Source organism: Drosophila serrata, unplaced genomic scaffold (assembly GCF_035046125.1).
Source record: "Drosophila serrata isolate PLE 108 unplaced genomic scaffold, ASM3504612v1 contig_23, whole genome shotgun sequence".
In the NCBI taxonomy this organism is placed as follows: domain Eukaryota; kingdom Metazoa; phylum Arthropoda; class Insecta; order Diptera; family Drosophilidae; genus Drosophila; species Drosophila serrata.
Genome location: NW_028256921.1, coordinates 522,566 through 644,461, shown reverse-complemented (window position 1 = coordinate 644,461; position 121,896 = coordinate 522,566). Strand labels below are relative to the sequence as shown.

The 121,896-nt window shown below is 39.9% G+C and overlaps 24 protein-coding genes, 1 long non-coding RNA gene and 1 pseudogene across 73 annotated transcripts; 12 read left to right on the top strand and 14 right to left on the bottom strand.

Moving 5' to 3' along the window:
* Window positions 1-1,351: 1,351 nt before the first annotated feature.
* su(r) (dihydropyrimidine dehydrogenase su(r)) lies at window positions 1,352-6,417 on the top strand. 2 transcript variants are annotated; one of them, XM_020952528.2, is made up of 6 exons: window positions 1,352-1,479; window positions 2,787-2,866; window positions 3,086-3,838; window positions 3,898-5,955; window positions 6,025-6,182; window positions 6,244-6,417. In XM_020952528.2, the coding sequence occupies exons 2-6, from the start codon at window positions 2,822-2,824 to the stop codon at window positions 6,329-6,331; spliced, it is 3,102 nt and encodes a 1,033-aa protein (XP_020808187.1). In that variant the 5' UTR covers window positions 1,352-1,479; window positions 2,787-2,821; the 3' UTR covers window positions 6,332-6,417. The 2 variants fall into 2 exon arrangements, with proteins under 2 accessions (XP_020808187.1, XP_020808188.1); XM_020952529.2 differs by having other exon boundaries at window positions 1,352-1,616.
* A 533-nt stretch (window positions 6,418-6,950) lies between these two features.
* Window positions 6,951-8,402, top strand: LOC110184135 (cobalamin trafficking protein CblD). Its single transcript, XM_020952546.2, has 3 exons — window positions 6,951-7,192; window positions 7,267-7,835; window positions 7,904-8,402. The coding sequence occupies exons 2-3, from the start codon at window positions 7,287-7,289 to the stop codon at window positions 8,237-8,239; spliced, it is 885 nt and encodes a 294-aa protein (XP_020808205.2). The 5' UTR covers window positions 6,951-7,192; window positions 7,267-7,286; the 3' UTR covers window positions 8,240-8,402.
* Window positions 8,342-9,275, bottom strand: LOC110184136 (COMM domain-containing protein 3). Its single transcript, XM_020952547.2, has 2 exons — window positions 8,924-9,275; window positions 8,342-8,862 (listed from the first exon to the last, which is right to left on the bottom strand). Exons 1-2 carry the CDS (start codon window positions 9,093-9,095, stop codon window positions 8,399-8,401), a joined length of 636 nt encoding a protein of 211 aa, XP_020808206.2. The 5' UTR covers window positions 9,096-9,275; the 3' UTR covers window positions 8,342-8,398.
* On the bottom strand, window positions 9,268-10,267 carry LOC110184137 (neuferricin homolog). The gene has a single exon (XM_020952548.2). It carries the CDS (start codon window positions 10,182-10,184, stop codon window positions 9,339-9,341), a length of 846 nt encoding a protein of 281 aa, XP_020808207.2. The 5' UTR covers window positions 10,185-10,267; the 3' UTR covers window positions 9,268-9,338.
* Window positions 10,268-10,364: 97 nt separating this feature from the next.
* Window positions 10,365-11,618, bottom strand: LOC110184138 (uncharacterized). Its single transcript, XM_020952549.2, has one exon. The coding sequence runs from the start codon at window positions 11,195-11,197 to the stop codon at window positions 10,418-10,420; it is 780 nt and encodes a 259-aa protein (XP_020808208.2). The 5' UTR covers window positions 11,198-11,618; the 3' UTR covers window positions 10,365-10,417.
* Window positions 11,619-11,761: 143 nt separating this feature from the next.
* On the top strand, window positions 11,762-14,702 carry LOC110184130 (uncharacterized). Its single transcript, XM_020952538.2, has one exon. It carries the CDS (start codon window positions 11,972-11,974, stop codon window positions 14,138-14,140), a length of 2,169 nt encoding a protein of 722 aa, XP_020808197.2. The 5' UTR covers window positions 11,762-11,971; the 3' UTR covers window positions 14,141-14,702.
* A 241-nt stretch (window positions 14,703-14,943) lies between these two features.
* Window positions 14,944-18,130, bottom strand: Peritrophin-A (Peritrophin A). Its single transcript, XM_020952576.2, has 4 exons — window positions 17,699-18,130; window positions 15,831-16,046; window positions 15,563-15,757; window positions 14,944-15,489 (listed from the first exon to the last, which is right to left on the bottom strand). Exons 1-4 carry the CDS (start codon window positions 17,751-17,753, stop codon window positions 15,260-15,262), a joined length of 696 nt encoding a protein of 231 aa, XP_020808235.1. The 5' UTR covers window positions 17,754-18,130; the 3' UTR covers window positions 14,944-15,259.
* A 2,794-nt stretch (window positions 18,131-20,924) lies between these two features.
* obst-A (obstructor-A) lies at window positions 20,925-24,021 on the bottom strand. Its single transcript, XM_020952565.2, has 4 exons — window positions 23,628-24,021; window positions 22,311-22,523; window positions 21,716-21,919; window positions 20,925-21,635 (listed from the first exon to the last, which is right to left on the bottom strand). The coding sequence occupies exons 1-4, from the start codon at window positions 23,674-23,676 to the stop codon at window positions 21,379-21,381; spliced, it is 723 nt and encodes a 240-aa protein (XP_020808224.1). The 5' UTR covers window positions 23,677-24,021; the 3' UTR covers window positions 20,925-21,378.
* A 2,903-nt stretch (window positions 24,022-26,924) lies between these two features.
* LOC110184187 (cytoplasmic dynein 1 intermediate chain) lies at window positions 26,925-35,183 on the top strand. Of its 43 annotated transcripts, none has more exons than XM_086829712.1 (10): window positions 26,928-27,150; window positions 27,617-27,875; window positions 27,938-28,084; window positions 28,289-28,416; window positions 28,840-28,872; window positions 29,604-29,624; window positions 31,103-31,150; window positions 32,962-33,114; window positions 33,172-34,094; window positions 34,158-35,183. In XM_086829712.1, the coding sequence occupies exons 2-10, from the start codon at window positions 27,721-27,723 to the stop codon at window positions 34,509-34,511; spliced, it is 1,962 nt and encodes a 653-aa protein (XP_086685838.1). In that variant the 5' UTR covers window positions 26,928-27,150; window positions 27,617-27,720; the 3' UTR covers window positions 34,512-35,183. The 43 variants fall into 43 exon arrangements, with proteins under 43 accessions (XP_086685921.1, XP_086685838.1, XP_086685824.1 ...); XM_086829698.1 differs by having other exon boundaries at window positions 32,959-33,114; XM_086829671.1 differs by having other exon boundaries at window positions 28,840-28,873; window positions 29,581-29,624; window positions 32,959-33,114.
* An 83-nt stretch (window positions 35,184-35,266) lies between these two features.
* Window positions 35,267-37,522, top strand: AnxB10 (Annexin B10). The gene is made up of 4 exons (XM_020952616.2): window positions 35,267-35,740; window positions 35,820-36,531; window positions 36,584-36,765; window positions 37,130-37,522. Exons 1-4 carry the CDS (start codon window positions 35,729-35,731, stop codon window positions 37,184-37,186), a joined length of 963 nt encoding a protein of 320 aa, XP_020808275.2. The 5' UTR covers window positions 35,267-35,728; the 3' UTR covers window positions 37,187-37,522.
* On the bottom strand, window positions 37,245-38,662 carry LOC110184191 (TIP41-like protein). 2 transcript variants are annotated; one of them, XR_002319670.2, is made up of 5 exons: window positions 38,510-38,662; window positions 38,109-38,449; window positions 37,822-38,041; window positions 37,420-37,759; window positions 37,245-37,367 (listed from the first exon to the last, which is right to left on the bottom strand). XR_002319670.2 is itself a non-coding variant. In XM_020952617.2 (4 exons), exons 1-4 carry the CDS (start codon window positions 38,519-38,521, stop codon window positions 37,511-37,513), a joined length of 822 nt encoding a protein of 273 aa, XP_020808276.1. In that variant the 5' UTR covers window positions 38,522-38,662; the 3' UTR covers window positions 37,245-37,510. The 2 variants fall into 2 exon arrangements, 1 of the variants encoding a protein (XP_020808276.1); XM_020952617.2 differs by having other exon boundaries at window positions 37,245-37,759.
* A 176-nt stretch (window positions 38,663-38,838) lies between these two features.
* LOC110184160 (xaa-Pro aminopeptidase 3) lies at window positions 38,839-41,010 on the top strand. Its single transcript, XM_020952568.2, has 3 exons — window positions 38,839-38,978; window positions 39,036-39,565; window positions 39,624-41,010. The coding sequence occupies exons 2-3, from the start codon at window positions 39,194-39,196 to the stop codon at window positions 40,881-40,883; spliced, it is 1,632 nt and encodes a 543-aa protein (XP_020808227.2). The 5' UTR covers window positions 38,839-38,978; window positions 39,036-39,193; the 3' UTR covers window positions 40,884-41,010.
* LOC110184162 (delta(3,5)-Delta(2,4)-dienoyl-CoA isomerase, mitochondrial) lies at window positions 40,949-42,493 on the bottom strand. Of its 2 annotated transcripts, none has more exons than XM_020952570.2 (4): window positions 42,205-42,493; window positions 41,866-42,037; window positions 41,180-41,804; window positions 40,949-41,115 (listed from the first exon to the last, which is right to left on the bottom strand). In XM_020952570.2, exons 1-4 carry the CDS (start codon window positions 42,254-42,256, stop codon window positions 41,017-41,019), a joined length of 948 nt encoding a protein of 315 aa, XP_020808229.1. In that variant the 5' UTR covers window positions 42,257-42,493; the 3' UTR covers window positions 40,949-41,016. The 2 variants fall into 2 exon arrangements, with proteins under 2 accessions (XP_020808229.1, XP_086685934.1); XM_086829808.1 differs by having other exon boundaries at window positions 41,866-42,040; window positions 42,205-42,368.
* Window positions 42,365-44,879, top strand: Phf7 (PHD finger protein 7). Its single transcript, XM_020952569.2, has 3 exons — window positions 42,365-42,765; window positions 42,843-43,336; window positions 43,399-44,879. Exons 1-3 carry the CDS (start codon window positions 42,664-42,666, stop codon window positions 44,231-44,233), a joined length of 1,431 nt encoding a protein of 476 aa, XP_020808228.2. The 5' UTR covers window positions 42,365-42,663; the 3' UTR covers window positions 44,234-44,879.
* A 1,294-nt stretch (window positions 44,880-46,173) lies between these two features.
* On the top strand, window positions 46,174-48,654 carry Rab35 (RAS oncogene family member Rab35). The gene is made up of 4 exons (XM_020952532.2): window positions 46,174-46,936; window positions 47,018-47,084; window positions 47,489-47,788; window positions 47,851-48,654. The coding sequence occupies exons 2-4, from the start codon at window positions 47,033-47,035 to the stop codon at window positions 48,096-48,098; spliced, it is 600 nt and encodes a 199-aa protein (XP_020808191.1). The 5' UTR covers window positions 46,174-46,936; window positions 47,018-47,032; the 3' UTR covers window positions 48,099-48,654.
* Window positions 48,655-49,803: 1,149 nt separating this feature from the next.
* On the bottom strand, window positions 49,804-58,650 carry aspr (asperous). Its single transcript, XM_020952537.2, has 6 exons — window positions 58,438-58,650; window positions 55,763-55,946; window positions 55,254-55,486; window positions 55,117-55,198; window positions 50,291-50,904; window positions 49,804-50,207 (listed from the first exon to the last, which is right to left on the bottom strand). Exons 1-6 carry the CDS (start codon window positions 58,438-58,440, stop codon window positions 49,998-50,000), a joined length of 1,326 nt encoding a protein of 441 aa, XP_020808196.1. The 5' UTR covers window positions 58,441-58,650; the 3' UTR covers window positions 49,804-49,997.
* Window positions 58,651-58,944: 294 nt separating this feature from the next.
* LOC147645058 (uncharacterized) lies at window positions 58,945-63,168 on the bottom strand. Its single transcript, XR_015270919.1, has 4 exons — window positions 62,241-63,168; window positions 59,811-60,239; window positions 59,253-59,751; window positions 58,945-59,059 (listed from the first exon to the last, which is right to left on the bottom strand). It is a non-coding gene; the product is annotated as an uncharacterized LOC147645058 (long non-coding RNA).
* Window positions 63,089-64,623, top strand: Or19a (Odorant receptor 19a). Its single transcript, XM_086829619.1, has 2 exons — window positions 63,089-63,861; window positions 63,916-64,623. The coding sequence occupies exons 1-2, from the start codon at window positions 63,107-63,109 to the stop codon at window positions 64,454-64,456; spliced, it is 1,296 nt and encodes a 431-aa protein (XP_086685745.1). The 5' UTR covers window positions 63,089-63,106; the 3' UTR covers window positions 64,457-64,623.
* Window positions 64,624-71,854: 7,231 nt separating this feature from the next.
* On the top strand, window positions 71,855-72,810 carry LOC110184179 (uncharacterized). The gene is made up of 3 exons (XM_020952590.2): window positions 71,855-72,089; window positions 72,144-72,275; window positions 72,326-72,810. Exons 1-3 carry the CDS (start codon window positions 72,054-72,056, stop codon window positions 72,740-72,742), a joined length of 585 nt encoding a protein of 194 aa, XP_020808249.2. The 5' UTR covers window positions 71,855-72,053; the 3' UTR covers window positions 72,743-72,810.
* Window positions 72,811-73,385: 575 nt separating this feature from the next.
* On the bottom strand, window positions 73,386-75,454 carry LOC110184147 (uncharacterized). The gene has a single exon (XM_020952556.2). The coding sequence runs from the start codon at window positions 75,452-75,454 to the stop codon at window positions 73,544-73,546; it is 1,911 nt and encodes a 636-aa protein (XP_020808215.2). The 3' UTR covers window positions 73,386-73,543.
* Window positions 75,455-76,986: 1,532 nt separating this feature from the next.
* On the bottom strand, window positions 76,987-88,222 carry LOC110184148 (uncharacterized). The gene is made up of 5 exons (XM_086829170.1): window positions 88,142-88,222; window positions 81,937-82,117; window positions 79,740-79,897; window positions 78,741-79,545; window positions 76,987-78,562 (listed from the first exon to the last, which is right to left on the bottom strand). The coding sequence occupies exons 1-5, from the start codon at window positions 88,220-88,222 to the stop codon at window positions 77,688-77,690; spliced, it is 2,100 nt and encodes a 699-aa protein (XP_086685296.1). The 3' UTR covers window positions 76,987-77,687.
* A 9,070-nt stretch (window positions 88,223-97,292) lies between these two features.
* Window positions 97,293-102,629, bottom strand: LOC110184149 (G2/mitotic-specific cyclin-A pseudogene; annotated as a pseudogene). Its single transcript, XR_015270917.1, has 2 exons — window positions 102,347-102,629; window positions 97,293-102,293 (listed from the first exon to the last, which is right to left on the bottom strand). The product of XR_015270917.1 is annotated as a G2/mitotic-specific cyclin-A pseudogene (transcript).
* A 539-nt stretch (window positions 102,630-103,168) lies between these two features.
* LOC110184167 (uncharacterized) lies at window positions 103,169-103,782 on the bottom strand. Its single transcript, XM_020952578.2, has one exon. It carries the CDS (start codon window positions 103,630-103,632, stop codon window positions 103,324-103,326), a length of 309 nt encoding a protein of 102 aa, XP_020808237.1. The 5' UTR covers window positions 103,633-103,782; the 3' UTR covers window positions 103,169-103,323.
* Window positions 103,783-104,273: 491 nt separating this feature from the next.
* LOC110184178 (uncharacterized) lies at window positions 104,274-105,378 on the bottom strand. Its single transcript, XM_020952589.2, has 2 exons — window positions 105,295-105,378; window positions 104,274-105,238 (listed from the first exon to the last, which is right to left on the bottom strand). Exons 1-2 carry the CDS (start codon window positions 105,359-105,361, stop codon window positions 104,430-104,432), a joined length of 876 nt encoding a protein of 291 aa, XP_020808248.2. The 5' UTR covers window positions 105,362-105,378; the 3' UTR covers window positions 104,274-104,429.
* Window positions 105,379-105,858: 480 nt separating this feature from the next.
* LOC110184150 (uncharacterized) lies at window positions 105,859-106,599 on the top strand. The gene has a single exon (XM_020952559.2). The coding sequence runs from the start codon at window positions 105,859-105,861 to the stop codon at window positions 106,597-106,599; it is 741 nt and encodes a 246-aa protein (XP_020808218.2).
* Window positions 106,600-109,120: 2,521 nt separating this feature from the next.
* LOC110184151 (decapping and exoribonuclease protein Rai1-like) lies at window positions 109,121-113,259 on the top strand. 3 transcript variants are annotated; one of them, XM_086829582.1, is made up of 5 exons: window positions 109,121-109,199; window positions 111,864-112,331; window positions 112,383-112,530; window positions 112,582-112,789; window positions 112,857-113,259. In XM_086829582.1, exons 2-5 carry the CDS (start codon window positions 111,905-111,907, stop codon window positions 113,040-113,042), a joined length of 969 nt encoding a protein of 322 aa, XP_086685708.1. In that variant the 5' UTR covers window positions 109,121-109,199; window positions 111,864-111,904; the 3' UTR covers window positions 113,043-113,259. The 3 variants fall into 3 exon arrangements, with proteins under 3 accessions (XP_086685708.1, XP_086685718.1, XP_086685727.1); XM_086829592.1 differs by lacking the exon at window positions 109,121-109,199 and adding an exon at window positions 109,232-109,295; XM_086829601.1 differs by lacking the exon at window positions 109,121-109,199 and adding an exon at window positions 111,224-111,261.
* Window positions 113,260-121,896: the final 8,637 nt, after the last annotated feature.

The window sequence follows — 121,896 nt, the reverse complement described above, 5'->3', positions numbered from 1 at the left end:
AAACCATGAAAAGTACATCTAGATACTTAAATAAGCACTTAGTTGTAATAGCATTCTTTTGGGATGTCATGAAAACTGGCCAGATAATTCAAGGTTGCCTAGTTTTAAACAAGGCAAAACAGAAGTTCTTAAGTAAATATTACTTAAGTAACTATAGAAAAAAATTTCAAATTTGGCTAAAGTTCGTTAAGCCAAGATTCAAGTTACAAAATTAATGTTGCTTTAACAGAGAGTAAAGCAGAACCGGTTGCGCTCTATAAAATGACAGATATATGCTTTTAATAATACAGTATTAACTCGAAAGTTGGCGATATGACGTATCTTTAGGTATGTAAAAGATTTTAAGAAATTTCTAAATGAATTTGAGGAAAGTTCACTAGAATTCAATAGAAAAAGTAAATAATAGATAAAGAAATGTCTATAAGATCTAACATAGATAAAGGATTGATTTACTATAAAATACTTTATTTTCATTTATATTTGTTAAAACATTATTATAAAATATACATACTTATGTACATATATTCTATTTTATTTTTTATATTAACTATTTTGAGCACTGTCCGCCCGTGTTAAATGGTTTTCCTCGTATTATGTAAAGTTTGCAGAGCGAAACTGAGAGAGCAGAGAAGCAGACTAAATAAACAAGAGGGACGATCGTGTGGCACGCCTAGAAAAATAGTATCTGCACTGATAAAAATCAGATAGGGAAATTAAATAAGACTATATTCCAATAATATAATATTATCAATATTATATATATTTCAATATTCACAATAAATAAATAAGAAAACTATATGTCGCCTTCAGATAAATAAATTTGAAATATATATTTCTAAAAGAAATAATATATTATTTTCAGTGTGTTCCCATTGTAAACAACTAGATTGAACACTTCTGCAAAATCAGCAGGTTGTTGTTGCGCTGGCATGGGCGCACTTCATAAAGGAAGCGATCCAAAAGTAGAATATATATTCGGGTAGTATATAATATAATATAATGTAATATAATATATAATATAATATATAATATAATTTAATATATATATATAACAAATTTTTGAAAATTGTAGCGATGTAGCCCCTTGCCTTTTTTTCTAAATTGAAATTTATTGAAAATTTTTTTTTTCTGCCAGCGATAGCTAGGAAGATTGACCTGTTGATTCTGATTAAGAATATATATGATTTATAGGGTCGAAAATTATTCCTTCAAAGCATTACAAGCTTCTGACTAAAAATAAAATACCCTGCAAGGGTATAAAAATCTATCATTTTAGACCCTATCCTCTCCATCTATATGTAAACTATACTACGTCCATGGACAGGAGGGTATCAGCTGGTGATAGTGGGAAGCTGGCGTCGACAGCGATCAGCGATGTTGAACAGCGCCGCGGGCCGAGGCGACATTGATTTCGAAATCGTTCTCCAAGAGCCATTTTCAATTTGGCGTTTCCAGTGTGAAGACCAATTAAAGTTTTCCGTGCGTTTCGTTTTTAGTGTTTTTTACGTTGTGGTTCGCGCTTCTAATTCTATATATTTTGTTTGTTCTGTGGCCGTTTAAGAGTGTTGTCTTATTATTTTTTTTTTTTTTGTAAATTAACAAAGTTCTATTAATCGGTACGAATTTCGGCCACTAATTTTGAGTTATCGCATTGCTTGTGGCTCGAAGAAAAAAATGGGAATAAAAAAACAAAAAACGGAATCCTAATTAAGCACAAACAACTTGAGTTCTGAACTTGTTTTTCGCATTTTGACATTAGCATATTATTAACGAAAACATATATTCAGAAACTTGCCGGACCATAAAACCAAACTGATAATGGCCAGATGATGAGGGAACTGCTGGGGGGAGACTGCCATTGAACTATTATGTCAAAAATAATAAAAATTCTAATCAGACGAGAGAGATGGAGATAGAGAGAGAGTAAGAGATGGAGATAGAGAGATCGAGAAAGAGAGAGCGAGAGGGCGTGAGCCCAAGAGAGCCATAGATTGGGCATGAGCTAGGTTACAAAATATGAATTAAATTCTATTAAAACGCATATGTAACGGCACATGTTCGCTACGCTGTCGATTAGTAGTGGCTCTTATGTGATCTGTGAGATGGTCAACAGCACTGTAAAGTGCTGTACCGTGATGAAAGAATTGGTCTCGCATTAAATTAAATTAATTTAAATTAAATTAAATTTTTGTTTGTTAAAATTTAATTTTAATTGATTTACATTAAACAATTGAAGGCTGTTTGTTTCAACGTATCAACGTATTCAACGTATCTGCGTATCTTCAAATAATAGCGTATTAAAAATAGGTGTCTTCTCTAGTAACCACCTTGTCATAGAACCTAGAACCAGTTGGGAATTTGATCAATAATAAAAATAACAAAACAGACCCCCCATGTCGGCGACCTTCCTTCACCCATTCGTAATCTCCGATGGGTGGCCCCATTTTTAGTTTTCTTTTGTTTTGCCCAAAACTACCCGAATTTATTAGAAAGCAACTATAAAAGTAAAGAAACAAAAAAGAAAAACAAAAAAAAAAAAAAAAACGGGGTGGTGCCACATTAAAACCATAATCTCCCCTGTCCCCGGCAACCTTGACTGATAAATGATAAGCGCCCTTATAAATGATAAGAACTATGGTGCTATATATGCACATAGATACAGTGCTGGCTCAGGATTCGAGTGGGGGCCCCTGATAAGAGTCACAGACCCGAGATTAGAGACGATGTTGAGCAACTGGGAATCTCCACGTGGCCCTAATCCAAGATTATCCTTCTCTACCTTCCAGGAGACTCTCACTGCCACCAAACAAACACCATCAAGATGAGTCCGCCGCAACTCTTGAGCAAAGACTCCCCGGATATTGAGGTAGGTTCAACTCCAAAACAGAAGTTACAGAAATATAGAAATAATAATAATTTAGTGCTTTGGCTATCGGGTATCCTATAGTCGAGCACTTTCGTATGGTGAAGCTTTCCTAATTCTTAATTGATATTGCCTGAATGGCGTCCTCTGATAAGATTCCGTAATAATCCTCGAGTATTTGATAGTGGACTTAATGATTTATTGAACACTTAATTTCTACAGGATCTGCTGTCACTGAATCCACGCGTCAAGACCCAGTGCTCTGTGGTGCCCACCAAGCAGACGAAGGAGAACAAAAAGCACTGGAAGCGAAATGCTGACCATGCTGCACCGCCCTGCACCACGCTGGCGAATGACTTCTCGGACATTAAGCACACGACGCTGTCGGAACGTGGAGCTCTGGAAGAGGCGGCTAGGTGCCTGAAGTGCGCAGATGCGCCATGCCAGAAGTCCTGCCCCACGCAGCTGGACATTAAAAGCTTCATCACGAGCATTGCCAACAAGAACTTTTATGGGGCCGCCAAGGCAATCTTCTCGGACAATCCTTTGGGACTCACCTGTGGCATGGTCTGCCCCACAAGTGACCTCTGTGTTGGAGGCTGCAATCTCCAGGCCTCGGAGGCGGGTGCCATTAACATTGGTGGCCTGCAGCAGTTCGCCACCGAAGTGTTTAAGCAGATGGGGGTGAGCCAGCGTAGAACGCCGCATGCGGAGGCCAACCCGTTGGCCGGAAAGATTGCTCTGCTGGGAGGAGGCCCAGCCTCGCTGTCCTGCGCCACCTTCCTGGGGCGTCTGGGCTATCGGGATGTGACCATCTATGAGCGCAGGAGCTACCTAGGCGGACTGAGTGCTGCTGAGATTCCGCAATACCGTCTTCCCATAGATGCGGTCAACTTTGAGATCGATCTGGTCAAGAATCTGGGTGTACGCATCGAAACCGGTCGCTCCCTGAGCACCAAGGATCTGACTATTCAGGTATATAATTAGATATAAAAAAACCGGAAGGTATATATGTAAATACAACCTGTTTTCAGGGTCTGCTCTCCTCTGGTCACGATGCTGTCTTCGTTGGCATTGGCCTGCCGGAACCCAAGCTCAACCCGATCTTCGCTGGCCTAGATCCCAGCAATGGTTTCTACACGTCCAAGAACTTCCTGCCACTGGTGTCTGATGGCTCCAAACCGGGACTTTGCGCCTGCAAGGCATCCGCCGGATTGCCCAAACTTCACGGCAACGTCATTGTCCTGGGAGCCGGAGACACAGCCTTCGATTGTGCCACCTCGGCGCTGAGATGCGGTGCCCGGCGAGTGTTTGTGGTGTTCCGTAAAGGATCTTCGGGCATCCGGGCGGTGCCTGAGGAAGTGGAGCTGGCTCGCGACGAACGGTGCGAGCTGCTGCCTTACCTAAGTCCCCGGAAGGTGATTGTCAAGGATGGGCTGATCACCGCCATGGAGTTCTGCCGCACGGAGCAAAACGACAAGGACGAATGGGTGGAGGATGAGGAGCAGACGCAGCGCCTGAAGGCCAACTTTGTCATCTCCGCATTTGGCTCGGGCCTAGAGGATGCAGATGTTAAGGCAGCCCTGGCTCCACTGCAGTTCCGCGGAGAGCTACCCATTGTCGACAGGGTCACCATGCAGAGCAGTCTGAGTCAGGTGTTCCTTGGCGGAGATCTGGCCGGTGTGGCTAATACCACGGTGGAGTCGGTTAACGATGGCAAAGTGGCCGCCTGGAGCATCCACTGTCAGCTGCAGGGACTTCCCCTGGACACGCCAGCTGCCCTGCCACTGTTCTACACGGACATCGATGCCGTTGACATATCCGTTGAGATGTGCGGCCTAAAGTTCGAGAATCCATTCGGTCTGGCCTCGGCCCCGCCCACAACCAGCACGGCTATGATCCGACGCGCCTTCGAGCAGGGTTGGGGTTATGTGGTCACCAAGACGTTCGGCCTCGACAAGGATCTCGTCACCAATGTGTCACCTCGCATCGTTAGGGGCACCACTTCCGGCTACAAGTACGGACCCCAGCAGGGTTGCTTCCTGAACATCGAGCTCATCTCGGAAAAGCGCGCCGAGTACTGGTTGAAGTCGATTGGAGAACTGAAGCGCGACTTCCCAGAGAAGATCGTAATTGCCAGCATCATGTGCAGCTTCAACGAGGACGATTGGACAGAGCTGGCCATCAAGGCGGAGCAGTCGGGTGCCGATGCTCTGGAGCTCAATCTGTCCTGCCCGCACGGCATGGGCGAGCGGGGAATGGGTTTGGCCTGTGGCCAGGATCCCGAACTGGTGGAGCAGATCTCCCGATGGGTGAGGAAGGCAGTCAAGCTGCCCTTCTTCATCAAGCTAACGCCCAACATCACGGATATCGCTTCCATTGCGGCTGCGGCAAAGCGCGGAGGAGCTGACGGCGGATCGGCCATTAACACGGTCCAGGGGCTGATGGGTCTCAAGGCGGATGCTACTGCCTGGCCGGCGATTGGTAAGGAGCAAAGGACCACCTATGGTGGTGTCTCTGGCAACGCCACCCGTCCCATGGCCCTGAAGGCCATCTCGGACATTGCTAGACGCGTGCCAGATTTCCCCATTCTCGGCATTGGCGGCATCGATTCCGGTGAGGTGGCTCTACAGTTCATTCAGGCAGGTGCCACGGTGCTCCAGATCTGCTCGTCTGTCCAGAATCAGGACTTTACTGTCATCGAGGATTATTGCACGGCATTGAAGGCTCTGCTCTATTTGAAGGCCAATCCGCCGCCGGTAAACGGCGCCTTCTGGGATGGCCAGTCGCCACCCACACCGGTTCATCAAAAGGGCAAGCCAGTAGTCCGTCTAACCGGCGAGGGTAACGTCACTCTTGGCTTCTTCGGACCCTATCAGCGGGAGCGGGACATCAAGATGGCGGATCTGCGAAGCAAGCAGGGCGCTCTCTGGGATGCCGAACAGGCGGCACAAGGTCCTACGGCAGTCGGAAATGGAACTACACCAAAGGCAGTGCCTAGGATTAAGGACTTAATTGGCGCTGCTCTGGAGAGGATTGGGCCGTACAACAAGCTGGACAACAAGCAGCAGAAGGTGGCTCTGATTGACGATGTGAGTGTGGAATTTCCCTTTTTTATCCATTCACTTTTCGAAGTCATGGGGTTGCCTTGATAATTTCAGGACATGTGCATCAACTGTGGCAAGTGCTATATGACTTGCGCCGATTCCGGATACCAGGCCATTGAGTTCGACAAGGACACGCACATTCCGCACGTGAACGACGATTGCACGGGCTGCACGCTCTGCGTCTCCGTGTGTCCAATTATCGACTGCATCACGTGGGTCCTAAAAAGGAGCTTCACATTTATTTATTTACTGATTTATCTTCCTTATTTCCAGCATGGTGCCGAAGAAGATCCCACACGTGATCAAGAGGGGGCTGGAGGAGAAGACCTACTACACCCACGCCCTCAGCCAATGCCAGTAGATGTTCCTAGTTTATATACTTATGTAATTGATATTAAATCCAATCTGTATAATCAAAGCATATACAATAAATATTACAAAAAGCAAGCATGCTAGAAAAAAGGAGGATACATAGGATACTTATCAAGCTTTTTTGAGGAAGCCTAAGGATATAATTATCCTTTATATCCCTGGTTATTATTAATTTTAGTCAAAAGCTTGTTACTCTATGAAGAAGTCATTTCCGATCATATAAATCACATATATTCTTGATCAGCATCAACAGGCGTATATTTCTAGCAATCTCCAGCAGAAAAAAAAATTTCAAAAATGTTAAATTTTTTTCAAAAAAAGGAAAGAGTTACATCGTTAAAGTTTTCACAAATTAATAAAAAAAAATTACTTTTTTTTAAATTTGAAATTTAAAATGCAGATTTATTAAACTAATAAAAACTAGGATGGGACAGCTTTCCGAGTTAATATTAAAGCTTTTTTTGACTTAGTTATGATTATTTTAAACTTTATTTGTCGATATGTTGAGGTAAGTTTTCTATATACTTTTTTATTTGAATACTTGGCAGTTCTGCAAGTTCCTTTCGATTTTTATCGATAGCAGGCCAAAAGCTTACGTTTATGTGATTCAAAGCATCGTTCAGTATATTAACGTATGCATTGCTGTTTATGTCAACCATTGACATGGTCACACTGCCTGAACACAGAGTAAAAACATTTGGTTCGTTTGGAAAACAACATTCATTTTTAGAATATTCGTGTAACTCCAAGTCTAGACAAAATTGAAAGTAAAATTTAAAAGTTACACGAAACCCGTCAGCATCCAAACCCCCAACTCCTGAGCATCACGTCTTCCAGACTCTAGTCGAAGGTGAGTGAGTGGGTTTTATTGTACCTTGGGAAAGAGCAAAGATTGCCAACGTATTTTACGCATTTGATTTGCAGAAGAGGTCGATGATATAATAATGTCACGATCCCTCAGTCGCGTACTGGGCACCTTTAGCCCCGGCAGTTGGATGCCGATGGCTGCCCTGCGTGGATTCCTGGTGCCAGACATGACCTCTGCACTTCCGATAGCCGCTACTCAGCGGGCCAGCTACGCTAAGCGGAACGGACCGCCATGGGACCCTGACATGCCTTTTAAAACAGTGTCCAGGTCGCGCCGCCGCGTCGATGATTATGACGACGAGGTTATCATTTTGGAGAACGAGCCAAACTGGGAGCTAACCGCGACAAAGAATAACCGCTTCTACCTGCCCCATGCCATCGGACCCGCCTGGCAGGGCGACACAACCACCGCCAGCCTGATGGGTCCGCTCGGTGAGTTGGTTAACTTTATGAAGGAGGACAACAAGGACGGATCACGTCTTGAGTTCGCCTGCTGCGATTGCCCGGCACTGCTTCGTGGATCGATCACGGAGCTGTTCCCCATGCGCATAGGATCACATCGGCATTCGCCTATTACAATGCTCACCTTGAGCAATGAGGGGGACATTGAAAAGGGAGCAATAAAGGTAAGTGTAACCGGAGCAGTAAGCCCCCTATGTGTAGTAATCATTTCATGTCGTATCCATTTTACCAGTTTGTTCTCGCTGCTCGCGATATTTGCTTTCGTCTGATGGCGTTTGGCTATTGGGCAGACTTTCTCAACCCGTTTAGCGGCAAACCATACATTATGCCTAAGGAGGGACTCACCTTGTACAAACAGGACCAACGGTTCCGTGGTATAAACATGTTACTGACCCAGAAGAGCCACTGCTTAGTTATTAGTGCCGCTAAGAACGATCGCACCAAATTCTCAGGCACTATCTATTGCACTGCGCCGAGTGACTATAAGGAAATGTTGGAGCTCCTAGTGTGGCACGATTTCGAAGAAGACGAGCCGTTGCCTATGTCGCGCCGCAATCTGCCGCAATGACACCGCGACGCCAGAAGACTAAGCTTTTTAGTGATAACTGTGTTAACTATTCATCAAATCGTTCTGTTTACCGACTTAATCCTGTATATATAGCTGATAAGCTACTGTTAAACATATATATTTCTGCGAAATATAAACATTAAGAATGTCATGCTCCTCCTAAGCCACGGCCATCTGGCTGCAGTGTCTCTCTATCTCCTTCAGGCGGTTGATCAAAGACTGCAGCTCTTCGGCGTTGCACACAAACTCCACGACGGTTACTCGCTCTCCACTACTCGGCCGGAAGTTGCCCAGATTGATGTAGAAGCTAGCTACACCAGTGCTGCAATCGGAAGTGGAGGACTTCACATCGCAGACGATGCGCCATTGGATGTCAGTGATGTGCGGAAAATTGTGGCCCAGTTGCAACTGCCGCAGCACCAGATCCTTGCGATTGTCCTCGTACACGCGGGCTAGCTCCTCGATGGCCACGCTGTTAATGGACAGCTGATCCAACTGTTGGCGGAGCGTGAAGCCATCCCAGCCGTGCTTGGTGGCCAGCGAGAGCAGGGTGACAACAGCATATTCACTTTGCTTGGCACAGGCCGCGTTGCTGGCATAAATCTCCGGCACGGGGGCAATAGCTGCAGAAGTCCATATAAGTAATATGTATATCGTAGCACTTCTGCACTAATCCTCACTCACTTGCATCCGGGTGAAGGGTTAGTTTCAGCGCGTTTGCGATGAGTATCTTGGTCAGAGCGGGCGTAATAATGTTGCCCAGACTTTTGAGACCGGCCACCACGGTTGCGGAGAGCAGTCCACTCTCCTCAGTGGTTGCATCCACAGCGGGAGGCTTCTCCGTTTGCGTCGCCATGTGGCAACCACTTCTTCCTCAATGAATTATTCGTATCAAGCAATAAATAATAATTATTAGAGCCAAAGCGGCTGTAAACAATAACAAACAATAAACGCGCTTAACAGCACTTACTAACAGAACTGTTAATGTATCGAACTGGACAGAAATGAACTGGAACCAGCGAAAGCAATTTACACTAAAAAAAATACTAACTTTATTACGAGTTAAGTACAGGTATTTACATATTTAGGAGCTGTAAGCTTATACCCTATAGAAGCATTCCTGCGCCCGCGGCGCACAGTTGTCGTAAGGTTTGAGCATAGCATCCGAAATGGCTGCCTTACCGCTCGCATCGATCTCATCCAGTTCCTGCTCGGGCACACAAGCGCACTGGAAGCTCTTGTTGCCGCGGCTGTAGAGCTTTCGTGGATGCCCGGCCCAGGAGCGCTCCTTGCCATCGCCGCTGGAATTCGTGCACCACACCCGTGTACCTGTGGACTCGCTCCACTCGATGTTGCAGCCGGGATAGCGGGAGCGCAGCTCCTCGACCTGCTTCTTGGATTCCTGCGCAAGCAGCAGCAGCTCTAGGTACTTGTGGTGATAGGCCGTTGGATTACCCTGCTCGTCATAAAAACGACCTATGAGCTTGCCCTTGTAGACGTAGTCCTTTTCGTAGAAGTCACGCCAGTTGGCCAGCCCTATCAGATCATCCGGCTTCAGGGTCAGCACATCGTCCGCCGTTTCCGGGTCGTAATTCTCGAATTCCCCGGAAATAAACGACACGGAGGCATCTCGCCCGACAAAGAAGTTATAGCTGCAGCCGGTTCCATAATGCTTTATACCCCGGGAGACATCGAAGACCGATCCCAGCAGTGCCAAGTAAATAGGACGACCATCCTCGCCATCGAACTGCAACAGTTCAGCCGGTGTAAAGAGCCCGGCTTGGAACTTCACCGGAATGGCCTCCTCCAGGCCGGCTGTGTTCAGATAGAGGTCCGAGTATTGACGCAGGACTTGCCTGATCTCAACGTGGTAAATTCCGGCGAAAACGGCAACAACCACGAAGAGAAACTGCAACTTGAACAGGTGTCTTAAAAGCCCGAACATTTTGTGCAATTTACCACACTGTTACCAGTTTAGCTGGAACTAGTTCTTATATAAAACCAGTTGGTAAGAGGGACATGTTAAAGAACCACTGAACTGGAACAAGAAAAAATACTAGAAAAATTTGAAATTTGAAATTTAAAAATTAACAACTGTGTTTTCCCCCAACTAATCTTACATAAATTGTAGCTTTTGGCACTTTTATTTGCAATAATCAGACGGCTTTCTGAAAGGAGTTAGCGGCGTCGGGAGACACAGGCGTCGATGTGATTGTTAACCTTCTGGAGGCTGGACACTGCCTGTGCAGAGGCGTCGTGGGTGCACACATTGCTGTCAGCGAAAACAGCCGGGATGCGCTCATTGGTGGACTTACGGATGGTTTTGATCGAAGAGCGGGCACTGACTAGGTAGATGGTACCCTGCATGTAGAACTTGGCCATACATGTGCTCTTCAACACGCTGTTCTTATAGCCCTGGCATTTGTTGTAGGTGGCTCCAAGATTGTAGGCCCCGAAAACCAACTGCTGGGTAGCCTCATTGACGTCAGAGGCGATCTCGGCAGAGGTATGGGCGGCCACCACGCCGCACGAGTGGAATTCCTCATGAGCGGCATCTACAATGCGGGTGATTTCTTCGTCCTCGGCGGCCACACACTCGGGACTCTCTTGACGACGAGCTTCCACCGCATCGACGGCATCCTCCAGCTCATGATGGGGCTCCAGAACAATTTCTTCGTACTGATGAACCAAAGCCTCGCCGGTTGACTTGCCCAGCTCAGTCATCTCGTCCACAACACTGCGCACCTGGGCGTCCAACTGGGCAGGCATATCCAATGGCTGGCCCCAACCACTGGCCACGAAAAGGGTCAGGATAAAGACGACGGTACACTTCATGATTACTGCTGTATTGCTCCTTGGAATTCTTGGAAGGCTACTGCTGCTTCGGACCATCCGAACATTGCCATTTATATCCCAGTAGGGTAGACTGTCAGAATAATAATCTGGATTGGAGGCCATAAATTTATGGCGAACATTGTAAATCAATCATTTGCGGTTTGGATTGATTAGTGAACTTTAGTTTACATTTGCCATGCTATTCATAGAGTTCACTTATTTGGATTTAGATTAAGATTGTTAAAGTCGCACAATCATACCAATCTCACGAGTCATATCATAAAAAGTAAACAAATCGCTAATGCGGGATAAATGTACAGCTGAGGAAAAGGTCATAAACGTATCACAAAAATTATTAATAAAGTATATGAATGGTGTAACGTATAAAGTAAGCTTAATAATTAAATTTCGTATTCTTTGCTAGACTATAAACGAGATGAGGAGCTGTCTTATTATATTCTCAATGTCTCAAAGCATGCTTATATTTACTTTTAGCACTTCCTTTCACGTATTTCTCATGCAATAAATTATTAATTTTCAAATGCGAAAATATTGTACTTGTTTGTAACGTCTTAATTATCAGACTGGCCTTGAATATTCCGCCCATAATTTGAAATATGTGAAGGCACCCGCTCTAAAAATACTACAACTGTACAAAATCATAAAAATACCAAACAAAACATACAAGTACAAGCGCTGAGTAGTCGAGTTATCGAAAAATTTACATTTCTAATTTACGTTGTCACTTGCAAATCTGCAATTAAGCAAAGTTTTCGCACAAATACTGGAAGGCACATGGCCTGATCTCAGTTCTGCTAATCTGCAGACGACGCTCCTAAATAATAACCAGACATCGCCATCTATACAGACATCCTATCGTGTACGCACGGAGCTACAATGGACATTGACTGGCAGAATGGTATGACCGAGATGAAGGACCGCGGCCAGTATCTGCTGCACTCGGAGAAGTGGGCCGACTGCCGCTTCCTGGTGGGTTCGGTGCCGAACCAGCGGGTGATTGCCGGCCACAAGCTGCTACTTGCCATGGCCTCGCCGGTGTTTGAGCGTATGTTCTACGGACATTTGCCGGACAAGACTGACCCAATCGTGATACCGGACGTGCAGCCTGAGGCATTCGAGGCATTGTTGGAGTACATATACACGGACCGCATCACCATCGGCGGCTTCGACAAGGCCTGCGAGCTGTGCTATGTGGCCAAGAAGTACATGCTACCGCATGTGGTTACGCGTTGCACGCACTTCCTCTGGGCGGACCTTAGTCCGAAGAACGCCTGTCGCGCCTACGAGTTCGCCAAGCTGTTCGACGAGCCGCGGCTGATGCAGAGCAGCATGGACCTTATTGCGGCCAACACCCGCGAGGTGCTCTCCGATCCCAGCTTTCTGGATATCGAGGTCTCAACGCTAATGGCCATTCTGGATCAAAACCGCCTCAATATTGACTCCGAGCTGGATTTGTTCAACTGCCTGCTCAAGTTTGCCAGCGAACGGGGCATTCTGAATGAGAGCGAAGGCGGGCAAGAGGATGCTGGTGACCGCGACGGCGAGGCCAGGCTAGCTAAAGAGTCACCAAACTATTCTGGCGGTCATGTAATGGTCGAGGAGATAAAGATGGAGCCCGATGTAGCGGCTATGGTGCAGCACATGCATCAGGACGATGAGGGCGACAACTTTGAGACGGACGCCGGCATGGCCTCCACTTCCACTTCGGCGGCTGCTGCAGCCGCCGCTGCTGCAGCTTCTGCCGCTGCCGCCCCAAAAGTCATTGCCCCTGTCTCTGTATCTGGCTCGCCGCCCCTGGACGTGGCAACCGGCTCTAATGACTTGGTTATCATTGATAGCGACGCCTCTGGCGATGCCGCTGCAAACATGATCAACATTATGGACGCTCAGCGTACCATTCTTGATAGCGCCATGCTGCGTCAGGCAGTGAAGAAGATCCGCTTCCTTACTATGACGCCGCAACAGTTCGCCGAAGGACCGGCGCGCTCCAAACTTCTGCAACAGCACGAGGCGCTGGCTATTCTCATCAAGATCTCCAGCCCCACACTTAATGACTGTCACATGCCCGAGGGCTTTTGCGTGTCGCGCAGCACGCGCAACTTCTACGAGTTGGGGCACCGGCATGGACAGCGGGAACTGTCCTCCTCATCCTACCGTCACACTGGCCCTGGACTCCCTCCTGCCGGTGTTTGCTTCCCAATTCAGGGACCGACAGTACGTAGTGGAGGGGGCGGTGGTGGTGGTGGCAATGGCGGAGGCATGATAATGGGCAATGCGCCGCGCTTTGGATCCATCAGCGCCGGATTTGGCTTCGGTGGCGAAGACTTGGGAATGCGTGCCCCAGAACCCGTGGGCGTTCCAGAGCCGGCACCGGCGCCTGCCACACTACGCTGCTTCGGTGATTCCTACGAAGGCGGAGCAGCTGCCCCGGCGTCTGGCAGTGATAACGAGGGCAGTGGAGGAGGAGGCGGACCGGCAGCACCTGGATCGGCGGCAGCTGGAGGCGCTGGTGCAGCCGCTGGAAACTCGCACAACGACATGGTGCGCGCATACTGCTTGCGCTCCCTGAACCGCCAGTTTGACTTCCGCAACACGAGCGTAACAGATGCAGGCGTTACCTTCCAAGTGGACACGAACATATGGATCCTCGGCGTACAGGTGCCCACGCGAGTGCTGTGCGGTGAGTTGATGACCTCGGCCGGCTTCACGGAGCGCTATACGGAGGTGCTGTACGCCCACATTCAGGACATGCATGGCTCACGAATCACATACACACATTGCACGGCCCGCGTGCGTTACGATTCGCTGCTGGACATCACCTTCGACCGACCCGTATACATCTATCGCAATCAGATTTACAAGATCTACGTGGTGTTCAACAAGACCGGCTGGTATCCCATGTATTCATGCGTGCCTGACGCCAACTGTAACCGTGTCAAGTTCATGTTCAATGTGGGCAATCCCACGGAGTCCGTGCGCGACGGCCTCATCTACGCGATTATCTTCTCCACTCCCCAGGACCACAACCGTCACCTGGTGGACTAAATCCGTAGCAATACCTTAGCCTTAATTGATTTATGTATTTTCGATGTGATAGATTTATTTTGATTAGCCATGGAAATCGACGGATCTGCAAGCTAAACTTGACCCAATGCATTGGGAGAAGGGAGCCACTTCCGCAATCTTTTGTACATCGAATCGTATTAATCGAAATACTGTATTTATGCATATACCATATGTAAAAACTTTTTTTACCCGAAAAATAGTTTCATATCTCTATTTGTTCTAAGTGTCATTATTTACAGCAGGTGAGGATTCGGTAAGACCTCCAGTTTTGAGATCACTCAACATGTTATACAAGTTATACGTTTGCTTCATGATCCTCCAAAAAGTATTGTATGTATTATAAAATTATTTTAATTGTTCCTTTTCTAACTTGACAAGAGCTAGCCTTTCGGTTTTATTATATTGCTTCCACAACGCATTTTTGTCGAATTTACAGTTTTTTGTATCAACAAGCTAATATTTTACTATTCAAATAAGGTAATCAATGGTATACTGTAATATTTAATAAAATATTTTGAATAGGTTTATTTTACAACACTAACACATTGAATTTTTTTGAATGGGAAAATTAATCCTTGATATCTTAATGGGGTAGAAGATCCATTACATATATCTCTAGGATTTTTTCATAAGATGAAAAAGGATCGGGTTTGAATGATTCAATTGCAAACTGCACGCTTTCTGTCTGTTATTTCTGCTGTCATCGGCTCCTAAACTTCCAAGTGACCCCCCTAAACATAATTTCACTTAATCAATTTCGTATATTGTGCCTTGAATAAATGTACAATAAATAAAATTAACTTTATTGCGATTCATATACAAAGGAAGAGACCAAATAAAAAAAAAAAAGAGTTAATATTACAGAAAAAGAAACATGTGAGGAGAAAGAGACGACGGCGACGTCGGTTAACAAGCGAAACTGATTGCGCAACATTTTTTAATGTGGCTTTATCTTGGGCTAGGAAATCGGGACAGTGCAGGCGTGTGTCAAAAAACAGGGGAAACATCAATAGTGGGGCAGTGGAGCTTGATTTTTTTGAGCTTTACACATATGTATAGTATGTACGTATATACAGAGCGATCTCCGCAATATATTGCCTATTTGCCATAGTTGGCACAGCTACCGCTGGCATATTCGGGCTCCTCGCAAGTGAGCGTATGCTCATCAAAGACCTTGTCCTCACCGCAGCTAATCAAACGGGGATGTCCCTCGACGCAAGTGATCAGGCGGTGGCAGTCACCGGAGACGGGGAAGCGGGGGAAGGGCCAGAAGCGAGCGGCCACCGAGTTGGGATCCACCTTGGTGGGGCACTTGAAGCCAACAACAGCTAAAACAAAATCCAATTAGTGGTTAATATCTTCTTCCTCCGTAAGAAAGCAATCAATCAAGTAAAATCTTACCTTCGGGATTGCAGTGGTCCAGCAGCTGATCCGGCCAGTTGCAGCCATGGATGCGCTCGTCGTAGGCCAAACCAGCATCACAGTCCTGCTCATGGGGCTCTCCATGGGCGCACTTGATGTACGTCGTGGAACAGTCCTTGGATACCGCATACAAACCGAACTGGTACTCGCAGCCGGGTGTTGAGATGGGAGTGGCTAGTGAAATGGGCAAGCAATCAACAAAGTAAAAGATATGTATGGCATACCAGCTTAAGGCAATTAAACTTACGATCCCACTGGCGACCCTTGCAGTCCACCGCCCAGTTGTAGTTGCAGTGATTATGCACCGCACCCTTGCCGTCGAAGAGCAGTCCATTCTCGCAGGTCTCCAGGGTCAGAGTGCCATTGGTGCAGAGGAAGAACTGATCACAGTTCTCCGTGTGGGCATATGCCTGTACGCCGTACTTTTCCGGGCATTCCGGAGAGCCCACGGCCAGGGCATGGCCTGAAATGAATTAGGAACAAGCAATTATAGAAACCTAAGGATATATTTAATTTTTTTTTCAAATAAATCCCGGAATTGGTGCCCATTGATTTATGCCCTTAATCAAGATGGTAGCTAACTAAGCTTCAATTTTGATAAGATATAGAGAATGGATGGGCTTTTAAATGCCAGAGTGCATCGATTGTTAGACAGTTGTGAAAACTGTTCCCACCATTGTCAAACCCGAATCACAATTGCAGCCGGAGCCGCATCCACTTCCTTCCTGTCTGCCAGTCCGTCTAACTGTCTGACTCGCAGCTCCATCCGAATCCGAATGCGAATACCCCTGCTCAACTGGTTTTGGGGCAAGTGCAAGTGACGCCACCGCCACGACACTTTCGCGCATCTTCGCACCGTCTAGCGGCACTGCGATCCGAATCCCATGGAGCGGAGTGGAGCAGCATGAGTGTGTGTGATGTAAGCTGACGCTTGGAATGCCGATGCCATCGAGATTGGGAGGGCGGGCAACGGGTTGATTGCCTGGCTGCCTGCCTGTCTGCCGACACTTTTCTCGAAGCCTACAGCCGAGAAGCCAAGAGTGAGCCAAGCTCACTAAGCATATATTTAAATTTGTGAAGATTTCCGGTAATACGTTTTCCACACAAATAGCTGTCAACAGGTCTTGATACAGAGTAAGAGGGAGAGTGTCATCGATCCTTAAGGATTAAGTCCCAGCACGAGAGATTCCAGAATCTAAATCTAAAAAGATTTATCAATACCAAATTGCTAATCGATTGTCTTGAGTGACAATTGACAATTGATCAAGCGAATTATATCGAGACTTAAGGACCAAGAAGTGAAGCTCGCATCAAACTATAAAAGATCCTGCAAATGCCGGCAAAAAACCTCCTTCCTTATTATAATTTTTCGATGCCTTATCGATAAGGTAAAAACCTGCGATTAGTTATTCCATTATAAATCCAATCCGATCTATCCAACCTTTTGAGACTGGTCGAAACTGGTCGCGTTGGTTAACCCAGAACTAGATCGTATAATGCGATCGCTTTCAGAGTCTTTGTCTTATTTATATTCTTACTTAATTATCAACTGGTTTGACAAGACCGAGTTCTACTTTGACCGGGCCTGGCATTTGCCTCAGTTCATTAGGCAGACATACTATAACACATATGATATAAGATATATATTGGTGTACCAAGATCTGGCCCACACCCAAGTGAGTCAGTCCAGTTGCTTGGCTGAAACAAAAGCAAAAGTGATTGGAGGATTGGAGGTGATCGTTGATCGGCACCCGATCTGCATGCCAAATTAGCTATGGAACGGTATCAGTATCGGTATCGGTGTAAGGGGTACAGAGCTCAGGGTTAAATGGAGCAGAGTGGCTAATCTGTGGACATAGCCTTCGGTTAGAAACCAGTAATTAAACATGGACTTCCACTTGGTACTATGGTGAACTCCAAACACCATACCACACACACCCTCCTGCGATTGCAATTGGAATTTATTTCGTTTTTAAATTTGTTCGTTTTTTTTGAAAGTAAAAGCTTTGCCGTTAAAAACCACACACGCGAGGCAATCGAAAGGTTGCGCTAATTGTGAGTCCATTCCAAGGCCCTATTTGAACATTGGGTAACCACTTGACCACCAACACTTACCGCTGGTAAAGCAGGCCGCCAGGATTAGGGCGCTGCACAGTTGAAGTCCCTGCATGTTTCTGCTTGAAAGTTATGTTCGACCGGAAGTGCGAAATGGGTAAGCGAATAATAAAATTTTCAAACACTCGCGAAGCACACCGAAAAAAATGGTATATTCAAATATATTAAAACACTCGAATCCAAATCCAAAAAAAAGTAGTAACAGAAACTTCCGCTGGGCACGTTTCAACGGTTACGCGTTCCAAACTCAACTGGAAAGATTTATGCCGCGCTCAAAGAAGAAGAAGCAGAAGGAGCAGAGCAGCGACTGCGCCGGCGCAGCGTCGCACGGTGGCGACAGCCATCACAAACCACCACACACACATACAAAAACCCCAAAGCAAAGCCCACAACCGAAAAATACCAAAGCAAATGAAAACAAAAACAACAAACAAACAAAAACCCCCCCAAAGGCGAACCAAAGTTTTCGCAAAGCTTTAAATTTTGTATTGGTTTTTCAATACTTGGGGGCGTTGGGGAGGCGTTTCAGGGGGTGGTGAGTGAGATGGAGGAGGGGGTGGTGTTGTCACACGTTGTTGCCTTTATTTTACCCTTTCAGGGTATTTTCATTTAAGTCAAAAGCTTGTAACGCTGTGAAGGAATCATTTCCGACCCTATAAACCATATATATTCGTGATCAGCAGGCGAATCTTTCTAGGTATCTTCAGAAGAAAAAAAAATGTGTACATTTTTTCAAAATTTTAAAAGGGGTTACATCGTTAAAATTTTCAAAAAAAAATATACAAATTTTAATTTTTTTTAAATTAAACTGCAGATGCAGATTTATTAACCTAATAAAAACTAACATAAAACAGTTTTCCGAACTAAAATAAATGCCTTTTTGGATGAGTTATGAGTATTTGAAACTGTGGCTTGTTAAAAAAATTCTCATATACAAATATTAATAAATACTATACTATTCAAATAATGTGAATATTTTATTTTATGATCGATTTTTACTACGATCTTATAATTAAAATGCTAATTGCAAGGGTATATTAACTCCGGCTTCCCGAAGAAAGTTTTCTTTCTTGTGTTTCTTTTTGCTGTGTGTGCGTTGTAGGTGTATATTACAAAGCGGGATAAAAATTCAGCTATTTTTTCACTTCAGAAATTGAGTTAGATCTTAGAAAGGTATGGAATACATATAACTTAAAATTACATTTATAAATTTCATTAGAAGCTTACACTTTTGAGCATTAGGAATAATGTGGAAAGTATTGTCAACGTTGCGTATGAGTAATATAAGTTGCTTACACCTATTTATGGGTACATTTGATTTTCAAAAATCATTGTTCTGATATGACTGTGATTTAATTATTATTTAATTCATTTTATCACTAACTTTTGACACTGTTTTATAGTACTTTGTTTTATTATTTCTGCTTAACTTATTAAAAACAAAAGTGAACCATTTCTTATCTTTTTAAGATCACAATAGAAGCAGAATACCCAAACTCTTTTTAAAGAACGAATTAAAATTGTTTACATTAAATAATATATCTTCAACTTTGACTAAGACATTTTCATAAACTCATTTTCATAGAGACTTTTGAGAAAAACAAAAAATAAAATCGCCAAATCCGGCTCTGAGCTCCACTGGCAGCGTGTGTGATTGAAAGTAAAAGGCAAAGCTCGCACAGACCGTAAGCTTCATTCATGATTGGGTCCCGTTGCCCGATTACCGTTACATTGTTAACTATTGCAAAACTTTGCTGCTGCGGCTGCGCCGATTGCATAACACTTATCCACAAGCAGCAGCAACAGTCGCAGCAGCAACAGTCGCAGCAGCAACAGCAACAGTAGCAACAGCAGAAACCTTTTTACTTCTTTTTATTTACATGAGCTGTGCTTTGCTTTGGCCAACTCTAGCGGGTAATTAACGACTCTTTGTCCACTGGCCAAACCAATCGACAATTGGCCAAGACAAAGGGCTAATGGATCGATGGCCCGCTAATGTTAAATCCTCTGACCCAGAGTTGCGTGCCGAGTGAAAGGCTGTCAATCGGTTGATCAATCACTTGCACACACTTTTCCCAAATGAGATGCACACTCCAGTTTTTTATAGTTTCAAAATCATGGTTTAATTACTAAAAATTTGGGGAGAGTGACCTTATAGATGGAGAGATTTACAGTCGATTAAGTGAAGACTTCTATGAAATAGACTTACGAAAAGATGGGTTTAAGCCACACTTGGCACTAATTAATTGTAAAGAAATCTCTGGTCAAGACAATAAGACAAAGAATGCCTAGAACGCATAAAAGATCTTGTAGCACAGCTTTTTCCAGTCTAATGTCAAGGGAGTATGTGAAAAAATGACTTAATATTCAAATATTGAAAAGAAAAGTAATGAAACAGTAATGAAGTAATTGAAATTTATAGAATGAAAATATAATTTTTTATAAAACAAATAAAAGAGTAGACTGAAGTTAGTTGGTGAAAATAAATTAGATGTATAAGATTAAAGTTGAATACAGAAAATAAAGGATAGAATCCGCCATATACTTGTATATAAGTGAAAGCTATAAAACTATTATTCAGAGAGCAGTTCATAGTCACATAGGAAATGAAATGGGAAACAATTAATCAGAAAACAATTTAAAAACATATAAAAATAGTTTAAGAAAGAGTCAGTATATTAGATATTAGGAAATTAGATATTAAAACAGAAATAGGAAAAGAAATAGTAATAAATATATAAAGTAGGAAGTAAGAACATAGTTTTAAGTTATTTTAGGAATATATTACTGATAGATAAAAATGCAAGTTTAGAAAAACAGACAGAGGCTTTGGAGCAACACAAATTGAAGTGAAAAATTAATCAGATTACGAATGGTTTATAGATAAGTTCTATACTTTCAAACGGTATAGGATACTTAGGATTGAAATGCAGAAACAGAAAAATCACATATATATATATATCTAAAACATAAAAGAGGCTAGTATGGAAAAAGACAGATAAACTGAAAAATAGATATATATACAGATAGATAGATAGATATATATAAAGATAGATAAATAGATAGATAACATAGATAGATATCATAGATAGATAGATAGCTAGATAGATAGATAGATAGATAGATAGATAGATAGATAGAATGATGGATAGATAGATCGATATATAGATAGAATGATAGTTGTAGTAAAGTGTAGAATAGTATAAAGTATAAGTATAGTTTAAAGTATAGTTTATAAAAAAATCAGTTTATTCTCTTGTATAATAATTAGATGAAAGTCAGAAAATGAAAAATATATACACAGCGATTTGGCAAAAGATTCGATTGGACACAAAGATAGTTACAGGTATGGATAGACAGGTATGTAGATAGATAGATTAAGTTGAAAGCAGTATTATACAGAATACAGGATAGTAAAGCGATAGATAGATGGATAGATAGATATATAAAAGACAGTAAGAAATTCAGAAGAGAGACAGACACAGTCATAGAGTCTGAGAAGGTAAACAGAGTATTAAAGTTTAACTGCTACACATACGTTCTATAGGAAATGGGCTAGAACTACTAACTTTAAGTGACTAAGACGCGAATCCGTTTTGTTTTTTCAGTGTGTGCGTTCTTGTGTTTGTGCATGAGTGTGAGTGTGAATGCGATGAGGAATTAGGGGCTGGAGCTCCTGCTTAATCCTTCTTGTCGTCCACATCCTTGTACCAGTCCTCGCACCCGGGCACATTCTCCGGAGCGTCGCACATTTCGGTGGCATCGTTGTAGACCTCGCCCAGCTGGCAACCCAGATCACGTGGATCCTCGCCATTCAGGCACACATAGAACTTCTGGCAGTCAGTGGGATGGGGGTACTTGGGATGGGTCACCACCTGGCCGCGATCATCGGTCTTTGGCTGATCCTTGGGGCACACGAAGCCGGTCTCGGAGGTTCCTGTTAGCAAAGATTAGCAGAAGATAAAGCAAATTACTACCGGTTCTACCCTCTGGAAGCTCCCAGTGTTGGGCACTTACTCTGCTCCGGATTGCACCCCTCACGCTTGGCAGTGTCGGGCCAGACACAGGTGCCGGAGTACTCATCGAAGTGCAGGCCCACGGTACACTTGGTTTCTAGAGCATCACCCTCGATGCAGTTGTAGAAGATGTTGCACACGGCGGGATCGGGATGAGCGAAGAAACCGTTCTTGCGGGGGCAGTACTTGCTTGACTTGGGTTCCTCTGTAAATGAAATAATAACGATTATTTTTTATACTATTTAATAGGATAATCAAGCACAAATAATTGAGTTTGTATGAGATACATACTGAAAATTTTGATTATACTACTACAAACTAATTAAAGTTTATATATTATATCTATCTGAGATATAAATAAAAACATTTTCAAAGCGAAATGTAATCATAAAACTTGTTTGTTGAAGGAATAATTAAGTTTCTTTTAAATTTTAGATAAGATAAGACTATAGATTCAATTTTCACATATTCAACTGAGTATGTAAATAGTATGTATGAGTATGTAAAAAGTCCTCTGTAATTACTTTAATGAACTTTGCCTTGACATATTTCCGTAGAAACAGGTTTACCCCACAATTAAGGATATGAAAACTTACGCAACTCCGTGCGGTCCTCGCAGTCGACATTGAAGGGCTGGTCGCACTTGTTGATCTTGCGGTTGAGGGGATCGAAGACCAGGCCATCGGGACACAGCTTCGCCTTGGCCACGCCCTCGTCGCACACCCAGAACTTGTCGCATTGCACCTCGTCAGCGAACTGGCCGTTGGGTTTCGGGCACTCGTAGTTGTTGTTGTTGGCAGCGGACACGGCTAGAGAGAAGGAGGAGGAGGAGGAGGAGGAGAAGAAGGAGACGGTCAATCAACTTGTTTTCCCACTTTCACTTTCCGAACGCCTCTATCACACAACAGAAGTGTAACGAGATCGAACACTCAATTTATCGATTGTAATTCCGCATTCGCGGTTTCCTGCTTGCATTAGAGATGGCCGCCGAGCACTAACAGTAAATAATTTGTGATGGACTGCGACCGATAGAAGGATATGAACAGGATATGATTGTCTTGGAAAATGGTACAGTAAAAATATTAAAATAAGGGAATTATATATTATTTCATCAAAGAAAGAAGATAAAGATGGAAAAGAGCCAAGAGCCAATAGATAGAGAAAGATATTAGAAAATATGTGCCTATATTTTCCTAATAATTTTAGTTTTATGAATTGTATAGTTAATCATAAAAATCAAACAAGAACTCAAGAGCTTAGCACTTAAAACACTGTTCAATTTTTCGTAGCTTTAAGTTTTTAGGACTTAAATTGATATCTATAAGAAATATTCCTTTTCAAAAAAAGTTTACGCTTGTTTTACTAAGATTTATGTTACTGAAAGGAATCTTAAAGATTTTGTGTTTAGAAGAGACAAGTTTTAATATAATTCCACGTTATGGGAGAGTAACCATTCCCAGACACGACTCCGACGCCGCTCAGCTCTAGGCCAACAAGTTGCATAACCAGCGGCAGAGCCAGCTACAGGTCTTGGGCTTGGCAAGCTTTCCAGTTTTCCCCAGATGGAGGAGTGGACGCACAAAGAGTACCATCCCAGCCGGTTTTGCATCTCGTTTTTTTTTTTTTTGTTCGATCTGCAACCACGACTTGATTTTAGGTTGGGTCGCAGGTCTTTAAACAAGTCTTAATGTCATTAGCCAAAATGTCTTGCTGTGCAAAAAAAAAAAATAAACACAAAGTACCGAAGCAATCTTGGTTTCTATCCAATTTTTTTCTTGTTTGGTGTCAGTGTCAAAGCAATTAGCAACAAGTTGCGATTTCTAAGCAGCAACAGATTGGATCACTTCAACTAGGCACAGATCGAAGATATACATACATACTATAAATGTATATAATCCAAGATTAACACTCACTTGTCGCCACACACAGCGTCACAGCAATGGCACAAAAAAAGAACTTCATTTTGGACTTGGTGGCTGATCCCGGTGGCAAAAACCAAAAAAAATATACACAACAGGGTAGTCGGAGACGATCCTGGAGAGCTGGGTGCTTGGAACTCTTAGTACTGGGCCTGTGAGCAACTCTGATCGCGACCCAAGCGTTGCGATGGTTAAACTAAACTAACAACGGAACGCCAAAGAGGCGCACTTTTCAAGACTTTTTGCCGGCTCGGATCGACGTCGACGCCGCCGCCAACAGCGGCAGAGCGATGGCAATGGGAGGGGCACTACCACTACCGTCATTACCTTCTCCCCGATCACAGCTGGAGCTGTAGCCAGAGCTTGGGGACTGGAACTGGGACTGAAACTGAGACTGAGACTGGGACGGAAGTCTCTCTGGGCGCAGGCGACCAAGAAAGGCGTGCTTGAGCTCAAGCGAAGATGTAATGACACTTACCAAAAAATAAATAAATATAAAACAAGAGAGTAGCACATGAGAGCCGGAAAACCATCAGAGGGATACTCTTTCGTCTAAAAAGGAACATCACAAAGGGGATTTTAGGTTCGCCATAAATAAATCTAGAGCCTCAGAAAAAACGATCTCTGAAACATCTGTTCAACATTTTTCATAGATTTGATTTATACACGAGTACATATAGTTAAAGTTGGGCAAGTATTAAGATCCAAAGAAGTTTCAAAAAGACAATAAATAATAGCGAACAAATCCATTAAGTAATATTTAACAAAGGAAACAAATGATCTTTAAAGTTCTGTAACTGATGTTGAACATTGTCTTTTCCTTGCATCTAAACCTTTCGGAGTAAGCCTGTGTTAAGATAAGCTTATCCAGTGTTTAGCAGTATCCTGTCTAGTTAGGGTATTACCGGGTATCAGTGTGTCGATGTGGCCGAAAAAGTGACACCGAAGCAACAAAATGAACATAACAAATTCATATGCGGCAACGGTCCCCGGGGCTGATTGTGAGTGGGTTTGAGAGTTGATTTTGGTGGCTCATTCGAGTTGATGGGCCGCATGCAAATGACTTTTTACACCATTTAAAAGCCAGCACATACAACAGACTATACAAAATTAAGCAATTAAAAAGGGACACATCCACTGGTACAGATGCAAGCAGGCAGAGCAAGGACAAGAGAGGTGCAGCTTTGAAGAGGACAACGTGTCTTTTATGGATGAAGCAAACAAGTGAATTACATTTCAACTTACAGGTTTTTAGGTTTAAAAATATATAAGAACCGTATTTTTAATGTCAAATATTTTTTTTAAGTCCATTTCATATTTAGAAAACACAAAACCAGGCTAGGATATTGTATTGTTTAAGGAACCTACTCCTCCTGCAGAAACAATTCTTATGGCTCTCATCCCATAGAACAACTACTCCATCAATCGTGTAAGTAATAGCTGACTGAGAAAAATCTGTGTCACATCCCTATGGGGGAAGCAAAATAGCAGGGTAATGCCGGTAATATATGTACATAATATATACATAATTATGCTAAACATACCACGCAATGGACCAAAAGCCGCTGTCCTTGGGAGATGCGATCCGAGCTCCAACTGGCGAGTCGCAAGATGCGGCAAAACCAGACCAGGTCTGAAAACTAGTTTAGGTAACTAATTAAAATGAGACACTTTTACTCTCGTCTCGGGGTGGTTCTTGGAAGCTTAGAAATCTGAAATTCAATTGGCAAATTAATTTGTAAACTAAACACGATTAAATCCCAATGAGCAGCGTGCGAGTATGCGACTGGTTTGGATTTGGTTTGCAATTAGCGAAAGAAAACAAATAAAAAATAAAATTCAAAATAATAAGAAAAACGCCGCTCATCGGTTTGGCAAGATGTCGGTTGGTTGGTTCGTTGGTTGCCGATTTATCAGCCTGGAGCCAAAGCAGTTAAAGATTTGGCAATTCAAGGTTTTTACTGCAACATGGAATCGAATGGGATCGGATCCAGTCCGGTTTATCACTGCGGTTACGACATGGAGATGGAGGTCCGAAAGAGCGTCTCCATATCTGCATTGGATATATGTATATTCGATTCCATTCCATTCCAGTTTATAGGTCATCAAATTTTGGCTTTTAAATGCAGATGCACCCAGGCCAAACCAAAAATAAACCTCGAAGAGATCGATCGGAGACGTTGCAAGCATTTCTTTAGATGTTTTTTGGGGTCGGGTCAGAAAAGCAATTAACAGGTAATTGCGAACGTTAAAAAAGCAAAGACTTAATATGCCCACGTACACACAAACACACCCAAAGTTAAGTGCAGCAACAGCTGGTGGCATTGGTGGCATAAATTATAGAAAACAAATCATTAAATTGCGCATTCTCATCAAGCTTTCTATTTCCACGACGACGGGTTCTAGAGATTTCACTTGCCGGTAAGCATGCACTGCATACCAAAATGAGTTAACCAAGATCACTAATACCAACTAGATTAGATTGTTATTATAAAATTAACAAAAACAAGAAAATAAACTAGCTTCGGGGAGCCAAAGTTTGTATACCTTTGCAGTTAGTCATAGAATCATGGGTTCGAATGTAATATAGATCATGAGCAAGCCAAAGATGCATTTATCCTAAATTGGAAAACTTATCTGTGTTGGATTTTATAAGAATACCAGCATATTAGACTTTAATAATTAAGAAATTACAAATTTTAGGAATTTTCCAAAAATTCATTGCTCAGGTCGAAGGGTAATCAATATCACAATAGATGTAAACACCAGGGAGGCCACGGACAGAATGAGGTCAGGGCAAAGTTAGTGCATGTATTTATACTATTCAAGTAAAGAGAATATAGAAAATAAGATCGATAGAGAAAGAGCTACCTCTAGAGTTAGGCAGAGAAATATTGAGAGAAAGTAGTGCCTCTAGAGATTCTCAGAGAGAGAGGTGGAGCATAAAAGAGGCAGGGAGAAGGAAATAAATAGAGATGTTGAGCTAGAGCTATAGAGAGAGACAGAGAAAGAGAGGGAGAGAAAGCTATAATATATTATTATAGAAGCGGAGCACAGTTTTTGCATTTTCCTCTACATTTAATGTTTTTATGGCAGCTATGTGATATAAATACCAAGATAGAGATTATATATAATTTATAGGGTCGGAAATGACAAGCCAATTATTTAAAGTGAATTTTTAACTTTTAAAGTATTTTCGTAGAATGCTGTTACATTTATTTAAAATGTAACTGCTAACAATAGTTAACAGTGTTCTGTTAAGCTTAACAGTGCTGCCAGACTGTTCGTTTTCTTAGAGATGAGAGCCCTGCAGTTGAGCTATCGCAGTCACGCCAGCTGTTATCTGTTATCTCCAGGAATCAAAGAAAAATCCCAATTTGGAAAGTGTCTCTCCATGCGAGCTACATAGTTTTCAGAATTGACATCTCCCAATCGTTTAAATATTATTCACCTTTAACTCCAAGCGGGGCACCTTGACGTTTGTGGTAGCCGTGACAATAGATGTGACTGGTAACTGGTAAGCTGGGCAAAGTTCCATCTCTAGCTCTCGGCCATAGTCAAAACATTAAAGTCGCATTTTTACAAAGTTGAAAAATGTTAAATTAAGTACTTACTCAGAAGTAGAACAACGTGAAAAAAACGGCCTGAGGTGGGTAGTGGTTGGTTTTAGTTAAATACCACCATACTGAAGGCTGGGCGAACCTGAAAACGTTAAAAAACGAACGTGAAAAGTTGCCCTTAGGCGTCAGCAGGCGCATCCAATTTATTGATTTTTTTCGCGAAGAAAGCAAGGTGCGCGTACAGATGTTCTGATTAGAGAGATTGCAAATTAATATGTATTCGTAAAGTGTGCTTTTGCAGTTGCGAATCCCAGTTGGTGTCGCTGTGGAATAAGCCCACTCACACACGCTTTCTTCGCACTTGGCCAGGCCAGTTGGTGACATCATCAGAGCCAACATTATTCACGCTCCCTTTCCTTGCAGCGAGTTTTACCCATATCCACCCGCAGTTCCAGTTCAGCTCTAGACCAGCTCCAGTTCCGCACCAGCAAAACCCGTACACATCCAAGTCCTAAGCAGTCACCGAAATGGATCGTAAGGCTGAGCTGGAACGGAAGAAGGCCAAGCTGGCCGCTTTGCGCGAGGAGAAGGATCGAAGGCGCCGCGAGAAGGAGATCAAGGACATGGAGGAAGCGGCTGGTCGAATCGGCGGCGGTGCTGGCATCGATAAGGATCAGCGGAAGTGGGTTAACTTTATATATTGTCTTTTCATTAAAACTCACCTTGACTCTGTTGGCTTTTCAGGGATCTCGACGAGATGCTGTCGTCGCTGGGCGTGGCTCCCGTATCAGAAGTGCTCTCCTCCCTGTCCTCCGTCAACTCAATGACGTCGGACAACTCCAACACACAGACCCCCGATGCTAGCTTGCAGGCAACCGTTAATGGGCAAAGGTGAGCAGTACTCGAATATAAGCCACTGGGAGTCATTTGAGCTTATTGAAATAAAACTATACAGCTGTCAGAGTCGCAATACCTTAAGATAGCAGTGAAAATTTACTAAAGTAACACAAAACCAAATAGTTTCAAAGAAATTACTTTTGACTCTGAACTCGAGACTATTTTATCCGATATTGATCCTAATTTCCTCTCCTATAGCGGCTCCAAGAAACAGCCCCTCAACCTGAGTGTCTACAATGTGCAGGCAACGAACATTCCACCAAAGGAGACGCTGGTTTACACGAAACAGACACAGACTACCAGTACCGGCGGACACGAACGTGATGGTGCGTATTGTCAACGGGGAGGGGAGCTTGGGTCTATATATCTACCACTGTCCATAGTTTGATTCCATCTTTCGCTACTGTTGCTGTTCTTGTTCTTGGTCTCGTTGTTGACTGTGTTTGGCTTCCCTGCGTCCCCGTCCATCTGGCGGAAGATCTACCTCTCTCTTTTACTCTCTATCCACCTATATATATATCTCCTCCGAGTTGTCCCGTTCTGTCTGGCGCTAGTTGAAAATGCTGCATGCTGCCCTTACCCTGATTCCGGTTCCGGTTGCGCGCTTTTCACTCCTCCATTAAACCCCATATCCTTCGCCTAGCCTCTTCCCAGCAGAGAAAAACAAAACAAAGAAAAAGAAAAGCATAATCCATAGTGAAATAAAATAACAAATACAGTTCTTTCTTGCCACTCCTCGCCTCTGTCAGGATATATGGAGGACTGGTGGCGTCCACGTAAAGGTACTAATCTTAATTTTAAGCAAACTCCACACTTAATCAGATCAGCACAAAATTGATATGGTAAAAAAAAAAAGAAACCTAGACTGAAAAATATATGTGACACGCATAGAGAGAGCCATGTGCAACGTTTATACGATCTCCAATACGAACCGTATAAACGTGGTAGAATTGGTGCCCAAATTATGACAGTCCCACTGCATTTTTTTTTGCTTCAACTCGATATTGTTACTTGTCGTTTTTGTAAACGTAATCACACACCTGTTGGATCGATCATCTTAAGACAGCTTCCCCCTTACTTTGCTTTCTTCGCCTTATTTGTGTTTTCTGCAAGTGCTGCCAATTGAAACCTAAATTCCATTCATATAAAATATTTTGTTTAGAATACAATTAAAAATGTCTTCTAATTTTTTGGTGTCAATAAGTCCTATAGGTTTTATTTTATTTATTCATATTATAATGTATTTTGTTTAATTAAATAAATATGTACCACTTTGTTCAAAAGAAGGTTCTTGGTAGCACTTCCCTTATCGTTCGTTTTTTTGTACGATCCATTTATGCTGCAGTTCTCTCCACTCATCCACTGCATATTATCCACTATATCCCAGTCCAGCATCCATCCATCCATCAATCATTAGCGTTTACACCGTTTGTGAGCATTTAATAATTTGTCTATTTACTTTCTCTCTCTCCCCCCTTATCTGTTTTTGGCACGCACGCAAAAAAAACTGCAGCTCATGCTACGGATTATTATGGTGAGTAGTCCTTGTTGTATGCGTTACCTTCTACCTAGAACTTTTCAGCCTTCGTAGCGGTCTGTGTATGGCACCCGTAAAGCGTATCGTATAACTTTACCCGTAATATTTGTAACCCGTAATCTGTATTTATCCCAGCTCTATTTATATATATATATTTATCTGTATTAAGTATTCGTACCTGTACATGTGTAGTTCTGATCTATCTCTTCCACACAACTACTCTCCCCTTGATAAACGTAGTCTTTCTTTTTGACTTTCTGACTTGTATGATTTATATAGTGTATGCCTGATATTGCTATCCAATGTATAGATACATCTATGTTTATGTCTTAGCTTCTTGTAGTTGCTTCTTCGATCTTCGTTTCCAATTCGATCGTTTATTATTTTGTTCCGCAATCCGGATTTTATATATATAAATATATATGTATATATATATATATATATATATATATATATAGCATATATATGAATATGTATGTACAGTTTATATGATTTTAAAAACAACTGATTTGTTTCAATTAGCTCTAGAACCACATCGCAACAGATATTCAGTTTGCATCAAATCGTCATACATATTTTTTGTGTATGAAGAGATTATATCGAAATGAAAAAAAAAAAAATCAACAAAAAATTGTTAATCTCCACCCAATTTATAAGTTCTTAATTCGTTTAAGTATCGTAGTTTTCGTATTCGTTTTAAGTTTTAACCAGTTTTAATTTAAACCTTTTTTTTTATTAAAATATTTTTACCATTTTTGTGCTTCCATATGAAGGTTATATGTATTCAAGAGTTATAATTTTAGAACAAGCCGTATCTTATCTTCAGTTTTATCGATTTTAGCATAATCGAATTTTAGAATGAATATTTCTAGCCGATTAATTTTTAGAAAAGTTATATATTTTAAGTCTATGATAACCTATAAGAATCGATCACGAACACACAAACATACACACACACAATCACACAGCGAAACTGCATGTGAAAGCACAGAATCGAGAGTCTATATATGTATATCTATGAATACGTACGTATGATAAATTAACCGATATCGTTGAAGCTGTATGATAAAAACTCTTTATCTCCTCCCCTCGCAACATTTTGTGTTCCCATTAAATAAGCCAGGCTTGAGTGCTAATAGTACTTATACATACATACAAACATTTATCCTATATATATACAACATATATTCGTATGTGACCCATATGTGATCATTTCGCAAAAACAAGCCACAAAAAAAAAAAACAGTTTGAAAAAGCACACTAAAAGCATTTTACACTTTTTACCTTATCGTTTTAACGTATGCATTTAGTTAAAAAATAATTTGAGTATCGATCTTTGGATCGATATATCGATTTTTATATGGGGTATGCTAATGCCATACTCTTTCCGTTTTGATTTTGATTTGAAATCACAAAACAAGAAAAACTACCAGCAATGTATGTACAATATATTTATTTCTTTATATTTCTTCAAGATGAATACAATCTTAATCCGGGTTTAGAGTGGGAGGATGAATTCACAGGTAGGTACAGGCCAGACGCCGCCCCATCGAAATATTGAACAGTGATGAAGGAATCGACATGAAGCAAAATAGGAACATTCCAATTCTCACTTGGCAAGCGAAGCGATATCGAAATCGAATATACATATCTAAAAAAAAACAGCACAGAAAATGCGATAAAGAAAATCGATTCTTCGAGATGTGAATGCTGGAAAAATTAATTGAATTTGAAGAACTACACACATTTGCGCTCTCACAACACTATTCTAACGGACCCGTCTCGCTTTCTATCCCTTCTTCATCTATGCTTGTGTACAGCTTTCCTTGCATGATACCTATTGCTCCAGCTCCTGATCCTGATCCTGTTTCTGCTCCTGTTCCTGCCACCCCCTACCTCTGTCCCACCCCTGACCACCTGTGTGTGCCGTGTTGCTAACTCCAAATCACTCATCCTAAACTCTGGATATTATAACTTTGTCCTAACCACTAACTCCTCTCACGCAACAAACAACAACCAACAACATTAATAGCAGCAGCAACAACAGCGCAGCAGCGACAGGGACAGAGACAGAGACAGGGATGCGCTAGGCTTGCTTCAGATCAGGATGGCCATGTTGCTCTTGCCACCCACACTCACCCCATCACTTCCGCACACCCACTCGGCAGCGAGCGATGATGTTTGGCTTCGGCTCTCTCTCACCCTCTCTCCCGCAGCTCTCTCGATCCTCGGTCCTCTTTTTTAATTACAATTACAGCACTGTAACAGACTCGATCAATCGGCCGTTAACTTTACAATGTTAAATATATGTGTAATATATTTTTAGCATACAACTAAATAATTTTAAGTGCAAGCAATTATAAAATGGGTGGAGAAAGAAATCAAAATGATAATGAAACAAACGATGTGGTGTAAAATAGCAATAACGTTGATAGAGTTAATTTAAACAGATACCGATCTTAACCGATGCAAGGAAATTGTAAATTTTTTTATTTCTGTAATTGGCTTTGTGTATTAACTAGGTGAAGTAAAAAAAACAACCAACCAAAAACAAACACATACATATGTACTCACCTGTCTATGCCCACTGAACTGTATATATCAATAACAAACAACAGTCTGATATATGCACCTGTGTGCGTGCGTTTTTAACAGCCATGCACCTGCCGCCACATCTCTATCTTTCTATCTCTCTCTCTCTCTCTCTCACTATGTCTTACGCACGCGCGCACACACGCATTTGTGATCAACCCACCGCCCACTTTCACGCACGCACACCCACTCAAACAGGATGCCAAAGAAGACAAAGATGGCAAGTGCCATGATGCAACTATTTAAGGTGAACTCCGATTTCTTTTTCCTTTAAAAGCGGAGACAGGTACCTGCAAAGGTTGTTAAGACTACCTTAGGTAGCTGCATCATGGCAACCGAAAAGAAAGGCGACCTCCGTATGCAGCATCCCCATCACTTTCTCCCACTCTCTTTCGCGATCCCTTCCTACCCCTCCCACTCACACGCGAAGCTTCACATTCCCCCCAAAGTCACCCAAAAGCATAACCTAACCCAAAACCAAACTGAATCCCGTCTCAGCAAACCCCAAAAAAGAAAAAAACAAAGCCAAAGGTCACAGAAATTTGCAGTTTCAAGTCAAACTAAAATGCAGACGAAGAAGAACGCAAAATGCAAAATATCAAAACGAATCGAAAAGAAATGAGCTTAAATTAATGAAGAGCCGAAAAAAAAGTAGAATTGTTCCTGTTCTGTCGATTGTCATGTTCCTCTAGCTGTGTTAGTTTTATACCTTAAACAGTGCTTGCATTTGATGCCCAAGGAGATGACGAAGAGAGCTCGCTGCCACATCTGGACAATGGATTCACTTCCAAGTTGCCCCCGGGTTATCTCACCCATGGCCTGCCCACCGTCAAGGACGTGGCTCCGGCCATTACGCCGCTCGAGATCAAGAAAGAGACTGAGGCGAAGAAGGAGGGTAAGTATATTTAATTTCCAATTTAAATTCTCGAATTAACTTGCTCGTTTTCTTCAGTCAAGGAGCTATCCGAGGAGCAGAAGCAGATGATCATCCTATCGGAGGACTTCCAGCGGTTTGTGGTGCGCGCCGGTCGCGTCATCGAGCGAGCCCTTTCGGAGAACGTGGACATCTACACGGACTACATTGGTGGGGGCGACAACGAGGAATCTAGTGACGAGCGATCGCATGCACGACTCTCGCTGAACCGGGTCTTTTACGAGGAGCGCTGGTCGAAGAACCGCTGCATTACCAGCATGGATTGGTCTACGCACTTCCCGGAGCTAGTGGTGGCTTCGTATCACAACAATGAGGAGAGCCCCAATGAGCCCGATGGCGTCGTCATGGTGTGGAATACAAAGTTCAAAAAGACCACGCCCGAGGACATCTTTCACTGCCAGAGCGCGGTGATGTCAACCTGCTTTGCCAAGTTCAATCCCAACCTAATCCTCGGCGGCACCTACTCTGGTCAAATTGTGCTGTGGGACAACCGTGTGCAGAAGCGCACTCCCATTCAGCGCACGCCCCTAAGTGCTGCGGCTCACACGCATCCCGTATACTGTCTCCAAATGGTTGGCACCCAGAATGCGCACAACGTCATCTCCATATCCTCGGACGGAAAGTTGTGCTCTTGGTCTCTAGACATGTTGTCGCAGCCGCAGGACACGCTCGAGCTGCAGCAGCGCCAGTCGAAGGCCATCGCCATCACGTCCATGGCATTCCCTGCTAACGAGATTAACTCGTTGGTGATGGGCAGCGAGGATGGATACGTCTACTCTGCCTCGCGCCATGGTCTTCGGTCCGGTGTCAACGAGGTGTACGAACGGCATTTGGGCCCCATTACAGGCATTTCCACTCACTACAACCAACTCTCGCCGGACTTTGGCCACCTCTTCCTGACCTCGTCGATCGACTGGACCATCAAGCTTTGGTCGCTTAAGGTACTTTAGACTTAACATAGATCTTTCTCACACACCGATCCATACATTTATTGTCTATTTTAGGACACAAAGCCGCTGTATTCCTTCGAAGATAATTCGGACTATGTAATGGACGTGGCTTGGTCACCAGTGCATCCAGCTCTTTTTGCCGCCGTTGACGGCAGCGGTCGTCTGGATCTGTGGAACCTCAACCAGGACACCGAGGTGCCAACAGCTTCTATCGTTGTGGCAGGAGCACCAGCTCTAAATAGAGTCTCCTGGACACCCTCCGGTCTGCATGTGTGCATCGGCGACGAGGCCGGCAAGCTGTACGTGTACGACGTGGCCGAAAATCTGGCTCAACCTTCACGGGACGAATGGTCTCGGTTCAACTCGCATCTGAATGAGATCAAACTTAACCAGAGCGACGAAGTCTAAGACGATAGCAGTTGTGGTAGTCGCGAGAAGAATCCCACAGGGTGATGATGAGTCCTTGAATGAAATTTAAATTGTATTTTTTTTTGTGATCCCCCACTACTCCATAGCGCTGTGTATAGACCAGACGAACCCACGCTCATCCGCAGTCCAAATGCTCAGCATGCTCGATTGATCACTTCATCGTCCGTAATCCGCAATTCTTAATCCTCAATCCCCTCTATCAAGTAACTGAAGTAAATGTATTAGAATGTTCATCCAATGAAACGAAATTTAGATATTTATAAAGAGACCGATTTGATATGAGCAGTGGTTATAATTGATGCTTGATTGGTATTTTTTTAGCTTAATATTTATTAGATATTTGTTCCGTTCTTTTCATCATGATCTACCAAATGGTTTCTTCTCTTTTTATTTCATTTCTGTAACTAAAAAGAATCAAGAAACAACGTTTGTAGGCACACAGCGGAGCACATAAATAAATTAACTACATATTAAATACATATATACAACAATAAATTAAGCTTGAACCTGAGAAGAGGAAAGACAGAGAGATAAAAAGAAGGGGCAAGGATAGAAGAAGGAAGACACTTAAAAGAAAGCCCAAAGTTGTAAATGTATTAGAGCGAAGCCTATTTAACGAGATTAAATAAAGATAATATCTATACACACAAATGTCTTACAATTTATTTTTATTATCTGCCTATGCAGTGCTCTTGAATTATTCACGAAAGCTATTTCGGCTTCCTATGACGACCAGTCGTCAGTCATCTTATGAGTGTCGTTAACATTGTATATCATCCGATCTCCGTAAGTGGCTTGGCTTTAATTAATAAATTCCAAGCCAGTGCCCGGAGTGATTCAGTGAGTGTGGAATGCCAAGCCAAGTGCATTAGAAGCTGAATTAAAAGCTTCGGGCGAAAGTCGCGCTCGCAAAAAGCTTCTAGAACCGGTGCCTCCGGAGAACGTGAGACGATGTGGAGAGGAGCAGAGCAGAGAGACCAAACCCGAACCCACTGCACCGTCACCGACACCGTCACTACCTCTCATCATCGGTATTCGTACCATTCCCCGAGAGCGAGCGGAGACGACAAGACGCGTGTTGTGAACTAGAAACCTAGGGAACTCTGGATAAACGCTGATTTTTGCGAATTTTAGTGACCCCAAATAGAAACCTCCATCAAATAGAAGTACCCCGATACTTATTCTCCAGCCAAGCTATGGACTACAAGGTGAGTTATTGCACCATAGGAAAGACAGAGCAGTGCACTTATTGATTTGCCACCGCGATGCGTCATCGTCATCCGCCAGCCCGTGCCCACGGTGACGAACGCCACCCCCTTTGATGCCGCCACCGACGCACAAACGCTGCGGGCAGCAATGAAAGGATTTGGAACCGACGAGCAGGAGATCATCGATGTGCTCGCTGGCAGGAGCAACCAGCAGCGCCAGATGATCCGTGCCGTGTACGATGCCGAGTTCGAGCGCGACATGGTGGAGGACCTTAAGAGCGAACTGGGCGGCAAGTTCGAGGATGTGATCGTTGGCCTGATGACGCCACCAGTGGAATATCTGTGCAAACAGCTGCATGCCGCCATGGCCGGCATGGGCACCGAGGAGGCCACACTCGTCGAGATCCTGTGCACCAAGAGTAACGAGGAGATGGCCCAGATTGTGGCTGCCTACGAGGAGCGGTACCAGCGCCCACTTGCCGAGCAGATGTGCAGCGAGACTTCCGGCTTCTTCCGCCGCCTCCTCACGCTGATCGTAACTGGTGTACGCGATGGGTTAAACACGCCCACGGATGCCAACGAGGCCAAGGAACAAGCCGCTCAGCTCTACGCTGCCGGCGAAGCCAAGCTGGGCACAGACGAGGAGGTCTTTAACCGGATCATGTCGCATGCCAGCTTCCCCCAGCTGCGACTCGTCTTTGAGGAGTACAAGGAGCTGTCCGGCCAGACCATCGAGCAGGCAATCAAGCATGAGATGTCCGACGAGCTGCACGAGGCCATGATGGCTATAGGTAAGTTACATAATTTTGTTATCTCTAAGTTATCTACATAGTTTGCCTTTAGTGGAGTGCGTCCAGTCGCCGGCGGCCTTCTTCGCCAACCGTCTGTACAAGGCCATGAATGGAGCTGGCACCGATGACGCCACTCTCATTCGGATCATTGTCAGTCGCTCGGAGATCGACCTGGAGACCATCAAGCAGGAGTTTGAGCGCATATATAACCGTACGCTGCACAGCGCCGTGGTGGTAAGTAGATCTCGCGAGAATCGAGAATAATTTGCACTTGGCTAATGTATCGCTTTCAATTCCTCTTTACCCTATTATTCCGTATTTGTCCCGGTGTTTGTGTTGTCCTAGGATGTAAGTATTGGTCACGGCATTGTTGGTGAAACGGTTGCAAATTCCCAAACTCCTGTTTGGCCTGTTTACACTATTTCTATTTCTTTCAAATTCCTGGGTCTTCTTTTGGCCAACTTAAAACCAGGTCACTCACTAACATCTAAGTTGTTGTTCCAAATTTAAGTAGCTGTAATGTAGTGTAAATAGGGCATTCAATTAGACCATCTCTCAACGCAACTAAACACGTTCTTTCGTTTTTTTTTTTTTGCAGGCCGAGACCTCCGGCGACTACAAGCGGGCCCTGACTGCACTACTTGGAACCGCCTAAGCGTGGCAGCTGGTCCGACACCTTATTATAATCGTATTCATAGCTGTTAATCGTAGTGTGCCTTGTAGGAGAATCGCTTTTAATGTCTGCGCATGCGCACAGTGGTGGCAATAAACAACCGCACTTAGCAAGAGTTCTTGGTTAATGGCAAAAAACTATGCTGTGGGATTTTGTGAATGCGCTGGAAGACGAAGATGAAGAGATCAAGACGAATATAAAGTTGAATCGCTTACGTTCTTCATCTTCGTCTTGGGAATACAATTTGGAAAACAGCCTTGGGCCTGAGAACCGGAGCTTGGCAACTGGTCCTGATAATATATGGAACTATTTAAAGTATAGCTTGTGCAATTCCTTGGATTTCACAGGCAGGTAGTTCTGCATCTCATCTGGGTTTGTCCAATAGACAGTATAAGCCAGGACCTCGGCCCAGGGCGCCTCCCTGTGAATGTACTCCTTTAAGATAAAGTCGTTTTCAATCTCGTGGTGAAACCGGGTGTCGTGCATCCGGATGAGCACGCCGTCCACGCGTAGGAAGTGGCGCAGAAGTATGAAGAAACCAGAGGGCATAACGCGCTGCCAGAAAAAGGAATAGTTTAATCTCTGGGTGTGGCCTGCATACTAGGGACTCTACTTACGATGCGCACACTCATTACCGATATACCGTGATCATGCAGCTCATCTTCAAATAGGGTGAGATCGTGGTAGAAGATGATGTTCTCGCGCTGCATCAGCTTGGACTTGTTAATATTCTGGTCTGTGCTCTCGGTTCGCACTTTTTCGTTCATGGTGCCCTGATAAGTAGTAGTAAATGTCCAGTCAAAGGGCTTGAATTTCTCCTCCATGGTCTGCTCTGGGCTGTTGGCAAAAGGGAAATCCATTATTTAAACATCTAGAACAAATTAAGCTTATGACATAAACGCACCGTGTTTCGCGCCACTCTTGGGCGCAGGCCACTTCCAGTGGCTGCTTCCCGTTGGCGACCATGGTCAGTGAGTCCATTGGCTTAAACTCGATCAGGGCGCCGTCCTTGTGCTTCAGCACCAACTTGTTCTTGTAAAACACCATGTCGGGCAGGTGGGGTAGCTCCAGTGAGTGCTGATAATGGCAGAGATCACAGCGGTTGGCGTCCTCCTTGGAGCAGCTCTGCCCAATGCCCAGCTTGCAGATACTCTTCAGGATGTGCGACTTCTCGTAGCTGATGTCCCAGTCGTGGAACGTTATCTGCTCGCTGCTTACCGGCAACCGGGCCACAACGGTCGGGCACTGCGGAAACGGAAGTGTAATGTATGGCTTATGAGGATCCGCGGACCGATAATTACTTACATCGTCAGTCATGTTTTCGGCGGCCTGTTCCTGCACAAAATTTTAAGCGTAAAGCGTCTTTTAAAATGTCAACCTACTTAAAATGTTTGCACTTATCATCTGCAGTAGAGGTGGGACCGGACGAGTCACAATTGTATCGATATATCAAAAGCTTTAGGCAATCGATATGGGAAAATTTAGAGCTTTGGAAATTGGCAAAAGGGTAGAACGGAAAATGTTTTAAAATAGTTTTCTTTTTATCAAAACAGTATATAATTTGCCAAAATTCTGGAAAACTAATATTTAGAAAATCATCGAATATTCAAAATAATTTTTTGAATATGTGGTAACTTTGTTATCGAATGCTTATCGCATTTTCAACGTATTGATAATGCGCGCTTTTAAATCAAATCCAATTTATCCAAATAACTATTATGTCTCAGTTTGAATCACGTCATATTCAAAAATAGTTTAGTCCTACTTTATTTAGGTAAGTTCCTAAATCTTTATTCAGTTTATTTACTGACAATTTTAACACATATAACAGGTGCAAGTCCGATTCTTCTAGTATCCCCCAGCAGTCTGGCAGCCCCATTAGCACTTGTGTTTATTCCGTGTCGTTGTTATTGTTTTTATCAGTTCCTTGGTTCCCTTGTGTGAAAAATTTACCGATCTTGAGCGGCAAGCCAAGGATACGGAACCTCGATGAATTCCCTAAGGCGCTTGGAGCGCCTTGCCTCTGCGAGCATGCTTCGCCGCTCCACCGGGATATCAGCGTACCTGCGTCCGCGCCTGTGCAGGACGAATGCCACGAGCTCCGGAAGCAGCTCCACCGGCAAGCCCACCGTGAGTGCTGCAGAGGTGCGCAGCGTGGCGAATATCCTGCGCCAGCAGACGGGCAGCCTGGGCCAGCCAACCAGCATCTCACATCCGCATCTAATCCGGCCGGACGAACTAGTGCCAGGCGTGGAGCTGGACGAGATGAAGGATAGGCGGGAGCAATTGATGCAAAACATCCGCGCCTACGCCCGCAGCTTCGGCGGCGAGTTCAACGGCCACAGTAGCAGTTGTCACATGGTACGTACCTAACGTGCATATCCAGCAAGGTTCTAACGTCAATCTTTGCTACCTACAGTTCGTTTTGGGCGCCGCCTCTAAGAAGTACATGAGTGGAAAGATCCCCTATGTCTTCCGACAAAACTCGGACTTTTACTATCTGACAGGCTGCCTGGAGCCGGATGCCGTGCTGTTGCTAGTCATCGATGAGACCCAAAACGTGCACTCTGAGCTTTTCATGCGCCCCAAGGATCCGCATGCCGAGCTTTGGGACGGTCCGCGTACCGGCCCCGAACTAGCCGTGCCGCTCTTCGGTGTGACGGAAGCCCATCCGCTGGACCAGCTGGAAAATGTGCTGGCCAAGAGGGCCGCTGACCTCAAGCCACATCTCTGGTTCGACCACAAGAGCTCCGACCTACCACTTTTAGTGGAGAACATGCTGCGAGTGAGCAGCACAGAGCAGCGCCCACTCTTGCCCGCCTATACCTTCCTGGAGGCCATGCGGCTGCTCAAGTCGCCCGCAGAGATGAGGCTTATGCGGCGCACCTGCGACATAGCAGCTCGATCCTTCAACGAGGTGATGGCTGAATCACGGCCTGGACAATCGGAGCACCACCTGTTTGCTGCCATTGACTTCAAGTGTCGCATGCGCGATGCCAGCTACCTGGCCTATCCGCCTGTGGTGGCCGCCGGGCGCAATGCCACCGTAATCCACTACGTAAGTAACAGCCAACTGCTGCAGCCACAGGATCTGGTTCTAATGGATGCCGGCTGCGAGTATGGCGGCTACACCAGCGACATAACGCGTACATGGCCAGCCAGTGGAGAGTTCACAGATCCACAGCGTACGCTTTACGAAATGCTGCACCAGCTGCAGGCCGATATTATTGGCACGGTGATGAAGCCCGGCGGCGAGACCCTGGACCAACTGTTCGAAACCACATGCTACAAGTTGGGCAAGTACCTGCAGGAGATCGGTCTGGTGTCCAAATCGGTGAGCGACTACAAGGAGCTGGCTGGCCAGGGCTACCGTTTCTGTCCACACCACGTCTCTCACTACCTGGGAATGGACGTGCACGACACGCCGCATGTACCGCGCAACACGCGCATTGTGGCCGGCATGGTGTTCACTGTGGAGCCGGGAATTTACATTGGACAGGATTGCGGCGATGTGCCGCCAGAGTTTCGCGGTATCGGCATCCGCATCGAGGACGATCTGTTGATAAACGACCGTGGCCAAGTAGAGGTTCTCACCGACGTCTGCGTCAAGGATCCGCGCGCCCTGGAGGAGCTGTGCAAGCGTGACCAAACGGAGCCTGCTGCCTCAAATTTGTTGTGAGGTGTTCCTTTGTTCATTATAAAATTCCTAGTCATGCGCATTCATCCTCTGCAAGCATCTGCGGATCCTGTCTTAAAGTTGGCTTGTTTATTAATAGCAAATACATTGAATGAGTTTATTTCTGGAAGCCAGATCACAGCTTGGCGAATACGGGCTTCTCGTCCTTGGTCAACTGGGCAGCCACAGCCTGGGCAAAGTCCTCCGACTGCAGGTTCAGTTTGTTAAGCAGGCGCTGAAGTGGAAGAAAAGTTTGTTAGAACAGATATCACATCCTCTGGCAACTCAGAATGACATACAATGTGATCCAATCCCTCTTGATTGGTGTGCTCTAGCGAATATACCATATTCTCCTTGGTCGTTCGCACGGCAATCGGGCTCTTGCTGGCAATGGTCTCAGCGAGAGCAACGGCCCCGCTCAACAGGGATTCCTTATCGGGGAAGACACGGCTAACCAGGCCAGAGGCGTGCGCCTCGGCTGCCTCAAAGCGGCGGCCGGTGTAGCAGAGCTCGCGGGCCAGCGATTGGCTACCCACCGCCTTGGGCAGTCGCTGCAACGTGCCCACATCGGCGGCCATGCCGATTTCTACCTCGGTGACCTGGAAAAAGGCGTCCTCGGTGCAGTAGCGAATGTCCGAGGCAGTAATCAGGTCTACGCCTGCACCGATACATGCCTTGTGCACGGCTGTGATGACGGGCTTGGGGCAGCGCTCCAGGCTGCTCATTGAGTCCTGGTACAGCTGGATCATGCGCTCCAAGATGACGCCTTTGCGACCAACATCATCGACTTCAGCCAGTTGCATGCCCACACCCATCATGTCGTTGAGATCGATACCGGCGGTAAAGTGCTTGCCGGCGGCGGATACCACGATTGCCCGACAATCTGGATTGATGGCCAGCCCCTCAAAGCAGTCCTTGATCTCTCTGGGAAAAACATAGTGGTTAGGGAGTACAACCAGGCTGGGGATACGGCGGAAACACATACAGCCACATTTGCTTGTTGATGGCATTAAACTTGGTGGGCCTGTGAAGCTCGACATGGAAGACGAACGGCTTGGGTGAGCTGACGGCCAGCGTCTTGAACTGGCCAGAGTGTCCTGGCTCCGCGTGGGCTGTCATGTTCCGCTGGGGTTGCATCTGCACGGTGGCTGCACGAACTGCTGGCGGAAAAAAAAAGTTACTGATCCGAATAATTTCACGAAAGCCAAAGGTTCAACAGCATATAGTCGGACTTTGAACTGCGCCAGATCTTGGACCAGAGGGCGGGCGGTTTGTCCTATCGGTAGAGCGGGCTACAGTTTGATGTTGACCCTTCACTACATACCGGCCGTGCTGGGAGCAAGTTTCATCAGCGAGCTCAGCCGAGAGAGAGACATATCTGTGTGTAAATTAGTTTTAAATTAAATCAACTTGTTGCGGCCGCGAAGTTTGTTTTGTTTTTTTGTTTTTATCGATAAGTGGCAGTGTTGCCACCTTGCTGACGATTTCACTTAAATCAGTCTAGACATTCATTTATTTATATATTTCCAACATAATTAACTTTCTTAACCTTTTTTACTTGATCAAGGAACTAAGAAAAAAGTGTCAAGTGTTTTGACCCCTTTTATAGTCATAGATTTGTAGCCATTTCTAGCTACTTTGCAGAACGAAAGAAATCGAAATTTTGTATCTATTATCAATACATCGATTTAAGCGCGGGAAGACGCTCGGTCGAGCGGCGGCATCCAAGGTGGTCTCGAACATTTTGCGAATTTGTTTTGTTTATAGCGTCGTTTGAACCGACATGGAGCAACCGTGTGTGCTGTGCTGCAGCAAGGAAGATGACGAGTCGATCTTCGGCAAATTTCACAAGGAAGACCAGGTGGTGGTGCACAGCAACTGCTTGGTAAGTTCTGCCCACAAATTTATACAAATTTATGTGTATACAATAATGTTCTATAATATGCCCCTTCCCGCGAATAGTACTTGAGCTCGAATCTTGTTCAGAATGGAGACGATCGCAACGGCATCTTGCACTTCCTCAAGAAGGATATCATGATGGAGACGAGGCGCTGCCGCGTTCTCAGGTGCTTCTACTGCCAGCGCTTAGGCGCCAACATTGGCTGCTGCCGCAGTAGCTGCCGGCGCAGCTTCCACACCAAGTGCGGCTTCGAAAACTATGCGGTTAGCCAGTTTACCGGCAGCTTCAACTCATATTGCCACCAACACGTACCCAAGTACCGCTTTCGGCCGGGGCCCAAGGAACAGTGCATGATCTGCTTTGATGCGCTGGTGGCCAAGGGCAAATTTAGTGTGGCAAGGGCACTGCAGTCACCGTGCTGTCGGAACGGCTGGTACCATCGCTATTGCCTTCAGATGTACGCCAACTCGGCGGGCTACTTTTTCAACTGTCCGCTATGCAAGAACGAGGAGAAGTTTGGCGATGTGGCACTCTTCGGGATCTCGATACCAAATTGGTGGGTTCAGGCACTCAGGTGATCCAGTTCTTTCCTTAACTAACTAAATATTTCTTCTCCAGTGACGCCTCATGGGAATTAGAGCCCAATGCCTTTGCTGATCAGTTGCAGCGGGCTCAGCACTGCACGTCGCTCATGTGCCCCATACGGCCTACAAACAACAGAGGTAATGGGGACAACGATCTGCTCTACTGTATTATGTGCGGCTCCAATCCGATGCACACCCTTTGCACCTCAGAGACGGCATCAACGTATCGCTGTAACGATTGCATTGTTGTCAAACCCAGCGTCGCGTCAGGATCTGCTGAAAGTGATACAGAAGCCGATGTATTTGAGACCTTCATTGAGCGGCAGACGCACCGGCATCGGGCCCCCACCACAAGTGGACTCAACGGCACACGCAACCTCCGACACTCTAAGCTGGTGGCCTCCATGCGCATCTCTTCCGAAAGCGAAGATGATGACGAAGACGATTTCGACAAAGTTTGCGAGATGCTGAACCAAAGCCGCAAGCTGGCAGCTAAACCTGAACCGGAAACCTCCAGTTCCTCTGCCCAAGCTCCATCCGACAGACCCGTAACCCGGTGCTCCAGACGTACAATGCCTGCCACGGTCCCACATCAAAATGAAAATGGAATGGAAAAGGCGAAGAAACGTCGAGGATCGTCGAGATCCCCTATTGCTGCCCCGCGAAGCAGACGTTTATTGCAACCCATTTCCCCGCGAGCCACGGCTGCTCGCTCCAACGTATTTGTCACTGAATCGACACGCCGCCGTACAATGCCTAGTTCTCGTGATTCAAGATATTCTACCCCCGAGCGTTTCAACATGGATGTGTCGTGTGTGGCCAACAGAACCCGGACCCGTTTGCCAACCTATTTGGCAAACAAGAAATAATATATTCCTTAGATATTTACACCACTGAAGGAATTTTTGGTTTCAAGATCTCAAAAGAGTTTTTCCACTGCCCAAAATGTTCTACCAGTTGAACCATTTTCCAATTCAGATGATTTCCGAAGTAATTTGCAATTCGAAGCAAAGTATAATATAAGCTGCATTCATTTAGTTATTAAATAAGTTCCTTCCTTCAATTTTTTTCAAAAGAACGCTCGTGAATTGGCTTCTACAGCGGTGTGAAACCCCTTTATATGGATCGCAGTGCGAATCCTATTCTTTGCTTTATTTTCGGACTTGAGCTCCATAATTCTTTATTTATTATTTAAAATTACTATATTAAATTATGCGTTTTTTGTAAATACAACAGAGGAACAAAGAGAGAGATAATTGAAGGCTTATAGACTTAAAGCTAGCTCTTTTAGCTTTGTATTATTTTGTTATATACATATATGAACATTCCTTTCGGCAGCAAATAAAAAAAAACCTTACTATCCGAATTTCTGTTAAAAACTTATGTTAAGAATAACGATTGGAATTAGTACGACAATTTCAAGAACAATTCATAATGTATTAACGATGAAAATCGTAAACATGAAATAAATATGGTATTATTATTTGAGACAATATATATATTTTACAAACTAAATTTTATTTTTTCCATAATCTATATCTTATATAGAATATGTGGTTAAAAGGATTTTTCTTTACAAGATGTAATTAAAATATTATTCCAAAATTATTTTACCTAAAAATTAATAACTTGCTCAGTTTTTAAGATAACAACTTGAAACTTTAACGATTTTAATTTCGTTGTCATAGGAAGATACTGAACTAAAATTGTTCAGATCAGATCACTATATCCTATAGTTTCCATAGAAACAACCGGTTAATGTTTCTATACCCTTGCAATGTATTATAATTTCAGTACGAAATTTGCAACGAAGTAATGGAGTCATTTTTGACTATATAAAGTATATCTTGATCAGTATCAGCAGCCGAGTCGATATACCCATGTCCGTCTGTCTGTTTGCCCGCCTGTCCGTAGCTGCCATTGGGATGATTATAAAATTTAATATAAAAAATATTATAACTTTGGCAATTTCCAATACATTTTTATTTAATTTAGTATATGGCTATTTTATATTATTTTATAATTTCGGTTTTAATTTTATGTAAATCGGTCGACTATATCATAAAGCTGCCATGGTAATAATCAGAAAATTTATAAAAAAAAAGTAATATTACTTTTCTGTTTCTGAGTATATTTATTTATACTTTGGGATATAGCTAATATTTATTATTTTACAATTTTAGTTTTAATTTTATGAAAATCGGATGAATATATAATACACCTGCCATAGAAGTTATCGGAAAATTAATTAAAACATCATATCATTTCGCTGTATTTTTAAATATTTTCATCTATAGCCACTTTTTATTATTCTAGAATTTTGGTTTTAAATATTTGCAAATCGGCAGAATATATTATATAGCTGCCATAGGAATAATCGATACATATAAAAAAAATTTAAATGTGAAAATATCTGTAATTTTGATGAAATTTTTCGTTATTTTTTAATAAATATTTATATATAGTTATATTGTATAGAATTTTTTACCTTGCCCTATATTTATTTCATATGATTTTATAATAATTCGGTAAAATTAAACAAAATTAAATTATTATATTCTTTTTTGTATTGAATTACTCCTGTAAAATTGCTCTATTAATTTGAACAAAATAAATCGGGGTTTTAATGATTCAATTGCACATTGCAAGGGTAAACCAACTTCGGCTAGCCAAAGTTAGATTTCTTTCTTATTTCAGTGCCGAAGTACCCTGTATTTTTGGCAACATGACTAGCCCGTGACCCGAATATCGATAGATCTCGTGACAACGTGGCGATTATACGGTATTACCGCTGCCCACCCGCTTGGTCACACTGAACAAAAGGTTTTATTGTTTTACGTGTATTTGTGCGTTAGTAATAGTTTATCCAGAATATGAATTAAGGAGCTAGACGCAAACACCAGATGCCCAAGATCCGTTCCGTACCTTCCAGACCACCAAGCACACTCTACAATTACAATTTCAGTGCTCCGGCAAGCCACAAAGCCGCTCCAACAAGATACGTTCAACAATCAGTCTGGCCCAGCGTCTCTGTGTGTGAGTGTGCGTGACAGAAAATTGCAAGGGAGGCGAACTTGGCAAAATCAAAATCGCTGCTGCCCCCAACCGGCTCCACTGTCGTAATCCGTGATCCGTAATCTCTGGCTGGACTTGCATCCGTGATCCCTCGTCGACAGCATTGTTGCCCAGAGCATGCTTGACGCCCACGAACCGAAAACTTGCTGATAAAAACGGCAAAGAAAAAGTGAAACAAAAGAAACGCAACGCAACAGCAGCACGGCCAAAAAAAAGGAAGAGAATATATTTTAATCAAAGGAAATTAAATAACAAAGCGACGGCGGCAGCAACAACAATTACATAAATTAACACACAGCCAGGCCTCAGGCAAAAACAACACCAATAACAATAGCCAGCTTATCACGCAGCAGCAGCAGTAGCAACAGCAACAACACAGAAGCAGCAGCCAGAAAGAACAACAGTTTATCTCAAAGCCACAGCCGGCTACACGAGTGCAAGCGAGCAGGCAATACAGCGAAAGCGAGAGGCAAGGTGTCTGCGTGTGCTTGGTGGGTGTGAGTGTGGGAGCAGAAACAGCAAAAAAAACACACACATTTTGTGGCAACATTTTTTTTTTTTTACATTGTTAACAACAGTCGCAACTCGGAAAAATGGCACGCGGCTTCGATCATCTGTTTAAGCTGCTTATAATTGGCGACAGCGGTGAGTTGACTGACGTTGGCTTCCATTTCATTCAGTTTCCCAGGCTTTGGCTGGCCCATAATTCTCAGCAGATGCTTAAAAATAGCATCCGCAGCCCCATGAGCATAAATATATACACCTCAGAGTGTGGTGTCCCCGATTCTGTGGCCGCTGCACTGCACCACCTGACCCGATGCAGTGAATCAGCTGAAAACCAGGCGATTCCGGTTAAGCTGTAGCTGCTCCCTTGGCTGGCTGCACATCTCAATGACTAATGGTGACGCATTGCCAGGATATGGGCTTTGTATTGCATCGGGTGGCCGGCCAGCCAGCCAGCTGCGGCGGTAACCCGAACTCCCACAGCAACATAGAGTAATTTAATCCTATATAATCAATCTATTGCCATTCAATCTATTCCCCTGCAGGCGTTGGCAAATCATCGCTGCTCATCCGATTCTCAGACGACACATTCTCGGGCAGTTACATAACCACCATTGGCGTTGACTTCAAGATCAGGACCGTGGACATTGATGGGTTACGCGTGAAGCTTCAGATTTGGGATACGGCTGGACAGGAGCGCTTCCGGACGATCACCAGCACCTATTATCGTGGCACCCATGGCGTTATTGTCGTCTACGATGTAACGAATGGCGAATCCTTTGCGAATGTGCGCCGCTGGCTGGAGGAGATACAGAACAACTGCGATGTGGTCAATAAAGTATTAGGTGAGCTTATTGGGAAGCTAGTTAGGATCTATTAATCGATTAATCTTTTTACCTCTTTACAGTTGGCAACAAGAACGATGATCCGGATAGGAAAGTGGTTATCTTCGAGGACGCACAGCGGTTCGCGAAGCAAATGGACATCGAGCTATACGAGACATCCGCCAAAGACAATATCAATGTAGACAACATGTTTCTGTCGATAACACGGCAGGTACTTCACCACAAGCTTAGAACCTCACCGAACGAACAGCAAAAGGACATAGTCAACTTGAGCACCACGAACAACCATCGCCGGAAGTGCTGTAGATGAAAGCGGCTTCGGGATGGGAAATGGCTTTGCAACTGGACCGACGGCGGCAGCAACGGTGGGACGGGTATGGAAAGCGGAACTAGAACCAGGACCTGGATAAAGTCTGGGAATCTTTGGGGGGGCGGCAGTTCTCGTAATTTGTAAGATCTGATGTGGGTTATTGGCATATTATATGCCACACACACCCATATACACATACCACACACAGCCACGGCAACATTCACATCTAGACATAGTTAACACCAACCATAACTACAACATAACAACTGCGCCAGCAACAAAATAACCAGAAAACTAACAATAACAACAACTTCAGCGACACCATACAACAACAGATACACCAACACCATTCACCCCACTAGAGACAACAATTTTTTTTGTTTGTTTTGTTTTTATTCGGGATAATGCCAGAATAGCCGTAAAGAAAAGTGTAAAAGTGTAAAGCGCAATTAAATGTATTTAGCAATTTATATACCTATTAATATATACATAAACAAAAATCGAAACAAATCGCATATTTATATACAAGAATATATTTATATTTCAAAACGGAAAATTGTATTTACAATTAGAGAGAAAGAGCAAAAGAGAACGGCAGGGATTTCTCCTCGAAATCAAGAGTTATGAACATAACCAATATATATACCAATACAGACATACAAAGAATGTGACAAAAGGGCTATTCATACCACATACTCGGAGTGGTCTTTAATTTCTGATAGGATCACATAGCCTTGTTAAATTCGAAATGGATAAAATCTTAATTTTGATACAAATATTATTTATTGTTTACAATTGCACTTGGTTCATTTCGTGTTATAATTGGACTTCCTATGTACAGAAAAAGCCAAGTTACAGTGTTATTGGACAGTTGGACGGATTTGAGATGGACAGCACAGAGAACCTAAAACCTTATAATAACAAGATATATAATGACCACACATTTAAGTTGTGTCAGCCTTAAATGTGATTTCATATGTTATGGCGTTACTGATGTTGGTATTATAGGGTATTTTGCAAGAGCTCCATAAAATGTAGGAACTAAGAGCTCTCTCCCTGCACTGTCTTTCTGTTGAGTGAGTTACTTAATATTATTGTCATTCCTTTATCCTATGGTTTTTCCTAAATTTAACTAGCAAGTTTATAATATTGAGCTGTTGAAACGAAATAATTGTATTTCCCAAAAAAAATAAGACTGGAAACGATAAATGTTTTGCTAAATCAATTAATACAAATTGATATTGATCCCAAAATTTAATTAGTGGCGTCTTTTCAGAACAAAAACTTTTTGTTGTTATTAAATAACAATTTTAAACAGCCAATGTATAAAATGTATATGCGCACAGTAAGCTCATTCATTATTTTGAGTATATCCAATTAATAAAAACCATTTAAGAGATGTAAAGCTATAACAGAATGTCTGTAACAAGTTGAAACACCAAAAATAATTACTTATTTCGCTCCAAGAGACATGGGAAAATAACTACACACAAGCAGTATACCAACCAGATTAAAAACTATATATTTATACATGTATGTAAATATATATGCATATATACATACGTATGTATTTATTTATCGATTGAAATAAAAATATTTAATTTCAATGATGGATTTACAATTTTCTTAGATTATAGCAAATACTGCTTATAAAATTTTGCCTTTACAAACCTCCCCTTGTTGTGGAGGAGATTAAAACTGCATATTTCGTATTATATTATTTAAAATAGTATTATATATATTTTTTTCAAAGTTTTTTTGAGCAGAATATCGAGGTTAATCAACGACTAGTAAGAGAAAGAGAGAAACATAAAAAGAGGGGAAGAGTCAAACGTTGAAGGGAAATGACTGGGACTGGCAGGCAGTGCGGCAGCAGCGGCTCCTCCACTCTGCTCCAGCTCAGTGGTACTTGGCCACCGGGAAGGTGCGCGTCTGGCGGCAGGAGACAAGGGCGTCGCCCGATTGCCCGGCTGGACAGCGGCAGACAGCCAGATGGGCCTTGGGCTCACAGCTGGCACCCGTGGCACACTTGCCGATGCAGGGATCGATGCACTGGTAGTTGATGCAGGCCCGATGGTCGGGACATTCGTTGTTGCTCAGGCACTCACCCTGCGGAAAAAGATAAACAACTGGTTAGTGGATATACATTCTAAATATGTTAAATAATTTCTCTATTTCTAATAGAAACTCACCCGACTGCAGTGACTCAATGGGTTGCCGGTATGTCCGGGCAGGCAGTTGCATACGGGTCGCTCCCGTCCAGTGTTATCGTGGCCAGGCACACAGATGGCATTGGTGCCGCATGGATTGGGATCGCATAGGTCCTCCTTGGTAAAGGGTCGGCAGCGAACGAAGGGATCACCGGTCATGTCACGGGGACAGCTGCAAACGGGCGTCAAACCACGCAGATTACAGTCGGCACCAACACCGCAGGCACCTTCACAGGTATTCTTGCAAATGCCGTAGAAGCAGGCGGGACGTCCTGCCGGGCAATCTGAGTCGCCATAACATTCTGGCCGACACTCGGTGTACGGGCTGCCAATATATCCCTTGGGGCACTCACAAACAGCCCGATGGTTAGCCACATTGCGGCAAGTGGCACCAGTACCACACTGACCGCACGCGGGCACACACTTAAAGTTACTGCACATATCCCGGCTGCTGCAATCGCCATCGTACTCGCACTCATGTCGGCAACCGCTGAGCGGATTGCCCAGGTAGCCATGAACGCAGGAGCAGGTGGGCACACCGTTGATGATCTCGCACTTGGTGTTGACGCCACAGGGACTAGGATGGCACTGTTCCTCTGTGTTAAAGAAAGGATTAAAGATTCAGTTAGTATCATATTCCAAAATATAATTAGAGAGTTAAAAGTGTGTCTCCCAAGTAAAACCCATACTCAGCCATCATCTGACCAGAGTTTTAACCCTTTTAAAGCCTTTTAATGGTCAATCTTTACACCAAAGGGCTCCATTAATAAATGGAATTCCTTGGTGTTTAAGCTCATTTGTGATTCCTCCTGTCCTTGACCACATCCTTACAGATTCCTTCACATTAACGGCCATTCGATATTTATTTTCCTTGATTTCATTTGCATCCTCTGGTTGTGCTGCTTTAATTTTTGTCCCCGGCTTGGCACTCATTTCCCACTGCAATACAATATTTATTTGCATTTCCAATTAGCAACTGACTTGGAAACATAAATTGTACACGAACAGTCTACAGGGAGTATATGGGTGGGTGGTGTTTCTTTTTTCCCTGCCAAGTCCGAAGTCTCCCCTTGTACTCGTATTTCTCGAGAACGGAAGTATCTGGCAGATGTAATCCCAATGGAGCAGCTCTTGTGGCCAAGTAAAATTCAAAGAAAATTCGAAAAATTGGAAAAGCACTTCCATTACAAAGTTCTACGGTAAAGAAAAGGGCGAGTTGGTTAAATATTCGCGACACAAGGATATATTTTTCGTTGCAAACTTAATTTTTCTTATAGGAATTTTAAGACATTTAACAGGTTTTTAAACTCGGTTAAGAAATGGATATATTTTAAGGAATGATTAAAATAGCAAGATATCAAATTTGGGATGGGAAGGAAAGTAGGAGTTGATTAGCCAAAATGAACCTGAAAATGAGCTTAGCTCCTGAAGCTGCCAGGATCACCACAACTTATGATTATCAAAAACTAATATGAAAATATGTGTTACGCCATACCATATAACGCCAACGTTATGCATCTTTTTATTAATGAGTCCGAACCTTGTTTGTGCTTAGTTCAAATTTCAAACTTCTTTTCAGTGCAGGAAACTTTACATTCCTAACAAAATTATGCCAAAAAATAAAGAAGGAATGCAAGGAAAAAGGTCAGATAATGGTTAAACTTTTGCCATTGGAACGAAAAACAACGGCAAATGATTTTTCGTCCTGCCACTGCCCACCGCACAGCACACTCCATCATCATCATCATCAGTGGAAAAGTCGAAGTCAAAGAACAACAACAATTGGCATGAACGTAAAGGAAAAAATTATAAGTAAAATCGAGAAAAATATGCGCATAAATGAGGCCTGACCTATTTGAATTTGATTTTCTATTCCTTGGACCCCAATTATTGGCCCCGTTGACTGCCCTTGAATATTATATTCTCGTTTCCTGTGACTACTGCGCGAGTACAACCTTTGACCGTCACATAAATCACATGAACCGGCATAAATCATCACATAGGGCAGCAGGCGGCAGTCGGTAGATTCTAGGACAGCGACATCGGATGTTGACAGTACCTCCCTATCAAAGCCCAAATGGAGTGGGAATGGGGGTGAAGATGGGGTTGGGAAATTAAACCAAAACTGTAATGGGTAAGTGACTCTTTTAGGGTATTATCAGAATGTTGCAACGCAGTGAAGGAGTCATCTCCGAGCGTATAAGGTATTTTATATTCTTGATCAGCACCAACAGTAAGTCAGCAAGTATCTCTCAACAGAGTAACTATGATCATATAACTTTGATCCGTAAATAAATATGATCAGTAAACACTATGATCAGTAATCAACTATAAGCAGTAAGTATCTATGATCAGTAAGTAAATCTGAACAGTAAGTATCTATGAGCAGTATGTATCTATGAGCAGTAAGTAACTCTGAATAAGAAGTATCTATGACCAGTAAGTAACTATGAATAGTAAGTATCTATGACCAGTAAGTAACTATGCTCAGTAAGTATATATGAGCAGTATGTATCTATGAGCAGTAAGTTACTCTGAATAAGATGTATCTATGAACAGTAGGTAACTCTGAACAATATGTATCTATGACCCGTAAGTATCAATGACCAGTAAGTAACTCTGAACAATATGTTTCTATGAGCAGTAGGCAACTCTGAACAATAAGTATCTATGACCACTAAGAAACTATGGTCAGTAAGTAACTATGATTAGTAGGTATGTATGTATGATCAGTTACAAACTTTGAACACTAATAAACTATGACTTGCAACTTTTGTAACACAACACATTTCTGAGACCTGGCCGGTAGCAGGCACTTCGTTCCGGGGATGTTAGAACCAGTTGAGAATCATATGCACAGATGTGCGAGATTTGTTTTGGAACAAAGAGCAAGCTATTTGAATGAAACTATGAAGTTATTTTTCTATATAATTTGACTAGTATATTAGTCTAAGCATGACGAATCGGTGGTCTATATATGTACATATATATATATATATATATAAAGGAACAATCGGAAAATATTTAGAAAAAAAATGTATAACTTTCAACAGATTTTCATCAAATTTAAAATATACCTATTATACATATGTTAATCTAGAATTTTGTGTAAAATTGTTTGAAAATCGGACTACTATATCATAAGCTGCCATACAAATGCCTAACGGTGAAGGAAATTAAAGCATGCATTACTTTATTGTTTTTTAACATAAATATATATAATTTATATTGTATTAATTCCTAGTGACCGAATTTCAATCTTTAGATACCTTAATAATTCATTATATTAATTTATTTATTTTTAACTACTATACATAATTAATTCTGATTCTTCTACACAGATAATTCTATAAAATACTGAATACCTTGAACATATAGTGTGACTTTCGTTCCTGTTTATGTTTTCCAGTAGATCCTAACCAGCAGTCCGCATCCCAATGCCCCTCTTTTGTGGTTGACCAACTCTTGCCCTAGCTTCCGGCTACCTGTATACGAACTGCTCCCTTCCCACCTTCTTCAGCCCTGTGTTGGTACTGTTTATAACCATAATCGGATGTTGACTTGACACCCTGGGGCTGCTTTTCCACCCGTTGTCCATTCAGAGTACTCCGCAGTCTGTATGTAGTTGGCCTTGGGGGGGCCTTGTGAATCGCCCACTAGCCAGCGTCCTTGATCTTGACAATTATGAAACGAAATGCTTGGCTAATTACCATAAAATTACAAAGGCCGTTGGGCGGGCTCTCTGGGTGTGTCTCTGTATATGTGTGTGTTATGGATTGTTATTATTATTATTATTGTTATTATCATAGAGCGCGAAATTTTATGCAAGCCAAGCCCACTGGCTTCTTTGGCCCCCAATTTGGTCAAGACCATTTAGACTCGAGACGTCAAACTAACTCAAAAGGCGGCATTTGCAGTGGGTTGCACTAAAAATAAATATATCAAACAATGACTACTAATTATTAACCAACGTACTGTCAGAATCCGGAATCTGAGAATTCCCACTCACTCACAATTGATTGTTTTTTATGTTGTTTACAAATAGATTACAGAATGAGTGTTGACAGCAGGGGTGTAGTTTTTTCCGCCAATGTTATAGATTCATGGATATTTTAAACAATTAATCTATTTGCAAAAACCCAATTAGTTTAAGAAAAAATTTAAAATAAAAACGTTTTATTCCCATATAAGCATCATAATAATTTCCTGTCCGGAACAACCTTCGCCCTGGGCAAGAGCGTCCAAGTAAACCAGTTTGTCTTGATTTTAACTGACCTACAAAAATATTCAGGTTCTCAAGGCATCTTTGTGGATTTTGTTGTGAGACCCTTTTATATACATATATATATTATTTATACTTATAAAATCTTCGCTTTATTTATACTCTATAAAGTTATTTTAAAATTTGTAATAGAGTATGCAGATTTATTAACCTAATAAATAATGGCACAGGACAGCTTTCCGAATTGAAATTAATGAATTTTTGGCTTATGATATTTAAAAAATGAAATTTTCACCAAAAAATTTGCATAAATTATATCTAGTACCTAATATACTAATTCTCAAAAATGTTTTTTTCAGGTAATTTTTAAAATAATAATTTCCACTTCATTTGAACTCGCCCTTCTTTATTCTCCTAAATATCAGTATTTCAGTATTAAGTTCTGGTCATAGATTCTTTTTAAACCTCCAAATAGTTCACTTAAAATATGAAATACAAAATCATTCCGTGAATCCCTACCGATTCCTACGGCTGAGTTTGGGGGCATGCACTTTTTTTCATCCCAATCCGAATCCTCGGCACTCACCTGGATCGTTGAGATGGCAGGCATGATACGGGTCTCCATTGTAGCCCGCGGGGCAACTGCACACAGCCACGTGATTGCGGGCCTGCAATGGGAAATTGTAGAGAAGGACTGGATGACGGAGATGCTGTTCCACTTACGTCACAGTTGGAGCCAATGCCGCAGGCGCCAACGCAGGGATTAACACAACGATTGTCCTTGCACTGGAGGTCACCACGACAGTCGACATTGTCCAGGCACTCACCGCGGTTGCAGTGCGTCAGCGGATTGCCACTAAAGCCGGGCGGGCAGGAGCAGACCGGTCGTCCGCCGGCGGCCTCTTGGCAGACGGCATTCACTCCACACGGACTACCGCTGCATCCATAAGACTGGGCTGTGAACAGAGGGTAAAGAGGTGGTGATGGTCAGGTGCGGCGGTGAGTGTGAGCTACTCTACTAGTTTATCTCAGGGTTAGGGGTTAGCACTACGGCTCTATGGTTGTTCGGAGGAGGAGGAAGAGGTCAGTGTGTGTGTTTGTTTGGTGGGATCAGTAGGGGTTTTCTGTGTGGGCGCTGTGCTCTCTTTATATACATCAGGTGCAGGTGCTGCTCGGCTGCTTGGCCAGGTGAGTACGAAAGTTGGATGAGGCAAAAGTCGGGGAATAAATACCACGTGTGTAGACCGGATCCCTATAGACAACCCGCTGCAGGGAACGCCCATCACCGTACGTATAATACGTGCGGTACGAGCAGTTGAGACAACGCTTCTCGATCTTTTTACCTGCAACCAGTTGGGGCAGGGACGCAAAGGCCACTGCCACAAGGGCCAGGCACAGGAGTTGATGCCGATGTTGCTGTAAGAAAGGGAAATTATTAGTATTTATAATTGTTAAAGCCATAAAAAGTAATACTTAATAAGGGAAATACTCATTGAATATATATTTGTTAAATAAATCTAAAACAGCATCTAAAGAATTTCCTAGAATTGCTGTTTATCTTTAATATTTATTTTAAATATATATTGAAGCCACTAAAAACAGAATAACCATGATTTATAGAGTTTGTTTTAGATTTATGATCAATTCAAAAGAAGAACAATATTGATCTTTGATCTTAAAGTATTTAAATAAATACATTTGTTTGAAAACAACCTAATTATATATTAGTTTGTAGTTAAAACATAAAGGAGGGAGATAATCAGATTAGTGAGAGATTTCTCTAGATAGCTTTGCCTATCTATAACTTAAAATAAATAACATTAACTAAATGGTATTAAAACAAAGCCCCTAGTTCCGACAAAATAATAAAAAGTAATCTGAAAAACCCCGAGTAACAATTGATGGATAACTCACTCCTCGGGCAAACATTAGTTTGTTGTGTTTTTATAGGGAGCAACTTGACACCTTATTTAGCTTTGACCGATGCCTCTCAATGATGAGATAACAATCGATGATGATATGGTTTCGCGTTCAAGGTGACAACGATGACACACAGTAGAGATAAACTTGTTGTCCGCTTCTTTGGAAGTTCAATTCGGCTTAATAAATAAATGAATCAAATCGGAATACAATATGATTATGCAAATGAACTGCCTTATTAAATTACTCTGATCTGGTATATGGCAAGTCCAGATCCGAATTCATTTAGTTGTCGATCATTCGGCATATAAGGTTCGAGCCGGATCCATCGAGGGAGGAAATTGTTATGGGAAATTGGATTCCTATATTTGTATATATATTTAGTTTGGGAACGGGTAGTCAACGGTTAGCCTTTTACAAAGGGCTAATATCTCTAGTTCTAAATGGTAATTTAAATATAATACTTGTTGAATTTAAATGGTAATTTTTATACATTTTTAATAATACTTCTAGAGCAGTAGTTAAAATTAATATTATGCAGATGAGTCTTTCCCACTTTTGGGGGGTTTATAAATAACACCAACACCTGTTCCTGGAGTGGTCTCTTAGAGATTTACCTCCATTTTTGTTTGTCTTGCGAATATTATTTTTATTATTTAAAGCAATTAATAATGCTTTTGTTATTTGTTTGCCAAGCTGTAAGCTTCTTGGAGTGATTGATCTTCGACAATTAAGAATATCAAGACAAAAGGCAAAACAAAAACAATTTTAAAGACAAAAACCGATCGTGGGTCTGCAGACTTTATGTGGGAATATGAATACAATAATAAGATTTTTGGTTCTATATGCTCACTGCCAAAATCTGTGTTTACTTTTGTGAGTTTTTTGATTGATGGCAAAGAAATATGAAAGGGTTTTGTGTATAACTAATGAGCATAGAATGTTTCTATTTTAAGCAAGTAGGAAAGCCACAGAGTGGGACAGACTGTGAGATACACATACTATCTCTACTTATACAATATTCACACAATACAGATTTTTAGATAATTAAGAGTATGATATGATAATTAAGGGTATATATATAGAAAATTTAATATATTGAATATACATATATTTTATTATTTGTATACACTTGCTGGGTATTATAAGTTAAGTCAGAAGCTTGCAACTCAGTGAAGGAGTCATTTCCCACCCTATAAATCATATATATTCGTGAAAAGCATCCCCATGTTTAGTTGAAAAATATTTTTTCAAAATTTTATAAGGGGTTACATCATTAAAATTGCCAAAAATTTTACCAAAAATTTAGTTTTTTTATTTAAAAAAAAATAAGTATGCAGATTTGTTTGTGCTAGTAAAATTAGCAAAGAAAAGTTATCCGAATAACCCTGAATATTTTCCTGGTGGTATATAAAGAACAATAAGTCAATAAATGCCAAACGTCATTTATATTTTGATTATATTTTAAGGAGGGGTACCATCATTAAAATTGTCAAAAATTCATAATTTGATGGACTTCAAATCGCACCCATGATCTTATGACTGCAATATATTTATCTAATATTTCAACATTGATCGATAAGACATTTTGTCAATATATCAGATTGTTCCTCTCGATATACATTTCATGTTTCATGTTAATAGAAACCTTCGATTTTTGACCATGTCCGACTGGCCGGAAGTAAACATTAAGCCAAAAGACCCAAGTTCTCAATTAGCTCGAACTCTCCTCTGATTGTTTAAGCCTTGTTTACTTTGGTTTAATGTGCTGACAACTACTTTAATATTCCATTCACGTATCACTGTCCGATTGCACTCTTTTTTTTATTATTATTATAATGTATTGTCTTTGTGCGTAATTTCATTGAGCAGTCAACAAACAAACAAAAAACATAAAATTACAAAGAATACACATAAAAAAATATGGAAAAAATTTTTTTTTTTTAAATAAGACAACGAAGGGGAGTTCGATTTGGCTGCAACTCACCATTTTCTGGTTAAAGTTCTTGGGACACAAACACACGCACTGCAGGCAGTAGTATATGGTCAACGTAAAATTAAAAACAAAATGAAAATAAATTAATTAAAGTTCGCTGCACCGAGATTGTTCGATTTCAACTGAGACAACTTCTAGGCGAGCCTCGGCTATTTATAAGCCAAGCGGCTCTTAACTTGCCTCTTGGCCGGGTGAGAAACAGCTGAGTGATGTTAGCGTCATCTTCCAGCTGCTCACCTTCCCTCCCCACAACACCTATACCCCTTACCAATGATCTCCCTTTCTCTTACACGGCAAAAAAAAAAACCTTTTTGTAGTTGTAAAGTCATACAAAGTGTAAAAAGGGGGACAGTATAGAAATAAATAAAAATAGAAAGAAAATGTACAGTCCAGCTAAGACTATCTAAATTGTACAAAATGTATATAAGCTTTACGGGCTCTTTAAGCGAATGTATTAATATATATATCACCTGTTCCACCGCCAGACATTTTAAAATCTTTCTTGGAGAGGTTTTGAATAATAAGCAGCAATTCTCTGAGTATACAGGTGGGTTAAAGGCAAAACCCGAGGACGAACAATGAAGCAAAGACATTGAAGGGACTTTTATACCACCTACAATAAAAAAGAAATATATTAATACATTTAATATAATAATACTATGTCATAAAATACCTATGAACTAGTCTCTCAGTATTAATTATATTATATATATCATATATAGGGTTATGAGTTATAATATAAAATATAAAAATAAATAAAATAAAATATAACCAATACTGAGAGACTAGTTCGCATAGTAACCTACACTCGAACATAGCTTAATCGACTCCTTTGTTGATGCTAATCAAAAACCGATAGTAATTCTTTTAAAATTACAGATTTGAATTCTCAATTAAATAAATTTCTGTCAGTGCACCGGTGCTGTGACTGATATTCCCCACCATTATATTCTGGCCAGATCTGTTGACAAACTTGGCCAGAGTCGGAACTACTTTTCGCTGTTGATCATTGCGCTGTCACGGGCCGATTTGAGTTAAAAGTCATTTGCTGTATCTTCGAGATACATTCGGAGCGGAGACTGAGTCAGACCCATTCATACGTTTGTTTAGGCATCGTGCTATTTATAAGCGCGTATGTACTTGACGGCTAACTTTGCTTTAGCTTTGGCTTTGGCCAATGCCGACTCAGTTGCGATCTCTGCGTGGGTCGGGTGTGTTTGTGGGCCAAATCTGGTCAAGACGAGATGAGCTGCGATACGGTAGGAGATGAGATCCAGAGCAGGGAAGCAGTTTCCAAGACGAGTCCTAAATGGAACACAATTTAAATGTTAAACATTAGAATACTTAATACTTTCTCAACTTACTGTGCTAAATGCTAGTATTATAAAGCCATAAAAATAGGGTAAATTAGCGTCGATCTTGGTCCGATTGATTCTCAATTTATTGCAGCAGTTATATAGCAAAAGATGTTTCATTTGCTACGGATGTCCATTATTAATTCCAGTCTAAGTTATTGAATATGGTCATTTGGCAATATGTTGAAGCAACTGTATTGTTTACTGGCCCCTCGTTTCCATTCCATTCTTGGTCGAATTTACAAATTAATTAGCCACATTCTCAATTTAATTAACCAAGGCAATTTGCATGTGTTTCAGTCCGAAAACTGTCGGAAATTGAGCTCGTACAGCTTGTAAATAAAATCTCTCATATCCGGCGGCCCAGCAAACTTATAAAATATTCATTTGCAGATAAAAAATCATGCGAGAAGAAACGCCAGATATTATTTTTGGTGTCTGCAAAAAAAGGAAGAACAATTTAAAACCAACTAGAAATTTCGGGAAAAAATGTATATACATATATATAATATTTTTGTTTACTTATGTATAATACAATTTTAATGACAACGAAACAAGAACAGATAGATGTGCTTTGCATTTATGATATAAATATGTACGAATATATATTTATTAAATATAAATCAAGAAGGGGATTATATATTTTTATGCCCTTGCAAAGGGTTCCTCTCTAGTTTCTTAGATATTTAAAATTCTTGAATAAATACATATGTTACATTTAAGTTATCTAAATTTTTGTTTAGTAAAAACTAAAGTGAGTTGTTGTTATATCACAAAACGTTAAAAGCTATATATTTATCCAACGGATTACAATGAAATTACAACCACAGAATCAAAGTGTTTTGGGATCCAAAATAAATAGGATTATTCCAATGCTAAAAATCACACAAATAAACAAAGGATTATGCAGATGTTAAAGGTAGACTAAATACACACAAATGGGTAATGTTTTCAATCAGAGTTCGATACTTTTGGCAGTAATGTGAGTGTGGCAATACTGCAGTTAAATCGGAATCAATTAAAGGGGGGAGGGATCTTGATATTCGGTTCCAAAGCCAAGTTAATATATGGACAGGCTTAACTTTAACCTAGGGCCATAAGCTACATAGAAGATAATCGGCAGGGCAATTTCCAATTGATTTCCATTTCCAAATTAAATGCGTTGGACGGAATCGCATTAGGACCCGGCCTCGAATCGAATCGAATCAATATGCGGATATTATAAATTGAACTGACAATTGCAAAGTTTCCCATAGCTCATGGCTCGATGCCAGGAGCTTGGGCTTCTGGATTAGGGCCCAAGCCAGGCCAATTGACGCATGCCAAATTGACTGTAATTGAATGCGAATTCGGAATTTGAACCTATCATCTGGTCCTGGCTGGGCAATGGTGGCACCTGGTTCGATGGAAGCCAATTTAATTATGCCGTCTTGGCGGACAAATCTTTTGGCTTACGTAGCTCATTTTTCAAATGGCCAAGGTCGCGACAGGTTGCCCTGATGGATCAGAAAAGTCGCCCAGCTTCCGGTCGTCGTCTCCTTGCTGTTGTTGTTCTTAATAATTTATACCGCCCAATATCAATCATATTCAATCATGATGGCTTGCCAGCCAGTGTGCGGTCTATTCTGCTGTGTGTGTGTAGCCGAGGGATACAATAATACCCCCAACTGCCCTAAGCCATTGGGTCAATCCCCAACAAACACAACAGCTTGCCATTGACAAATGTTATATAATTAATTTGGCATTATTAATTTGAATATATACACACACGAACAACACCTGTGAGACCGTTCCCCCTTGTTCCGAACATGTATTTGAATACATAAACTTAAACTCTGTTTATTTGGGGTTTATTTTGGCCTATTTAGTCAATCAAGCATAATGTTTTCCTTGTAAGGACTTAGAAAAAAGTCTAGGTTTTAACATTTAATTAAAGTTTGAAGATGAAATTCCGAGATGGGTTCTCTTCTCGCTTGGTTGTTCCAATCAGATAGCTTTAAAACTGAGAGACTAGTTGGCGTAGAAACGGACAAACGGACGAGGCTAAATCGACTCGGCTGTTGATGCTGATCAAGAATATAGATACTTTATATGGTCGGAAATGATTCCTTTACTGCGTTGGAAGCTTCTGACTGAAATCATAATACTCTGTAATACATATAGTAATGTTGCAGAAGTTAGAACCAAAATCAGTCAGTTTAGGAACTATCAAAAGGGTAATTAATTGAGGCTTTTAACTTTGAGTTTGTAGATGTCACCAATACAAATTGCTGAATCACTTTAAATTATAATTAAGTAATGAGATCCAAGGCAAGTAATTCCCTTATACTTGAAAAATAAATGAATAGCTAGCAGAGCTGAATTTAGACCAAGGCCTGATCCCTCCTATAGCATCTATATATGTATGTATATAATATAATTGTCATGATTAAGACTTACCTGAGTGTAGGACACGTCACTGTTTACTTCCTCCAGTGTAGACTTCGAATCTTGTTGACTTCAATTAGGGTAGTCATAATATCGAAGATCACTTCCTGGTTATCCAGATGTATTCCATTGGCCACGTCATTCTTTTAAGGTCGAATGGTAATCACTGTCACTATCACTACCGATGTTAACACTAGGTACCCCTAGGAGAGACTGAGGTCGCGGCGAACGAGGTGCCTCTATTTATAGTTCCCGAGTCAAGAGAACAGAGAAAGTGAGAGCGAGAGAGTAAGAGATAGGCAGAGAAAGAGTTAGCTCTGGAGACGCATAGTGGGAGTTGGACCTACCGGATAAAAAGAGGCAGAGAGAGTAAGAGAGAGGGAGAGAGCTGTTGATGCTGATCAAGAATATGTTTACTTAACAAGGGCTTCACTGCGTTCCAAACTTTTAAGTAAAATTATAATACCCTGCAAGGGTATAACTAAACCATGAGGAGCAAGCAATATACCCTTAACTCAAATAGAGTTTAACCTACAAAACTAACAAAACATATAGCTATATAGTCCCTTAAAAATCTGAACTACTTTTGATAGCATTTTAGAGCTTTGCCATATTCCCACATTTATTCTGATGACGAAGACTACACAATTATGACGCCCTCCTGGAAAAACTATTACCCCGTAATTGCTGAAGTGGAATGGATTCAAGTGGTGTGAAGTGGTGGCCAGGCCAAAAAACTTTTTCGGTCTAATTTCCAGCAATTTGCATAATTTGCGGGTGACTGAATGGATGGACGGGTTGGATGGTTAGATGGATTCGGTATATAAAAGGACCTGCTCAAGCGGCGGACATTCAAGTATCGTCTCTTCCCGGACATTATGGCAGCCTTAAAGGACCCAGAAGTGGAAGTGGATTCGACGAGAGCCCTGATCCAACATTGGCGCATCTTTAGGCTGGTTGGCTTGCATCCACCGGATGGTGCCACCTGGTGGGGTCGCCATTATCGTATCTACTCCATCGTTTGGAACTTCATCTTTCACATCTGTATACTAACATCGTTTGTGGTGAACTTCCTGTTGTCCAACTCTTTGGAGAGCTTCTGCGAGAGCCTCTGCGTGGCCATGCCGCACACTCTCTATATGCTCAAGCTGGTCAATGTCGGTCGGATGCGTCGGAAGATGATGCATAGCAATCGATTGCTTCGGCACCTGGATGGACGCCTGAACTGTGATCAAGAGCGTCGCGTGATCAAGGAGGGCGTTGCCCAGGCAAATTTCTTTTTTCGGCAGACTGGACGTGGCTTTGTCTGTGTGATAATCGTTGGTATCCTTTATGTTATCATATCCAGTGAACGCACATTGATGTATCCCACCTGGGTGCCGTGGAACTGGCAGAGCAGCTCTACCTCGGTCTTTGTGGCCACCGCCACTGCACACTCAATGGCTCTCATTGAGAATGCCTTGGTGGTGCTGAATTTGTGCACCTATCCGGATACGTATCTCATCATGCTAAGTGCCCACACTAAGGCGCTGGCCTGGCGCGTCTCCCGTCTGGGTCATGATAGCCGCCAGACGCGGGAGGAGGTTTACCAGCGCTTGATTGGCTGCATCCGGGATCATCAGACAATTTTAAAGTGAGTATCCTGGAGTAGAGGCCTGACCAACCGGAAAATCTCTTTCCTTTTAAGCCTTTTCCGGCTGCTGGAGGAGTCCTTGTCGATGACCTGCTTCCTGCAGTTCTTCTGCACGGCCGGCATCCAGTGCACCATCTGTTATTTCCTGGTCTTTGAGCAGATCGGGATCATGCGCTTTCTTAACATGTTGCTCTTGCTGATGGCATTGACCAGCGAGACCCTGCTCCTGTGTTATATCTCGGAGCTGGTGTGCCAGGCGGGTGACAATCTCCTGGCGGCCGCCTATAGCTGCAATTGGCTGGACCAGCCCGTCCACTTCCGGCGGCTGCTGGTCTTCATGCTGTTATATTGCCAGAAGCCGCTGATCCTTGTCGCCGGTGTGGTGCCGGTGAGCATGAACACCTTCCTGGCGGTGAGTTTTTCGTTTCCTCATCCTATATGTGTAAATGGTATCATTTGCTCTTGTCGTCTCAGGTCTGCAAGGGAGGCTATACCATGCTCACGCTGCTCAACGATATGCGTTAAAAGGATCTGGAATATAAGGAAGAAATGTAGAAGGAATACATTTTGGGGAATACTAGACCTTAATACATAGAGTCCACCGTTTAGTTTTGCACTTAATACAACCTATGGACTCATTTACATCAGTCTTGTGGCTTATATAGGGGATCTCGACACCATGATACAATTTATATACTTTATATAGATAAAAATATGTATTCATTGTAGAACTTTTACAGAATAAACTCAGAAGCTCCAAAAGATTTGAAGATTTGAGTTAATGTACTAGAAAATTGTACACCCTGCAAATATATAAAATAAATTATTTCAATAATCTCAGAATACCTAAAATAAATTATTTCAATAATATCAGAATATAAATAATATTTACTTTGATTTTTCAATCACTTTAGCTTAATATTTTCATGATCCTTATTATTTATTTACCATATTTACATATGCCACGACTATATTAATTTCAAGCTGCATCAGCGGAAGTGTGCATTTTTAAAAGTGTCACCTGCTGCCGTCCAACGGAAGTTATGCGTCCCCCGCTCCTCTCACCTTCTCAAACTCACCAGGCATGATTATTTCATTCAGCTCTTCACCTGGCTAGGGCTTTTAATTATTGCTGCATAATCTAGTAGCTTATTATTAAATGAATTAACAGGAAATTGTACGAACACAATTCTGTCTGTCACGGGCACCGCGCACCGCACACACCACACCTGCTCTGCACTCGAGCACCTGCTCCGCCTAATAGACAGTTTAATTGATGCACTTGCTTTATCATATTTGTAAAAATAAACAGAAAAAAGAAACTCTTTTTCCAATTTAAATTGACAGCCGGTGCTTAATTTTTTATTTATTTTTTTTTTTGTCGAACTGAAATGGCGTTGGATGGCACAGGAATCAGAGTCATCGGTAAAGTCCCACATAGGTCAATTAATGGATACGAGATTAATGATTTAACCAATGCCCACTAGCGTTTTTAATCTGATACATTGGACAGAATATGTATCCTTTAATAGTTACATTTCCCAGCATAATTAAATATGTGATTTAAAAAGGATATCAAATTATTAGAACTGTTCTTTTAAAACGTACCGCAAGAAGAACAGTTACTTTGCTTTTTTTCCTTCGTTCAGAGAGAGGTTCGCTGCCATGCACACATTCACTCATCTTCATAGACTTCCACACATGCATACATACATACAGAGCGGCTGCTGCTTCTGCTGTCTCTCATTGTCCGCAGGAGTCTCAGTTTTTTTTCGGTTTTAGTTTTATTTTATATGCGTACTAACTGTTTTTAAATATGTTTTCATATTATTTCTCACATATTACGTTCACTTGGGTATTTGCAATTGTAGTTATTTATTATGCCGGCATTTGCACACTTCCTTTACTTTTTCGCATTCCTTTTCCCTTTTTTCACAATTCCAATTGGAGGGAAAAGCGGCGCTCACTTCACATTTACATTAATTCGTTATAAATACACTTGTTTGATGTTTAATTGAGTGTTCCCGCATTAAATACAGTTAGTTTAACTAATTTAATCCTTTGGTTGATATTATTAAACGTTTTTTCCGGCCTAAAAACATTTTTTAGCAGCAGCCGGACTTAATTGCGTTTTTTTATTTTTTTCGCCGCTCAGAATGCATGGGCAAGATCGAGAGAGTAGTAAGCGGTTTTCAATGTCAGAGAGAGCGCAGGGCAATGAGAGAACGAGGGTTGGCAGAGTGAAATAAGATTAACTGTAAATTAATGGTACAATGAAAGGTTTAGCTTTCTAGGGCTGCACTAACCTGATGGTCATGTTATTTATTTGTAATTATAAATAAAGTAAAAATATAATTATTATCTTTCATATATGTCGAGGTGAAATAAATATGGTCGGTAATTTTTTATTTATTTATTTTTTTTTTATTTATTATTCTAATACCGATATTGAAAACGCCCATATTTATAATTATATTATATATTTTCAACCCTGAAATTTTAAGAGGTTTGAAAATAATTTATTTGTTATATTTTATCTTATTTTATAAGCATAAATGTTTTATGTATATTATTCTTCTTATATCCTTGTAGAGTATTATAATTATAGTTAAAAGCTTTTTACATATAAATATTATATATATATATATATATATATATATATATATATATATATATATATATATATATATATATATATATATATATATATATATATATTCTTGATCAGCATCAATAACAAAGTCGATCTAGACATCTTTCGATGAAAAAAAAAAGAATTTCCCACTTTGTTCACAATTTTATAAGGGGTTTCAGTGTTAAAATTATCAAAAATTGATAAAAATTATTTTTTTCTTAAATTTTAAATTGAGTATACGGATTTATAAAATTAATAAAAACTAAAGGAGAGCCAACAGAAGCAGCAGTCGCTATGTACATATGAATGCATAGCTCTAACGAACAGTTCTATTAATTTCTATTCCAAAAGCTTTTCTAAGTAAGTTTGTAAATCTGCATACTCAATTTTAAATTAAAGAAAACCACAATTTTAATTTTTTTTTTACAATTTTAATGAGGAAATTATAAGATTCTGAATTAAAACAAATCCATTTTTTTTCTTCTGGGATAGCTAGATCAACTTGGATCTTGATGCTGATCAAGAAAATATATGATTTATAGGGTCGGAAATGACTCCACAGAATAAAAAGCTTCCGACTATAATTCTAATACCCTACAAGGGTATAACAAACAAAAGATACATAAAACAAATATGTTTATAAAATAAAACAAATAAACCGTTTAAAATTACTTAATAGTAATTTTGAAATATATAATATAATATAAATTATAACAAGAAAGGAAGCTAACTTCGGCACGCCGAAGTTTATATACCCTTGCAGATAGAACTTCTATGAATAAAAAACCATACAATACAAATTATATATCTTTGTGTTAAAAAACAATGAAGTAATACCTGCTTTCATTTCATTCACCTATACATATTATATTTACAGTTTTACATTCACTGATTTGCATTTTTCCTCCACATCAAACGATCGTTTGTATGGCACCTATATGATATAGTCGTCCGATTTTCATGAGATTTACCACAAAATTTAAGACTTAAATTAAATGCCTATACCTAAAATTTGATGAAAATCAGTTGAAAACTGAAAAGGTTATAAATTTAATTGTATTAATTTATCGATCGTTCCTATGGGAGCTATATGATATAGTAGTCCGATTTTCATAAAATTTTATGCAAAATTGTAGAGTATAGTAAAATGGCTATATCTCAAATTTGATCCAATTCTATTGAAAACTGAAAAAGTTAAAAATTTTTTTGTAAAAATTTTCCGATCATTCCTATGGCAGCTATATGATATAGTCGTCCGATCCGGCCCGTTCCGACATATATACGAGTGAGAGTATATAGAAGGCTAACTACAAAGTTTCATTCAGATAGCTTCAAAACTGAGAGACTAGTTTGCGTAGAAACGGACAGACGGACAGACGGACAGACGGACAGACGGACAGAAGGACAGACGGACAGACGGACAGACGGACATGGCTAGATCGACTCGGCTGTTGATCCTGATCAAGAATATATATACTTTATATAGTCGGAGGTGCCTCCTTCACTGCGTTGCAAACTTCTGACTGAAATTATAATACCCTGCAAGGGTATAAAAATGGGCATTTTTAGTAACGCCATTAAAATTATATTTGAAAATAAATAAATAAATAAAAATTGTCCAAATCGCCTACCAAATTTATTTCACCCCAACATATATAAAGTATGATAAAAATATAATTGCAAACAATATTTAATATATAATTATTAATAATTAACATGACCATCAAATCAGTGCAACCCTAGAAAGCCAAACCTTTCATTGTACCATTAATTTACAGTTAATCTTGCTTTACTCTTTCCCGACCTCCGTCCTCTCATTTCAATGAACTCTCACTAACATTGAAAACCGCTTACCACTCTCTCGATCTTGCCACTGCATTCTGAGCGGCGAAAAAACGCAATTCAGTCGTGCTGCTGCTAAAAAATATTTTTAGGCCGGAAAAAATGTTTAATAATATCAACCAAAGGATCAAATAAGTTAAACTAACTGCATTTAATGCGGGAACACTCAATTAAACATCAAACAAGTGTATTTATAACGAAATTATGTAAATGTGAAGTAAGCGCAACTTTTCCCTCCAATTGAAATTGTGAAAAAGGGAAAAGGAATGCGAAAAAGTAAAGGAATTGTGCAAATGCCGTCATAATAAATAACTACAATTGCAAATACCCAAGTGAACTTAATAAGTAACTTTGTGAGAAATAATATGAAAACATTTAAAAACATTTAGTACGCGTATAAAATAAAACTAAAACTGAAAAAAAATCGGAGACTCCGGTGGACAATGAGAGACAGCAGAAGCAGCAGCCGCTATGTATGTATGCATGTGTGGGAGTCTATGCAGATGAGTGAATGTGTGCATGGCACGGAACTTCTCTCTAAACGAAAAAAGCAATGTTACTGTTCTTGCGGTAAGTTTTAAAGGAACCTGCGCTCTCTCTGACGTTGAGAACCGCTTACCACTCTCTCGATCTTGCCCATGCATTTTGAGCGGCGAAAAAAGAACAAGTGAAAAAGAAAAAACGCAATTGAGTCGTGCTGCTGCTAAAAATGTTTTTAGGCCGGAAAAAATACTTAATAATATCAACCAAAGTATTAAATCAGTTAAACTAACTGCATTTAATGCGGGAACACTTAATTAAACATCAAACAAGTGTATTTATAACGAATTTATGTAAATGTGAAGTGAGCGCCGCTTTTCCCTCCAATTGGAATTGTGAAAAAGGGAGAAGGAAAGCGAAAAAGTAAAGGAATTGTGCAAATGCCGACATAATAAGTAACTACAGTTGCAAATACCCAAGTGAACTTAATAAATAACTAAATATGTGATAAATAACAAGAAAACATATTTAAAAACAGTTAGCAAACATATTGAATAAAACTAAAACTAAAAAATAACTAAGACTCCGGCGGACAATGAGAGACAGCAGAAGCAGCAGCTGCTGTGCATGTGTGCATGTGTGGGAGTCTATGCAGATGAGTAAATGTGTGCATGTGTACTCTCTGAACGACAGAAAAGAAAAGTAACTGTTCTTCTTGCGGTACGTTTAAAATGTCCAGTTTTCAATGCAATAATTGCAAATAAAAATAAAAATAAAGTGCGTATGTGGTTCGTTTGTGTTATTTAACCCGCTTTTTATTCCTTTCCATTTCTTAGTGTCAACGCAAAAATAAATATTGTTTTTTTTTTTTTTTAAGTGTTTTATTAATATTTGAATTTTTTTAATTTCGTGAATTAAAAATTAATTAAAAGGAAGTATTTCCATTTCTTGGTGTTAATGCAAAAGTAATTTTTGTTTATTTTTTTTTAGTGTTTAATTAATAAATAAATTAAATGTTATTAATTCTGTGAGTTAAAAAAGGGAAAGGAAGCATATTCCTTTTCATTTCTTGGTGTCAATGCAGTAGTAAATATGTATCTTTTCTTTTTTGTGTTCAATTGTTATATAAAATTTGATTAATGCGAGTTAAAAAAGGAAATGGAAGGAAAGACATTAAATCTCGCGAGTGCCCAGAATTGGACGTAAGCTATGTGTAATTTATTAATTTTTCGATTCAACACGAAAAAGACGAAAAAGAAGCAACCAAAAATTTTGAAATCGGTGAGTGACATAATAATTTAATTCTTATATTGAATATGTTTCGATTCACCTTTAATACAACCGATAAGATTTGGTAGTTTTTGACAGAAAATATTTAATATATTCATATACCACTTATATCCCCAATTTGCCTTTAATATTTAAATAGTTAAAAATAATTTATTGAAAAAATATATTCGACCTTTTAACATCATTACAAATATCAGAAAAAAATATTTCTATTTGAAGCTGTGTTTGCATTTTCCCAGGATGTCCTGATAATTTGATGGACATGTTATCAACTCGTTTGTTGTTGTAAATGTAGTAGTTATTTATAATCAAGTCAATTATAATAGGTTGCATAACATTAACTAACATAATTTATTAGTTACACTATTTCCCTTTTCCTCATATTATTACTTTAGTTTAAGCTTTGGAACTGGGGCTTCTCACAAACAGGTGGATTGTTTGAAATTTTGTTTATATATATATATATACATACATACATACATATATATATATATATATATATATATATATATATATATATATATATATATATAATATATATAAACATATATAGTACATATACATACGTATACATATACAAATATATACATTTATCTGGAAATATTGTTTTTTTTTTTTCTACTCACCATATATCGCCAACAGCAGATATAAAGGGATATTATAGGGACTGTTTTTCACATGCTGATTTTTCTTCCTCTGTTCAAGTTTTTATGTGTTTTCCGGGCAATTTTAAGGACGTTCAGGCAATGCAATAAAGCAAAATTCTTTCCATTTGCTCCTGGGCACTTGTGGTGGGTGTTGTAGCTCGATGTCCAACAATTGGTCAAGTCTCCTGGAGTATCTCACGGGCGTTTGGGTTTTTACAACGCTCCTTAAAATTCTTCTCAGGCGGGGAACCATTCTTATAGCTCTATAATTAAAACTTAAACTGGAATTAAAAAATACACTCAATCTGTTACTCACGATAGGGCTGCGGTTGGATAGGGCTTGGGGTTCGATCCAGATCGAGAGCTTTTCATTGATCCTTATTTTTCTCTGACCTGAGTACTGATTCTTGGAATCGGACTTGGAAATCAGCTTAACCTGCTGGGTAAGTTTCTCGCAGTCAAGGAAACTCTCATGTTCTCAAGAATTCAGTGAGTGTCTTTTCTCTTCCCACTTGAGGTAGGACTCCCACCTGCGGTTGCAAATGGTAAATGATAAAGCAACGCGGACAGGCAGAAAAGGTCTAGGGCGGAACACTCACCTTTCTGTTATGAACTCGGTCTATGATCTTTCCAATCAGGAACGCCATTATGTATTCACTTTTAAGTCAGGAAATTACTTGGCTTTGGAGGAACAAATGAGCGCAAACACTTACACACACACACAAGCTTCTGAAGAAAGCTCCTGTTTGGTGTCGTTCGCGTTTTATGAGTTATGAGTTTATCGAGATGTTAACTTACACCTGAAAACTAGGATCTTCCTCAAAAACTACTCAAATGTGTGTCGACGCGTTGCAAAGTTTATATTTTCAAGAAAATGGCACCAGAACCGCGAGTTCTAAAGTGACCCCATTTTGCAAGTGTGCAAAAACGCATCGCATCATGTGCTTTAAAATAGAAGAAACATCGATGTTTCCTGATACTTCAAAAATCATCGATAAGACATCAATGTTTTATCAAATAAGAACATTTTGTTCTTTTACAAAAATAACTTAAAATATAATACATTGATATAAATAAGTAGGCTTCTGAGTTTATTTCACTTATGTTAGCATCTTGTAAAAACATAGATAGTCGATCTTTGTAGAAACTTCCATCGGTATTTCTCCACCTCTAATGTGCTTTTATCGTTTCCAAGCACTGAGATTTCCTTTCTTGTGTAAACATTTGGTGACATCTAACAAACGCAGGTGTTCTTTAATTTCGCATTTTCCGAAAACTTGAAGAAAAAAAGCATCAACATGCCTAGGATTAAATTCACTGAGAAACGCATTGTCGTAAGTTAATTGGAAGTTAATAAATAACTAGCTTTAACATGTGGTAAATTGCAGAAGGAATTACCTATTCAGAAAGGAACAAATAATATTCAAAAAAAGGTTACAGAGTGCGACTCTTTCCCAAAAATTGCAATTGGGGGTTTCAACGAGAAGATCCTGCCCAATCGTGAATGTAGCAATAATATCGTAAGTCAATTGAAAGTTCATAAAAAAACTAGTTTTAAAAGCAGGCAAAGTTGAATACGGCTGCTGCTACTAATTTAGATCCGAAGACCGATGTTGACAAAAAGTCTGAGTTGGGACTCAGTCCAATGAACGCTTCAGCACTTGGTAAAGTGATAAGACAACGTGGGCGAAAAACTCGTATGTCGTCGGCTGAAGAGACCAACAACTTCAACGCGGGCGCAACATTAGTAAGTCTAGCTTCTGGTGGTTCCGACGGTTCCAGGGGAAAAGATGGGGCCTGGGATCTGGAGAAGCTGCGTAAGGTGCGCATCTACGAGTGGAATGGCAGGAAGATGGTTGATCTTCGTAACTACTTCGAGCGTGATGGAAAGATTCTACCCTGTAAGAGGGGTGTCATGATGCCGGTAGACCAATGGAAGAAGCTTCTAGAATTTGGCGACGAAGTCACCCGCGCAGCTGAGAATTAGATTTGAGACCTTCTAACTTAACCTAACGTTTAGAAACATAATGAACAAACGTTGAGTAACATCTACAAAAAAAGCCGAAATATGTCCCCTATTTACAACCAAATGCATTTCTCTATTCTTATTATATTATAAACATTTTATGAGCATTTTCCTTCTAAAAAACTATTAACCAGACAGGAAGATAACTTTGGGAATTAAAAGACAGCATTTAGGAAACTTTATTTAATTTTGAACTCCTCTCACTGATTGAAATATTAAAAATTGTGCTCTTTTTTCTGATTAGAAATAATTCTTCTGTCGATGAAACAGATTTTTCTTAAAGAATCGCTGTGGACCCTTGCAAAGGATTCGGATATTTCAAGCCTACAGACTTATTTTCAAATCATCCGTCCTGGATAAATATTACTAATTAACTCCAAAACGAGTTTAGAACCCAGATTTATGATTTTAGTCTGAAGTGTGTTCGGAATATTTATAGAATAAACCAACGAGCTTGCATTTGAAGGTTAATTATATCATTTCCGTGAAATAAGGATCGGACTCTGTGAACTTTTGGCTGACCGCTGGTCCAGTGGCTAGTGGGACACCTTAAGGACAAAATTATATAAAATAATACAAAAAGTCTATAGTTATGGGAAGTGTGTTTCCGCTTTTTTGAAAGATCTTTCTTTATTCATTTGCGTTAATCGATTTACCGAAAATCTGTAATTTTCTTTTTATTTAACTTATTCAGATGAAGTATAATCCTTCTCCTGGACCATATTCTCTAACATAACATTTATAAAACGAAGTTCAAGGCTATCACTGCTCGAAAGGGGGCAGCTTAACTGGCTTGATCATGGCTACGTTTTCGTACTTGCTTCCGGTGTACTTCGCTCGCATTGCCTGCCCCGTCAGCTTCTTTGCCGCCATGTGAATGAGGGACAGCTTTCGAATGATGGCTTTCATATCCAAAATCTTGTAAGCGGTTAGTTTTTCCAGCTCCGGTGTCCACATTTCCTGGCCCAGAGTGTGACGGGCCAATGCAATCGAAGCGCACGACATCAAAGAGGGCAAATACTGGATGGAGGCGCCTCCCCTCATCATCGAGAGCTCCGAAATGTACATTGCCAAATACTTTAGCTTATTTGGCATGTCGGCCAGCACCGAATACACGTTGATAAAGGAATATGCAGTCGGCATAAACAGACGGAAGGAGAGTATCTTCAGCATGAACAACTCCTTGCGCAGGACGTGCTTCTTGCTGAACATGTTCCCGGTGAGGAATCCAACATTATCCTTCTTCTCTTCGTATTTGACGGCAATGTACAAGGCCGTTGTGCCAATCAAGCGTAAATTGGGTCTCTTAACCATTTTCAGGCTTAAGTAGCGATCGAGATAATAGACCGAGAGGTAAAACGTCTCCGAGTCCAGATTGTACTTCTTGCATATCTTCACCATCCAGTTAACTAGCATTGAGCGATCGTTATAACTAATGTATTTTTGCATGCACATATAACGCGAAAACGGGCGATATTTCTTCTCAGAGTCACGCAAATTATCAAGTATGTCCTTCTGGTAGGGGACCACATTAAAGAACCGCTCGCGTTCTTTGTTGAGAGACATCTCAGTCATCGACACGTCTGACTGGGCGGCAACTTCATTTTCGCTTCCCTCGTTGGACGACGACGTGTCCGCCGACGTGGACGAGGACGTGTCTGCCGGCGTGGACGATGAGGTGTCCGACGATGTGGACGACAAGGTGTCCGACGACGGGGACGGTGAGGTGTCCGACGACGTCGACGGCGAGGTTTCCGACGACGTGTCCGGAGCGGCGGTATCTTGAGCGGCCTCCATCCGGGTCTGGAAAGTGGCCTCGGTGGACGACGAGGTGTCCAAAACGGCGGTATCTTGGGCGGTCTCTATCTCGGCCTGGAAATTGGCCATCATTTCGTTTATCTCAGTGGACAATGTGTCCGACGATGTGGACGACTCCATGTCCAGAATGGCGGTCTCCATCTGGGTATGCAAACTAGCCATTATGTCGCTTATCTCGGTGGACAATGCGTCCGCCGATGTTGACGACTCGATGTTCGGAATGGCAATATCGTGGGCGGTCTCCATCTGGTCCTGGAAACTGGTCACCTTATCGTTTACCTTGATGGAGGACTGGATGTCCGGGATGGCGGTATCTTGGGCGATCTCCTTTTGGTCCTGGAAAGTGGTCACCTTATCGTTTACCTCGGTGGGGGACTGGGTGTCCGGAATGGCGCTACCATGGATGGTCTCCATCTGGTCCAGGAAACTGGTCACCTTATCGCTTATCTCGGTGGAGAACTGGGTGTCCGGAATGGCGGTATCTTTGGTGGCCTCCATCTGGGTTTGGAAACTGGTCACCTTATCGTTTACCTTGGTGGAGGACTGGGTGTCCGGAATGGCGGTATCTTGGGCAGGCTCCATCTGGGTCTGGAAACTAGCCATCATGTCTTCTACCTCAGTGGCCAACGAGGTGTTGGGAACGGCAGTATCTTGGGCGGTCTCCATCTGGTCCTGGAAACTGGCCACCATGTCGCTAAGCTTGGTGGAGGAGTCGATGTCCAGAATGGCGGTATCATGGGCGGTCTCCAACCGGGGCTGGAAACTAGCTATCATGTCGTTTACCTCGGTGGATGATGATGGTTCCGGAACGGCGGTATCTCGGGTGGTCTTCTGCTGATTTTGGAAACTTGCCATTATGGAGACACTTCTTTTTTTGTTTTCCTCGCCTTCGAAATGATTTTTCACAAAATTATTCAAATTGTGGCCGACACACCCAGAAATAGTTTGACGTTAAAGTCAAATGCCTTTTGCGTTCAGAAAGTTGTGATTTATGTTAATCGTTCGCTGGGTTTTCTAACACTGATTGTACTTGACTTCTTGTTTCCGGGTTCGCAACCCTGAAAATGCATTTTTTCTTAGTATTTATATTATATTTTGGTATATTTGTACTTAAGTTTGCTAAAAAATAAATGAAGCTTACTTTGCTAACTTCAAGTTATCTATAGATCCAATGGTTTCGAATATGAAATCAAACATAAGTAAACCAGAGATGCATTAATCTCAATTTGGATTGATTTTATGTGTTGACTTTTTATTAATTAATTAATAAAAGTTGGCGCCAAGGTCAGGGTCAGTTTTGAAATTATCGTATGGCCGAGATATCAATATTTGTGAATAATTTATGATTAAGTTAGGCTCTTAACTTTGGCTATACATTTGTATATATGCTGATTACAAATTGCTGTATCATGTTAAATTAAAATTAGGGAGTGGGATTAATGGCAATAAGGAAACAATTGGGAAATAAATGTAAAGCTAGCATATCTGGCCTAGCATCTACATACATCTCATGATATCATCCTGGTTAATCATAATAATTATAATCATCATCATAATCATAATTTTTGGGGTCGAAGGGTAATAACTATCACTGTCCAAGTAAACACCTAGGAGGCCACGGACAGACTGTGGCCAGCGCGGCTCAGTGCCTCTATTTATATGCTCCGAGTAAAGAGAAGAACAGAGAGAGTGAGAGAGAAAGAGAAAGAGCTACCTCTATAGATCGACAAAGAAAGTTATATCTCTAGAGCTACACAGAGAGAGATAGAGTATATGAAAGACAGGGAGAGCGAAATATATAGAAACAGAGAGATGTAGAGCTGGAGAAATAGACTGCGACAGAGAAAGAGAGGATGAACTATTCACTTCCATTACAATATTTTATTATTATAGGCACGAAACCACTTTTTTTGCATATTCCTATATATATATAACGATCGTTCCTATGGCAGCTATATGATGCTATGTATGCTCGTCTACAAGTGTATATATTTTTAAATATAAATATAATTTGTATCATATTATTGCATACCTATGAGTGTGTATGTACTTTTCATAGTAGGTTAGTACATTTGGAGTATAAATTTGCTAAGCTATTCTATAAATTTGAACGTAGAGTTGTAGCTTATTACAGTGTTGTAATAGGCTATAGCATTCGGAGTGGACTCCGATGAAATTTGCAAAGTCATTCTAGAAATTTGCACGTAGAGTTGTAGCTTTCGGAGTGGACTCCCATGAAATTTGCAATGTCATTCTAGAAATTGGCACCTAGAGTTGTAGCATGTTACAGCGTAGAGTCGCTGTCGCCTATTGTGATTCGTTAGTGGAGTATAAGGTTAAACGAGTATTCACACACTTAAAACCCTCATAATTAAATGACTTTCTCCTTTTAAATATTCAAAAATGAGAGTAATTTTTATTAAATATACCAACAAAAAAAATAATATTCATAAATGTAAACATAACATTTAAATACAAATAACAAGGCATATATATATATATATATAATTATATGTATGCACGTATGCTTAGGCAAGTGTTTTTTTGGCGAGTCTATTCGAAAATTTCTCAAATATTTACACAAAAAACCGAACCAATGCCGTCGAGTAAAGGCAAACTCATTAAAAGTTGTTAAAGCAAACTCCAAGGCACCAGATTTGCATAACAACAAAGAACAGGGCTCAAGAAGGGGTTAGGAATCGAGTGAATTACGTAATTAGCGTTCTAGAAAACAGGAGCAGCAGCAGGCAGTAGCAACAGCGGATGACAAATAGGATATCCAAACAAAGGTCGGTCAAGGAAGGACTCTATATAGGACCATAGAAATACCCGGCACACACACTTTAGGGGAATAATATAATCTTTCTCTAAATAGGCAGGGATTTGTTTCTTTACTTTTTGTTCGATTTGAATTTGATTTATGGATTATTTTATGTATGTATAAAACATACAATTCTATAAACACAATATACCCTTTGTTTCACAGAACATAGAGCTTAAAGCGAGGCCTTCACTGTTGCTCCTCTTGCTGCTCCTCGTTCATCCTGCTTCTCATCCTTCTACTTTTGCCATTGTTGCTCTGAGCGCTTTAGGGATATTTCACAATATTGTTGCTGCCACCTGGCAGCTGTCCCCCACTTGTTGCGGTCGTCTGTTGCTTCGGGCTTGATGGTCCGCCCACACCCACACCCACACCGGGTCCACCCGCTCCCACTCCCGCCGAGGATGCACCCACCGCTGTGGCTGCTCCCGGGTGATACAAATGCGTGCCATAATGCACGGCACCCGGATGACTGAAATATGGTATAATGGCCGGTGAGGCAGCGGTCATACCGGTTGCAGGAGTGGGTCCAGCCAAGATGGTGGCTGAACCTGAAGGTGAACCTGGCTTTGTACCATCTCCAGTGTACGGCGATAGGTATTGCTGTTGTTGCTGCTGCTGTTGCTGATGCTGTTGTTGCTGCGGGGCAGTATGATGGTACTGAAACGGGTGCAGCAGGGTTGCTGGCTGGTAGTGATGGTAATGGTGGATCGGTGGCCCATTGCCTGGCGACAATCTGACAATATGTATTGGGATCGAAGCCGGACCCGCTGATTCATAGCCCTTTGGGTTATTGTTGCTGAAACGTGGCAATATGGAAAATTGATGTTGCTGCTGATGCTGATGCTGATGCTCGGCGGGTGACTGCACATAAAGGGGATTGTAATGCACCACGGGCAAGTGTTGCTGCCGTGTGGCAGTTGCTGCTGCTGCTGCCTCGGATGTTGCTGATGTTGCTGTCGTTGATGTCGCTTTTGCTGTTGCTGCTGCTGCTGCTGCTGCTGCTGCTACTGCTGTTGAGCTCGTTGTTGATGTTGTCGCCGCTGTTGGCAACGTCTGCTGTGCTGCTGGCGTGTACTTGTGTTGGTGCTGTTGCGACTGTTTCAAGTGGTGTTGCTGATGCTGATGCTGGAGCGGATATGCTGAAATACGCAATGGAAAAGGGATTACAGGACATGACGAGTTCCCCTTAAGCCATGCTAATTGGCCATGCCATTGCAATCAGTTGCTAATCAAGCCTGCTGGCCCTAGCAATCTGCTTGACATGGCCGAAAATGGAGTAGTTGATATTAATTAAGCGAGTGAGTGTCTAGTGCTCACCATAGAGTGGACCCGGCTGCTGCTCGGCGTAAATGGTGGGTGTCTGTGGCTGCGGTGGCTGCAGGAAAATCCGCTGCAACTGGAGCTGTGCCTGCGGAGCTGGAGCTTGCTGATAGATAAACTGGGCGGGAGGAGAGATTGACGGTTGGGCTGAAGCCTTGGCATAGGCTGCCACCTGCTGCTGATGCTGTTGATGATGATGCTGCTGCAGTTGCTGGGCGGCAGCCAACAGAATGCTGGTGGGGATCTGCAGGTATTGCTGCTGCTGGTGTTGCGGTTGCAGCGGAGAAGGAGCTGCAGATGGACCCGCTGTTGGGGCACTGGCTGCATCCGACTGATAGTAGGGTCGATATAGACCCTGGTGATCACGGGCCAGCGGTCCAAGCAGTTGCACCAACGGATGCCGGCTCGTGGGCAGTGGTGCAGCCGTGCTGGTGGTACTACTAGTGGTGCTGCTGCTACCGCTGATGAACTGCTGCTGCTGTTGCTGAAGCTGTTGCTGTTGCTGCAGCTGCCGCATATAAGAGAGTGGGATGGCAATAATGTACTGAATGCGTTGCTGCAGCTTTTGCTGTTGCTGTTGTGCCGGCAGCTGTTGGTGTGGATGATGCTGTTGCTGTTGCTGTTGCATCTGCGGCTGTGGTGGCTCCTGCTCGAGGTCGCCGTAATTGAAAATTGGTGGCTTTATGCCCGTTGGCCGCTGATAAAGTGCCACTTGAGGCGGCACTGCGAAGCTAAAGCGGTGATGCGGTGCCGTCCCAGGGTGGGAGTACTGCAACGTTGGCGGTTTACGTTCATAGAAGGCCTGCACAGAGAGAAAGGGAATTTCAAATAATGGAATAATCTATTATATAAAATGTGTGTTCGAATCAAAATCATGTTGAAAATGGTAGGTTGCATAATTTGCATTCAAATTTGCTCAGAGTGTAGTTGAGAAAGCGAAATGTGGCCTTAATTAAACGCATTTGCTGCGGTCAGTTGTGCACAACATCAACATACCTGGGGCGCTGCTTCTGCCGCTGTGTACCGCACTGTGGTCGGTCCAAAGATGGGCGTCTGCGTCTCCGCTGTTGCTGCCTCAAAGTAGCTGCCGGCGGAGGGATAAATTGGTCGGAACGGTGGCTCTTTGGAGGATGATGGTCCCGCGAACAAGGCGCCTGCGGTCAACAAGTGGAGTTCGAGTTAGGGTTCGAGTTGGAGGAGAAATTAGGGGAGGAGTTGAAGGAGGAGTTCGATTTGGAGTTGGAGTTGGAGGTGGAGTTGCAAGAGGAGTTGGTTGAAGAGTTGGATGAGGATCCGGAGTATAAATTTGAGGAGGAGTTGGAGGATGAGGTTGGACGAGGAATTGGAGAAGGAGTTGGAGGAGATGTTGGTTGAGGATTTGCAGGAGAAATCGGAGTACAATTTTGAGGAGGAGTTGAATATGGAGTTGATTGATATTTCTTTAAGTTTTAAAGTTTAACATGTGGAAATGTTAAGTAAATTTATTGTTTCAAAGCTTGACTTGTAAAATTATCAATTTAATCTGTATATGTTCTTAGATCTCAAATTAAATAAAAAACTAATATTTTTATTTGATTTAAAAGAAATTGAATTAAAACAAGAAAGGAAGCTAACTTCGGCACGTCGAAGTTTATATACCCTTGCAGATAGAACTTCTATGACTTGGAATCTCAACAATATAAATTATATTTATTTGTGTTAAAAAAAAATGAAGTAATACCTGCTTTCATTTCATTCACCTATACATATTATATTTGCAGTTTTACATTCGCAGATTTGCATTTTTCCTCTACATCAAACAATCGTTTGTATGGCACCTATATAACAATGTCGTCCGATTTTCATGAAATTTGACACAAAATTTAAGACTAATACAAAATGGCTATACCTCAAATTTGATGAAAATCAGCTGAAAACTGAGAAAGTTATAAATTTAATTGTATTAAATTCTCGATCGTTCCTATGGGAGCTATATGATATAGTAGTCCGATTTTCATAAAATTTTATGCAAAATCGTAGAGTATTGTAGAATGGCTATATCTTAAATTTGATCCAATTCTATTGAAAACTGAAAAAGTTAAAAATTTTTTTGTAAAAATTTTCCGATCATTCCTATGGCAGCTATATGATATAGTCGTCCGATCCGGCCCGTTCTGACATATATACGAGTGAGAGTATATAGAAGGCTAACTACAAAGTTTCATTCAGATAGCTTCAAAACTGAGAGACTAGTTTGCGTAGAAACGGACAGACGGACAGACGGACAGACGGACAGAGGGACAGACGGACATGGCTAGATCGACTCGGCTGTTGATCCTGATCAAGAATATATATACTTTATATAGTCGGAGGTGCCTCCTTCACTGCGTTGCAAACTTCTGACTGAAATTATAATACCCTGCAAGGGTATAAAAAACGAGCTTCGGAAAACAGAATCGATAAATATTGATATTTTTATATGACAATTTTTACAACAAATCAAACCTTAAAAAATTCATAACTCAGCCAAAAACCTATTAATTTCAATTCGGAAAGCTTTTCCTTGTTAGTTTTTAGTAGGCTAATCAATCTACATACACCATTTAAAATTTTGGAAAACTCAACTTTTTGTCAATTTTTTTTTGACAATTTTAACGATGTAACCCCTTACAAAATTTGGGAAAAAAGGGAGAAATAAGTGTTTCTACCGAAGATAGCTAGAAAGATTCGCCTGTTGATACTGATCAAGAATACATATATATAATTTATGGGGCCGGAAATTACTCTTTCATAGGGATTGAGGCTTCTGCATAAAGTTATATTACCATTTTTTACCTATATTATCTATATTTTTATATGAAAATTTTTACGACAAATCAAAGTTTAAAAAACTCATAGCTCAGCCAAATATCTACTAATTTCAATTCGAAAAGCGTTTCCTTGTTAGTTTAGTTTAGTAGGTTAATAAATATGCATACATGTATATGTATATGTATTATATTATAAAATTTTGAAAAAAAAGAGAGATAGCTAGGTCTACTCGGCTGTTGACGCTGATCACGAATATGTATAATTTATAGGGTCTGAAATGACTCCTTCACATAGTTTCAAGCTTCTGACTTAATTTTAAATACCCTAGTAAGGGTATAAAAAGCAAAGGCTTTTAATATAGATGGAAACTCTTAATATTCCCACATAATTGTTCTTGTCTCACCTGTCTGATCCGAGGAGTCGCGCTTCTCCGTCTTGCTCTTGGAGTCCTCGACAATGCTGGCGGTCAATTTGGTGGTGGCCACGTCCTCGGCCTTGTCCGCAGCCTTATTGGCGGCCACAACGACCTCGATCTCCTCCCCGCTGCCAGCAACCAAGAGGCAGCAGGTGATGGCAGCCAGGACCTGAGATCCGTGAAACAAAAAGGATTAATTATTAAACAAAAATAAATGCGAATATTAAATACAAATCGCATTTATCAATCGGTCTTTATCGGCCATCGTTATAGGCAATTTAGTGTGCATTAACTGCGCGGGAAATGCGATTGATTAAACAAAATATCTGCACTGTAATTCGTAATAATAATTTAATTAAATTGATTTATAAATGCAATTATAGAAAATGCATTGTGCCATTGAGCATCTCATTCGATGAAGTGCAATTGTTTTCCGCTCTAGTCTCGCATTTATTTTGCATTATTATTCCATTGCACACAACGATTAATAACTAATACATGTAATTAAGCCGGTCCGGGCTGTACAATGAACCTGGCAAACACAGGTAATTATTAATAAGCCGCCAGCCAGTTAACTGCCAATCCAATACATTCCTCCCACCGGTTGTTATTTATGTGGGGAATCTCTGATCTAATCCTTGGAGATGAGTCTGGTTTTATCCCCTGTCTTGTAATATACGGAAATGTCTTACCAAGATATATATATGATGTTATAATCTGCAAATCAAGCTTTCTTTCTTTACTTAATGTGACTTGCATAAAATTTAAAAAGTATACATAATCAAATGAGATTTCAATACATTTGCAATTTAAATTGGAAAAAAATGTAATATTTTACGTTGCTTTTCAAAAAAAAAAAAAAAAAAGATGCCATTAAAGGCACTTGGAAAAGATAAATGCATCAAGGCATGCCCCCGCTGTTTAATGAAATAAATAAATAATAAAATAACAAAGGCCATTATTTTATATGCAGCCCTTTGGCCATCTCTGCTCTGCGTATTGCAATCAAGTGGAAATAATCAAAATAGACGCTGATTTATATCATTATCAATATTTGATTGCCAACTTTCAGTGAGTTCGATTTCAATTATAATGGTTTTTAATCCTATTTTTCATTATTCACCCGTATGAGCGGCATTATTCCCAGTTGCTGTTGCTGCTTCTGCTGCTGCTGCTGATGCTTTATTTATTTAAACCAATAAATATATATGTATATATATATATATATATATGTATACCAAATGCGGGCAAATGCAAATATATGTATGTGAATATATATAAAATTTGTTTTGTGTGTTCACTTTTTCCGGTTTTAATTTGGTTTCCTTCTGTCACTCAATTAAAATTCGTTTCGTGTGGCGGGAATAACAAAAGCAGAAAACCAACAACAAGAACAGCAACAAAAAAAAAAGAAAAATGAACTAAAACAAACAAATTTATAAACACTTTTCACGCTTATTTATTTAATGAAAACAACGGGACATCGTTTTCCTGCGTTTTTAAACAAACAAACAACCGCGTCGGAGTCGCGCGTTCGCGTTCGCGTTCGCTTTTCTTTTGCTAGCGGCTAAAATCGCTGACCACTGAGGATCGCTTTGGCTTTAACAACGTTCGCGTGTTGGCCAACAAAGTGAGAGTGAAATTGGTGCGGCAACTTTGAGCCGTTTTATAGTCTGCTTGCAACATGCCGCTTGCTGCCTGTAGCTTGCAGCACGCAGCCAAACTGCTGCAGCAACCTGCAAACTAGCAGCAAACTAGCAAACTTGCCACCGTTGGGGGCAAGCACCTGGTGGCAGTGACAATCACCATTTGGGACTGCTTGTTGCTATATATCTATTTGCTATATTGCGCCTCCAAATCGGAATCCAAAATTTCGATGGCCATTGCCAGCCGCGGGCCTTGATCGCCGCTCCAATTTGGCTTGCGTCATCGACTTCTTCTTCTTCGGCCCCCAATACCGCCCCACCCACCTACAACCAACCACATGCCACATTGCGTCTGCGGAAGATAGAGTTGTGTCTGTGTGCAGATACATTTTCTATAGATGTTTTTATGTGCCCCAAAACAGGAGGAAACGATTTAAACATCCATTGCACAAAAGCAAAAATTGCACAAAACACATGCATAGTATATCAATGGCAGGCGGAAAGCCACCTTTAATTTAGAGTATTGTGTTTGTTTCATTTATTAAAATACCATTAAATATTAAATATTAGTTTCAGACAACAATTTAATTGAATTTTTCTGTCTTTGTTGGTTTTAAATTAAAGTTACATCGGTCTTGCGATGTATTTTCCAAGCGCATATTATTTCTCTTTGGTTTAATAACTTTATAAAAAGGTTTACATAATGTGAACCTGTCTTCAGCTGAATAGTTTAGTTTGTATTTTGTATTTTTATATATACATATTTGTATTCTGTCAAAAAATAATATGTAAGTTAGGAATGTCTAGATTTAACAACTGGAATTCATGCGTTACAGGGATGTCCAAAATGATTGTTTTCTCAAACTCAATGACTTGGAAATTGTACGGAAACATTTCTGGTGTTAGAAAAACATCTGTCCTTCACTTAAACTTTAAAAATAAAGGCCTAGTATGTATTTTTTAGTTTACATAATACAATTTAAATATATATTTATATTTAAATGTTATGGTAATTACCAACAAAGGGTTCATAAAGGGCCTAAAGTTTCGTATAGAAATGTATTTTACATGATTTAAAAATTGTATTAAAGATGGCTTTAAATTTGTTAAAGAAAAATAAAAATGTCTTTTATACAATTATATGTACCTTGTTTAAACTGACTTGTTAAGATATGTTGAGGTATTTCTTAAGTAATTGCTAAATACCTAATTCAGGAGATACCATAAAAAAGAGAGTATGTCTAATAAAACATTGTTATCCAGGGTGTTATCATTTTGTTTAGAAACTTGCCTAGCAACTTTGTGTTAAATAAAAACATACAAAAAAGGAGCTAACTGCAGCACGTTGAAGTGTAAAGCTATGTTTTTACAAAAAACATTAAATATTTTTCTTAAATTATATATTATTTGAGGTACAAAATACCAGGGCATATAAACTTAGGTTTGCTTATCTTAATTATCTTACCTGTTTTTAATTAGACTTGCATATTTGCAATTCCTTTTAAAATTTAAAGAGCAAAAAACAAACAGCAAACAAACTGTTGTGTAATGTTTATTAAACTGTAAATATTTTAATTGCTAGATTTTTTTTAATATTGTATATAGGTATAAGGGGAGAGACTCTTGCAAGAGCCTTTAATTAGAGCAGGATTCAGATTATATTCACACCCTCAGATATTTTTGTTATCTTTTCCATCTTCAATATAATTTTATATCTTTGGAAAAAACCAAGAATAGCTGCAACTTTTAACTTATTCTAAGGATTCTAGCTATAGAAAGTGCTTTGGTATCTCCAGTTTCATAGATTTCTTGTAGATCCTGCTTGCATCATGGGACAACTTGTATAATGATATCTCATCTCATTCCTTCTTCTTCGATATAAAAAAACAATATAATGTGTAAATTAAAGATGTAATGTGTGCCTTTTGTGATTGTTAAAGTTGCCACACTCTTTCGATTTGCTTTCCACATCGACAATCGATAACGCTTAGTAAACTTTTTGCTCAATTAAATTTCCACTAATTCCGGACATTACAATAACCCTGCTGATCCTGGTTTCCCTCGCGTGGGATTAACTTGCACTCATTAGGAGTTTTGTATTCGCATTACAGGTTTTGCCGCACTCACCCCGGCACCCGCACCTGTATCCTTGTCCTAGAAAGGATGCCCTGGCATCCCCTGGCAATGTGACTTGGCCATTTCCGTTGTTGAACGAAGCGTTTACAACGGACGATGATTTTACGAGCGCTCCTAATAAAATCAAGTGGCTTTCCGTAAAACTTAACTGTTACTTTAGCAATAACACACAACAACAGGAGCAGGAGGAGCTGGAGTAACATCCAGGACTAGCATCGGTACCATGTACATACCTTCCTTGCCCTTGTTGTGTCAAATAAAAGTCCCCAATTTGCAGTCCGGACATAAAATGTGTGCGGCAAAGTTAAAAGTTCTCCAGGCTTTGGAATTTTTAGGAAGGGAAGGAACGGGATGGGAATGCAGCTACTGTACCGTGGCAGTAGTTAAAAGTGCTGGGATTCCCCTGAATCCCTGAAATCTTCCCCGAAGCCCCGGTAACATCCATTTAATTGTTCTTTCACTGCTGTTGCTGGTCTTGTTTGGGAAAAACGGGAAAGTGTTATAATTAGTAGTGGCAACGATGATGATGATGGGCAGCTGTGGCTCGTGTCCTGGATGGGAGGAGGTGGAGATGTTGATGGTAGCTCATGCATGGTTAGTTGTTGTTTGGTCCAGAAGGTTTGCTGATGCTTAAATTGAACGAAGCAAACTTTACTAGTGTTCAAATTCTCTGCACTTTTCATTACATTCATGTATGTTGCAAAGTATTTACCACAAATTGCCGTTACCATAATAGAAATTAATATGAAAATGTTGCAAAAACCTTGTGTTTCCTGTCTTTTTGAATGGGACTTTATAAAAGTTATTTGAGCTACCCAACACGTCTGTCCGTATGTTCGTCCGTCTGTTCGTCCGTCTGTCCGTCCGTCTGTCTAGTTCCTCAGTTTTAAAAGTATCTCAATGAAACGTTGCAGTTAGTCTTCTATACACTCTCACTCTTATATAAGTCGGAAAGGGACATATCAGACGACTAAACCATATAGTTGCCATAGGAAATCGGAAATCTAAAAAAAAAAAAAAAATTATAACTTTTACAGTTTTTAGTTTTTTTAATTTTTATGAAAATTGGAATACTATATAATATAACTGCCAGAGAAACAGTTGTTAAATGTAGAGGATCCATAAGTATCAAAGAACATTAAGTAACTATGATTAATAATTAACTATGATCAGTAGATAACTTTGACCAGTAAGTATCCATGAACATTAAGTAACTATGACCAGTAGATAACTATGACCAGTAGATAACTATGACCAGTAAATAACTATAATCAGTAATTAACTATAAGCAGTAAGAATCTTTGACCAGTAAATATCTACTATATCAAACGATTATTAAAAATAGAGGAAAATGCAAAACGTTGAATGTAAAAATGTAAAAATAAAAATGAATAGGTGAATGAAATGAAAGCAGGCATTACTTTATTATTTTGTTTAAATATATATAGTTTAAATTGTATTAATTTTTAGTGATCGGATTTCTATATGCAAAGGTGTACAAACTAGATAGACAAACTATATGAACCAGAGAAGAAGCTACTTTATGATAACCTTTCAATGGTATTCTAATTTTAGTCAGAGGCTTGTAACCCTATGAAGGAGTCATTCCGACCCTATAAATTATATATATTCTTGATCAGAACAAACAGCAGAATCGATCTAGCCATCTTAGACTGAAAAACAATTTTTACCAATTTTTTCAAAATTTTACAAGGGGTTAAAATTTATCAAAAATTTATTAAAATTTTAATGTTTTTAAAATATTAAATTGAGTATGCAGATTTATTAACCTTTAAAAAACTAAGTCAGAACAGGATTCCGAATTGAAATTAATTATTTGTTGGCTTAGCTATGACTTTTTTAAACTTGGATTTGCCAAAAGAATTCTCATATAAAAATATCAATAAATATCACTTCAAAAAATGCGTTTATTATGAGCTTAGTTATAATCAATTTCCAATTTGATCCTATAATTTAAATACAAATTGCAAAGATATATACACTTGGACTTTCCCAAGTAAGTTCCCTTTCTTGTTTAATAAGTTTCCCAGTTTTGTGGAAGTGTTCCTAGTGCAAATGCTAAATATATTCCCCCTGCACGCTTACACTAAAATTACCATAAATTAGAAAAATTAAACCCTTAAAATACTCATGAAAATCTAGGGTAATCCAATCCAATTGCACTGAAACCAAACCTAATCGAATTGAGTTGGCAAACAAAACCAATTTGCCGCCACGAATAATTGCATCAGCTTTATAATGAAATATTTTAATTTGCCACCCGCTCCATCGCTTGCCTCTTGCTCTCGCCTCTTAGTTCCGCATTTCGCGTTGAATAATATCGGAATATCGAATGTTTGCTGCCTGCATTTTGGGCCAAAATTATAGGCCAGTTCTGCAGTTCTGTGAACCAGGTGCCGATCCACAATTGGACCCGATAATCCATGGGCATATCGAATGCCAGAGGATTGTGTCATCCGACAGTCTGTCATTGCGAACCGCATAATTTATGCGCAGAGTTTTGGTCCAGAAACTAATTAGGGCGGAGCACCTGCCGCCTCCCGGGCACAATCCCGGCCAGGAAATACGCAATACGATGCGTTTTGTCAGCCGAAATGGTATGGTCTCTTATGCAATCGTGGTCGAAACTAAATCAGTGCAGGAAAACTGGTTTTTGGGACAGCAGAAGGAAGCGTGTGGAAATCTCTTTCGGCCAGCGCCAATTATTGTCACGGAAATGCACCTCGAGCTGTCGCTTTTTTCTTTTTTTTTTTTGGGTGAAATCCAGCCTAGCTAGCCATCGGTATCCGCAACCAGGTGGGGTCTTCAATCTCCACATCCATTTGAACTGGTTTAGATACACCTCGGCGGGACAAGTGCACTACTAGCCTTCTCTTGAATCTTCCATGGATCGTCTGGTTAGTAGATGTTGCGATTTAATATCCTAATACACCAATGGAGTTCAATTGAAAAGCTAATATGTGGATATATAGTTATATAGAAATTTGTATATAGTTTTAAGCAATGTAAAATGCAGTTTACTATTTGGTGGTAACCAAGTTTTTTGCTAAACTAATGTGGAAAACAATCTGCCTTGAATAACCTTTGAATTTTTATATAGATTCAGGTACGAATTACTTATGAATTTACTTATGAATATTTCCAAAAACGTAACCTTACATTTTCCTATTAATTTTTCTATTATTTTAAGTCTAAATTCCCTATAATTTAATGCTGAAATTTCATGTGTTCTGAAATAATCGACACTCGACTTACGAATATCACGTTTACCAGACCTCGCTTATATATTTTGCAATTAATAATAATTAATAATAATAATAATAATAGTATATTGGTTAAATCTGCAACACCTTTTTACCATCCTCCACTGTTTCCACTCTTTGGACACACAAACTAATGAAGCACAATAGATTGAAGCCGCCTGAAATGGTATCGTTACTTATTCGCCTTTAAGTGGAGACCCCAAACATCGCTCCGGGTTAGAGGATGCCTCTGGCCAGAGAGAGAGAGATCCAAAGTGGTTGTCAACGCAACCAAGTTGGAGCACAAAAAACAAAAAAGAAAAAGAAGAAAAACTAAGGCCCAAACACATTGGCCATCCAAACCAGATTGCGTGCCGTCGTAGCCGCCGGCCCCCTTTTGCCTCATTCCTCATTCCAACTTGGCCTGCTCCCCGAGCAGTTAAAAGCGAAATTATTCATTACAATTTCCGCGCTGGCGAGAAAAACGCACACACTTACACACATACGGAGAGGGGAAAAGTTTTCCGTGGAAATGCTCAAAATGCTTCAAATGCTCATTTGAATCTGGCAAGTAATTTTGCTTTGCGGTTCGCGCGATTTCGGCGCTGTTTTAAACGCGCCGCGCCAGCAATTGACTTTGAATAAGTTTTGTGCTGCATTGAAACGATGCCAATTTACCCCATGTTGCACAGTGGGGTAATTAGGATTTATTTTGAAAAAATAAAAGTATTTAAAATATATTTATATATTTTGTAAAATTCAAAATTAGTTACAAATAGATGTACATTATATTAAAATTAGATAACTGCACACTTTTTATTTCACAATAGATTCTCATTAAATTGGAAAGTGATTTATAGTTTTAACTTATTTATAATTATTTTAAGGTAATTTATAAGCATATTTTGATAATATTATGTACTAAAATCTCCTATATTTTTCCACTGTGCATTGCCTGTCTTTCGGCAAAACTGTGACTGTCCCTGGGATTGCCTGTGACAGTGGCTCACATCGTTTAGAGGGGTTGGCTTAGTGGGGGAACAACTGCTAAAGTTTTTTTGCCCAACAGCAGCAGCAGCAGTTGTAGAGTGTGGGGTGTGCCGGGTTGGCTGCGTTCAACAGTGGAACCTGCAAATAACAGATTTGAATGCAGTTTTCTTTCTCTTAATGAATTTATATGCATTTATATACATAATTATTTGAAAATATTAAGATGTATAAGAAGATGTAGGTGCTAAATTCAGTCATACGTTAATTCTACCCACATTTTCTTCTCTTTTTAGGCTTACGTTTCATTATATTTTAGTGAAATATATAATATATATCTAATGAAATTCTTATAGATGGAAAATGTAGAGGTTTTGCTCAAAAATTGATTTATTGATTATTCAAAAGACTCTTTTAGAATTCCCACATAAAGGTTATCATACTTTTCAAAACTCATAATATATTTTTTATATAAAAGTAAGCATGAAAATATATATATTTTGTACATATTATATATATTATAGGCTCGGAATTCGACACACAAACTTTGAGTAGGTTTAAAGTGGAGAAGGCGAAAAATATGGATTTATCTTTAATGTATTAATATTTAATGCAAATGTTTATATATAAATCCTTGCGATATATATAAATATTGTTGATTGGTATCTCAAATCAATATAATCGGAATAGAGACATTCATTAAAATATTATGCGATTTTTCCATAAAATATATATTTAAACTATAAATATAGTATTTATTTATTTATTGTTTGATATTTTAAAATTAGTTAGACAGATTATATAAAATTTTAAGATATTTTTGAGCGATATTTTTGACATAATATTGAGATCTTTATTTTTCTTGATATAAAATAGTGCATTTTTCTTCTAGTTATATACCATATTTTTCCCTAGTTGGAGACAAATTTATTGGCTTTCCCATAGTGATTTCAAAATTGTTTACAAGGAAAAACTTTTAGAAAAATCTTCTTTAGGAAAAATCTTGTTTTAGAAAACTCTTCTTTACAAAAAATCGACTTCTTCGTACTTTTCTAAGGAAACTTGACTGTAAATTGTTATTCTGTAATTCGTTTGATTCCTTTTTTCTGCTTACGCAGCTTATCATGCATTCCACGGGATACATTGTGTCCTTGGCCACTTGTTGTCATCCTCCCCTTTGGGTGGCAGTCACCGCTTGAGTAAGTCACCCAACTGGGCAGGGCGGGGCGACCCGGCACCAAACCCCGCTTGATCCTCTTGACTTTTGAGCCGGGCCAGAAACTTTCTTTAATTTTAATCAAAAAACTTTTTGTTGTTGCTGGTCCTGGCTTGGTCCTTGTGCTGCCACTTTGTGGGCGGCTGGAAAAAAAGCGTTTAATTGGACAAGGGAATACACACTACAAACAATCAAGCAGCAGCGGCAAACGGGAAATGTTTATGAAGAATGAAAATGAAAACAAAGTGAATACAAGCTGACAACTAATTTAATCAAATGCAGAAAGGGGGCCACAAACAGGAACTCTTTCCACCCAAAGAGATTAACATATTTTACAAGTTTGTTTTTGTTTTTTTCTTTTTGTTTTGGTATCTCAATAACTTTGACTAGAGTGTAGGCAGGGCGGGAGACATGCATAGATAGCAAACAAATGATATATCCGCCGTCTGTTTTCAAAGAACACAAGTAGTTCGGACCATATTTGAAACAATAATAATAATAAGTACCTGCGAGTGGCAGCAGTCGCTGAAGAAAAAACGTATCTCAAAGATTGACAAGGCCAGACATGACCTGCAGGCGGTATATAGATATACTTTTGTGGTAATCGTTGGAGTAAAAACATCATCGTCTAATCAGTAGAGAACTATGTATGGCAGACAAAGGTCCTCCTGCCTGGTTAGCTCCTTTGATTCTGAACCTGGCAGGCAGTTCCTAGCTGCGGACTTGCGTTGTGTGGAAACGCATTCAACCGCATTTTGAAACGCCCAAAGCGCACAACAAACAAACAAACAAACAGTTGAATAAACAAACACGGCAAACAAATGAACAAACATGACATTTATCTTGGCATAAATCATAATCGTAAAAACCCGAAAAAACCTGCAACTGGCAGCGTATACACCTTTTCCGCTGCCGCTGTGGAATTAGACCAGAGTCGACACAGGGCTAACAAACTGCCAAATGCACAGAAAAGGTTGCCTAATAAACCCCCCATCACTTGGATCAAACCCAAAGACCACGAAAAAAAAGAAAATAGAAGAGGATATTAAAAAGAGCTGCTGCAGCAGTTTGGCGCAAAACAACACAAAATTGCTCAGTCAAATGAAAAACTATTTAAATGCAATTGCTGGCCAGGCGTCGATTTGTTCACTGAATATTTTGTGGATGCATTCCGGCGGTGGTCACTGGGGAGTCTACAGTCCAGAGTCCAGAGTCCAGAGTACCGAGTACGGCGTGAAGAGGGCCAAGTTAACATTACGAAACCAGTTAGCAGATAGTATAATTTCCGCTATCGGTGTTTTGTATCCGGCGAACGACAAGGAATGCCGGCCAAAATGCAGGACACTTTCGACTTTTTGGGATGGGACTTTGCATGCAACCAAAAAGGAGTAAACAGGACAACAAGGGGTCGACTTGAATAGTACTTAGTACTTAAGGTAGTTTAAGGAGGAGGCAATAATCGATACTGTTGTATTTTGGAAATTGGAATTTTTAAAATAAATACTTATCATTAAACCGATTTAGAGATTTAGTACCCGATTAAAAATGTATTAATATGCAATTTAGTATTAAAAATACAAGTACATAGCTTTTGAATATATAAATATGTTGTAGATATATCATATCCCTTTTATAACCCTGCAGAGTATTCAAATTTTATTGAAAAGTTCTTTGTTTTTCAAGGTTTTTGAAAATCCTGTATTAATTTTTAACAGGTGAAATGCAACTTATACGCATTACTTGCATTCAAACTAAAAGTTGATTTACAATCGCAATACCATTATTGGTTTTTGTATGAAATTTAATTATAATTAATTGTTTTAGATTTTGTATAAAGCTTTTAGTCTCCGAAAGTTTTTAGAAGGAATGAGACGTATACGTAATATTACGTATACGCAACGATTATATATGAAATTCTTTAGGCAAGTTCCATATTATTTTTTATATATGAATATGAATCACCTTTATATTTTTAGGGTTTTAAAAATCCAGTTTCGATATTCATCAGTGGAAATGCGACGTATACGTAATATTACGTATACGCAATGCAAACATATTAAAATACAGCCACAAATCCACTATTGTTTTTTTCATGAAAATTAATTGAAATTATTTACTATTAATTTCTTGTATAAACATTTTAGGGCGTAGAAGGAATGAGACGTATGCGTAATATTACGTATACGCAATGATATATGAAGTTCTTTAGGAAAATTCAATATTTTCGTTTTACATAAATATTTAGGGTTTCGAAAATCCAGTTTCGATGTTCCTTAGAGGAAATGAGACGTATACGTAATATTACGTATACGCAATGGCAACATATTTAATTACAATCAGAACTTCACTATTGATTTTTGCATGAAAATTAATTGAAAATATTTACTTTTAACTTCTTGTATAAACACTTTTGTGTCCGAAAGTTTTTAGAAGGAATGATACGTATACACAATGATATATGAAATTCTTTAGGAAAATTCAATATTTTCGTTTTTAAAAAAAGGTTTTAAAAATCCTGTTTCGATATTCCCCATAGAATATGCGACGTATACGTAATATTACGTATACGCAACTTGTATACCAATTTATTTTTCTGCATGTTTTGAAATCATATTTGGAGCTTAAGGTCTGCTTTATTTATCCGACTTAAGAAGAATACTAAATAGAGGTATACTATATACTACAACTCCTACTATATGCCAAGGAATCTCTAACAGAACCGCTTTCTAAATGAAATGGCTATTAACTCTCGTAAACAGGCACTTTGGCAAGCTTCGTGTCCCTGTCGAACCATTGGAAAGCCGTGCCACAGAGGCTTTCGCGCAGTCTTAACTGTTGCAAATACCAAATATACCCCTCCGCATTCGGCGAGTATCCTGTAGAAACATTTCCCCTAAAATAATGGCAATTGGCAAGCTTCGAATGGGGTAGCCATGCCATGAATAAGTAAACGAGTGCTCCAGCACTGAGTGCCTGCAATTGGTGTCGTGTAATCGCTGCATCTGTTTGGTCTCCTTCGGTTCCTTCGAAGCTTCGGGTTGGTCATTCAGCAGTTCCAATCCCAATCCCCCAGTCTACATAAGCCGTAAAGCTTATTACGACTTTTAGGTTTCCAAGGAGCACTCTTCTCCTCCGGTGAGTAACGGCCACCTTTTTTTTTTTTTTGTCCCTGTGCATATCTGAGTATTTTGCGGTGCCGCATAAATATTCGTACTCAATCGGCAATCACAATTGTACATGCAACTTTTTGCTAGCCATTGTGTGGGACACAAGTGGAATTACCATCTAATGGGTGCTCTGAATAGTCACAGTTTGAATAATTTACCACTGGGACGGGACAGTGTGCCTAATGGGAGGTCTAAAAATTGAAGAAGGACTTTCTAGTGGTACATATGTAAATATGTTATATATATCAAATATATTCGTATATTCTTCGTATAAAACAGATGAAAGTTTTGCCTTGGAGACTTTAGATTTAACTAATTGATTTGTTATATTAATAAATCACCCATAAAAATTATAGTAAAATAAATATGTATATATATTTCTGATCTAAATCTATGCAAATATATATATTCTGTGCCTGAGATAAGGTGTGCTTACATACTTTCAAGAGAAAGTTTGGCTCTAAAGTACTTTCTCTTTTTACTTATCTATCTTTTTAATTGAATTTCAAGAGAGTTTTGGATCTAACCCAAAGCAACCAAAAATTTTGTATAATGTATCTTATCTATCTTATTAAACCCTTGCAGGGTATTATAATTATACTCAGAAGGTTACAATTCAGTGAAGGAATCATTTTCGACCCTATAAATCATATATATTATTGATCAGCATCAACAGCCGAATTGATCTAGGCTTCTCCGAAAGAAAAAAAAATTATAAATTTCTTTTTTTAATTTTATAAGGGGTTATCGTTAAAATTTGCAAAAAAAAAAAATATAAAAATTTTAATTTTTTTAATTTTCAATGGAGTATGCAGGTTAATAAATATTAACACAGAAGTGCTTTCCGAATTGAAATTAATGCTTTTTTGGCTTAGTTATGAGTTTTTTACACGTTGTTGAACAATTTTTTTTTATCGATTCAAAAATGCGAATATTTTAAGCCTACCTATGATCGATTTTCGATAAATCATATAATTAAATTACTAAGATTCCTTTCTTGTTTTAATTGGATTTCAAAAGAGTTTGAAGTCAACTCCAGAGCAACCAAAAATCGTATGACATTCCGTATCTTATTATTAATATCATTTTATTTCATGTACCTTTATCTTTAAAAATCCACAGTTATTTTCTGTGTAAAATTTAATAAAATGTCTTTTAGTGTTACTTACAAAAAACTGTTTAAATATATGAAAAAAATTTGGAATCCATTTAAAATCGGGTTAGCAAATGCTTTTTCCCTCGATTCGACAAAAAAAAATACGCGTACTATAACCTAAAGTCCAAGGTGAAAACTAAACACCTTGGGGCAAGGATGGCAAGGAAACTCTTTTATCTGCGACTGACACAATAAAAAAACGAAAATGGCAACTGTAACAGGGTGGAAATTAAAGGGGAGGGGATAGAGGGAAGGAATGGAACACGAGCCTGTTGGTAATTGACGCCCACAAAGAAAGAGGCGGAAAAACTGAGGGAGGAGGGGCGTTGGGTGTTGGGTGCTGAATGGAAAATGTTGAAAATGCTGGTGGCGATTGGGTTGCTGCTTTGGCAAACCGTGTAAACCAACCGCATCCCATCCGAATCTCAGTCCCACTCCCACTCCCAAATCCGAATCTGAATCCCAGCCTGCTGCTGCTGCTGCTGCTGCTGCTGCTGCTCCCATCAGTCGACGCAGTCAAGTGTGCAACACTTTTGGGGGCATTCGCAGCATGCGCGGCATTAACTTTGCATCTCTCTTGCTCCCATTTCATGTTTTCCCCCCTTTTTCTGTGCGAGCAGAGCCTCTGTGAGTCGAGTTGAGTTGAGTTTGAGTCGAGTCAGTCACTCACTCAGTCAGTTAAGTTTCCTGCCCCAGCAATTATATCATTTCCCCGATGCCAAGTGGTCCGCCATCGCCCCCGTCGCGCAGGGAGTCTCGTTTCATTCGTGCGTGAACGAATTTAAAGCTAATTTGCACATTTTTCATATTTTATATGAATTAGTTATGCCTCTGTTTCCAGTGTCTGTGCCAGTAACGGAGCACTGGCAAAAAATAATTACTTTTTTATTTAAATAACAATTATTAATTGATATGTATACTAAAGAACTTGCTCATACTTTTCGGTAGAAATTCACATATCCATTTTATATATTATAATTATTGGAAATAAGAAGTGTTCCTTTTAAGGAATTTTCAAGTTTTTATGTTCAGTTTAAAACGAAACCCAATAAAATATATAAATAACTTGCAATCGATATTAGAAGGTTTTTCTCAACTGTATCTTTCACTGCTTAATGTTCGCTTCCTTTCAATTTCCCGCTGTTTATGTTAACCAAGATCAAAGGAAAAATGTGGCATTCCAACACTGCAACTTGCCAACTGAAGCGTTGATAGATGATTTCGATCAGGAAGCGGAATAGGGATATATACATATCCCACGCAGCCTGGCGCAATTAAAACCCAATTTAAATAACATTAGTGGGCATTTTTCAGCTAATAACTTTATTAACTCGTTGTTAACTGGTTTAAGCTGTAATGATGGAAAACACGTCAGGTTTCAGCTGGTTAGGGATAATGTGTAGAGTTATATTTATATACATATATATGCCGAATATGTACATATAATTAATATATTACATTTAGTGGTATTTCTGCGAAAAAGTAGAGGAAAAATAGGAATATATGTATAGGATATTCATAATATATTATATATCCTGTTCTATCATTCACATTTTCCCATAAAACGTGTTGCAAGACATTACAGTTTAATAGATTTTTAGTTAATTTTCAGATAACTTTATTAGTTAGGACTCTTTACATTTATTTCATTAAGCCTCGCTTCCTGTCGGCCCACGTGTCGTATGAGTAATGTGTTTCAAAAGCATTAAAATAAATGAGAAATTGTGTGCTAGCTAGTATTTCAAACATTTCTTAATGAAAATGAAACATTAATAAAATAAATAATAATATTTATTAGAAGCATTTAAGTATTAAGCTAAATGCGTAAACATGATAAATTAATCAGCCTAATTATACTTGCTATAGTACAATTCGCAGAGAATGTGCAGATCCTCATGGGTCAGGTTAATGCCCTCGATTTTTGCTACATTTTCGTATTGATCTCCAGAGTACTTCATCCGCAATTCGTGTCCTACTAGCTTTTTTGCCGATTTGTGGATAATAGAAAGCTTGCGAATCACCCTCTTAAAAGCATTTAGCTTGTAAGTGGTGATCTCCTGCAGCTCCGGTGTCCAGATATCCATGCCCAGGAGATGACGGGCCAATGCAATCGAAGCGGTTGCCACCAAAGAGGGCAAAATCCCCATGAAGATATTTCCCTTCACCAGTGACAGCTCCGAAATGTACATTGCCAAGTATTTCAGCTTATTTGGCATTTCAAATAGCACCAAATATGCATTGATAAAACAACAGGAAGTCGGTGTGAATAGATTGTGGGAGAGAGTATGAAGCATAATGTTCTCCATGTCCAGCACTTGCTTCTTGGTGTAATTGTCTTCGGTGAGGAAGCTAAAACTATCCACATTCTGTTGATATTTAGAGGCAATGTACAAGGCTGTTCCTCCAACCAAACGCAAACTAGATTTCTTCACTTCTTTAACTTGCAGTGTCAAGTAGCGATCGAGGTAGCCGACGGCTAGATGAAGAGTCTCCGTGTTCAGATTGTACTTCTTGCATATCTTCACCATCCAGTTAATTACCATGGAGCGATCCTTATGATTGATTTCCTTCTGCATGAGCATAAAGCATGGCTTTGGGCGATATTTCATCTCGTATTTCCGCAAATTATCAAGTATTTGTCTGTGGTGGGGGAGCACTTCGAAGACGACGCTTGTCGGCTGCTGAACTCCCGGAATGGAAGCGCCGTGGTTCTCCTTGTCCTTGGAGGTCTGCTGGAATTCCATTTTCTTGCCTTCCATCGCGTTTACCAAATTTTCTTTATCAAATTTTAGGCAGACACACAAACTTTGTGGGAAAACTGTAGAATTAATTTGACATTTACTGGAAGGGTTTTATTTGCTTTTGAAAAAATACCAAACTATAAGAAGCCTTTTTTAGGGATTTTTAAATGTACTCGAATCAGGTTAGTCATCAAAAAGTTCCAATTTAAATTGATGCTAATTAGGAATATATATTGTATGCTATATAATTCTATACCATATCCCATTTTTTTCTGCTTATTTTTCCAAGTGGATAGTGGTCAATAACTTAATAGTACCTTCTGGCCAGAGAAGTTCATGTTTTTGTGTTCATGGCCAGCAGGATTACACAAAGTTGGCAATGCAATTTCCTGGACACCTTTCACAGGCCAAACAGAAAGAGGGAAAGACCGACTGCAACAGAAACAGGAAGTACTCACCATCGTGTGTTGGGGGTAAAAGTGAACAATTGCAAAGTGTAAATGAAATTTTAGTTTACGAAATCATTAAATATTCAACGCAAATGGAAAGTGCCAAAAAGCCGACTTCCCCTGGGCTAATAGGTTACTTACTCCAACTCCTACAATGTGCCTGTAAAGGTGGGTAACTTTCTTCTTTTTTGGAGGGGGGGAGGGGGGAGGCTGAAAGTCCACAGGAAGTCCGAAGTTCGAAGGTCAGAGTGATATATAGGAGCAGAAAGTGGGCATCAATGTTAATGGCTGGCACGTAGTTCACTCACTCACGGGGAACGGTTGCTAAAGGATCCTTCTGCTGGTGGTGCCACCAGTGCCTTAACACACTTTTCTATTCGACATCGCCTTTTTACATATTTAATGAAATTATTTTCAACAATTTATAATTGCCAAGAGCACAACCATGGGCTTGGCCAGCAACAGCAGTAGCATCAGCAGCATCCTTGGCAGCGTTTATTTAAATGCGCCCCGGGGAGCGTTTTGCCGGCAAACAAAATTATTATAAAGATATACACCGAAATATGTATATATGGCATAATTAGATGTAGTATCCACTACCTGAACTCTGGGTACTGAATACTGGAACCAAGGATTCCGTATCCCCTGGCACCAGTTAAGCTGTTATACCCTGAACGATAAACAATCTAACTAATAAGGCCTCGCATCTAATAAGACGTGGACGAGGTCCTGCCAAAGCGGCAACAACATTGTCCACAAAGGACATTCACCTCGTTACAAGGCCCTTGGATAATTTCAAGCGGGAATTTTTGGTAAATGAAGTATAAATATTTGGCCAACAACTTGTGCAAATTGAGTGCCGGTTTAGGGAAGAGGATAAGCGATGGTCGAAATGAAGCTGTAATGGTTGATTAAAATGGTTATAAGGTGGATAAATTATGAACGTAGAATGGAAGTTGTAGCTTTTAAAAGTTTTCAAAATACTGCTTTCTAGGAAATGTAACTAAATATATGCTAAGGACCTGAAAGATTTATAAGGCAATATCTGTTTATAATTATTGCATTATTAGCTAGATAAGTCTAACTCACATCGCAACATTTTTTTTAGCAGTGCTGCGTATCTAACAAAGACTCAAAGTCAGAGTCAGAACTAACTTATATGTCACGCATCTATATTGAGTATTTTTGGCCTTGGCATGTGCCCATAAATTAATCCATAAATAAATCATACTTTCCTCCTATTTTGAGCCTGGGAACCTTCTGGTTTTCGATTTGGCACGTAATTCAACAATTTGGTGAGTGGCTGAAAAAAGGCTTTTGAATTTTTAATTGGACCGGCATTCGTGCGAATGGAATGGATGCTTTAGTCCCTCCTATTTTGTCCTGGTAAATGTTGTAATGATAACAATTTGGCAATATATATATACATATTTATATATATTATATCCCATTTGTTGGGCTTGTCGGCTGCTTATCATTTGACAGCCTCCTCCGAGAAGAAGAACCCTTATCAAAAGTGAGGGGACGTCACATTATATTGAGCCAAAATCAGTTTACAACACGCGTGATAAGGGGAGGGGAAAATGCCAGAACAAACACGAACGGAAAATCTATTTCGTATTTACCCATTTTCCTTGTCACATTTAACTAAGGGAAGTCCTGATGAGGGGATCAGGATCAGGATTGATATAGGGATTGGTATTGAGGCTCTCGTTGTTGTTTATTAAACTTGAATGACCCACACACACACACACACTCATGGGAAACAATAGGCCATCAATCAAACTTGGCTAATAATGCAAATATCTGCGACCTCAACACTCCTTTGAACAAATGCCAGGCTAATGCAAATAATTGGCACGACCCGCGTGTGTCCTTTGACATTCATTAAAATAGTTGAACCGCTCGGCATTTAATTGGATATAATTCCAGGAAGGATGCGTATTCCTTGCTTAAACCTGGGCTACCCTTAATTACTGAATACATTAAGTAAACCACCGAAGCCACCGAAGATTATGATATTTTCAGCCGGGCATGTTTTTAATTTTTTCTTTTTTGTGTGAGTGTACGGATGAGGCAGCTGCTGGGATGCCTCCAAAAAGATGCACAAAAGCCTCTGCCTGCACCATCCTCCAGCTCATGAATATTCATATTCCCCGTCAGCAAGGGCACTGAGAGAAATGTAACTAGGATTATGTAGCGAAATTTGAAGGTATTAAGGCTCTCCTAAACATTTTATTTAGAAGCCAGAGAAAGAAAAATGGAAAGAGATAGAATATCTTTATACAGAGGTAAAGCGAGAGAGAGAGAGAGAGAGAGGTAGAGAGAGAGACAGAAAGAAAGATGAAAGCGAAATACAGCGAGTGAGAGAGAGAGAGAGGTAGATATTCTTTAAAATTCGAGATCTGTTCTTAATCTGTGTATAATATCATATGGGAACGAATTTTACTTTTAGATATTAATGCATTTAACTTTGTTCTGGCAAAAGTGAGGCTTGTTCGCATTTGAACATTTAAATATAGGAGTGCTTTAATGGTCAGGAACATTATTATTTATAATTATATCCTTGCAAGGGTATTCTAATTTTAGTCAGAAGCTTGAAACACAATAAAGGAATCATACATATATATTCTTGATCACCATGAACAGCCGAATCGATCTAGCTATCTCAGGCAGAAAAAAAATGTTACAAATTTTTTCAAAATTTTATAAGGGTAACAAGTTCTATTCTTTTTATAATTTAGAGGAAGAAATAAACAATGAAATCAGGAAATCATTTCAATAATTCTTCTAATGGGTATGATATATATTCTATGGGATCATTATCACCATTAACTTGGATCTAAGATTTTCTAATATGTTATGTTGATAACAAACTATATAACTATATTAAATTATATGTATGGAACACCAATACTGCTATTTGTATTAAAATTAATTATCCATTTTCATTTCTTTTCATTTTCCCCTCTTTTTAATTTTTTTTTTTAAATATATATCATGGCGTACATGGCGTATACGTAATATTACGCATACGCAACGATTTTATTTTATTTATGTATGCAATTTTTTTAGTCAAATCCATTACTTTTGTTATATATATTCTTTGAGGATTTGAGAATCATGTTTCCATATTTATTAGGTATAATATAAGTAATATTACGTATACGCAATGCTTTCCTATTAAAATACAAATGTAACTCCAATATTATTTGTATACCCTTTGCAAGGGTTTCATAATTTTAGTCAGCTTTATTAATATCAATCACCGATTCGATCCTTTAATTAACTTGCAAGCTGCAAACTTCGGCTTCCCAAAGTTAGTTTCCTGGCTTGTTTAAAAATGTGCTTTATTTTTTGACTGCAACACAAATTCAAAGGCTCTTTAAGGATTATTTTACATTTGAATTACGAGTTGGATATTTCTCTCAGTGCTATCCCCATACATAAAATGCGCCAGCAACAACAACTAGCATTAGCAGCATCTCTAACAGCAGCAGGAGCAACAACAAGGATAACAGTAACGGTAATGGTAACGGTGTGCAAATGCATGTCCATGCAATGGGCCAGCGAGTACCCTCAGCCTGTGTGCGTGCTATTAGTAGCTGTCACTCGTTACACGTATGTACATATGTACCCTTTACATACATATGTACATACATACATACTGAATTCACTTTTTTTGTTGCGGCTGCTTTTTGTCCTTACTCCTTAAGAGCTCCTCCTCTCCCACACTCCTAGCACTCATGTTTTCTGCACAACGTTTCATTACTTTTGTTTGTTTATATTCTTTGTCATATATATACGTACATTTATTTTCCTTTTTTATTTTGTTGTCGTCACTGTTTACTATAAAATTAGCATATGAAAGAGTTGATAACAGTGCTCACACCAGACAGCGAGTGCGGGAGGTGGCAGAGCTAGAACGAGGAAAAACTAACAAACAAAAACAGAAAATAGCGTGCTAACAATTTTAATATATATATATGTGCATACATATTTTTTATGGCACAAAATTTACGGGGTTTACGATTCAAAAATCCTTTTAATCGAACATGCACAAATATATAGCTGCTTGTTGGTTGTTGGATTAAGTACATATATATACTTAATGGAATAGAAAATGTCTCATTGACTGTATTTGAAAACTTCCTTTTAAAACTAATAATACCCAGCAAGGATATACAAGGAAATATATCAAACAGTCCAGCTATCCAATTAAAATCAAGTTACTAAGTTGAGCTTGTATTCTCTTTAATGTTACTCTTAATTAATTTAAACATTAAGGAGTAAATAGCGAAACCGGAAATAATTTGAAAGAAACTCTGAATTAAATATTGATGTTACAGAAGATTGTTATCAGACAAAGTACAAAAAAAGGTTTTTTCAAAACAACTTTTGCCTTTAAGTATTAGGATAAGATATATACATATATATACATCGTTCAAAATCGCAAAGATTACAAGAAAACCGGGTTAAAAAAAAACCACAATCCTTTTATTTCATGTTAAACACACACTAGAACATGCTCAAAAAGCTACTTTGCATATTGAATTACAAAAAAAAAGTAGTAATATATAAATATGTATGTATATAGATACATATTTTTATATTTTACGAGAAACAGTGACAACTATTTGCCTTGCACTGACCAATCCAGTGTCCTTGACGCTTGCAGTATCCATGGCACTGGGGGTGGTGTGGATGATACCGTGAGAGCTGCTCGCATAGAAGCGGATCCGTCAGGACGTGGCGCACCTTGATGGACACTGTGCCCCGTGCCTTGGTGACAGCCTCCTCCCCATTGCCGGTGTCCAGCTCATTGGCATCGGGCTCAGGACTATCCGCCTCAGAGGGTCGCGCTTGGCCCAGGCCAAAAAGCAAGGCGGCAAGGATAACACCGACCAGTAGCAGAAGCTTCATCGCACTTGTCGTCTTCGTCTCTCTCTGGCAAACAAACGACTGAATGGCGCAGTTCCTAACCACGTCGCCCTTCCGGGCACAAGCCGCATTCGGTTTACCGTTGAGTTGCTGCTGCCGCCGCCGCCTTATCAGCCCCAAGGTCAGAGCTCAGCTCTAATCATCATATTCATGCTCGGCCTCGGTCCCTACTTCGGAATCGAATTCAGATTGAGTCTGGCCATGACCAGGCAGCCGCATAAAAAATATAGGGTGACTAACTCTCGGATTCTTCTTGCGACTAGCACTAGATCAAGCAGTTTCTTTGAAACTCTTAATTGGTTCTGCGAAACTTATCACAAAATTAACTTAAGTCTCCCTTTTCATAGAATGTTGTAACTGCAATAAATTAAATGATAAAAAATTTATAAAGCAAAAGAATGAAGTTGGAGATACAAACATCAAATTATCGTTAAATTGTCCATGTCTTTGAGATTATATTCCAGATTTGAAGTGTGTTTTCAGAAAGCCATTTTGTAGAATCTTAAGACTTATCTCTCTTAAAAAAAAAAAACACATTTAAATTGTTGTGGATTTGAAACAAAGTGTAGTTTTTATTTGTTATTTCGTACATTAATTCATTTCAATCTTTGAGTAAACCCACATTTGTTTCATTTGCATTCAATATGTGTAATTAGAATTTTTGATGGGTATTCAAATAATATATCTGCTTGGCAGAAGCCAGGTTGCGTCGAATCGCAGGATTTGTCGATTTTTGTTAAATTTCTTGTTAATTATATGATGGTAACTTCCTTCTGCAATTACCAATCTGCCTCGCCCTGCAAATCCTTGAACACGTATTCCGAACCGTTGATGCGCATCACTCCGTTCCTGAGGTTGAACCTCCACCTTTGGCGGTAATGGGTGATGTTATTAAATTGGCAAATGATCACATTGTCCGACTGGAACAGGTCACCATCGGAGGCTTCGTCGTCGCTACTGTTCCGAGCCTCGTCATCGTTGCGAACCTGCTGGATAGCCTCTTCCTCTTTCTCTGGCAACTCAAGCTGGACCTTAACCTCCTCTTTGTCCGGTTCCTCCTTGGCTGGTGGTAACCCGTCCAGTTCCATGGCATATCCCACAGACATGGAGTTGCGTCGAGCCTGGTAATTGTTCAAAAGTTCTTGCAAATCGATCTTTTGCAGTTTCCATGGGATCGCAGTTGGAACTTCACTGGTTACAGCAACAGCTGTGGTCACTTTGGTAGGTGCCTGCTGTACTGAAACTGTCTCATCCACAGCGTTCTTCTTGGTGTTGTCAGTGTCCATAGTGGGGCCCGTATCAGTGGAGTTGGTGTCCAAGTTGGGGATCGAGTCGATTATGTTCACTCCTAAGGCCTTCTGCATTTTGGATCCCCACACTTGCTTCAACTTTTGCAGCACAGATTCATCAACACCTGCGTCCTGAAAGGCATCGGACATGTTGGAAATCACATCTTCGATCACGGATTTGTTAAACATCAAGGTTTCAAGGCGCGGCAATTTATTCATATTTGAAGACAATTCTTCCTCAAGTTTTTCTTTAAGTTTCTTGCTAATTTCGCAATCCAGAGATGGCAGATAAAAGAGCCCTGTTTCAAATTCTGATTGTTAAACATTTGGAACGATAAAATGAGTCAGTTCATACCGTCTTTCCGTGTGAAACAGTTGGAATTTTTCACAGATGCGAAACTCCGATTCCCACAAATCTTCATCCACCATCCCACAAAAACTGATTAACCTATTAGCATGTAGAAAGATAGTTAAAGTGGCTGCTTCGGGTCAAAAATTAATAAGTTTATCAACAATTTTACTACTTAAAATAAGGTACACTTAGGTTTGCAACGGATTTTATTAAAATAAAATTAAATGACGAGGTAATTTTAAAATAATTCGCCGCTAAAGTCCATTGTTAACATAAACATAATATAGATTTTAATATTTTCCGATGAAATTGCTATATATTTTGTTTAGTTGCAAGTGCTCTATCGGAATCTGAATGTCACATCTGCCGAAAGTTCCAACTTTATCACATGAATTAATTGTGTGAGAAGATGATATTAATGAAATCATTTTATCGATCCGATTGTTCTGGAATATGAATATGAAACATTACGGTTGACTTTCCATCCCTGGATTGCCAATTTGAGAGAAGGACGGCGTGGTCTGTCAACAAATATAAATTTAATTTTCAAAAATATCAAGAAGCTAAATGTCTTCAAATATGAATAAATTGCCGCGCCTTGAAACCTTGATGTTTAACAAATCCGTGATCGAAGATGTGATTGCCAACATTTCCAATGCCTTTCAGGACGCAGGTGTTGATGAATCTGTGCTGCAAAAGTTGAAGCAAGTATGGGGATCCAAAATGCAGAAGGCCTTAGGAGTGAACATAATCGACTCGATCCCCAACTTGGACACCAACTCCACTGATACGGGCCCCACTATGGACACTGACAACACCAAGAAGAACGCTGTGGATGAGACAGTTTCAGTACAGCAGGCACCTACCAAAGTGACCACAGCTGTTGCTGTAACCAGTGAAGTTCCAACTGCGATCCCATGGAAACTGCAAAAGATCGATTTGCAAGAACTTTTGAACAATTACCAGGCTCGACGCAACTCCATGTCTGTGGGATATGCCATGGAACTGGACGGGTTACCACCAGCCAAGGAGGAACCGGACAAAGAGGAGGTTAAGGTCCAGCTTGAGTTGCCAGAGAAAGAGGAAGAGGCTATCCAGCAGGTTCGCAACGATGACGAGGCTCGGAACAGTAGCGACGACGAAGCCTCCGATGGTGACCTGTTCCAGTCGGACAATGTGATCATTTGCCAATTTAATAACATCACCCATTACCGCCAAAGGTGGAGGTTCAACCTCAGGAACGGAGTGATGCGCATCAACGGTTCGGAATACGTGTTCAAGGATTTGCAGGGCGAGGCAGATTGCTAATTGCAGAAGGAAGTTACCATCATATAATTAACAAGAAATTTAACAAAAATCGACAAATCCAGCGATTGGACGCATCCTGGCTTTTGCCAAGCAGATATATTATTTGCATATCCATCAAAAATTCTAATTACACATATTGAATGCAAATGAAACAAATGTGGGTTTACTCAAAGATTTAAATGAATTAATGTACGAAAAAACAAATAAAAACTTCACTTTGTTTCAAGGGCACAACAATTTAATTTGTCTTAAGATTCAACAAAATGGTTTTCTGAAGACACACTTCAAATCTGGAACATATTCTCAAAGCGAAATACATACATTTTTTAATACAAATAATAAGCATCAGAATCCACCCACATTTTATTTAATTCTTTTCATTTCTAACCGAAATCTTAAGTTTAAGGATAAGTTGACAATGTCATGGCTTACCCGTATATACTTATGTATGTAAATAGTATTATATATACAAACGTTAAGTTAGATCAATTTAATGAATACGTGCATATGTATGCACAAATGTATCTTTGAGCCAAAGGACTTTACTACATCTTGGACATGTTTTCGGCGCGTTATCAATGGTAAGCAACTTACGACAGATTCATTTTTTATTGGTTCTTTCCACTTCGAAAAGAAAAAATGAACCAGGGGAATGGGGAGATATTGGGCTGCTTCTTGGCAGCTGTTCCCTGTGTATTACACTTGAGCTCTGTTATTATTATCATTATTGTGTAATATCATGATTATTGTTATGGTTTTTGCATTTTAAAACAAATGAGACTCGACTGCGGGTATTAGGTCTGAACATACATACATACATACTTATGAATGTATGTACATATTTATGTATGGTTGTTGGTGCGCCAAAAATTACCCAAGAAATGTTATTTTTTATGTTCCTTTAACTGCTCGTCCGTTGCCCATCAATTTTACTAACTTCTGGAGAAAGCATACAAAGGGAAAAAAGAAGGAGAAAACGAGACAAGCTCAACGAACATAAAAATCAAATTTCCGCATAAATTGTTAGCTCAACATTTATACATATGTATGTATGTACATACATTTTAGATGGGGAAATACGGGGGAAAAAAAAGAAGAAATTTAAACCGTGTGGAACAATTACAGTCGAGGACAAATAACAATATTTTACAGTACTTTCGATTCGAGAAATAAACAATATATCGTTCGAATCAATCTCCAGCTTTTATACATGTATGCATACCAAACTAAAAGTAACAACAAATATTATCATCATATGAATTTGTCGGTGTACATAAAAATCTCAATAAATAAAATAAGATAAAGAAGAAGTAAAAAAAAAACAAAAAAAAACACATTGATCTCAAGGTTTACTTTGGCAATATTTCACATGCATATTTCTGATTCTTATAGTTTTCAAAAATTTTATTTTTTGACACGTTTCCTATTTATTTTTATAAAGTTTCTGAAGTCTTCTTAAGCTACCATCATTTAACAAATCCTAGGCCACGTGAACATTGAAGAAAGGAATCTAAAAGTTAAGTTTCGAAACGGCATAAATCGCATAAAGTACCCCAGACTGAATAACAAAACCTGAGAAACTTTTCTCTAAACGCTTCAATTTCATTGCCGCAAATGGAGCGCAAGAAGTAGAACAACAACTAAAGAAAGTGAAGAATGGGCCTGATTGGTAAATGGGTGGTTTGGTGGATTGGTGGGTGGGTGGATGAGGCTTAAGTGAATCGAAGAAAACAGGTGGAAAAAATACGCTGAGGAAACAATTTCTGTTGTGCGCCTCAACTTGTTGATGGTCGAGTGAAACATTTTGTCAGTGGGTACAAGTTTTATTTATTTTATACATTTCCTAATTCCCCTTCTTATTTTCCCTTTTAATTAAAAAAGTTTCCGTCTTTTCCTGCTCCACCTTTGTATGTACATATGTACGTATTATTGTGGCTGAGTGCCCTTAGAGGTCCTAAGTTCCTTGAAGGGATCAAAATCCCATGCGTACACTTGTTCTATCACAGTCAAGAATTGAGCTTAAGATTAAGCTTTTCATTTGAGGGAATATCCCAGTATCGGGGTTCTTAATATTTCCCAATTAAATTACTTTTATTACATTATTTAAACAATTATTTATTCTTATACAAACAATCAACTTGGACATGCAATTATTAAATATGTATTATATATTATCATAATAGCCCTAAAAACTAAATTTTTTTATATATTATTATTTTATTGCTGCAGTTTCTTCGATTGTTCACACTTTGACTATTGGAATTTTTGAAGTCAGCTGTTCAGTCCCTTACTTATTTTTATCATTCCCAATCCGGCAGAAAAAATCGGCTAAGTATCGCGATACATCCCTGATATTTTCAGTATTGAAGTCATTTGTTCGTATGGGGAATTTCCTAATTGATTATGCAAAAATCCTAAACGATCATCAGAGATCTATGATCATGTTCTGGTAAATCTTTGTGGGAGTACCCTCAACATTTCTCTCTCTCTTCGCTGTGCTAAGCTTTCGGTATCTGTGATTGCATTACACTCTGGCCACACTAAAGCGTGGGAGGAAGTCTAAGTTTGCAACATTCAATATTAAGAAGCTGTCAATTGTGGTAAAGAAACGTAGATCTAGAAATATATAAAAGTGCAGATATAATCAGAAATTCTACAAACTCGAATAAAAGGAATATAATAGCTTATATTGTTTGGCAAGTGGTGTATCTTCTGCATATGCATAAAGATAAAACATTAATTGTACAAAATGTACATATTAAAATCGGGGCTTCCCCTGTTATATACGAAACAAAGGGTCCATAGTAATCACTTGGCAATATATTGGCGAGATATATACATATATGTATGTAATATGTATATTATGTATTCATGCATATACAAATAGTTCTCGGGAATCGCGACACACAGATAAAGTTTTCCTGCAGATCGTTTCTGACAGTGTGTGTGTGTGGGTGAATTGATTTGGAAAAAACAAACAAATAATCTTTATATAAACAAGATAACGGAGTAGTGGAAAATTATCCCCTTTTTGTTTTTTTTTTTTGCTATCGTTGCATTTTGTTTGAACGAATCCCTTCTTGTTTATTATAATAAGAAATACAGTTTGTCAAGTAATTCTTTGCAAAACAAAAAATCCCTCGCAATTTTGGGTTTAAACTGAAAATTTATTTATTTATTAACAAATACAAGAATTTTTAAAAATTTTCTTTTATAATATTATTAGGATAACTTTAATATATATAAATATAAAAAACAAAACTTAAATATTTTAACTTAAGAAATAGTAAATAATAACAAAAACAATGCAATTCGTATGCTGTCAATTAATTCTTTGCAAAATGCAAACAGGAGTTGAAGAGATTCCTAGAATTAAGCAACGCAAAGCTAATTCTGAGGAAAATTAACGCTTGCCACAGTCCGAATTAAAATTAATGCTTTTTAGGCTGAGTTATGAGTTTTTTAAACTTTGATTTGCCAAAAAAAATCGTATATAAGAATATCGATGAACAATGATTCAAATAATGCGAAAATTGAAATCTTGGTTATGATCGATTTCCGATTAAATCCTTGGTAATGCAATGATTGTAGGTCCTACAATATCCTGAAGCAAACTATTAACTACTTGCGAATATAAAAATTATAGTCAAATATTTGGAATATCAAATGGACTATAAATAAAATCTTATGCATTATCATTGAATTTCTAATTCGCTCTTTCCTTTAATAAACAAATGCATAATTAGTAAGTTCTGTTCTGTTGAAACACCAAGTGGAATATGTGTAACAACCATATTGGAAATCTTGTAAACTAATTGTATTACTTCTGAAGCTACACACAAAGATTATGACATCTTGTGGGTCGTCCTCAGTAACCCTTCGGCACTCACCCACCCATTCCCCTTTGGCACCACATGTGTGTGTGCTTAGATTTTGGGACTCGAATGAATTTGGATGACATCGTCAAACAATTACACAAGTTCGCAATTAATTTGTCTCCACAATATGAGAACGGCTCAAAGTCAAACTACCAGCCATAGGCATTAATTACACTGTCCGAAAATAAGGCTATTGGAGTAATAATATCTTACAAATAGGTATCTACATACACGATAGGAAACCTGCACTGTGGGAGATGTGTCAGAAGGTAAAGTGTGGCCGGGAAACCATTTAATTTGTTTACATGCAATGACATGTGTCACATACCTAAATGTCCTTTCTATCCATCCAAGCCAACCCCAGGATTAGAAAAACAATATATAAATTAGCAATGATTACTTCCAAAACAACTTTGATTTGTTTAAGTCTAATGAAAATATTAATGATATATGTATCTACTTATATGAAATAGATAATAAATAAAATCTTATGCATTATCATTGAATTTCTAATTCCATCATCCCTTCACCCGTTTGCCACTATTCATATTAAATTCGAATGCGATTCGTTTGTCAAATGCAATCTATTTATGAATCACGTATAGGACGGGTTGACTAACACATTGTAATCCCCCCCCAGAATAGTTTTCGAGTTTTTAATAGTGGTATATATATTTATATATAAATATCTTATCTTATAGAAACCTATAAAAACAAAAGATTAGCCACAGGAGTGCATCATTTGTTACCATTTCATGGTTCTGGGTTCAGTGCAAAATTTAATGTCAGTTGAGAATTCGTGAATTAAACGCTAGCTACTCCCTTTTGGCATTATTTTTTGGTGAATGGGGGCGTGTGGAAGCAGACAAATCAGAAGTGCTCGCAATTTTGTAATTTTGTTCACGTTTCTTTTAATTAAAAACCCAAAGGAAGACCGGCAGGGATGGATGGTTAAGGCTACAAACTACAAGGCGCCTGGAGGGGTTGCCCGACAAATCAAAAAGTTGCCGAGATTTCCTCGTGGCAGTCACTCTTCTTCTGCTTTTTTTTTTTGGTTTTTTTTTTTTTTTTTTTTTTTTGCTTTTACTGTAATTTTTAATTTCATTTTGCCGTAGCTTAATCCACAGTGGGGAAAGTTTTTAACCCAAGGCCTTTGCCGCACATAAATCAGTCAGAAGCGAGCCACCTGCTGTCGGTGGAAATGCGCAAACTGGCGGACAAACTGACAAACGGACAGATGAGGCCGGGTAAAAGTCATCCAGCAAACTATGCAAATGAGTGAGTGAGTGAGTGAGTGGGGGGAACAGAGGAAAATAGCTTAAGTCAATCTGAAGTTGCCGCATTAATTTGAATGGTTCCCCATGAATTCAATTTATTATCCAACAGCGGACACTAGTAACGAACAGTGAACAAAGAACACGCGCATTATGGAGTTGACTGATATTCGTTTGCGTGGCATTATGCAATATGATCCGTTCAATGGAACGCTCGAGCAGTGCCATAAACTAAAGTACTTTCGACTGCCAAACGACTCGGAATATCCGCTTGATTTAAAACGTGGCTTTGACACGTATGTCCATCGAAATGGCGTCTTCCCCGGCGCATTCGATCTGGTGCAGAAGTACCTAATGAAGGTGGATCAGACGAAACAATTGCTGCAGGAGACTGATTTCATTCTCAATCGGCGTACACTCCTCTTGTTTATGGAACCTACAATTCAATATTCAAAGGACTTTTGCTTTGAGGCTTTTCGTTTCAAGAAGTGCATTTTTGTGAAGCTATATGACAATTCTGAAAGAAAGCAGGATTTACGAAGTACATATGCCTTCAAGGTACGGCAGTATCTACTGACTGGTAAGTGTTAAATACAACCATCTTCTGGCGTAAACGTAATCCATTAAATAGAGCGCTTCGGAGAGGCTCCCAATACGTGGACATCAATTGATGAAAGGATGCAGCAGTATGGCATGTTCTCGGCCAGGATCGGCCAGTTCCGTTTGCTTTATTCTGGTGAGCTCACGGGTCTGTCCAACACCGATCCCCTCGGTGATCTGTGAGTGTGATCCAATTTGATCCAAGACAAGACTAATTTCATCCTTTGCAGCACCGATCAAAAGGAGTTAGACAAGTGCCGCCTGATCCACATAAAGGTCGTTAATTCGGCGATTAACTGGCGCTATAATTTTCGATGCGCTTCTTGGGTGAGACAGGCCTATTTGAGTGGCATCGATCAAATGGCTGTCGCTAGGTTCGATAACAATGGACAGGTGGTGAGGCCGATCGAAGTAGATTCCATGGAAAATTTGCTGAAGGTTCGTCTATTGCGACTATTAGAAAGCAGCTTTTAACCAATTGTAATAATCCATCATGTACGTATAGGAAAGGCATACGCTTGACATCGGTGGTTGCGTCCAGCGTATGCATCAGTTTCTTAAGAGGATCAGTGAGGAACTGGGTGATATCGATAATCCCGTTGTGAGCGTTAGGTTCACTCGAATTGGAGATAAACTGGTCTTTGAGAAGTCCCTCAACACCGAGTTCATTGACTATGTAAATCAACTATAGACGAAAGTCCAAACAATTAAATCATATGCTATCAACGATGCCAAGTACGCATAACCGTGGGTTAGTTCCCATCGAAAAAACATAACACGTTCTTTCATACGACAATGAACGCCGGGATGTGCTTAAAATTTAATGTGACGGCAGAAGATTCATGAACATTATGTTAATTTCAATAAATTTCAATTAAAACGCAAGAGCAAATATCTTATAATAACAAGATGAAATATGTGTCATTGCTCGTTAGGTATTATGATCCAAATGAATCCCTAGATCTGCGTATTGCTATACCGGGACCTGGTGGTGACCTTAAAGCTTAAAAACTCACTGTATCCAGCGGACCATGGCCATGAAGGAGGCACCTCCAGCACCTAGTCCTGCTGTGCTATGCTATGCTATGTGCTCCATGTGCTCTTCTTGTGTGTGTGGTCTGTGATTAAAATGATATTTTCAGACAATGTCAAACAGCGTGTGACTAATGGGTCTATGGGTTGTCCGAAATGTCTGTTATTACTTGATAAATCTTGTCGGTCACACATTTTGGCACGGCACAATGGCCAACACACACAAAAACAGGCCAACCGCTTGGGTGTATACCCATCTCCGTGTCCGTACCCGTGTCCGTGTCTGTGTCCGTGTCCATGTCCGTTTGTTTTATGCAAATCCTTGAGGCCCCTGCTCGTCTGCATTCAGCTCTAATGACAAATGGGTCAAAAATTTGCGGCTAATGACACAAATATGCTGGTTTCAGCCTATAAATTGTATGCATAAATAAAGCAAAAGGTCCACAACTGTAGAAACCAACAAAAAAAAGAAAGGGGCGACTTCTTATGATTGAAGACTTGCGGCCTTGCGGACCTCTTATGTGTGCGCCCTTTGCCATTAATCAATGGACAAATAAACATGAAATTTACGTAAATTGACATTTGGCCATCGACCAGCGATTTGACGCACAATTTCCAAGATGAATAGAATATCCAATATATAAAAATCAAGTAAATACAATAAGAAATAATGTAAAAACAGGTAAATAGGCATCGGATTAAATTAGCATTTTGAATACATTTACGTATATGCGTAGTTATTTTAAAATATATTTACATACAATTAAACCAAATATATCTTATTAAGCGATCATATCATATCATTGACCGCAGGGAGCTCTATGTATATAGTATAATATGCTTTCTTTAAAACATAATGAACATAAGGTTAAATAACATTACCTCTCTATTACCAAATTCTTTAAAAGTTAAAGAAAGAAAACAGGTTCATTTGGGGGAAAACAAACGCACAATATATTATAATTAAAACATTTGGTGTATTAAATTTAAAGTAGAATTTTCTCATTAAAGACTAGATTCTAAACATTTGATGTATAATTTACGAGACTATAATTCTATTCTAATTATAATTCTAATTTCAAATGGCATCACAAATGAGTTAACTTTATGAACCCGTTTGAGGTAATTTAATTGTTGGTTTAATAAGTAACATATTTATTTTTTGCAAAATTAAGTTGAAATATACCAAGTAGATGGTTCTTTGGTATTGCAAATTTTTTTTGTAATTTTATATTAGAAACTATAAATAAAAATCAAAGAAAATTTTATAATTCCATTGGTTTATTATCAAACATATTTTCCAAGCAAATTCCTCCAACTTTGCTATGTATTAATAAGGCTTAAAGGTAGATTTGCATTTAAATTCCTATCTTAGCATATTGTAGATGTGATAGGAAAACATTATAATAAAACTAAATCAACAGACTATATTTCTCAAGTAATTTGTATGAAAAATGTTAGATTCCTAAGCACATTAGCATCCTTGATTGGTACTTTTGTAAAAGAAAACTTTTCTCTTCTAATTCGGGGAATTAATATAACTATACTTTCGGTCATCGAGTGCCATTGTTCGTTGCTGTATAAATATGGCTATCTACATATCTGTTCGAGTGCACACATCCGCTGACCAGAGTCTCGAGCACACTGATTCTGATTCTGATTCGGGAATGGGAATGGGGACCTAAGCAAATATGCAGCGAGCGTGAGAGCAGGTGATGGGCGGGCGAGCGGAAACGGAAGTGGAAGTGGAAGTGGAAGTGGAATGGGGCTAGTCACGAAGTCATAGCGCATCAGGAATTGCCTTTATTTGTCTTCATTACACTGGCCTCTCAGAAGAAAAAGAAGTCAACCAGGAAATTCAAATACGCTTACGACTCGAACCACAATCGAAGCCCATCGAGCCCATGTACACCTAGAGAAATGGTTTACAATGTGACATAGTTCTCTTACATCAAGAGTGTGATTCGATGAATGTGTAAGCCCCTTAGATTTATTTCCAGTGTAGACACTCACTCACTCGCATTGTTTTGCCAGACTTTTCTGTTTCGCATTTTTTCCTTTTGAGAGTTTCAGTGAATGTCGCAGCGATGGCACTCTCTCTTTCTCTCTCTCTCTCTTCCGCTCCTTTGACTTGCCAGATTAAGGACATGGCTGGGGGTTTGTTCGGCAAGTTTTTTGCGGCTTTGCCTTGATAATCCCAAATCCCACGTCCCTTTTGCAGGACATCAAGGGCATTAGCATGTGATATGTGGAAGCAACTTCTTCGGATTCTTTTTCTTCTTTTTTTTTTTGCGGATTCGAATTTGTATGTTAATGGGTTTTTTGGCAACGACGATGGCACTGACTTTATGGAACTTGGCCAAAGTTTTTGGTCACAACTTTTGAAAGTGACAATTCTCTTTTCTCTCTCACTGTTTCGGTTCTGTCCATTTGAAGCTTCTTAATTAGCAAACAGAGAAGGGGAATTGCAAAAGGAATCGAAGGAGTTGCGGTGTTTCAGGTGCCTTGGACTTAATCAAAAATTCAGTTGAAAATCCCCAGCAAGAGTACTCTTTGTCTATTCATCAACTGTTGCTGCTGTTGCTGTAAAAAGCCATAAAAAAAAACAAAAATGAAAATAAAAGAAAAGCCATATTGCCCCCAAAACCCGTCATCATTCCGCTGGCCATTTGTCGTCAGCATAAGCGGGATCAGCTGAAGAGTGTGGTCTTAGTGGGCATTAATGAGGAAAAGCGAAGCAGAAACCAGGCCCAAGGTCCTAAGTCAACACCCCTGGCTCACTTCCGTTTCCGCCTCCGCCTCCGCCGCAGCTCACCTTTCGCGGTAATAAGCTGCAATTTTATTATTACATTTGCGCCACCGCCCAGCCCTGTTTCTGTGCTTGGTAATTTCAGATAAATGAGAATACATAAACAAAAGATCTCATTAAATTTTGGCGCCCAGGCAGAAGTCTCCTTTTGGCCACAAAGTGTGTAACTGGCCAGGTATTTATTGAAGTCTTGGATATATCGAAGCACAATTGCATGGTGCACTGAATCGATTTATTTTGATCTCTTATAAATTATCTACCTTTTCTCTCAATCTCTTCCCCAATCCAGGTTCTTTGTTTGATTTTATAATCATTTCAGCGATTTACACTTAAAACTTGAAGTCTTGAGCCTCGTTAGCATTCTCCAAAGGGGGATACTGGGACAGAGAGATTGGGCGGGGAATCCTTTTGTTTTGGAGGCCAATTAAGCGAGAGCCTGAAGGACCGAGTAGACGCTGGGAAAATATCTATGAAAAATTGATTTAATGGTACGTTAAACGAGGGCTATCCTAGGGCATTATTTTAAGGCGCTTCAATGAAGATATAAAGGTGAATGGTGAATCTTAATTGAAGCTATTACAAAATATCTATAAATTATTTCCATAATAAGGATAATTCCAGTGAATCAGTCATAATTAAGCTGTATTTTCTTAACAGTACTTAGTTGTGTATTTTTATAGAATTTAATTTCAAGTTCGATCTGAATATTTTTCCACTTACAGAAAGAACTCTCGTCTTTGCAAATTACATTCAATATAAGCAAAAGGTATAGATGTATATACATAAGTTTTCAATAATCCAAAAACATTTGATACAAACAAATTCCACCAGCAAGGAGGGGAGAGAAATTAAATTATTTTTTAGTGCTGTCCTGAAGAAGGAGAAAGTGGACAAAAGTCCTGGGGGAAAAAAATGCAAGCTAAACGAGCGAAGAGAATGGAATTTCGTTTTCATTTCCTCCTTCTTTTTTTTCCTGCTGCTTGACAATTTATGAACTTTCATTTGTCTTCTGTTTTGGTTTTATCTCGGACATGGTCGGGTATGATGAATGTTGCCTAGAACTTGGTTGTCACTTCACCTCCTCCGCCACACCAAGTTAGACTTTAAAACGTTAATTATTATTTATGCTCGGCGACAAACAGGGAATGGAAATAAATTCATATATCTGGGATTTGCTTAACTAACTAAAAATAACAATTCAAATTGCAAAAAGTATCAAAGGACACTGTCAGCTTTTGAAGTCAATTTATACCAATTAGTTTTTGCTTACAGAATAACTTAAAGTTTGATTGTCCTTCAAAGATTTTTTTGTGACATTTAAACAATAAGTTTTTAGGTAATGATTTCCTCAGACATTTATGTATTTATTTGGTGAGTTCCAAAAAGGGGACTTCTTTGAGAGCCTTTTACCAATAAATTGACAGAAACAAATCATATTTATGAGTTTTCAGCAACCGCAAAAACCTTAAGCCTTAGGGGCAATTTATTAGCTTTTAGCTGATGTTATTTTCTTTAGCTCTGCCATTTTTCCCCGTTTTTCACCGCTCAATGCCATTTTCCCAGCGCGGCTTTCATTTTATGCACGAATTTTTCATTGCACATGTTTAGCAAAGCAATCGAATGCAAACAAAACTCAGGTTGGAGGAGCTGCAATTGCAGTGTCAGAGGATTGGGAATACAGAAGTAGAACTGAGAGTACACGGAACACAAAAATGTATATAAATATTTAAAATTGTAATCTATTTTTGTAGGCACCTAATTCTAGAGTTTATAATCTTTATACTCTTGCAAAAGTATGATCATTTCAGTCAGAAGCTTGAAACACAGTGAAAAAATCATCTCCGGCCCTATAAATCATATATATTCTTGATCAGTGTCAACAGCCGAATCAATCTAGCCATGTCTGTTTAAAATATATATTTTTTTTAATTTTAAAAATTTTAAAAGGAGATACATACATCATGAAAATTGTCAAATTTTTTGACAAAAAATGGAATTTTTCAAATGTTAAAAGTCGGTATGAAGATTTGTTAACCTTTCAAAAACAAGCACAAAATTGCTTTCCGAGTGAAAATGAATTCATTTTTGGCTTAGTTATGAGTGGAAGGGTATACACATTTCGGCTTTCCCAAGTTGGCTACCTTTCTTGTTTAAAATACTTTTTTTTTCGTTTTCTTTCAAGTACAAATTTTGAATAATCGTTTTTGTTAGGAATGTTAAAGAATCAAGTCTTGAGAAATGATTTCAATAGGATTTGGTCTAGAGAAACGCATATTTGTTATTCTTGACCTTTCCTCCAGCAACTCTTTGTTATAACTATTTTTTTAATAAATTAATTAATATGGATTTATTGCCTACATAAAATGTTATTTAACTTGTATGGCTGTGCATATGTTATGGAATTTAGAATTTTCAACTGATTTACACATAATCAATGTGACAAATGAGACTCTTTTTCCGCTCTGTGTTGCAACAGTCACAGGATGCATCAGCACACGCAGGATGGGAGCGGAATCAGAAAATGTTGGAGACATTGCATAGCGCCTGGTACGTGACTCTCATTTCGATTTCGATTTGCATTCCGCCAGCACCGCGCCCTTTCACTGTTTGTTTGTTGTAATTGCAATTGATTTGGCTTACTCCTGCCGGCAGCAGCCATTGCAAACCTGAGGGACTGACTCGATATCTTGGCAAGATTAATATTTGCTTAGCAAACCCGCTCCAACTTGGATGCACTTCACTTCGCTCTACTCTATTCCAGTGAACTCTACCCGACCCCTGACTTTGGTTTACAATGGTTGCTGCTGGGTCTTGAGATAAAAAGACCTTGAAATAATTACAATCCCTAGTTTGTATATTCTTTTAGCTAATTCCAAGTCATATTTAGGCATGGAAACATTTTTGGATTAGGATAATATCTTCCTCCCCCTTCGATAGGTTTCTTTCTTTTCTTTGAATAGTTGCCAACAATTCAAATGGGATTTGTATTTTTGTTTACCTTTTGGCTGAGTATCGTTTGCTCTTGGGGTGGGGACAGGCACTCATGGGTTAACTGCAACCGTCCCGGGCTTAATGTGGCAGGTGAAGCCTTCCTCAGCCTTCCAAAAAAGAAGTGAGTGTTGGACAAACAAATTGTTGTTTGCTGGAATGCGAAGAGGGCGCTAATTTGATGTGCGTTCCAGCCAAAAAAAAAAGTAGAAAGTATCTGTATCTTTTCGATATAGGACGTTTGTTTGCCCCCTCCTGACGGCGTGTGCGTGAGTGTGCAAATATTTGGTCACATGCGGCGTATGAGTAATGCGATGATGGAGTGCGTTGTGGGATGGATGGATGCTTCTTTCTCTCCCGTAAAGAGTTATTGCAAATAAGTGTAGCATACTCTGCGGCATTTGCGGTTTCACTGTGTGTGTGTGTGTGTGTGTGTGTGTGTGAGTATCTGTGTGTGTATGAGTGCCTGCCTGCGGTTGCCTGAGACAAATGAGCTTTGATTCCAAGAGCGATTATTAAACAACTAACCGCAAAGTCAGCCGCCAAAAAGTGGCAAAGTAATTAAAATTTTCATTGCTGGCTGTGCTAAAAAGGAGAGATAAAGGGTGACCTTGGGTTAAGAAGTAGAAGAGAAACTGCTTATATTCATCATACTACCAAGAAAATTCACAGAAAACAAATATATATATATTTTCTATATCACGAAAATGATTAAGATTTTAAGCCCAAGAGATATCTTTTATATACAGAAATTCCCCTTAAAACCTGCAATATATACCAGAATCTCTTTACCGTAAATCCATTGTGACTTAAGGACATCATTTAAGGCCTCATATGTACGCATTAATTAAGATTTCTTCTGTCCTTTGCTGAATCCATATTTATATGAAATCAGCATAAATGAATAAATGTACTTACATTTCAGCTGAGATCACATTTTATTATCCTACCATTTTACACATCTCAATACGCGGCTTATCGATTTATCATTAATTTAATTAAAGTAGACACACTCGAACAATGCAAAGACTGAAATAAAAAAAAAAAGGAAAAGTACAAGCAATGCCATTTATTTATTGCTTGTGTCGAAACGGCCGGAAATGGAGTCCGGGAATCGAAATCGACATTGAAATCGAAATCGGAATCGGAGTTGGAATGCAATCGAAATCGTGCCGAAATTCCGGGTTAAATTGTTTTCAACAAAAGAGTGCAAACGGTGCAAAGTTATATGTGAGGGGAGAAGGAGGTATGTAATCCCGGCGGGTGACATCATTTCATATGCTGGCGCCACCGGGGGCAATCCCTCCTCCATCTCCACCCCCCACACCCAATACCCGATCCTCGCCAGCCACACGGCACATAAAGTATTGTTGAAGTCGAGAGACAAAGAGAGAGACAGAGAGAGCTCGTTGGAGATTTTGTCGTCATGCTCTGTAGTTGACATAATTATATTGTAAAATATCGTTGCACATCCCATATCTCACACCAGGCCAACCCTCCCTTCACCCCTCTTCGGGGTGGGTGTGTGTGTGTGTGTGTGTGAGTAATGATATACGATGTGTGTGAGAGTGCGAGAGGGAGGAGGAGGAGGAGGAGGAGGAGGAGCATAAAGTGTGTGTTTGTGCGAAATGGTCACTCTTGTTCTACCCTCGCTCTCCTCCCTATACTTCACTGAGACTTTCAATTTTTAATACCGAGATTTATGAAGAGCTTCGTGTGTGGGGAAGTGTACACTGTGCATCAAAATATCGGTTTTTAGGGTGACTCAAAGCTGTAAAGCGATTTCAAGTTACAAAACGATATTATCTATAATACTTATACATATGTGTTCCTCTTGAAATTCTGGTATCCTTCAACGACATGGTCTCCCATTTTTGCATCAAGAATTTTAAAAGTATCCGCGTTATGCATCTTATTTCTTGAAAAACATTGCACTAGCGAAAAGAGGATGTGAAAATGGAAGTCAGATTCTCAATATTAAACTTAGTAAAGTGCCTGTAAATAAAATATTTGCTGCTGTTAAGGAAGATTCCCTTAAATGCTAGGTTTTCTTTATTAGTTCTAACACAATTCTCCTCAAATTTCCCTAAGTGTATTTACTGGCTGGTGTCCTGTGCATCATATTAGTTTTTGCTTTAGTAAATCAGCTGCTGGAGCCAGCTGTGAGAGTCAAGCGGAAATGACTACGGTTTTGACTCCAGCTACACCAGCATGGCTCCTTTTTATGCGATTTTTCATCCCTCAAAGCAACTCTATTCCCATTATGATAGAGAGAGAGAGAGAGAGAGGGAGGGAGAAAGAGTGGAGTCCTTGACTAATGCACTCACACTCATCCCCACTCGCCGTCCCAACTGTCACCCCTTTTTCCCCCCTTTTCAACTTTAAAATCTGGAATACACAACTCAACTGCGTACTAATTCATTCATGAATAGCAATCCAAGAGGTTCGATTTTGAGCCACAAACTCACGCAACTTGGAAAAGCAAATTCCCATTTAAAGACTAGACACTAAACAGGGAAGATGTATTTTCTAGGCTTTTCCTACTCTTTGATATGTACATGGAAAAGCCTCACTTCAAATCTCTGGCCATATGGAAATTGTGTTTCTGGCTAATTATGTCTGACCCCCAGGTTGATGGTGTTGTCGTAGTGACACACCTGGAACTTTATTTAAAGCGCACTCTGTGGCAAGGAATTTCCAGAGCCACTCTCTCTCT

Coding starts and splice junctions, on each gene's coding strand:
- LOC110184135 (XM_020952546.2), top strand. CDS start 7,287: ATGTCACGATCCCTCAGTCGCGTACTGGGCACCTTTAGCCCCGGCAGT. Junction 7,836..7,903: donor TTGAAAAGGGAGCAATAAAG/GTAAGTGTAACC, acceptor CCATTTTACCAG/TTTGTTCTCGCTGCTCGCGA.
- LOC110184136 (XM_020952547.2), bottom strand. CDS start 9,095: ATGGCGACGCAAACGGAGAAGCCTCCCGCTGTGGATGCAACCACTGAG. Junction 8,863..8,923: donor AACCCTTCACCCGGATGCAA/GTGAGTGAGGAT, acceptor GGACTTCTGCAG/CTATTGCCCCCGTGCCGGAG.
- LOC110184137 (XM_020952548.2), bottom strand. CDS start 10,184: ATGTTCGGGCTTTTAAGACACCTGTTCAAGTTGCAGTTTCTCTTCGTG.
- LOC110184138 (XM_020952549.2), bottom strand. CDS start 11,197: ATGGCCTCCAATCCAGATTATTATTCTGACAGTCTACCCTACTGGGAT.
- LOC110184130 (XM_020952538.2), top strand. CDS start 11,972: ATGGACATTGACTGGCAGAATGGTATGACCGAGATGAAGGACCGCGGC.
- Peritrophin-A (XM_020952576.2), bottom strand. CDS start 17,753: ATGCAGGGACTTCAACTGTGCAGCGCCCTAATCCTGGCGGCCTGCTTT. Junction 16,047..17,698: donor GGCGGCCTGCTTTACCAGCG/GTAAGTGTTGGT, acceptor AATTCATTTCAG/GCCATGCCCTGGCCGTGGGC. Junction 15,758..15,830: donor CAAGGGTCGCCAGTGGGATC/GTAAGTTTAATT, acceptor CCATTTCACTAG/CCACTCCCATCTCAACACCC.
- obst-A (XM_020952565.2), bottom strand. CDS start 23,676: ATGAAGTTCTTTTTTTGTGCCATTGCTGTGACGCTGTGTGTGGCGACA. Junction 22,524..23,627: donor GACGCTGTGTGTGGCGACAA/GTGAGTGTTAAT, acceptor CCTTCTCTCTAG/CCGTGTCCGCTGCCAACAAC. Junction 21,636..21,715: donor GGGGTGCAATCCGGAGCAGA/GTAAGTGCCCAA, acceptor CTTTGCTAACAG/GAACCTCCGAGACCGGCTTC.
- LOC110184187 (XM_086829630.1), top strand. CDS start 27,721: ATGGATCGTAAGGCTGAGCTGGAACGGAAGAAGGCCAAGCTGGCCGCT. Junction 28,417..28,809: donor CGGCGGACACGAACGTGATG/GTGCGTATTGTC, acceptor TAACAAATACAG/TTCTTTCTTGCCACTCCTCG. Junction 28,874..29,580: donor TGGTGGCGTCCACGTAAAGG/TACTAATCTTAA, acceptor ATCTGTTTTTGG/CACGCACGCAAAAAAAACTG.
- AnxB10 (XM_020952616.2), top strand. Junction 36,532..36,583: donor CGAGGCCATGATGGCTATAG/GTAAGTTACATA, acceptor GTTTGCCTTTAG/TGGAGTGCGTCCAGTCGCCG. Junction 36,766..37,129: donor CGCTGCACAGCGCCGTGGTG/GTAAGTAGATCT, acceptor TTTTTTTTGCAG/GCCGAGACCTCCGGCGACTA.
- LOC110184191 (XM_020952617.2), bottom strand. Junction 38,042..38,108: donor CAAGAGTGGCGCGAAACACG/GTGCGTTTATGT, acceptor TTTTGCCAACAG/CCCAGAGCAGACCATGGAGG. Junction 37,760..37,821: donor CGGTAATGAGTGTGCGCATC/GTAAGTAGAGTC, acceptor TTTTTCTGGCAG/CGCGTTATGCCCTCTGGTTT.
- LOC110184160 (XM_020952568.2), top strand. CDS start 39,194: ATGAATTCCCTAAGGCGCTTGGAGCGCCTTGCCTCTGCGAGCATGCTT. Junction 39,566..39,623: donor ACAGTAGCAGTTGTCACATG/GTACGTACCTAA, acceptor TGCTACCTACAG/TTCGTTTTGGGCGCCGCCTC.
- LOC110184162 (XM_086829808.1), bottom strand. CDS start 42,256: ATGTCTCTCTCTCGGCTGAGCTCGCTGATGAAACTTGCTCCCAGCACG. Junction 41,805..41,865: donor ATCAACAAGCAAATGTGGCT/GTATGTGTTTCC, acceptor TGTTTTTCCCAG/AGAGATCAAGGACTGCTTTG. Junction 41,116..41,179: donor AAGAGGGATTGGATCACATT/GTATGTCATTCT, acceptor CTTCCACTTCAG/CGCCTGCTTAACAAACTGAA.
- Phf7 (XM_020952569.2), top strand. CDS start 42,664: ATGGAGCAACCGTGTGTGCTGTGCTGCAGCAAGGAAGATGACGAGTCG. Junction 42,766..42,842: donor TGGTGCACAGCAACTGCTTG/GTAAGTTCTGCC, acceptor TCCCGCGAATAG/TACTTGAGCTCGAATCTTGT. Junction 43,337..43,398: donor GGGATCTCGATACCAAATTG/GTGGGTTCAGGC, acceptor TTTCTTCTCCAG/TGACGCCTCATGGGAATTAG.
- Rab35 (XM_020952532.2), top strand. CDS start 47,033: ATGGCACGCGGCTTCGATCATCTGTTTAAGCTGCTTATAATTGGCGAC. Junction 47,085..47,488: donor GCTTATAATTGGCGACAGCG/GTGAGTTGACTG, acceptor ATTCCCCTGCAG/GCGTTGGCAAATCATCGCTG. Junction 47,789..47,850: donor TGTGGTCAATAAAGTATTAG/GTGAGCTTATTG, acceptor ACCTCTTTACAG/TTGGCAACAAGAACGATGAT.
- aspr (XM_020952537.2), bottom strand. Junction 55,487..55,762: donor GGATCCGGTCTACACACGTG/GTATTTATTCCC, acceptor CTCTGTTCACAG/CCCAGTCTTATGGATGCAGC. Junction 55,199..55,253: donor GCATTGGCTCCAACTGTGAC/GTAAGTGGAACA, acceptor TTCCCATTGCAG/GCCCGCAATCACGTGGCTGT.
- Or19a (XM_086829619.1), top strand. CDS start 63,107: ATGGCAGCCTTAAAGGACCCAGAAGTGGAAGTGGATTCGACGAGAGCC. Junction 63,862..63,915: donor GATCATCAGACAATTTTAAA/GTGAGTATCCTG, acceptor TTTCCTTTTAAG/CCTTTTCCGGCTGCTGGAGG.
- LOC110184179 (XM_020952590.2), top strand. CDS start 72,054: ATGCCTAGGATTAAATTCACTGAGAAACGCATTGTC. Junction 72,090..72,143: donor TCACTGAGAAACGCATTGTC/GTAAGTTAATTG, acceptor GGTAAATTGCAG/AAGGAATTACCTATTCAGAA. Junction 72,276..72,325: donor GTGAATGTAGCAATAATATC/GTAAGTCAATTG, acceptor AAGCAGGCAAAG/TTGAATACGGCTGCTGCTAC.
- LOC110184147 (XM_020952556.2), bottom strand. CDS start 75,454: ATGGCAAGTTTCCAAAATCAGCAGAAGACCACCCGAGATACCGCCGTT.
- LOC110184148 (XM_086829170.1), bottom strand. CDS start 88,222: ATGACAGACTGTCGGATGACACAATCCTCTGGCATTCGATATGCCCAT. Junction 82,118..88,141: donor CAATTGTGGATCGGCACCTG/GTTCACAGAACT, acceptor CACGGATCTCAG/GTCCTGGCTGCCATCACCTG. Junction 79,898..81,936: donor CGACTCCTCGGATCAGACAG/GTGAGACAAGAA, acceptor TGTTGACCGCAG/GCGCCTTGTTCGCGGGACCA.
- LOC110184167 (XM_020952578.2), bottom strand. CDS start 103,632: ATGAAGCTTCTGCTACTGGTCGGTGTTATCCTTGCCGCCTTGCTTTTT.
- LOC110184178 (XM_020952589.2), bottom strand. CDS start 105,361: ATGAAGATTTGTGGGAATCGGAGTTTCGCATCTGTGAAAAATTCCAAC. Junction 105,239..105,294: donor CTGTTTCACACGGAAAGACG/GTATGAACTGAC, acceptor AATTTGAAACAG/GGCTCTTTTATCTGCCATCT.
- LOC110184150 (XM_020952559.2), top strand. CDS start 105,859: ATGTCTTCAAATATGAATAAATTGCCGCGCCTTGAAACCTTGATGTTT.
- LOC110184151 (XM_086829582.1), top strand. CDS start 111,905: ATGGAGTTGACTGATATTCGTTTGCGTGGCATTATGCAATATGATCCG. Junction 112,332..112,382: donor ACGGCAGTATCTACTGACTG/GTAAGTGTTAAA, acceptor TCCATTAAATAG/AGCGCTTCGGAGAGGCTCCC. Junction 112,531..112,581: donor ACCGATCCCCTCGGTGATCT/GTGAGTGTGATC, acceptor CATCCTTTGCAG/CACCGATCAAAAGGAGTTAG.